General features: G+C 43.3%; 1 protein-coding gene and 1 long non-coding RNA gene across 2 annotated transcripts; both read right to left on the bottom strand.

Annotated features, from left to right (window-relative positions):
- Nucleotides 1-3,429: 3,429 nt before the first annotated feature.
- Nucleotides 3,430-111,665, bottom strand: NTN3 (netrin 3). The gene is made up of 7 exons (XM_063314641.1): nucleotides 111,572-111,665; nucleotides 79,177-80,182; nucleotides 61,085-61,273; nucleotides 30,841-30,990; nucleotides 28,854-28,907; nucleotides 7,939-8,013; nucleotides 3,430-4,223 (listed from the first exon to the last, which is right to left on the bottom strand). Exons 2-7 carry the CDS (start codon nucleotides 80,138-80,140, stop codon nucleotides 3,895-3,897), a joined length of 1,761 nt encoding a protein of 586 aa, XP_063170711.1. The 5' UTR covers nucleotides 80,141-80,182; nucleotides 111,572-111,665; the 3' UTR covers nucleotides 3,430-3,894.
- LOC134505311 (uncharacterized) lies at nucleotides 37,211-38,243 on the bottom strand. Its single transcript, XR_010068718.1, has 2 exons — nucleotides 37,500-38,243; nucleotides 37,211-37,446 (listed from the first exon to the last, which is right to left on the bottom strand). It is a non-coding gene; the product is annotated as an uncharacterized LOC134505311 (long non-coding RNA).
- Nucleotides 111,666-144,179: the final 32,514 nt, after the last annotated feature.

Here is a 144,179-nt window from a genome sequence, read left to right on the forward strand (position 1 = left end):
TCCCCTAACCTGATAATATTAGACTAGTTGGATCAGCAGGAGTCAGAAACACCTGGTGGTCTCCAGAAACACCTGTGTCATAAAAGCCAATGGCAGCCACATGTGAAGCTCAGTTCACATATAGGAGATGGTTTCTCTGAACAGCTGTAAACATATAGGAGATAGTTTTGCTAGCTCATTCATTATCAGTGGAAAAACAACAACAACAACTATCTGTTACCAATTCTCAAGAAAGCTGTTAAGAAAGAAATGGAATTAGTCTCTATTGTCATGAGCACTGATGGTGAGCAGGAGGGGGCGCCTATCCAGGGGGGGAAACGCATGCGTAATAGGGAGGAGTTGAGCAGCCATTCAAAGAGACACAGAACAGACCCGCCTTGACTTTGGGGGTTTATCTGTCTGGGTTTTCTCACGCTTCTTCAGTTTGTTAGGATTTTCTGTCTAATGTAGCAGTAATAAAACACTAGAGACCTATTCCTCATCTCAGCGTGGTTCCTGACTGTTAGGACATCTATCCTAAGATATTGTGGGATAAATTGAGTCTAAACTGGAAATAGTTCAGTTACTGAAATTCTTGCAACTCCGTCTCTTTCATCCCGGTCGTTACTGTTCCAGAAGACTGTGAAAACCTTGCTTGGAAGAATTACTTTCAGTGGGGTGATCAACTTTAAAGAACCTTATGGAAATCCTCTTGAGGTAACCACAGTTGTATCAGCCCCCATCAAAATGTGAAGGAATGAAGTAACCTGTATTAATAGTGGTCAACTGGAAATCCCAGCCAACAGAAGTTACCTTCAGGTGCTAATCCAACAGGATGAATTTTCAGCAAAATAAAACATCCACAAAAGAGTCTGGTCACACTAGGAAGATTTACAGATTTATTGTGGCATTGTTTGTGGACTCAAGTTTTTTTTTATTGGATGGCAAATGCAGATACCCACAGTGGGATGTAGAGGAGGAGGAGGAGGAGGGGGGGGGAAGAAGAAGAAGAAGAAGAAGAAAAGCAATGGAGGCCCATGGCTGAAATGCAAGTTATGATTTAGCTTGTATTGGATCACATGCTGATTTAATCATAATTTAGACTGGAGACACTAGAATCAAAACAACTTCAGTTAGCTGTGGCTCACAAGTTCCATCAATTGCTATGAGTCTCTTCCAAGTATAGGCAAAATCCAGATCAACCCAATAGCTCCACAGTTAAAAATTTTGATTTGGGAGAGACCTGAAGAAAAGGTCCCCCTCCCAAACTGCTATCACATTCAGAAAGAGCATTTTAGCTGTTGGGGAGGGGGGTAAAAGAAGGCCTCAACCAGGAAACTTACATATTTTATATAAACACAAAACCCCACAGCTCGTCTCAGGATAATGGTACATACTGAATGGAATGTGAATTGCTGGGGTGAACTGGAGTGACACATGAAGAGAAGCACCACCACTGTAAAACAGGTGGTAGGGTGTAATATGATGATTTGGAAGACCATGAAGTTTCAGCATGCAAGTTCCTGCACCCAATATAGGGCTTTAAGGAATGTACACCAGGGTTGCAACCTTCCCCCTTGCTCAAATATTGCCTGCAATGAATTGGACCCTACATTTTTTTAAAAAAAATATTTAAATAAAAATGGCAAATGCCTTTGTGCATAATCTATAAAGAAACAAATGATGTTTTCTTCAGGATAGTTTTTATCATGTGCAAATTTATGCATACTTCAAGGTTCATGCAATGGAAGCTTGAATAGAGCATGATTTCTTGGATCTGTCTATTTAAATATTGTCTCAGCCCCCCAAAAAAGCTATTTTGAGGAATATTCTTGACTGATATTTTGGGATGGCAGTTAAGACCACCCTTCTCCTCACCCCCCCCGTGTCATGGTATAAGGTTATATGGAGTGGAACTACAAAACCTGGCCCTTAGTCCTGCACATGAGTCCTGAAAACTGAAATATGGCCCCAGAAATGTGGAATCCATGGGGGCAAGTGTCAAAAAATGTTGGAATAGCAGTTGAAACTGTGGGATGGCAACCACACCCCTTCTGTATGTTCACTGCATGCACAGTGCATGTGAAACAGGAGCAAGGCTTTGACTGTGCAGCTGTGATTGCCATTGTGACTTTTTTGAGGCCCCCACAAAAGACATCTGTATCCTAGATGTTGTATCCTGTAAGTTATCACCAACCAAATTGTAGTATTGAATAAAACAAAAGGGTAAAATGTTGAAATAAATAACTAGGGAAGAATCATATTCATTATATTTAATGAATGTCCACTACATGTCAATTAAACCACGTTTAGTTTTGGCTGGGGTCTGCTCACTTTGAGAGCTCCACCTCACCCAGCTTCACCATTCCAGAGTCCATTATGGCTCTCAGCTCAGAAAAAGTGTTACTTCCTTGGTTTAGCTCAGTGTTTCTCAAACAGTGAGGAACACCTTCTTCGGAAACAGCACAAAGGTTGTTTTATGTAGTCCAAAGATTTCAGGAGTCATTTTGCAGAAGGGAGGGAGGGAGGGAGGAGGATCTGGAGAACATAATACAAAACCAAGTTGAATCCAGGCTAGTTAACCAGAGCTGGGCTTCAGACATCTAGATAACCTTTTGGTGGGAGGAACAAGACCATGGAAATCTTAACCATCTAATGGTGATCTCAGCTTTTGCAGCCCAGCTTAGTAGCCCTGGCCTAGCATGGTGTGTGAACCAAACTCTCAACCTGAAACCCTGTCTAGTGGAGGTTGGGAGGATATAGCTCATGCTGGCTGGGGAATTCTGGGAGTTGAAGTCCACCCATCTTAAAGTTGCCAAGCGTGAGAAACACTGAGATCATGGGGGAAGTTCAATAGCTAGCAAGCTAAGACGACAGGAATTCTGGGATTGCCTCTTTGGCTTTTCGCGAACCAAAGAAGGCAGTCAACCTTTCCCCAGAAACTGTCGGAGAACTTCTATTTCAGGAAACATGCTGGGATGCATTTGTCAGCGGATTTGCCCTGTCCTCTGCCCACCCCCACTCCCCAGAAGAGACAGTCAACAGTCATGCTTCACATAGTATCACAGAGCTGAGCTGCTGGTGCCACTACAGATCTGTTTAAGATGCCCTACGGTTCTTCCTTGTGTTGATGGGTAATGGGTATGGGCGTCTGTGAGGGCTGTCCCCAACCAAGGCTTGCCAGATAGTCTTCTTACCAGCATGCCATGTTCTACCCGCTGCAGCCTGGTGCCAAACAAATTCGTTTAGAATTAACGAGTATTGAGGCTGAGGCTTTGTTTGGAGAACTAGAGCTGAACTGAGTTCCTGGCCCTGCCAGGCAGAATCCAGCCCTGGTTAGCCTAAGCATCCTTCATTTTAGAGCATAATTTAGGGCAAGAGGGCAGAGGGCAGCCATGTTACCTTGTCTAGGTCAACCACAGAGCTGTCCACAGATTTCTACTGACAGTTCTCCCACCAGGGCTTGAATATGGTTACATCCCTGGAATTTGGAAGACTCAGAGAGATGGGTTAAATATATATGTATATTTTTAATAAGGAGGAGGGAGTCATGCTGGACCAGAGATGATCTGAGCTGTCTTCTTCCATATTCCTTATTAATGAACTGGCCCCAGAAGAGCTTTCCTTCACTTTGCTCCTTGTTAAAGGCTTGTCCTTACCATGTTATTCTTAATAAACATTAAAATAAAAAAACAAAACAACACGGCGCTCATAGACACATCCCTCTCACCCCCCACCTCCACCCCCCAAAAAGAACCTTTGTCAAAATATACACTATACAGAGGTGAATTCACCCATTCATATGTTATATATATGTACAGAGTCTTTAGGAACAGTCTGTTGAGTGGAGTGCACAGGCAACCAATGGGTACGAGAGGAATGAGGTGTGCGTTAACAGACACAAGGTTGAACCAATCACGGTTTCAAACACTTCCCCCTTTTCTCCCGCCTCTGCAGTTTCCTGAGGCGCCGAGTCCAGGCGTCCCGCCACTGGATCACCAAGCTGTTCTTGTCGGCCATTAGTCCCGGCCGGTCACTGGGGTTTTCACTGATTCCCATAACTAAGTACTTCTTGCTGATTTGGATCTTGGGGCATTTGCAAGCCAAGTCTTTCATGTGGATCCACAAGAGGTTATCGCCCCGTTTCACCCGCTCGTCCCGACACTTGTAGACCGAGAGGATGTTGACGGTGAATTTGGCCCAGTTGGCCACCGTCTCCATGTCTAGGACGTTGACTTGGACCACTGAAGAGCGGAAGAGAAGAGAAGAAAGGGTGAGGACACGGCAACCAGGGATGGAGAGAACATGCCAGCTTAATGCTCAGACTCTTCCTCAGCCAAAGATTTATAAGCACGTGCGACTTCTACGAAGGACAAACAGGCCAGACTTCATGCAGAAGAATTAATGGACACAAGCGTGACATCAGGATTCAAAACAAGGACAAAGTCACATCAGAGCATTTCAACTTCCTGGGACACTTCATTATAGATCTCAAAGTAGCTGTTGACCAGCACAATTGAGCAAGAGACTGCTAAATGTACACACATCAAAAGGCTTCAGGTGATCTTAGAAGGTCTCAATAAAAATGATGTGTTTTTAACACGTTACAGGTATTCATCAATACATTGGGACTTGCAATCTCTCTCACAAGTAATCTACATCTGCATAACAAACCTATCTTCCCCTCCACCTCATCTCAGTTTAAATCCTACACCAGTTTAGCCACTCCTGGTGTCCAGTGAAGTGAGCTGTGGCTTTTTAATAAAATTTGTTAGTTGGAAAAGGTGCTACCAGACTCCTCCTGATTTTGGGCTACAACAGACTAACACAGCCAGGGGTTTATGCAGGGTATGGTCAAACAAGCCTAGATGGTGGCCACGATGGTGTGGCTGGAGCTCTGCCTGTGTTGCCATCTTGACTTGCTTGAGCATACCCCGCAGACCCTCCTGAATGCAGCTGTCCTACAAAGCCTTATCTGAAAATACGTTTGAAGATAAGTGAAAGAATGGCTTCTCTTCCAGGTAGGCAGACAAACAGCAGATGAGTGAGAGATTTTGTAGTCATGTGCTGTACATAGATGTCACATGGTATAATGGGCAGAAGGAATAACCTTGAACAGGAGGAAGAGCCACAACTAAGACAAAAGAATAATGAAGAAATATTTCTGATAAAAGAAATCTGAGTCTGGGCCAGAACTGTAACCTGAGTAAGCATCTCAGGCAAGATGCTCCCTGGTTCTCACAAAGATAAAGAGAGAGGGGCGGGGGGGAAAGTGCATTCAGACTTGCAAGATTGTTAGTATATGCTTATAATGAAAGTAGCATCAGCATGCATGACTGTTAGCCCTTGAAGGTAGTCCAGACAAGAAGCACAGCTATGAGTACTATCTTTATTGTAAGGTTACAGTAACAGAATCTTGCAAGAGAAGAGAAGAGAAGAGAAGAGAAGAGGAGAATAGAATAGAATAGAATAGAATAGAATAGAGAATAGAATAGAATAGAATAGAATAGAGAATAGAATAGAATAGAATAGAGAATTAGAATAGAATAGAATAGAATAGAATACTTTATTGACCAAGTATGATTAGACATACAAGGAATTTGACTTTGGTGCAAAAGCTCTCAATATATTTATATAACATCAGAAAATAAATAATAATAAAATAGTAATGTTATTTACTAAAACTATACAATCAAGAAAAAGAAAAGAATTGAAGGAAAATAATACTATGGCTATTAGCTAACACACACTCATATTCAAAGGGAGAATTAAGGGACAATATACGGCATCTGTTGTCTAACACAGGTTCACATTTAACAGAGCATTACCGGTCACATCTTAGCAGTCATGTCTTACCATACATTATCAGTCATTATATCATGCTACATTAATTAGGTGTTCAATAGAGCAATGGCACGAGGGAAAAAACTGTTTCTATGTCTAGATGTTTTGATGGACTCCGTAGCACCGTCCTGATGGTAGAAGTTGAAACAGTTTATGTCCAGGATGTGAAGGGTCTGCAGGTATCTTCTCCACCCCCCTTTTGACCCTCACAGTATACAGGTCTTCTATAGAAGGCAGGCAGATTGCAATAATTCTTTCTGCAGACTTAACTATCCGTTGAAGTCTATATCTGTCCTGCTTGGTTACAGAACCAAACCAGACAGTTATAGAAGAAAAGATAACAGACTCAATATGAAAGTCTTTCTCCCCTCCTTTCCTTTTACTCTCCAGAAACCTAGGGAGGATCCCTGCTGAAATGCTTTCTCTCCTTCTGCGGGCTGAGATATCTTTTGCATGATGGCCGTCTAGTCTGCGGCTCTTCCTCCTGTCTCCCAAGGTCATTCCCACATGCCATTACAATGATTTTGGTTTCCTACTCTGGTTTACTTTGAAGGGCTGACCCATGGCTGGTTTCGCACCGCATACTTAAAGGAGTTCTTCTCCAGAAGAATTCTGGGAAGGCATCTATCCTCTCATAATTGAGGTGAGCATTTGAAATTGGCGAGTTTTGTGTCCCCGGGCAAAGGAATACAAAGCTCACCAACTTCTTGAGATGTTAGATTGAGTTTCCCTTTCTCCCTCTCAGTCTCTCTCAAACTCTCAACCCGAGGCCAATTTAAAGCTATCTTTGTCTCTCTTTTTTCAGTAATGGATTTTATACGTTTGCTTTATCCCACCGCCTCCCTCAAAGAACCTGGGATATGGGAAATATCAGCCAAAGGAATGTTTCAACGAAATGAATGAATGATATCTGATTGCAATTATCTCCAGGGATAATTGTGCCTCCGCAGAAGAGTTTTCCCCTACTTTCAGCTCCACAGCTACCACCCGGTCTCCTAGCGCTTGCGTGAGTATTTCAAATTCCCGTTCCCTTTCTACCTTACCCAAACATCTTTTCTCTTGGAACCAGAGAGTTCCTGTGGAAGATCAATCAAAACCTCGGCCTTTTTAGCAATTCTCCCTTTTGCTCAAGAGAGCAACTATGCTTATGTCTGGGTGATTAACAACCCACAGGCGGGACGCCCTGCGCCCAACCCTGCAGACCTCCCATCCTATTCAGGACCCCTCCCTCCACCCCACACACCTTGCAAAATAGAGGAAAATGTGCTTTTTAACATATTTGGCAGACAGAGAGGCTCTGGGTGGAGAAAGGGCACACAATGTTTTTGGAGATTTGAGAAGGATTTCCCCCCCTTTTTTGGTTCATTTCAAACTGGGGAAAAGAGGCAAGATGGACGGACACGGAGCTGGGCTGTTTTGGGGACAGGCAGCACAAGAAACATGAGAGTAGTGGGGAAATTGAATTTAGATTTAATTGAGACAGTCCTGAGTAATATTGATCTCCCTACTCTGTTCCTTCTTCTCTTGTCTAGAATTTGCTCAGTAGGAACTGAAAAGGACTAAGAGCAGATTTCCTAAGGGGCTTAACAAAAGTGCCTTAGAGCATATGTAGAGTGTCTTTCTTTTCTAATCAAGGCGACTATAATTAGCATAGTCCCTTGGGGTAAGGGATAAGATTTTAGATTGGAAGTACAGGTAGTCTGCACTTAACAACCATTCGTTTAGCGATGGTTTGGAGTTATGACAGCACTAAAACCCGACTTGTGACTGGTCCTCACACTTACGACCGTCACAGTGTCCCGGCGGTCACGTTATCGTGATTTGGGCACTTGGCAACTGCTTTGCATTTACAACTATTGCAGCATCCCACGGCCACATGATTGCCATTTGCTACCTTCCCAGCTGGCTTCCAGCAAGCAAAATCAATGAGGAACTGTGTGATTCACTTAACGACCACATGGTTTGCTTAACAACCATGTGATGCACTTAATGACTGCCACAAAAATGGTCATGAAATTGGGTTAGACCTGCTTAATGACCGCATTGCTTAGCAACTGAAATTCTGGTCCCAATTGACCCAAAGATCTGGGTTCCTGTAAAGAGAACACTTCTTACCGTAATCTTTCTTGCAGTACTTCTTCATGTTGATTTTGTAATTGCCCTTGGCTGGCTTGCAGTAGGAGTCACAGTCTATGGGAAGAGGTGGGGAGAAGAAGGCAGGACATTAGAACGACAACTAGAAAGGCAGAAAAGAGGTTGCAACACACCATTACCAACAACTTTGCAGAGGAGGAGGGAAGGAGGCCTGCATGAGTCCAGACTTGTGCCAGATGAATTCAGGCGTTGGAACCAGCTGTTTGCAGGAGACGATCAACAAGTAAAAGAGGGAGAACTAACCCTTCCATCTCTCTTCCCCCTTGCCCCCAACTGTCCCCAAGACCACAAGGGAGTCTGGTTGGGTGTGTGTTAGGAGAGCAGATTTTGGAAAAGAGAATTGGGCACCTCCTTCCTGGGGCCCATCAGCTCCTCCTCCCTTATTCCCAGTCATTTCAGCACCCAAGAAGCTAGAATTGTGTGCATCAAGGCATCAACAGGTACAACCTTCTTCCAGTTAGGCCTGAGGCCAGGAAGCATGAAATAAACAAGGAAATCACTGGTTTGATTGAGGCAGGATGGACAGGCATGATATCCTGAAGGGAATACAATCTCCAAGGGTCTTTTGTCCTATGTTCCTGTCCCCCCCATTCTTCTCCAATCTCTAATCAATCCATTCCATAGCTAGGTCTGTGCAACACAACCAAGTCACTTCAGCACCTAACATTCACCCAACATGCTGGGTTTACTTGGCTTTAACCTTGGTTAGGTTTTTGTGGCTTATTGTGTTGTGCAAAATCCATCCATCTGCAGAGTTTGTGAGACAGGGTATTGCCCACGTTCAGAAAAATGGGCTAATTTATGTTCAGCGTGTTGTGGGAAAACAGCCTCTCTCTTTCTGTCCATTTGGTCTTTCCCTCAAGCCTAAATGAGACATCTTTTCTTTTTCTTTCCTGGAAAGTTACAAAAAAGTTTGGCTGCAGCCAGGCCTGGCACTGGACTTCCTCCAAAAAGAGAAGGAAAAGGAGGGAGTAAGACAGGGGACAGACATCTGCTGATTCTTTAAAAGGACTTTTGGGACACTGAACCAAAGTTCATCAAGCTACGGAACCCTGGATCTGTGCCCGACAGTCCAGGGGCACCCCCTTGGCATGGCTTTAGCCCGAAAGCTGCTGGGAAAACAGACTTGAATAACATGTCCCCACATCTGGGCCACAACAACTCAAATGGAATCATTGCTTCCACTGCCAGGAAGGGGATTCTGATATAGGGAGTCCTTGTTCAATGACCACAATTTGGACTGGCAACTTGGTTAAGTGAAGTGGTCACTAAGTAGAATTGTGACTGTGCTTATGATCTTACTTCAGCTTTCCTTTGCTTTACAGACCTACAAAGGTCATAAATGCGAGGACTGGTCGCAAAGTTACTCTTTCATCACGGTTGTAGCTGCGAATGGTCGCTAAACGAGGCAGTTGCTAAATGAGGACTACCTGTATAGTCAAGCCCTCTCACCTGACTTTAAACAGTTGATTGGGCTCTGGATCCAAGATGGCTCCTTCTTTACCCTCCTTCCATCAGGAGCAAAAACAGCCATGAAAAGAGAGGCATTTTCTCCTTTCATATTTTGGTCCCTGTCATCTTGGTTTGTACATCTCAGTTGCACAATACAGAGCAGTGTTTCTGAACCTTGGGAGCTTGAAGATGTGTGGACTTCAGCTCCCAGAATTCTGGGAGTTGAAGTCCACACATCTTCAAGCTGCCAAGGTTGAGAAACACTGCTCCAGAGATTACCCTTTGGCTGGGCCTTTCCTCCCTGCCAACCACAAAGTCATCCTTCTCCAGTTTTTCTGTTTTTTCCCCCTCCCTCTCCCTGCCTTTTGTTTATAACTAGCCAGAGGCATCTGGGGAAAGAGGGCTTGAAATGCAGGCAGAAAACACACACACACACACAACCCTCTTCAGCACAGCCACCTCGAAAGAGGAGAAAGGAAAGAATCCCAAAAAGAAAAGTGAACCCAGCCAGGATTTGGCTGTTTTTCTCCTTTCCACCCTGCTTCCCTTTCTAATATGGCTTTTGAGGTCCTTGTGCCAAATTAGTTCCTGCCCAAACGACTCAGCGTGGCAGTAACTCGGTCCGAAAGGGGAGTGCAGAATGCAAAAGAGCATCGCTTTGTCCTTTCTGCCCCCATCAAGCCTCCAATGACTTGGCCAAGTTGGCCTTCACATTGTTGGTCGCCCCCATTCCCGTTTGATGCGGTTAAGACCCTGAGCCAAACTCTGGCAGCCTTTATGTGGCTGGATCCCTCTTCTCTAACTCCTCCTTTTCATAAATCAACATACGCTGGAACCAGTCAAAAATCCGAGTCCCCGTCCAGCCATTACGGTGCTTGGAGTTTCGAACAACCTGACTGATGGCGAAGAGAGGCAAACAACAAAGGCGAAATGTAGCCTCTAGGACAGTGTTGCTCAACCTTGGCAACTTTATGATGCGTGGACTTCAACTGGCTGGCTAGGGAATTCTGGGAGTTGAAGTCCACGCATCTTAAAGTTGCCAAGGTTGAGCAACACTGCTCTAAGGTCTCAAATTCTGTGGTTGCTCTTGTATGACACACTTAATAAATTAGGGGCTGTACACATGCCACACTCACACATGCCACATTTAGTTAGTTGGGCCCTTTTGGGGTGGGGGAGAAGGAGTACTCCAGTGTATTGTACTCAGTGAATAGGATGCAATGTCTTGGGTGACCCCAGATAATGAGTTAAGTCATTAACCAAGTTAATGGGTTATGTAGAGTCAGCTTGGGCATAGAATTTGGGGGGAAAACCCCTTGCATGAAATGAAATGCAATGAAATAACGTTTATTCGGTCAATACCCAGCAAGATTTGAAAAAAAAGCAACACAAAAGTAAAATCAAACGGGTGAGATAAAATACTAGCGTAACAAGGACTCTCTGTAACCAAAATGTAACATATGCTACTTTTTTGGTATGTCATGCATGATCATCTGTCCAATTTTACACTGCAGGGTGTCCTATTTTGAGATGCCTTCTCTTTAAAGAGTTGTCCAACAGGGATGTCTGCAGGGTGTGGTCAAGAAAATCAAGACGGCAGCCATGATTGTGCAAAGTCCCACCCATTTTTGGGTGTGAGATTTGATTGCACAATCATGGCTTCCATCTTGATTTTCTTGACCCCATTCTACAGACACCCCTGATGTCCAAGCAGACCCCAAAAAGGCTGAAATTCAGGTTGCCTTGACGTTACCCCCAAATTAGCAGGGGTTGGTATAGTACTATAGACTAGTCACCAGGGCATATCCTCCTGCAATGGCATGTGGGAATGACCTTGGGAGACAGGAGGAACAGCCGCAGAGTGGACAACTGGTACATAAAAGATATCTCAGCCCACTGAAGGACAGGAGGCATGGGAAGTGTCTCAGAAGGGACCCTTCTTAGTTTTCTGGAGTGTATAAGGAGAGGAGGGGAGAAAGATTTTCAGGCTTGCAAGATTCTATTAATATAATACAGACAGAGCTAGTATTCATGGTTATGCTTCTTCTATGGACTACCTCGAAAGGCTAGTACCTCCTCTCCAGTCTTGCGACGTGTTGTATTTCTACTGCCTATTTTTTAGTCTGCCTTGGCATTTCCAGGTTGCCCTTAGAGATCCCAATGAGTCCCTGCAAATACTGCACAGACCAGGTTTTCTCCTCTCCTCTTTTTGGAGGAGTCAAAAGTTTCCACCCAGCCGGGGGAAAAGAGGCACTGTTGTGGCGTGCTAAAGAGAAAGGGAAGAGGGGAGGCAGAAAAGGCAGGCAAGCAGCTGTCATGCCAAATGGGCACTTTGCAAGCAAAAAAGAACCGTGCTATGCGGAGGCCCATTTCATTGCAGCCCTTGCTGAAAAGGCACCTCTCCGTCTCCGCTACGACGTCATTGACAAATGAGCTGACACGCATTTGCGGCAGCCTTCTGCCCTAGACTGGCTGGCAGGACTCATGCTGAATAAATAAAGCCTAATGGATATTGTAAGGGGAGCTGGGTACCCGGCGAAGACGAGGTTCTGTTCTGTTGAGTCTCTGTTTGCCAAGACTGTTGCTTTTCTTTTTCTTTTGCAAAGAGTGGATGACTATATTTGGAGCTCCTGAGTTGCTTGCTTAGTCTAACTTCGCAGGCCGAGAGAAGGGGAGGAAGACGTGCCAAGACACCCAGAAAGAGAAACCATTTCTCATGGGTTTTACTTCTCTTGAGTCAGAAGCAACAAAAGGTGTTGGCGCCAGCAGACAGCTTTGGGAGATGGGAGTTCTCATCTTCATTCTCTTCTATCTGGCTCCCCAGTGTTTTAATAGCAGCCACGCCCCCTAAAATATCTTCAGGGTCTTTGCCAGTTGAGTTTGCCCTCTACACACTCAATAGGGAGGATTACTGAAGCTTTAACTTTTCATATTCTGGTTCAGGGCTTCCTCGATTCCTGATTTAACTCCCCAGTACTTGCTTGGGTTTCTTCATCTCATTTTTAAGAATGCCAAAGCTCAGTTTGAACAGGGAAGAAAGAAGCAAGGAAGGCTAAGTTATAGCCAGAGATGAGGCAGAAGCTAGGGATCAAGAGGTTGAGTTGGGTTTCCTTCCTTTGATCCAGTAAATTCCTGTCATTGCAGCTAACACTGTCTGGGGGTGATGGGTGCTGTAGTATATCATATCTGGAGGACTTCTGGTGGCATGGGAATCAATTTGAGAATTAGAGTTGAGGACCATGTGGCTTTCACACGAAACCCAGATCATCTTATTGCTCCAGATGGACCTCTGCCCAAGTCAGCCCTTTTAAACTCTTCCTATCAAGGAGAACCCTAGGGTCACTTTTGATGGACTTAGCCAGGCCAGAACATGGAAAGAACTTAATGGTCAGGAAGATGTCCTACTGATAGAGCTCATCTTTTACTTGAAGACTGGGCTGGGTCAGCCATTCTGGTACCTGGACAAAATGTACCTGCCTTCAGTTCCACATACAGCCAGTGAAGTTATGACACCCATTCTGGTCTGCCCTCCAGCTGGAGAGAAAGTCTGCAAAAATCATTGGAAAGCCGTCATAGCTATCCTAGGATTAGTGGATCCTGACCATCCCTTCCGCTTAATCGGCTCATCCCTTGAACCATTTCCCCACTTGTTTTGTTTCACAGCTTGTGCTAAAGTGCCCCCTCAAATTTAATGTGAGCAAAGAAAATGGGGCTCACGCTGCCACCCAGTTTAGGCCAAGGGTTGGCAATGTGGTTGGCTATCCGAATGGTCAACGGCAAGGGAAAGTGGGCATTGTAGTCCCAAACTGTGGGAAAGTGACTCCCCCATGTACGGGGGAGGAATCAGTATTATGATCTGATCATTTCCCAGTGAAATAACTTTGACATCTCTTTGGGGGTTTTCCAGATTTGCAAAGTAGCCATTCTAAAAAAAAAAAAATCTTCAAGCCAGACAGAGAGATGGTCTGAAGAGAGCAGGAGAGGAATTTGGGAAAATTAGGCCCTGGTTGTTGGAATGATTCTTTTAAAAATGAAAAATGGCCTAAAGAAATTGCCATGATCCCAGTTGCCAGAAAACTTTATAGCCATTAATCAACATCTATGTTTGTATAATTATTTTTTTCTAAGTGTCACAAGATGTAAACTCATCTGTTCAGCTATGGTCTTAGTGTGTGTATATGTAGGGGTGAAGATTTAGGCAATTGCTGCTAATGGGTTTCAGTGGAAAAAACGTTCTTTATAAGGAATGGAAATTATTACAAAGATTCTTTAGGAAAACTATAAAGTCCATCTCCCCAAAAGTCTATACCACTCCTTTTCTCCCCCCAATCCAGTACTCTGCATTGCTTTCTCATTCTGGTCCTCCCATCTACAGCGAGTTTCTTCCCAGCAGAAAGCAAAAAGAAGGAATGGGGGGATGGTGATTGCCCTCCCCCAAGCATGGGGTCTGTTAAAACAAAACCACAAATAACCAATATTGTGTGGATCAGGATGGAGGGAGCTATCTTCACCTGCTATAGGAGAAGTGGAAGGTCAGCTCAAGTCATCCATCCCAGGATTCAGCTCTTACACCTGATCCCAGAGCTTGTTCCTGGTGCCTTTAAACTTTAAACCTTGACATTATGACAGTTTCACACATTATGCTAACCCAGGTTTGCTTTAAAAATAGTTAGTTGACTAAGCTGCAATTGGTTGAGGTCACACAACCTGCTAATCAGTCCAATCAATCTTGCCTTTTTGTACCTGTTCAGAAAAAAAGGAGAATCCGGATATGGCTGGTAGCACTGGTTGGCCAAAGGAACGACTCATACATGGACATGTCTTGCTCAACGCAGCAAGTGCCAGCCCTGTACTCTAAACCACAATATGACTCTAAATCATATCATGGTTTACAAATCACAATGGCTTACAACCACACTAGGCCCAGAGTTAAGCAAACCACAGTAAGGTTTTGTGTGGGTGATTGACTTGAAGGCACACACACACACAATCTTAACTCCTGGCAATTACATGAACAAGTCCCTGTAGTTTTTTGGCAACGTTTTCAGAAGTGGTTTGCCCTTACCTTCTTCTTCTACCCTAAGATGGCCACAAAGCTCAAGAGCATTGCATCATAAAGAAGGGTGAACTGCCCTGTTTTGTCTCCCAGTAGCTCCATCACTACCCACCCCATGACTATACTTACTGTTCAAAAGCCAGCAATGATATCTTGATCCTTTTAAGGAAACCTTTTATAGTCTGTTTACTAGACCTGACAATAGTTTTCAGATCTGTTGAGTTGTTGCTTTTATCTTGTCGCTGGTAGCTGTTTTACTGCTCTGTTTATTAGTGTGGTATATATTTTATCTTACTGGATTGTAATAGGCTTCTGGCTGGGAACCAGGGTATAAATACAAAAGATTTGCACAGGAGACCTATTTTGAGTAAGTGTTGCTTTCTACTTGTACACGGGTGGGCTCCCTCTAAACGAATGGTTCTTTTCCAACCCATAATGGCCCTCTTTTTTTTTGCAGACAATTTTGCCCCTGTTCGAATTAGGCAGAAAATAGCAAAGAAAACAGCACAGATGGACCTCTTAGTGATATGACTCCTGGGCCATTGCATGCAGAGAATGTCCTCTAAGTGCCCATCACCAAGTTTAGGCATCAAGCATCAAATGCTTGCAAACACATCAGGCAAGGGTGCCAATCTGCTGAGTAATGAATATGGAGTTTTCAAATATGTAAAGCAGGGGCATCTGCAGGAGAAGGGTCAAAAAAGTCAAGGTGGCTACGCTGATCACACAGTCAAGACCATCATTTTGGCTATCCCTGAAGAGGCCTATGGCCCTATCAACAGATAGGGTTGCTGTGTTTTTTGGGATATTAGAAATATCCTAATATTAGGATATTTCCTGGGTTGTGGCATTAGCTGGAGAGACTGAAAGGCCATTCAATTATTTTTTTTTTTAATCACAAGCTCCATTTCCTAGCAAAGGGTGGATGGATGGATGGATGGAAGGATGGAAGGGAGAAGGGAACCCATAAAGATTTTATTAAAAATATACTTATGAAAAACAGGAAATGGTCTGTGGAATTGGTAACTTAAGGAGCATTTTTTTTTTAGTTTCCATTTCTTAGAAGTACTCATTCCAGGTTTCACAATGATTTTGATTCCACATTTCCATAAACAGAGAAAAACAGGGAAACAGCCATGAAGGTTCATCTGATGTGGCTGAAGGTTGAGGTTCTTAATAGTTTTCCACACATTTTTTTTATTTAAATGGAAAGGCAGTCTTAGCTTGGCCTTCTCATCTGATACCCAGGCATTATATGGAACTGCCTTAATTTAGGATAACTTGGGTTGGACTCAGTCTTAGTAAGCTTCTAGTTTAAGGATTTTTTTCAGGGCAGCTGTTCAGGATAACTGAAAAAGAGGAAGATTTTGCTACCTGATCAACCAGCAAGAGCTGACATCCATTCCTAACAGTTGTGTTAGGAATGATTAATGTAGAGAGAAAGGCAAGACTGCACCCATTAATAAAGATGAATTTTGCAGTTCATATTTATTTAGTTCTTGATCAACTAACAGACTGATAAAAATGAGGAAAAAATCAATACAGAAATCAGTAAGTTAATAAAAGCCTACATGGACAAAGCTCTGGACTGCACTTAAACACTTTGAAGGGGCAATGATGCTAATGGTTTAGATTTCCCCTGAGTTTTGGGGGAGGGTCTCTTTAATGTGAAGTTGCCTGAATTGGAAATAATTTTTTAAGTAAACCTTGATCTCCCAGGGAACCCCTGATGACCTCTTGCGGAAACTGAGGGTGCCACAGAACCCCGGTTGAGAAACCTTGGTTTAGATGATCACCAGTGGGCAACCAAGAGAGCTAATTGTACCTCTTTGTTTCCATCTAGCCATTGTCTAGATTTAACAGCCTGGACTTGATAGCCCTTTCCATCTGCTGAGCTGCTTTAAGGCAGAATGGCTGACTCACTGGTTACTAGCCTGGCAACCTACCCAGTGTCAGGTTAATTGCCTCCAAGATTTGTTTATTCTTTCTGGCAATTTCACACTGGCCACCTGTGCTCTTAGAGCGTTGCCTAAAGCAGGGCAGCAAGACTGAGAAAGGGCTGGGGGACGCATTCCCTCACTGCCTTGTATGCGTGCAGCAGATGGGACTCCCACCTTCATGATAGATGAGGCAGAGAGTATTTTTACATCCGGGTGGCAAAATGCTAACATGTGCAGAGAAGAAGAGCAGTGCAGAAGGAGAGGAAAGGAACAACAGTGAAAGAAAAGTGCCGTTCTCTGTTATGGCACCTGCCCTCTGGAACAGCACCTGCTGGCCTTTAAAAGAACATTAAAAACATTGCATTTCTCCAGGTCTTGAGTTATGGTGATGGGGGGGGGGCTTTTTCTCTATTTTTATTGTTACTCTTGGGGGAGAGAATTGGTTGTTATTCCTGCCAGATGAAGCTATCTTTTGGGTTTTATTTTGAATTTTATTGTTGGCCTATATTAAACTGCCCAGAGTTGCTGGAACTTGTGGGGGTTGTGGCTAGCCGAGTGTTTCTCAACCTTGGCAGCTTGAAGATGTGTGGACTTCAACTCCCAGAATTCCCCAGCCTGGGGAATTCTGGGAGTTGAAGTCCACACATCTTCAAGCTGCCAAGGTTGAGAATCACTGGGCTAGACATTTGATTAATAAAGAAATGGAAGAGAGTTTAGGAAACGTGTGGGTGGTTAAATCATTTAACGAGAGACAGGATGTAAAAGAGAACTTTTAACTGGGAGGCAGGGGAATTCTTTTAGCACAAATGTCTAGGCTGGCTAATGTGCACAGTGGAACATCCATCCCAAGCAACGGCTTGATAAAACTGTTAAGTGAGGCTGGACGGGCATCGGAGGAGCCACCTCTCAAGCAAGGCCACCCCTTGCCAATACCTGGGGTGTGGGTTGAGTTCCCCATCCGGGCCTGCTTTGAACTTCCAGGAGGTTGTGTGCAATAATAGGATTTGGAGGCTGGCTGCATGGAAGCCCAAAGAGCTGCCTAAATCTGACCTTGCTATAAACAGGTGCCTTCTGAAGAAGCATTGCCCATCACTGGTCTGGCCACATCCCAAGAAGGCATTAATAAGAAGCCGGGTGATTGAAGTCCTCTGGTCTGAAGAGGAGGGAAGCAGCTGCTAACAGCCCATGTTGCCTTGACAGGAGGAGCTTATTTGGGAAGGCTGCAGGGCAGAAGACTGAAAAAGAACGACACCTTTTCAAAGGATCCATTGGCAATTCATTGCTTTCCATTAAGCCTGTGACACTCCTGGCTTAAGGATTTCTTTTCAATTTCCTTTGGTGTGGTTTCTAAGCTGAATTTATTAGAGGAGGTAAAGGGTATGGTAGGCTTCTCATTCATTTGCCCTCTCCATATAAATACAGGTAGTCCTCAATGACCATTTGCTTAGTGACAGTTCAGACTTATGACGCTGATGAAAAAACTGACTTAAACTGGTGCTCACACTTATGACCGTGGCAGTGTCCCTGTGGTCACACGATCATGATTTGGGTGTTTGGCAACCAGTTTGCATTTATGACCGTTGCAGCACCCTGTGGTCATCTGATTGCCATTTTTGACCTTCCAGGCTGGCTTCTGGTAAGCAAAATCAATGGGGAACTGTGTGATTTGCTTAACAACTAAATGGTCTGCTTAATGACTGTGGTGATTCACTTAATGACTGCCACAAAAAAGGTTGTAAAATCAGATCAGATTTGCTTAATGACCGCTTTGCTTAGCAACCAAAATTACACTCCCAATTATGGTCATTAAATGAGGACAACCTGTAGGCTGTCTGAGCAAGTATATGAATAAGAGAAGCAGACTGAGGGCGTAAGAGATGGGAAGGCACAGGATGTGTACAGGAGACAGCTGAGTGAAGCTGGATATAAACAAGAAAACAGGGCAAAATTGGCATAACTGAGAGCTCCTGGCCTCGCCTTCCATTAACTCTCTTGAAATATTTTCACCAGTTCAATTTGGCACCAGCTTGCTCCACTCGTCTCTGTTTGTACAATATGAAAGAGAAAGACTGAGCAAGTTTGCACATCTGGTTTATTTCTCCTGCCTTTTCCTTTTCTTTGTTTTTTGGAAAGGAGTATTTTGTTTTAAGAGAGATGTAACTTAATTAGGTGTTACGGCTACAAGCCTTTTACTGGCGAATTCCTTTAGGACTGTTTGGGCGGGAGCAGAATTAGGGGTGCAACAGAGCATCGGGGAATGTGTGATGGGCTTGGGCACATGGCCAGCACTGGGAGAGCAAAACTGGTATAAGAGGCTGGGCATGATGGCCCACATCTCTGTAGGCAACATACGCACGTGCACATTGTGTCACATGAAACGGCAAGGAAGGTCTATGATCCCATAAGAAGCCCAACCTTCGTTCAACCAAATGTGGTAGAACCTGTATTCAGACTAGATCATCAAGTAGGTTAAATATGGCAGTAAAGTGGACCATTGGACATTACATTCTTCTTCTCCTGGAAAACTTGCAATGACTTTCCAATTAATTCCAACTTTCCTTGTAACCCCAATGACTGTGTTGGACTCTTGATGGAGCAACTATAAATTATATGACCCGTCTTGGCCTCATGGAGCAACTATAAATTATATGATCCGTCTTGGCCTCCTTGTCCAACTAGGTAGGATTGATGGCCATCATAATCACACACTTCTGCAGGGTACCCAGTTGAGGAATTCCTAAATATTTCACTGGCAAGAGGAGAAGAAAGTTTGGGAGGACTTTTTCTGTAGTGACTCCACATTCATGATAATAACCTAAGGTGCATTAAATCCCATCCTTCCAACATTCAGGAAAGCCCTAATTACTGGAATAGGACTGTTTTTGAGAAGCTTTAGCCATACTGGATGTGAAGAATTGCTAAGAAAATTATTTTGAGAAACTTGGAAAGTATTATTATTCCGGATATTAAGGATTGGATTCAAGACATCTGCAATTTATCCATTTTTAAAAAGACAATATTTTCTACTAATCAAAAAATGGTACAGTATATTTCCATTTGGCACAGATTTCATGATCTTTTACAATAATAAAGAGCCCTCTTAGAGTTGAATCTTCATATGTTGTTTAATGTTTGATATATATAAGTGACATACTTAGATTTACACTTTTCTTTCTTTCCCTTGTTTCCTTTGTTACTTATTTATTTATTTTTGTTCCCTTCGTTCTTGTTATGTCCTTTTCTTTTTTTAAACTTTTGTTTATAGCTTGTTGTTTTTGTACTTTTGGGATAACGAATTGCTTTCTTTCTGTATTTTTGTGTATTTTTTCTTCCCAAGCTTGCAATAAAATAAATAAATAAAGTTAAATAAATAAATAAAGGAAGCCCTCATGACCCTTTCCTTACTCAAGATTCCCAGTCAGCAAATTTTGCCGCTCAGCCTAAGGTCTCTGCTTGAACTAGGGCTGAACTCTTCTGCAGAGTTTTTTTTTTAAAAAAACGTTGGTTATTCCCTCATTTTTAATGCTTGTTCAGTGTTGGATTTATTCACATGCCCTCTCTTATGTACGAGAGCATGGGTGTTGTCTTAAGGGCAGGCTAGGAGCTTAAAGTAAAATCAAACGCACGATGTAAAGAAATAAAAATAAAACAAATAAAGTAAAATAAAATGAATTTTACTGGAGCCTCTCCCTCCCTTCCCCTGCTGTGAGGCAACTGGATGTCAAGGTCATTTGGGAAACATATGGAGAGGTGGGATGAGGAATAGGAGGAGAGACAAAAGCAAAGTTTGGACTGGTCTATGAGGAGGGGGGGGGAGCCTGAAAATGGGGGCATTTGCTGGAAGAGTTAGAGCACCTGAAAAATGGAACTCCTGAAACAAATGGAGCTCTGTTACTATGCCCTTCAAAGAATCCGACACACCTGCTGTGGACTTAAGCTTGAGAGATGAAATGGCTGGTTGTGTTGGGTTGGGGGAGGGAAAGGAAGGGGGAAAAGGGGAGGAGGAATGTTTTCCCAGGACCAGCATGCCATCAGGGCCACCTCAAGGTACTTCCCAAGGACAAGAGGCCCCTCTCTCTTCCGTGGATAGGAGCCAACTGTCTGGAACTAGGAACAGAACCTTCTACTCTAATGATGGACCTGGAGTGTTCGTGGCCTAGTATCTCCTCTGCTCCCCAAACTTCCCTGTTCTCCCTTGGCCCTTCGATCCACCAGGAGGACTAACTGAGAACGAGGCCAATGCTTTTCACCAAAGCCTAAATCTGAGTTAAGAGAACACGTCCTATGTTGACCTGACTTGCTCTGTCCAAACAGATCACCGTAGGGTTTATTTACTAAAGTAAATTCCATTTTTAAATGTCAGCATGTTAAGAAAGCAGTAAACCATAGAGAACAGAGCAGAATAATTGTCTGCAAAGGGAGTGAGATGCAAGCAGCTCAGGCAACGTCTCTGCCAAATTTGGTGATTCAAAACACTCGTCCTCTGACACACATGTCAACAACAAACAGCAACTGGATTTGAAGGGTTGACTAATCACGCTTGGACAACATAATTCCTGCATTTCAAGGGGCCAAAGGCAGCTGCTCATAACGTAGTTGGGGATCTGGCTAACAAGGATTCCAGTGGCATGTCTTGATTTCTTTTTTTTGGCATCATTAGAAATGACTCCTCATCTGTGCTTCTCTGGTGACTTGTTTGAGATCGTTCCTTGTTCTGAGGTGGAAGCAATGCTCACCGTGAATTGAACCTCACTCCGTTTTTAAAAATTTTCTAAATTTTCTGGCTAGGGGTCCTGGTGGCCAGCTTGAGTCTCGATCCAACAGATACTAAGGAAAGGCTCTTCCCTGCTTTTGATGGGGAATCAAGCCTGGCTCAATCAGTTCTGTTGAATTATGCTTCCCAGAATTCCAAGTCAGACCAGGACTTCTGGGAGTTGGAGTCCAACACATGGTAGATAAAGGTTGGGAAAGACTGGTATAACTTAATGCTCCCTTCCTCTGAAAATAAATTGAGATAGTGTATTTGAGCCAAAGTAGACGAATTTTGAAATTTGCTTTTGCAGCCCAGATACTTAACCAACCCCACACTAAGAACAAGAGCTGATATGCTACACACACACAGTTAAATGTTAAATATTATCTTGGAGAAAATGGAACTTTTGTCCCAAAACATACCAAAAAGGACTTTTTAAAAGGGAACATTCGTAAAAAATTAACAAAAAGCAGGCCTGTACTTTTTCTATACTTTATCTGATTATCACTTTTGGTCGAAAATAACTTTTCCTTTCTCCATTTCATCATGAGATGTACACTCTGGGTTGTTTGCCTGCACTTCCACATGGACTGTGTGGCTGGAAAAGGTCTCACGAGAGCCCTTGAGTTGCCCTGGAGATACACACAACTTGTTCAGCCAAGTTCCAACCATATTTGAATTACAAAGCTGGCCCCTGGACCAGATTTTGCCGATCAGAGTAGCAATGCTGCTACTCCCCTCTAACATCAACATCAGGGCCATAATGCTCCAGGGATTAGGAATTAAGAAACCATATATGAAATACATGTTCCTGGAGGAAGAGACACACTAGTATCAGAGACTGGATGGTTGTTCTTACGCAGCCTCCCTTTCTCTGTGATTTCTGCACTTCTATATTACAGAAGACATGGAGAACCTCAGTAGCTCAGCAAACATACCTCTCTGTTAACATGCCTTGGAGGCAGTCACAGTTACTGGCCCCTTATGGTTGCCAGGATGGAACAGAAATGTCAATGTCCTGTGCCATGGGCCACCAATGACCTCATGTGTGAAGCTAAATAAGGACACTAATAGTGCGATAACACACCATGTTTCCTTCTCTGATAGAACACTCAATGATCACCGTAAGGGCTTCTCTTCCCCTCTCCCCAGGCTCAGTTTGGGCTGTGGCCCCATCATTGTTGGGGTGATGGATACTCCACAACAGGTCCCTAAATGAGCTTTCCATATGACTACTGTAAAATTAAAGGTGATTTTGAGCTCTGTTTTACAGAGGACAGCTTTGCATCTGAAAGGTTTCAGAAGACAGTCCTCTGTTTGAAGACCTTCTCTATTTAGATGTAGAACGAGTCCAAATCCAGCTTCAAGGATAAAGGATGTTTGGAAGGGAATGTCTAGACCAGGGTTTCTCAATCTTGGCAACTTTAAGATGTGTGGACTTCAATTTCCTGTGGGGAGAGAGTTGAAGTGCCAAGATCGAGAAAACCTGGTCTAGACAATATAGTTGCCTATCAGCACTTAACACACTGTTAACCTTCTCCACCATGGTGAGAAGATGCTATGTCTGTACCCAGAATGGTGGGTTAAAAGGGTAGAAAAGAGACAGAAAAAATCCTTGGAGCATGTTCTGGCAAACAGCAAAATATTTGAACAAGGAGCAGGGTGTATAAAGAGAAAACCACAGATGATTCTGCTGCCCACTTAGGAGACTTCCTCTGCTGAAAGTGCCAAAGCTCCTCAGTGAGTTTGTTTTATATTTTTCCAACCAAAACTCTTGTAAGAACCTTCAATATACATTCAACAAAATGTGGATCTTTCCTTTTCTGAACGTATCCTGGAAGGAAGATTTACTGAAACCCATGCCTCACTGCCACTCTTCTCCTGACGTATTCCTTCTTTGATGTCCCTAATTGTGGTACCTAACAGCCAAGACGTGGGAGGATGTTTTAGCTTTGCAGTAAGCGGAGGAATTTTCATGATTTTCGGCTCCATGATCCTTCTTGTTGGGAAATTAGATGGTGGAAATGCTTTGGAATGTCCACCTTTTTAATTCCATCACTAGAACTGGAAAACAGGATCTCAAAGCCTAAATTACAAGAACCCTGGAGATCGGTGTCTTTCTTTGTTGTGGCCCAGGACAGCTGATTCGTGGGTTATCTTCACCTATATCCGAATGGTGCCTATTAAAAGGCAATGGACAGGTCTTAAGCCAGGCATAAATGGACCATTCACCATTAATCTCCTGGGGAGGCATTTTTTCCCCAGTGCCTGTTGGTGGCTGTGGAAAACAACCATCATTTAAAAGTCTGAAGAAGAGAAAAAGAAAGGGGTGTGTTTCTTAGCTGATTCTGAACTCCACACCCCTGTACCAAATTGGGAACACTGAAAGCTTTTTGCAAGAAATGAATGAAGCCTAACAAAATCACATTCCTGACACAGGAGACCAACTGTGGGAAAGGATAGAGAGCAGAGATGGAAGATCAGTGGACCTGATGGGCACAAGTGACTTTTTAAATTTTCCATTATTTAGTTTGGTGACTTATTTCGTTCTGGAGAAGGGAACCTGTGACTGAGGAGGGCTTATTCGTAACTACAGTGGACAAACCTGCCCCAGAAGGTGGCACAGCCAGGTAGACTGCCCTTTTTACCAAGCACCTTGTTCCCCTGATCCTACTGTCTGAGCAACATCTGGGTACAAACTGATTTTTTTAAAAAAATCCATTCAATCATGTCTGATTCTTGGATACTGTCTGGACAAGTCCCTGCAGTTTTCTTGGCAAGGTTCTTCAGCAGTGGTTTGCCATTGCCTCCTCCCTAGGGCTGAGAGAAAGTGGCCGGCCGAAGGTCACCTTGGCTTCATGCCCAAGGCAGGACTAGGACACACGGCCTCCTGGTTTCTAGCCTGGTGCCTTAACCATGACACCAAACTGGCTCTTTACAGTCAGATTAAAAGTCACAAATCCCAAACCAACTGCTTAGTCTTCATCTCCTTGCTCTGCAAGGATATTCAGGCAGGATAGGGCTGGGGTGGGGAGAAGGGGAGGGAAGGGCAAAGGGGAAGGGAGAGGGAAGGAGCCTTTATACCTCAAAAGCACAGCCTGACCTCTCAATCCTCTTTTTTAGAGACACTAAACATACATGTGTGTTCACATCGAACAACAGGGCATTTTGATGATTTCTGGGACAGGGGATGTTCAGTACATTTTTGAGGGATAGAGAGTATCTTAAGTTTTTCTATTCCCTTATCGCTTTCAAAAATACAGATCTTCCCCCACTACAGGTTGCAAACATGCTGGTCTGGCTTGTTGTGTTTGGCTATCAAGCTTCCTCCATGCCACTAATATACCACTAATTCCTTGTGGCTCCAGCAAAACAACAACAATAATGACAACAATTAACAAGAACAACAACAACAAATAAACATGACATTAAAAAAGAAACCCAACACAAAATTAGCACCATAACTTGAAACCCGGTGGAAAATAACCAATAACTCCAATGGTAGAAGATGGGTTTTGAAAATGTATACATTACTTTAGAACAGATAATGAATAAATGGGAAAAGTTATAATAAAACTCATCTGAAGTGAGAATGTTTCTCTGGCTGCTTTTCCTAGCAAATCTCCCTCCCTGAAAATGGATCCTGCCCCCGCCCACCTTCCCAAAGTTGGTTATCTGCTGTTTGTGTTGACTAAGCCACAGCCAACAGAACTTCAAGGTAGAGATGCTGGCCACCAGATAAAGCCATTGGTCCAGTTCAGACTAAATGCTGAATGCTGATAAATCTAAGGATCTGCTGCTCAGTGATAGCTCTGTTGGACTAGATGGGACTTTAACCCACCACGAATTAAGGGGTTTGCAGGTTTGGTGGGTGCTTCTAATTACTTCCCAAGTGAGTTATGCTATTCAGGTTGGGATGTCTTTGAAGGAACCTGAGAAACTTCACTAGGTCCAGAATGTGGCAGCCCCTGGATGATTCTCGTCAGGAACATAGAACACATGTCCCATCTAATGTGATATATGCCACAATCTGCCAGCAATGCCCTTCGGGATTCTAAGTAGGACAAACAAGACAAGTCGTGCTGAGCTTTGCAAAGATGCACTCACATCAATACTCAAAGAGTTGGACAATGATAGCTTGCTCGCATGCACGGAATGCTAACTGGTCTTTGAAGGAGGCGTTTGAAGAAAAAAATAAGGGAAGACAATGAAAGGACGGTTGTGGGTAAGAACACAACTCACTAAAAGATTTTGTTGCGTGGCCCACTCATTAATAGCTAATGTCATGGAAGGGATTGGCAAGGCTGTGCAGAAGAAATCTGGATGTGATTGATGGGTGCAATGTTTCCTTAAGGCCTCTGTAACACTCCAGAGGAGGGTTTCTCAACCAGAGTTCCGTGGCACCCTCGGGTTCCGCGAGAGGTCACTAGGGGTTCCCTGGGAGATCACGGTTTATTAAAAAAATTATTTCAAATTCGGGCAACTTCACATGAAAGAGGTAAGTTTCATTTTTAGTTTCAGTTTAAGAACACTGTTAATGCATATAGACAGGCCTACCCATGAAACGAATATAATAATTTTGCAACTTCTGGCCTATCTTTGAGCCTGAATGTGCAGGGGTTCCCTGAAGCCTGAAAAATATTTCAAGGGTTCCTCCAGGGTCAAAGGGTTGAGAAAAGCTGCTCCAGAGGGAGGAAGAAAATGGATTCCTGTAAACAATCCCATCAAGATGCCCTTTTTTTGCAGTGTTTTATCAATGTACATAGGTCTAATCTTTGGGCAGGGCAATATTACTGTAATCAATAAATGCCTACATAATGGTAATTCTTGTGCATCATTCCACCACTGGTCCATATTAGCTTTGCATATGTTTTCACCTAGGCTTGCTCTGTTGTTGCATTAGAAAACAGCACAAATGTTTGTGTTTAAATTGTACATGTTTTTCCTGAAAATCTGTACTTTTGCACTCATTTGTGCAAAAGAATGGATGATGGAGGTTAAGAATGTTTGAGCCCTCTGAAAGCTAACATGTGGTTGCCACCGAAAATATGCTCCTTTGTGAAACTTTTGTCTCTCCCAGGTTTCAGAGACCAAGGGCTTTGGTGCTGCCTGGTATTAAGGAAAGTTGCTGATTGAGTCCCCCCTGCCTCCTTGGAAGAAAATCAGAAAGAAAGAAAACAATCTAAGGAACCCTTGCTGAGTTTCTTTGGTCATTTTCCAGAAATAAATAGGATTTAAAACTTTGTTTTACACTGACAAAAAAAGTAGTTGAAGGAAACCTGGCCATTTTCATCCTTCCAGCAAAACCTGGTGATAGATTTAGTTTTAGCATGGAAATTCCAGCAGATGTCTAGAGAGGGAAACCAATAGACAGCATCTGTTGAGCATTGATTGAGTGGGATGATGGATTGGGGGAAGAGCAATATGAGGAGGCTGGGTATGTACAGTCAGTAGACCACTTATGGCCCACAAGTTTGCCCAATTTTAGTGGCAAATCATTGCCGCACAATTTCCTGTGGATTTTCAGGAAAGAATGAAAAGAAATGGGGGAAACTTTTCATGCACCCAAACTGCACAACCTTTCTTGCAGTTCTATTACCTCTGGTAATTCACGACATCACCACAATGCCCTTGGCTGCTCAGAAAATTTGTTTCTGTTTGTGTGTCTGTATTGGGGTTTGAGTTTACGTTTATCCAATTTAGGTGCTGCACAACTCCACTTGTCTCTGGGCGACTCATAATAGAAAATATCATAAAAAAACAAGACAAACAAAACAAGATGGGATCTGGACACTCTATACAATGTAACAAAAAAGAAAAGAAAAGAAAAGAAAAACACAACCAACAAAGGGCCTCATCCACCTCTAGCCAAGGCCTGGAAGATTAAGGTCAGGTCACCCTAGGATGGAATTCAAGCAAGGAAATTCAATTCAAGGAAAGGAATAGAATTCTGTAAGAACAGACGGAGTTTTAAATTCGGGTGTGAAGATGGCCATTATTGTCCTGTATCAGCTCAGTTCCGAGTCTAGTTGCTCCCTTTGAACAACATGAAACAACTTGTTTTGGTTTAATCTTGATTACATTTTGTTGTCATTGTTTCCTATAATCTATGAAACTAGGTTGTTTGGTCAATTCATGGACCAATGTTTTGTGTGGACCAAAACACACAAGCAAAAACGAGTAGCCAGGATTCAGTGAACACTGCCAATGTCGCAGGGCGGGATATCCTAATTATGGGTACAAGATGGCTGATCATGCCTTCTTCCAGGAAACCTGGGGTGGTCTGGAGTGGAGCAAGATGGTGATTGGTTAAGTCCAACCCCGGCCATTAATTGCTGTTTATAAGATAATATAGAAGGTTATGCAACTGTCCAAACAACTTCTGACCTTCTGGCTGGAAGAAAGATCTAGAAAGACAGCGGAGAAGGCAGAAAGGAAGGAAAGGAGAAGAACTTATGGGCTGTGTGAGGTATGCTCCTTGGGAAAGACGGGCAAAAGGAAGAAATGCCATGGAGCCCATCCTGGACAGCAATTATGCTCTGAATCAGCAAACAGCCAAAAATTGAGGAATTCCTTCTGCCTGCAGAAACTGTAAGTAGATCTATTCCTTTCTTTACTTCTACTCTATCCCAGTCTCCTGGAGACTCCATGCCTCTCTCCTGATTTTCCACCACTCTCATATTCTCAATCCTCTTTGCATTCTCTCCCACCTGCACCCCAATTTTTGGAAGGGGGACCTTCCTACGCATTTTCCATGTGCCTCTACAAAACCTGGATTTTCCTGAGCCTGGCGGCACCTCCCTATTTCACGTCTGTGGTCCAATTTTGGCAATGTGGGACCTGGCTTTGGAAGAGTGGGTTTTACTGTTGGTATACAGGATACAAATAATTCCCCCATTCTGTTTCTGTTCCTCACTCTATCCTGCATTCCATTCCTTCTGAATGTTAAAGAAGGGAATTTCCAAAATTAATTCCAGAATTGAACATGCATACTTTCTTAAGTTCATTTGCATCTTTTTTTCTTCCTGGTTTACTATGGAGCATATGTGATTGGTAAAACACACATACACAAATGGAATCTAAATGTGATTATACTGTTCATATAATTTTCTTGAAGAGTTTTGTGTGCGTGGGCTTGTGCACACACAGGGATTTTACCAAGGCCTCGGTGAAAGTTCACTTAAAAAGAAATCTCAATGTACAGTACCACCAAAATGGTCTTTTTGTAGTGTTAAATCAATGGGTAAATGCAACGTGTTATTCTAAGGGTGGGAAGTATCAAGCTACTTCCATTCCATGCCAGTTTTGAATCTGAGCCCCTCTGTATTCTATGCAATGTTTTCTAGAACACTTCATGAATTAGACTGGTTCAATCCAGCACCCTTATCAGTGACACAGAAAAAGTTGGAAGGAAAAAAAAACAAACGGAAGAAGGGAAAGCTGCAGCAAATCATGCAAAAGCTGTATATAAATCATGTATGAAATTTGACAGGACAATGAAAGCATCGATTGATGGGTTATGCGCCATCAAGTAGCTACCAACTCTTAACTGACCCCACCTTCTCCAGGGTAGAGAAGTGGCCAAGATTTGAGGAGAAAGTTGAATGAAGTGGAATTTAGAAGTATCCCTGTAGTGACTCAGAATATTCAGATTTTCAGTTTAGTGGTTACTCACCTGCTGGTTCTTCAGTGCTGGTGACCACTGATGTTGGGTTGACAACAGGGATCTCTGGAAAAAAGAAATAAAAGGTTTCTTAGAAAAGGTTTCTTAGCTGACTAGACCTTTCCTCCAAAGACTGCGTGAAAGTTATCCCTCTCCCCAGATTTTATAAACCAAGGGCTGGATTTACATTTAAAAGAAAATGATTTAACAGCATTTGGAATGCCACCAGATGCCCAGCCCATCATTAGCAGGTGGACTCTGCTTGACTAGTTTGGAATCACAGTGGCTGGATTCATACAACAAGCTTAGACTTACCAGTTGAAAACCTCGTGGCTATATTTTGACAATATGCTAATCTTGGTTAGTTTTAAATCTTGATTTTTCTAAAAAAACCTAGGTTACCTAATGTTAATCTTGGCTAGGTGGAGAGGGCCTTAGCTAATTTCATTAGTGAGTGTATGGTTCATGGTGCAAATCTGGAAAATGATTTAATTTAATAACTGGGCTAAATATGTTGTATGAATCCAGCTGTGCTCTCCCCAGTTTGCATCTTTACGCAACAAGTTGTGAAAATCTGTATTAAGATGTGGCAGAATATTGAACATCCTCCTGGGAGGGCAATTTAACAGAAGTATTCTACATAGTAAACATTTTGACCTTCCTCCCTATGTAAACTGGCTTAATTATTTTTTCAGTCAAAAGAAAATTTGCCATGATACACCCCACCCCCCACATTCTTTTGTGGCTATTGCTTAGCAATTTATTATTTAAATATTAATACAAATTGGAAAAATCATGATTGTCTATTAGACTTTCTTGGGCAAATGCTGAAGTCTCAAGAGAAACCATTAAAAAGGTTTTTTTTTTAATGTGGGTTGTAGTGGTTCTTTTTTCAATGTTATACTAAAGTTTGGATGAAAAAGCCAGGTAATTATATGCTTGTAATATTGACATCTTAAATTGTAATTAGTCTTGATAGACTTTTTTCCTTTTCTCTCCTCCCAATACTCTAAGCTATCTAAAGGGTAGAATGTTAATAATCTTCAATCATATTCTATAAACATCACTGTATTGAAACAATACCATGTATCCAGATTCATAACAACATAATAAAAAGGAAAAAGAACCAGGAAAAAACAGTTAAAAAAAACGGGTTTTGCAAAATGGTGTTGATCTCTATCCTGGGATTTTTAGTGATATGCTTGGGGAGAGAAGATGGTATCTTGGTGCACAGGCCAGAAAAGGTTGCTGAAACTTTTGGCTGAATGGGGCACGTGTGGTGTTTTGAAGGAGATGCTGAAAGCAAAATCCAAAGAAGCTGTTGGTCCCTCCAATGCCACAGTGTTTCTCAATCTTGGCCACTTTAAGATGTGTGGACACCAACTCCCAGAACTGCTGGCTGGGAAATCCTGGGAGTTAAAGGCCACACTTCCTAAAGTGGCCAAAGTTGAGAAACTCTGCTCTAAACTAAGAGTCTGCTGTTCCTCAGCATCTTCAGGAACTTCACTTGCTGGAGGCTCAGGGAGATACTGTCCTAACAGTCAGGAACCACGCTGAGACGAGGAGTAGGTCTCTAGTGTTTATTACTGCTACATAAAACAGAATCCTAACAAACTGAAGAAGCGTGGGAAAAACCCAGACAGATAAACCCCAAAGGTCAAGGTGGGTCTGATCTGTGTCTCTTTGAATGGCTGCTTAATTCCTCAGTACTACGCATGCGTTTCCCCCCCTGGATAGAGGCCCCTTCCAGCTCGCCATCAGTACTCATGACAGATACACAGCCATGCCAGTAAGCCATGATCATTGGGGTTCCCAGACAGGAATGTAGGAATTTGAAGTTCTTAAAGCCACCAAGGTTGAGGAACACTGCAAGTGGGCTGCAGTGACAACCAATAGAACTTTAATCCCATTCTTTGGTCATTCCGACAACAGAAAAGTTTATTTTTTCCTTCCCCACATGGCATTAAAAGCATGTAGAGGATGGAGTAGCACTACTCACTGATGCAGGGGGCGACAGGAGAACGGCTCTGTTGATATCCTTTGGCACAACGATTGCAGGTCAAGCCGGTGACGCCATCTTTGCATGGACATTGCCCGGTGGTTTGGTTGCAAGTTTTTCCAGCTGCACCGACAGGGTGGCAGTCACATGCTAAAAAGTAAGAGCGAGGGAGAGGAAGAGGAGAGAAAAGCCTTAAGAACTAGAACTTGCAAGGGTACACATGCTCCCATTTCATAATACTGCATACCAGGAGATGCAGAGTTATGTGCAAACAGAACACTGATTCAAAACACATGTTCCCAGTGACTAACAGCCCCTTAAAATGTCCCAGTTCTGGCTTGAACTGTTAGTGTGCCACAGAGCAGAATTATTTGCAATTTTGATATAGGAGGACCATCGGTACGAAGAAGATCCCTGGTGTATTCTAGTGCCAGGCCAAAAAATTGCCCTCTTTCTTCCCTGCATTCAGCTTGATGGAAGGGACTTGATTCTAGAAATCCTTACACAACAGAGAAGAGAATTTCAGATAAATTTGCCTGAGGGATTATAGCGGCCTTGTACTTATTCAGTGACAAGGCGGCCAACGAGTTGTGGGACTGTTCTGTCTTTTATGGACACCGGGAAAGCTTCTCTTGTTCTCCATGCTCCAGTTCCAAATCTGCTTGGGCTTTTTGCAGTAGCAGTGCATTGCCATGATGTAGCCCTGCCCTTCGGTATGCATGACAAGCCATCGCACAGATACCCTGGAGCAGGGTTTCTCCGCCAGGGTTCCGTGGCACCCTTGGGTTCCACAAGAGGTCACTAGGGGTTCCCTGGGAGATCACAGTTTATTTAAAAAATTATTTCAAATGTGGGCAACTTCACATTAAATAAGTTTCATTCTTTATTTTCAGTTTAAGAACACTGTTCATGCATATAGACAGGCCTACCCATGAAATGAATATAATCATTTTGTAACTTCTGGCCTATATTTGAGCCTGAATGTACAAGGGTTCCCTGAGGCCTGAAAAATATTTCAAGGGTTCCTCCAGGGTCAGAAAGGTTGTGAAAGGCTGCCCAGGAGGATCAGAGCTTGCAATGTGATAGTTGTGATGGTACAACATTGCTTTCCTCGTTCTGATGAAAACAGATGAAGTCCTGTGGACATCCATGAGTGCCCTTACTATCTCTGAGACCCCAATATGTTGGAAAATTTCTCTTTCCCAGGTGGGAACCACCTACCCAACTTCTCAGGCCACACTGAATGGAGAAGAGTGGTTTCTGATGTCACCACGCAAGCTCTGCCCCATGATGCCCTTAGACAAAGAGTGGGGCTTGCATCGTGATGCTGCCATGCTGCTTTCTTCACATGGAGTTCCCTTGTTCCTCCATGGATGCCACTGGTGGTTTAAACTCAAAAAGACCATTTGAACCAGCTGTAACCTTCTCATCTTTCCTCCCTGCCCCAGCAAAGCGCTGAACTGGCTGTGGGAAAGGAGGGAAGGGAAGGGGAGAAAAATAGCTGGCAGAGTATTTTAGTAGGAAAACCTGGCAAGCGATGGGTATAGATAATTCCACCTTTCCCCTATATTTGGAGTGCGTGTGTGTCCTAACCTTCTCATAACTCTTGAGTTGAGAATCCCATATTTGCCATATTACTGCTCCGCGACTAGCAAACTTGATATTATTACTCCTTATTTTAAGAAGAATTGTCTCAATTCATCAGATTCTACTTCTGGACCGAGAAGAGGGATTCTGAAGGATTGGGGTTATCTTGAGTCAAGAACCCAATGTTCACTCCCCATCTCTCTCTCTCTCTCTCTCTCTCTTCTCCCAGACTGGCAGAAAATCTAAACAATTCTTGGAATACTTAAAAGCTGATCAAATTGATTTTGATATCCCCCTCCCTTTGCTCAGATATGAGTATCATGCATCACTTAAATAAATGCTGGCCAACCAAACGCAAAACATTAAATGATCATTAAAGTTGTACAGTACATAGGAATCAGACCCTGAACCAATGGGAAGATGATTGCTTTGTGAATGAAAGGGCCCCTCTGTAATGTTTGCTTGATGCTATAAAACACGCTTTTAGTTCTACGCCTTGTTACTTTGAATGGAACTGTGGGAAGGGGTCTGTGTTCCCATTATCTGACCAAAGGTTGCATTCAATTGCTGATGGATGGTATCAGTTTGCCACATTGACTTTTGATATTTTACAGGTGCTTTTCATAACATGATGCCAAATAAATCTACTACATAAAATGTTGTTTCTGGACTTTTTGAACATGGTTTCGTCTGCTGTTCAGCATTCTTAATAGGCATGTTATACCCATTTTGGAACTTCATTTGTCTGGATTCCATGAGGAATGCCTCAGAAAGGCTGATCGCTGAGCCCTATAATGTAGTAGGCCCTTGAACTTAATACTAACTAGGCTTATTCCCCAGTGAGTGGGCTTACACATCACATTAAAGCAAAATGCAGTTGGTTTATTAGATGTCGGTGTAGATGGCTGCCCATTTCACCAGTGAGAGACTGGGCAGCTAATGAGGGTGAAGAAATACAATATAAATACTAGATAGATGATGATATAGATATAGATGGTATAGATGGTATAATAGAGATATAGAAATATAGAGATATAGATAGATATTACATTCCCAGCCAACTCCTGTAATGCAAGTGCCTCCTAGAAACACCATCTACCAGCAGTGTGGGCTGTTATTCTCCTGGCCACCATGCCTGGAAAACAGTCAGGTCTTCAAGGCTTTCCAAAAGGTGAGCAGAATCAGGGCCACACAAACCCCAGGAGGTATGGTGTTCCAAAGGAGAGACACAGCTCTGGAAAATGCACATCTCCTGGGTCCCACTAGATGACAATACTTAAAAGTTGGGACCCAGAGCATGTCCCTTCTGCCTGACCTAATGGGATGGGTAGAAACGATGGGAGCAAGGTGGTCCCTCAAATCCCCTGGCCCCCTGTAGGGCTTTATAGGTAATAGTCAGCACCTTGAATTGCACCTGGAAGCAAATTGGAAGCCAGTGAAGCTTATGGAGCAAAGGTGTAATATGGGCATAATGAGGCACACCATGGTTTGTAGCTTTACATGTTGTTTGAACACAGGCACTATGATTCATGGTTTGCAGCAGGGGGAAGAAAGGATAGCCCACAGGCCAAGGTAGCCCATAAGCACCCACCCCCAAAGTAGATGTGGCCCAAAATGGTTTGTTTTGTTTTTTTGTGGGGGAGGATTGAGAGGACTTTAAACGATATGATGGGCTTAAGCATTATGAGACTTAATGCACCATTTTATTCCTTACGTGCCTTAAAAACCTCTCAGAAATGTGTCCCTAGTTATTTTTGGAATGCAGCCTTCAACAGTGGCTCACAGAAGTTGCATAACTCTGTTTGCAGCTTGACATGGTATGTCAATTCAGCCAACTCAGTACAACCTAGTTAAACAAAATATGTCTAAAACATGTAAAGAAACAGTCTGGACTTGTTCCTACTCCAGAGAAATGTGGGTTTCGTCCATCTGAAAGTTTGAGGATACCAGAAATGTCATTTGAAAAATATGTTGTTCAGTTTTTGGTAGCAAGAATAGCTTATTTGCACCAAGGTCTACTGAAGTCAGTTCTGTTTAGGATCCAGAAAGCTGGAATATCATATCATATGGATGATCAGGAGCCAAAGCAGTGCAGGCAGGCAAAACACATGGTTCCTGTTGAGAAGATTCCAGGTGGTCCCCAATATTAGGATTTCACTGGGGAAAATCTCAACAGGAGATTCTGAAAAAGCCACCACTGCCAAGAGACTAGATTGAGCCAGATCACTGCTTCCCCACCTTGGCAACTTCCAGATGTGGGAATTCCAACTCCTAGAATTCCCTAGTCCGTATGGCCATTGCTGAGTTGAAGCCTGGGCATCTGGAAATTCGAACATACCAACAGCCAGCTTCAGAATTAGCTTCCTATATCCATGGTGGAGATGAAACCTTTCCTCCATGGGGTAAATCATCTTCCCTCAAGCTGTGGTCCTTAAAATATATTGGATTACATCACTCATAATCCCACGCTAGGTGATCGTCTTGGCAGGGATGATGGAAACTGTCCTATGTTTGGAGGTCACCAGATTGGGGAAAGCTGCTGTTAGAGTTCAGGTTGGAGAACAGAAGATTGCTAGGGAGAAACACAGAACATGCTGAAAAATCTAGGAATTCCAGTTTGGATATTAAGGGAGCAGAGTTGACATTAGGGCCAAAAAGTGCTTTGGAGCAAATGGGACATTGTGACATGTGAACACAGCACTGTGTATTGTTAACCCTGTTGCATGAATCCAGTCATGGACACCCAAGCAGAACTGCTTTCTAGCATTAAATTCTGAACCCCCAGAAATTGCTCTCTCCTAACTTTGCTGCTCTGCTCCAGCTAGCATGGATGGAGGAGAGTGCTAAGGCTCATTAAAATCAGAAATTGCAATTCTGAGAAGGAGGGAGGGAATCAAATAAGAACGATGAAGGGTAGGTTTCCTTCCAGCGGAGAGAATTTTTTAGCTTTGCAAAAAAAAAAAAGCAGCAAAGGAGGCCTGGTTTATGTCAGGGGGGGAAATACAGAGGGAGGGTTACATTTATTTATAACGCTTCGTTCATTTTTATTATCTGAGAACTAAACAGCGAGGGTGGTTTCTGCAACTAAGACTCTGGGGGTTGATTAAAATCCTGGACAAGTCTTGGCCCAAAAAGAGTCAATTCCCTTTTGCAGTGAAATATGGCTTGTTACATTGCCATTAGCACAGCTTACTTCACTGAGTAGTGATAAAACATAGCAGTATCAGAAGACTTTGCATGTTAACACTGCAGGTAGGACTAGCATTTCTACTGGAGTCCTGTAAATATATCTAAAGCGTGTGATTTCTCAGATGGAGTCCAACAATGTTTGATGCTGAAGAGCAGGTCCCATTGGGTCATATGGCCATAGACACATTCCTTCTCCTTGAAACAAAGCACGCCACCCCCAAAGTTGAAAGAGATTTATATAGACTGGATTAGATGTGAATTTGGAAATAATTATCATAAATTGTAGGGAAATAGAAGGCATTTCAGCATCGTCAGAGAATTTGTTCTGGGTTCCTGTGTTTCACTAAGCCAGGCTGGTTTGTTTTAGCTTAGTGGGTTATACAGAGTCAACTAATTGTGGGTTGTAAACCATGGTTTGTGGCTTACATAGTCCGTGCATTCACACAAGCTTAACCTGATCACTAAATCTGCTTTCTGGGTTTGTACAATACATAGAATCATGGTGAGCCACAAAAACATACACACAAAACTATCCAAGCTCGCCATCTCTATCATCCATCCATCCATCCATCCATCCATCCATCCATCCATCCATCCATCATCTATCTATTTTATATAGCTGCCCATCTCACTGAAAGCTACTCTGTTGGGGAAATTGAGCTTAAACTTGCAGTGTAAACCCCAACTGTTGTAGCTTGTTCAAAAAGCCATGGTTAAAACACCATGGTTAGCATAACGCACAAAAAACAAGCCCATACATTTGCCCAACCTAACTCTTCAGAGGCTTCATTACCTTCAGACTGGACTTGAAGCAGGGACCCCTTTGAATAAAGGAACATTTTCTTTAAGGTAGGGAAAATAGCATACAGTATAGGGCCAAGGATTTAGGTCCTAAATATGAAAGAGGACCATCTGCTGGCTCGTGAATTTTGGAGAAAAATAAAGCTGAACTACATTGTAAAAGCAAACTATTTGGATTTTGAGAACATCATGAACAGGTGGAATAACTTAGCAGGAAGCTGAGGAATCACAAGAGATTGTACTCCTAACAGTTGACAGATGCAAGAGACCATATTATGTGCCACCAAGTCATTTTCGACTCCTAGCAACTACATAAATAGATCTTCTCCACAATGATTTGTCCCTAACCTGGTCCTTCAGCTCGTTCAATGGTGTCCCCATCGCCACTGTAACTGAGTCCATCCCCCTTGCTGGTGGTCCTCTTCTTCTCTTTCCTTCCACCTTTCCCAGCATCAGAGCCTTCTCCAAAGAGAAGACATAATGTGTCTGAAGTAGGGTAATTTGAGCCTAGTCATTTGTGCCTAGAGTGAGAACTCTGAGTTGATTTGTTCAATGATCCATCGGTTTGTTTTCTTGGCTGTCCATGGTATTCTCAGGAGTCTTCTCCAATACCAACTTTCTGACAGGGAACTGCTTATGTACCCATATAAATTGCCTCTCACACTTATGACCTGAAATTATTCACTGACCCACCTCAGAATGCTGTATAAAACAACAACAAGTACCTGATTTATATTACTTTTGTCTAATGAACCCAATATTTTCTACTCTAACATAACGTAACATCTGACAGTTCTTTTCCTTTCTACTTTATTGATACTTTTAGTTAGAGTTGCTGAGAATGGAACATACTGTGTTCAGAGCATGTGTTCCACTAGCTAAATGTCTCTTCATTTTTACTTCATGTTAAGATAAAGGGAAAAAAGGATCTGGGTTGTCATGGGTTTGTTTGCTTAGCATGCTAAATCCAGACCAACAAAACTCAGTCGCTGAGTTCACCCAACACAGTATACTCATAGAAACTATATTCTGTTATCATCTGGTGCTAAGACAACATTAAGCGTTTCAGTGAGACACAGAACCACAAGCTACCAATTAATACTGTATAGTCTAGTGTCTTGGAAGACGCCTTCCACTGAATCTGGGATCCATGCAAGATCGGCCCTCCAACATCTTCTCAATCTTTTGGAATCTAATAAAAGAGAGAACAGGCCCACAACCCTGAATCTCAGGCCCCTGGTGGTACTTAATGGAAGGAAAAGGAAGGGTAACATGTAAAACAACGAGCATCCCACCAACCAGTTTTGGCCCAGTGCCTGTTGGAAGATGGAGGTGGGAGAGGGGGAGATACATATCATGGTTTCCATCAGTGTAACAGTCAAACGCAATTCCAAAACCAAACAAAAATGCACACACATATGCACACCCTTCTACCCTCCCAAACAGAGATGTTATCATTCCATTAATGTCCACCAGATGGGATTTTGCCTGAGCACCATGGCCCAGTGCAAGGGGTCTTCCTGCAAACACAGGGAGAAACATGCTTGCAACTTCTAATGGGGAACAGATGCAATGGGCCTTATCAGATCTTGGCCAGGATTGAAAACGGACATGTTTCCGATGAGGGTATTTGGGGGACTCAGCTGTGATAACACATGGCAGCGGGTGGCGGAGTCCTCAGCTGAAGTTGAGTTGTCCTTTAGCCACAACATGCTTTGAAGCTGGGGCCTTGCATAAAGCTTTTCCCTCTGGAAACAGAGTTGTTCTCTTTCTGGAGGAAATGATGGTCAAGTTGGACCATCTGCCCTCTTCTGTGGTCCTTTCCTTGAAGGGCTGTCTGGCATACTAGGTCAAGGTGTTTTAATCATGAGGTAATAAAGGAACCTGGATTTCCACCAAGGTATAAACCATGAGTGGTTCGGTTCTTCAGCCTCTGGCCAGATTATAGCAAAACCTAGGTTAAGTGTGTATCTGTACAGAAAAGCCAAACTATATATATTTTAGGGTTCTTTTATACCCCACTTTTTTCAGCAAAGCATTCCTTCTTAAATGCTTTGCAAAATTAAGCAACCAAATCTTGAGAGATCCCTGACATCACACTACATCAGCAAGGGGAACTGGGGATCTTCCAAATGTTGCTGAATTACAACTCCCAGCATCCCAGTCATCATAGCCAATGGTGAAGGATGTTGGGAGATGTAGTTCAGCAACATTGGAGGGCTACATGTTCCACAACCCTACTGTACAGAATGACCTCTCCATAAACATGACAGCCATCATGAAGTTATGAAGTATAGGAGGCAGCCTAGTTAAACTTGAGAATCCAAATAGTTCTCTTAAGGTTCCTGTATGGTATCTCCAAGCTAGCAATATACAAGATTGCATACAACCTATGCATACACCCTATTTGCACCTATGCAAATTGGAACATCATCAATTGTAATATTAGGCCTTGAGGGAAGTATTGTCTTCCTTCAGAACCCATCACCATTACACAAAGATCAATATAAGAGAAGGTGGCCCTCTAGTTAGGCTAACTAGAGCACAGGTGACTTTAGATAATCCATCATTTCTCACTTTCAAGAAAAATAAAGCATACCAGCTCTTTAAACTATTTTATCTTCTCTTAGGTTGTATTCATTCTGTTGAAGTTTTAATTGTTGAGTATTATGTAACTGCAGTGAATCTTCAATAGATAAGGTGGCATATAAATAGAATGAACAAATATGGAGAGTATCTCCATCAAAATTAATGGGACGTAAGTTGTCCAGTTCGACCCATAGATTTCCATGGTCTAGTCTCTATGATTCTGTCACTTCTGCTTTTTCTCACATTCAGGCTTTTCTTTTTTAAACTTAAATTCTTTTCATTCTGCTTATGAAGAAAGGTGTCATGAGTACGGACGGTGAGCAGGAGGGGGCCCCTATCCAGGGGGGGAAACGCATGCGTAGTTTAGAGGCTTTGAGCTGTCATTCAAAGAAACCCAGAACAGACTCGTCTTGAGTTTTGGGGTTTATCTGTCTGGGTTTTCCCATGCTTCTTCAGTTTGGTAGGATTTTCTGTCTACAATAGCAGTTAAATAAAACACTGGAGACTTTCTCCTCGTCTCTGTGTGGTCTTTGCTTAGCCAGGACAAAAGGTATGGATTTTGATATGTTCTCCAAAATGAAAAAAATCACATTCTCACTCATTTGCATTGGCCAGATTCTAGAGGTCCAACTGTTTAGCATGGAAAGGTCCAATTGTGTGTCATCTGAGTGTAAAAAGATAAGAGGTCTCTTAATAAAAAGAGGTAGCAGATTCGTTCATTCCCATGATTGTTGCTCAATTCTCAAGCCCATCCATCTGATGGACCTGTTGTCCACTTGGGTTTTTCCTGCACTCAGATTAATCCAAACTCTTTCCATCTCATTTAGAGATAAATGTATGAACTTTTGGAAATCAAAACCCCACATGAACAAAATTCTTTTCATCCTGACTCCAGGTATGCCTAAATCTGGATCCGTTTATTTCCAAAAGTTTTGGTGAATTGTTATTTTTGGCTGATGTATTACTAGCCGTTTGCTAACTTTATTATCGATCCCCATTTTTTAATGCTGACCTTATCTGTTTTATCCAATAATTTCAACTGCTGAAAAGCCTTCGTGGTTTGGGTTTCTTTGTTGTTTTTATTTTAAAAAAATACTATGCAAAAACACTTATCTAAACATTCTATTATAAACCAATATAACAAATAATAGAAATATGGGGAATATGTACAGATCTTGGTTGAAATTGTGAAAGATTTAACTTAATATGCCTTTCAGTTTTATTTGCTGCTTATAAAAAATGGGCAATTTGATATGAAATTTTTTTATCTTCTCATTCAAGTGTTTTAAAAACATTTCTGCAGATTGTCTCTATCCAATCTCTAATAGACAAAAGCTCACAGTTGGCAGGAATGGGATGAACTAATCTTATTTTACAGATTTATTTTTTATTTTTTAGATTTTTCTTTATCCTGCCTTTATTATTTTTATAAATAACTCAAGGTGGCAAACATACCTAGTACTCCTTCCTCCTATTTTCCCCACAACAACAACCCTGTGCAATGAATTGGGCTGAGAGAGAGTGACTGGCCCAAAGTCACCCATTTCATTTAGTTCATGAAATGACAGCCAGTACAGTATACAGGTAGTCCTTGACTTATGACCATTTGTTTAATGACCAAAGTTATGACAGCACTGCAAAAAGAGACTTGCGACTGGTCCTCACACTTATGACTGTCGCAGCGTCCCTGTGGTCATGTGATTAAAATTCAGTGGCTTGGTAACTGACATGTATTTACAATGGTTGCAGTGTCCTGGGGTCATATGATTGCCATTTGGAACCTTCCCAGGGGGCTTCTGACAAGCAAAGTCAGTGCAGGAAGCCAGATTCACTTAATGACTGCGGCAAAAAAAGTTGTAAAATTAGGTGTGACTCACTTAACGACTGCATCACTTGCGATCACCAATTGTGGTCATAAGTTGAGGACTACCTGTAGTGGTTCAGGACTCAGGTTCTAGTCCTCCCTTGGGCGTGGAAGCCAACTGGGTGACATTGGGCCAGTCCCTCCTACTCAGCCCTAACCAATTTATTTGTCAGGATATAGAGCGAAGAACCACACTGAGACCAGAAGATTGAGCTCTAGTGTTTATTATTCTACTCTACAAGACAAAATCTTGCTAAACTGAGAAGGCACTAGCAAATCCTACTAGAAAACCCCAGAAACCTAAGGTGATTCTTTTCTGGTCTTCTTGATTGGAAGCCAAAGAGATTCAGTATTGTGTGTGCACTTTTCCCCCTGGAGAGGACCCCCTTCTTCTTCACCAGCAATCTCCATAACATTTTTCATTGATAATGATTAATAAACTAATAAAATCATCATGGGTTGACCTCTCTCTGGATATGGTCTCTGATACATGTACGTGTTAGCTGCACTATTTCAATTAGTACTAGTTATTGTGTTCATCTCATATAGGAAATGTCTCTGAGCTCAACGTTACCAGAAAACAGATTATGAATGAACTTGAATTACATTGCTGAAATATTCTCCAGAGAACAAGCCCAACAGGCCTGCCTTAAACCTTGCTTCACCTACTATCTTCTATTATTCTTGCTTTAAGCCAGAACAAATCCATTTTTCCAACCAGCCCCCTCTTCTGCTCATCAGCTGATGAGGAAAGAATTTCTAGAAGGGTAGCACTGTTAGTCTTTTGCAGCAAAAGCAAAAAAAAAAAAGAGAGGAGATTTATAACATCATAAAGGCTAACAAATTGATTACTGCATAAGCTGATGTGGACTAGAGGCCATCATGGCCAAATTTACAGTACAATTTATTCTAAAGAAGGCTGTACACTTTTATGGAAGAAGAATGGCACAGGATGGACATATGTAAAATCATTGCAATTTTTTTAAAGAAATGAGAATGATGAGGTCACAATGGCTGGTGGCATTAAGGTTAAGCCATGGCTCCAGCAATGAGGAGTCACTGCTTGCATTGCCAGATGATGCCTGTCTGTTGGTGGATCCTGGGTCAGTGAGTTTTGTCATAATAGAAAGGACATACAGTAGATCTGGGAAGCCGTCACTTTCATACAACAAAGGCTGATGAATAAAATAAAATAAAATGTTGACCATCCAGACCAAATTACTGCTACCAAATGGTGCTGTGAGACAGATATTATGAGCAAAGCAGTTGCCAACATCAGAAGCTCTGGCTGGGATGTGTGTGCACTCAACACAGGCACATCTAGGTGAATGAGGGGGACTAAGGACATCACATGCACGATGACATGGCTGCAAAAATAATCTGAATGGTAAATTATGTCACTGGCCTAATTTGTACAGTTATATGGGATGCACATGGCATCATCATGGGTTCAACTAGTCCTGAACAAAAACAGTTCCTGAAGCCAGCCTTCACAATATGGTGGTCAGTTGTGCCTGCAGGGTGTGGTAGAAAAAATCAAGATGGTGGCTGTAAGGATGCAACCAAAGTTCTGCCCACTTTTGATGTGTGTTGCGTTGATCGCCACCATCTTGAATTATTTGACACCCTGGATGGTGGCATGAATTTTGAACTGGAAAAATCTGAATTGATTGGGACCTGATTTCAGTTGTTTGTTATATGAAGTACAGAAAGCTTAAAACCAGGGGAAGAATATTCCATGTTTAACGGACTATATAAAAATTTAAGACCGACTGATTTCTCGCCAGAAAGGAAAGCTCAATAAAATGCATTTAATGTGGTGTCATTTCTAACAGAATTAAAAGCTTCACTTAGAATCCTTCTGTATTAGAATGCTTGTAAATAAAACATGATCACTTTGCTTTCAGTGTTTAAATTTCAAAGGGGGGAAATGAGATCATTGAATATAGGTATGGATATTAACCTGCATGGGCATACATTTCCTAGCAATAATGACCTGGAAGCAGTAATTTAAAATGAACTCTTCAAATTGACAGGTATTGGATGGGTATCCACTGGTTATGTTAGCAATTAGCTTTATGAACTGATACATTTTTAGAAATGGAAAATTACCATGGAAAAATCCTGTAGTGGAAAATTCCCTGAAATATTTCTCATCAGAGAAAACATTGCCAAACCCACATCCCCGTACAAAGGCATGTCAGCAAGAGGGAGACTTCTGATACTCTCAGTTCAGCACTTTGGGTGGGAAAGTTGGAGGGCATCAGCGTGAACAGGACCAGCATTATTAGAGAAGCACCAGTCTGTTCTTCAAAGTTGCCTACAGGCATAAGAAGAATCCTGCCTACAGGTAGTTCTCACTTCACAACCACAATTGGGACCGGAATTTTGGTTGCTAAGTGAATCAGTCATTAAGCGAATCTGACTTGATTTTATGACCTTTTTTGTGGAGGTCATTAAGCACATCACCATGAGTGTTAAATGAACCACATGGTTGTTAAGTGAATCACACGGTTCCCCATTGACTTTGCTTGCCAAAAGCCAGCTGGGAAGGTTGAAAATGGCGATCACGTGACCACGGGATGCTGCAATAGTCATAAATGCGAACTGGTTGCCAAGCGACCAAATTGTGATCATGTGACTGGGGGGACGCTGTGATGGTTGTAAGTGTGAGGACCGGTCATAAGTTGGTTTTTTCAGCACCGTCATAAGTTCAAACCATCACTAAACGAGTGGTTGTTAAGCAAGGACTACTTGTACTGGGTTCCACCAAAAGCCTGTCTAATCTAGGCCCCTACTTTTAATTGTGGTAAACACAAGACAGGTAAAATAACACTCTTCTTCTTCCGAGCCTCCAGGACAATCTCTCATCCTTTATAGCTGTCTAACCTTGTGGCTGTCACTCTATCTGGTGAAAGCAAATTCGTTTAACTTTGCAAACTATGAGGGTTGGTCCCTTTGGTTGGTCCAGAACCAGGTCTAATTCTGAGCTTCACTGAACAGGGTAGAAGCAGGAGTGATGTTCCTACTTTCTACACCCCATGCATAATTTTATGGCTCTTCCTTATTTTTTTCCCTGATTGGGTCCTTCAAAAGCTCAAGTCTGGTCGAAGTGTGGTTCCTTACAAATTTCCTCACTTATTGTATAAATGAACTATGGTACTTGATGGCACAGAACGATTTAGAAAGTTTCAAAGCAGAGTTAGACATTGATGGAGAACAAAGCAATGCTTATCTCCAGACTCAGCCGCAAGATGTCATTGGCTACCAATTTCTGGGGAGCATGAGTGGGAAAGAAGAATTGTCCTCATGGCATTCCCTAAGGCTTCTAGATTTTAGACTTGATCGCTGCTAAGATTTTTAGGCATCATCTAACCCGTATCATCTAACCCACATAGCAATGTGCTCTACGTGGGGCTACCCTTGAAGAGTATCCGGAAGCTACAGCTGGTTCAGAATTTGGCCGTGCGAGCAATTTTGGGTGCCCTAAGGATGGCACATGTAACACCTTTGCTGCGGGAGCTGCATTGGGTGCCAGTTTGCTTCCGGGTCCAATCCAAAGTGTTGGTTATCACCTTTAAAGCCCTACATGGCATGGGGCCAGGCTACCTGAGGGACTGTCTCACCCCCATTACGTTGACCCATCCCACCTGGTCAGGCAGAGAAGGCATGTTATGGACCCCATCCATGAAAGAATGTCAACTGGCAGGGACCAGGAAGAGAGCCTTCTCTGCCATTGCCTCTGCCCTGTGGAACACACTTCCCCCAGAGGGGAGGCGGGCCCCCACTCTCCTGGCCTTCAGGAAAGGGGTGAAGACCTGGCTCTGCCATCTTGCGTGGGGCGTGAGGAGGGGTAACCAACCCTGGGGGTAGTTAGCACCCTGAAGATGCTCCCGTAGATCAAGAATTTTTTAATGTCTACATCTTGGACTATCCTTTTTAAGAATTTTATTTAAGAATTTATTTAAGAGTCCCCCCGGAGGGGAGAGATGGGCGGTGAATAAATTTATAAAATAAATAAATATTGTTTTATTGCATTTTAACAACTACTCTTGTTTTAATGTAAACTGCCCAGAGTCATTCTTTGAGTGAGATGGGTGGTGACTGGATTTGAACTATAAATAAATAAATAAAATAAATAAATAAAGGGGAGAAGCAGCTGGGGACACCCCCTTCTTCTGAGGCGACGCTCGCTCTTTTGCACCAAAGCGCAGCTCTGCAGGCTGCGGGTTGCCAGCGCTGCACTTAAATCATTCCTGTTTCCCGCACCAAAGAAGCTTCCATGAACCGTGAGCTGAGGACATTTTTGCTCCTAAAAGCTTAGCTGCAGCCACAGCTTTGACAGCTCTCCCTGGATCTTGTGGATGTTTTATGGCTTTTCTTCAGTTATGCAGATTGATCTCAAGACGTGCTTGCGCTGGCTTTTCAGCTACAGCTGTTCAATTAAACCAAGTCTGAACATTTGTAAGTTCCAGCTTTACTTATCTTCAAATTCGCTTTAGGCTTTACTCACTAGCCGGGAGGAATCATAATCACTTTGTTAGCTGTAATTCGGTTTTCTCCTTCCAGATATCCTTGGGACATCAGACAAGTCTTCCACAGGGTGCTGCCTCGGCTTTGGGCGGGGAATATAAAAAGCTGGCAACAAGGATGCCTTGAAATGGCTTGAGTAGATAACACCCCTGGCTTTGGCACAGAAAATGCATTAGAAATCTGAAAAACTATTAATGGCATCAAGCGCAAAGGCAACAAGTGAGACCTGATGCCTTTGTACTGATACTCGAGATAAGGGGAAAAGGCTTGTTTTAGTTTACATCTGAATTCAAACTTGCTGAATTTTGCCGTTTGGAACCAATGCGCCAAGTAAAATTGGTGTCCTGCAAACTCTGCACTTTTCAGAATGTTGAACAGCTCATGGATTCAACTCCTTTCTCCTGATAGGAGGGAAAAGCCTGCACAAAAAGGCACGCCGATTTAAAAATGTGCAAAAATGTTTTATGTCAGACAAAATCATTTGCAAAATCTATCATCTTTATCATCTATCTATCTATCTATCTATCTATCTATCTATCTATCTATCTATCTATCCTATGCAAAATTCAAATTAAAATACACATGTTTGCATAAAATGCATACTTCTTTTAAAAAAATAAAATGACTATCTGGAAGTGGGAGAAACTTACTAATGAAAAAAAATGACATTTACTAATGGAAGGATGAAAAACTTTGCAAAACTGAAATGGATGGATTGCAATGCAGATTTGTTTTCCACCTTTGGTTTTTTTTTTTTTTTTTTTTGCAAACCTTATCATATTCCCTTAAATATTTGTAGGTTGCCTGTTTGGGCAATTGAAAATCTGATCAAGAAATATAGCTACAATAATCTAGTTACTGGAAGGAAAAAGAAGAAGAGGATGACCAGCAGCAAGGTGGGTGGGCTCAGTCAACAGCGGTGATGGATGCATTGTTGGAAGATATGAAAGACCAGGTTAGGGAGCGCCCTGGAGAAAATCTGTGTGGTTGCTAAGAATTGACAATGACGTGATGGCACATAATCCATCAGTCAATCAAGTTATAGTAATATTATACCTATCATATAGGTATTATAAAGAATGCAGGTTTGAAGCCATTCATTGCTGAGGTTTATTACAAGAATAGCCTTCAAAGACATGAGAGGAGCAAGGATAGTTTGACAGCCCTCATCTTATTATCAATCTACCCTCACAAATTAATAGATTCAGAGTGGGATAGAAACTGGCCCAAAGACACTTGGTGAGCTTCAAGAGTTGGGAAGAGATTTGAATCAGGTCCTCCACCGTCCTAGTCCAAATTTTAAAATCATCAGCAGGGATGTTGCAGGATGGAAGCCAAGAAAATGAGGCAAAGCCATGAGAGTCTTGTAAAAGGAGGTTGGGGCCAATCTGAAGGACCCATTCACAGAGGCTGTCTTGAGGAATCTTCATGAAATGCTTCTCTGGGTCTTATCACCCCTCTTCCAGCAACGATGAATCCTTGTGTACTGTCAGAATATTAGCAGTAACGCCAAGGAGCCTTGTTTATGGATTCCAGTGGCTTCTTTTTCTCTGGGACTCTGTGAAAACTGAAACAGGAAGTGCCACCCTCAAAAACCCTCATCCAGAGCCTGCTGGAGTTGGGCAGCCAATAAATTTAAACCAACAAACCAACAAACATATACAGTACAATCCTGGAAATCTTCCTGGAGAGAGATGATGTGTGTTGCCCTACTCTGCAGGATTGACCGATTTGTCCTCCTAAAAGAAATGCATCCGATGAACCATCACCACCCCTTCCAGGGCATTAAAGTCTGTGGTTAGGCCATCTACCAGAGCTGTATCCCTTCTTAATGGAGATGCTTTGTCACTAATGCTCTGCAATTATGGGCTCAGAAGATCTCAAAGCAGGACTTGCCCCAACAGTCTTCAAGCTGAGTTTCAGCTATACAGATTAGACAGAGGAAAACAGAATATAATTCAGCAGAGGAAGGGAGGGGACGTTTCTCTTGGTATTCACTGTGAAAGGAAGATGACTGAAACACTGCCAGGGATTTATGGGGGGAGGGGGAGAGTAGAGTGGGTGGGAATTGACCTAGACTTCACTTCAGACACTCCTGCACAGACAGCCTCAAGTCTTCCTGAGTGAATCCCTAGCTCTTCCTCGGCACCCCACAACCTTGGACCACAAATCAGCACTTCGTGTGTACCTGTGTGGCATAGGATAAGTAGGATCTTTTCGAGGAAGGCATCTAAATCCTGAGCAAAGAACATAAGCTGAGTAACAAGAGCTTCAATTTCCACCATGCCTGGTGATAGCAAAGCTGAGAGCAATAGGAGAAAGGTAAATAAATGACTGGGGAGGCTGACAAAGACCAGCTGACTCTTCCTAGAAGCTGTCTAGTGCGCAAGGTTCCACTTACTGTGTTCTAGACACCTGATGAAGCTTTGAGGTGAGTGATTCATGACAGACAAAAGAAAGAATTTGTTTTCACCTAGTGTATGGTTAACTAGTAGAATTGTCTATCCCCAGAAGTGGGAATGGCACCAATCCTGAACTCCATTCTTATGTTATATGCATCAAGGGAGAAGGAAAGAATATTGGAGGGGAAGAAATGCCATCTAACACTGTGTGGCTTTGCTTGTCTAGCCAATACCTCCAAAGTTGCATGGGTCCTCCCACAATGACATTCAAGCAAAAGAACTCTGGGTATCCACCTCTGAAAGCATTTGAAGACATGGACAAGAATAGAGACAGATGAGAAGGTAATGCTCTGGAATGTCTACTGTGAGAAACCTCAGCTCCTGGAACAATGGTGACCAGTTCAGGAAGAAGAAAAGGGATTAACCAGAAGCAAGACAGCCTATGAAGATGCAGCATTATCTTCTTGTGGCAGATACAGCCTACAGAATGAGAACGATGTCATGGCCAAGATGTAAACAAGGAATTAAAGGTTGTGAAAGAAGATGAAAAACAGTAAGGTGGTAAAATATTCCAAATAATAACAACTTTGCCCTGGACAATGATAACAAGCAGGACAGAACATGGCCTCTTTCTAGACATGCTACCATTAAGGACAGAATTGGGCTTCTTTCCAAGTATGAAAGCATGTAAATGAGATCACCAACAAGTGAGCTACGAGACATTGAATTGAATGGTCTTGAGTAGTAGATTCATCTTAAAATCATACGTAAGAGCAGGGAACATCAATACTATGCTAAGCAAATGTTTATATGAAGCAATGTTCTATCTATTTTGTAACAGTAAGAGAGTGTTGTGTCATATCTGCTGTTGCTTCAATTTCTTGCTTGCTCTAACATCCTCTTCAAATGACCCAAACAATGCAGTCTTGAGCATCCTGCTTTATTTGATTTTACATTCCAAAAATTGATTTTTGTCATTCTTTCTGTGTCCATAACAGTAGCCTTCAATAAGATCTGGGTCTGACATAGGATTTGGCAGCCTAGAAATCCTCATTTGGTGTCCACGTATTAGGGAGTAAGGATAATGGGTGAGAAGGATGAAGTTCAATCCTCCAACTGGGCTTTAGGTAATATTTTCAAGGTGAAGTAGACATTTGCGGAAATAGGCCTATCAAAAATGACTTCCAGTGATGGCCATTTGAATATGCAGAATCTCATATCCACATTCTTGGATGTACATCTGAACTACATCACAACGATCAGGAAAATGAGAAGGTTGGTTGTCAACTGCAATCCAGGTCACACATGGGCTTGGGAAGTGCAATTGGGTCAGTTCCCTCTAAAATTTCTCTCCTTCTTCAACTTTCTTCCTCTCCCTGCAGAATCTGCAACACACTCTTTCCTGGCGGTACTACCTGAACTTCCTTGCAACCAGAGATGCCCGTGGCTTGAACCTGAAAGTGCCTTTGTGTAAAACATGAGTCCCACCCTTGAGGTACTGGCTCCAGCATAAAACTGGGGGAAGGGAAGACCAACAAAGAAAGCTTGGGAGGGCCAGCTTCAAAATGAATCAATCTCAAAAATGTGCATGTGTGCGCGTGTGTTTGTATGTGCAAGCCTAGGAAGAGGCCGGGAAAATTTCACAGCAGCTGTGGTCCCAGCAAATCCCTTTCCAGCCCCACAGAGGAAATGACTCAGGGTTTTTTTTTTTTTTTTTTGAGAAACCACAGGCTGACAAGTTCACTGCCTGCCTGCCACTCTTCGCCGGGCTGCATTTTTTTGGGTATCTTTCTCACTCTCAGCTGCTCTCCAGGAAAGTGTGTGGACTAAGGAAGAGACATCAATCCAACCTGTCCAGGAGAGTGACAGTCAGTGGCTGTAGACAGCAGAAGGGCATTGGGTGTCACTTCCCTGCTATATGGGGGACCTCAGAGATGAAGGAAATGGAAATAAAAAGCTGTGATGAAGAAACTATGGGGGTGGCAGTTACACCAAGTCATCATCATCATCATCAAGAAGAGAAGGGGGGGAAGAGAAGAGAAGGACAGAAGAGGGGAGAAGAGGGGGGGAGAGGAGAACCTCAGGAGGACAAGAATCTTCTTTGCAATGTATTTTATATGTATAGATCTATCACTACCTTCATCTTGGAGGTTCACACATTAACCTATGATTTGTTGAATAATCCACAATTATTATTTCAAAAACATGACAAGCCATAAACTGTGGTTAATAACTACATGGCTGTGTTTACATAAGATGTGCAACCAAAGCCATATCATAGTCTCGAGTACAAGGAGCGAACCCAGTCCATTTCTGTCTCAAGGAGGATCTTTTCAAAGCAAGAATGAAAAGAAGGCACCACTGGCAATGGATCCCATCTTAACATGACACGGGATCATTTTTTCTGAGCAAGTCACTATAGATTATATCATGCTCAACTGCCTTATAAATCACCTCTCTGGATTTGTTCCAGACCTTCCCCGTGAACAGACTTTCTGGCAGACGGCCACCTTCCTCATTTTTAAGTTCTCCCCTTTCCCCAAAACTTTTATTACAGGAGTATCATCCTGGAAAGGGAGGTGTAATGATAACCACAGGTCTTAATTGTTCTTTCCTCAAGACTTGCTAAGAGAATTATTCCAGGACAAATGTAGGAGGGGATGGTCATTTGCTACAGCTATTGCTTGTTTGACTTGCTGGAAGGTCAGCTCTGGGGAAAGAAAAGGGGTCAAATGCAAGAATATTCACACTTACGGCTGCAGCAATCCTAATTTTTAAGCCAATGGTTCCTAAAGCAATGCTAGTCACAAACCAGAAAAAGTTGATTGATTGATTGCTTAATTATTCAAATTTAGTTAGTTGATGCAGGAAATAATAGCATTCACTATCCTCTCTTGTTTTCCCAAGGCAGGAAAATCCCACTCACCCATTGCATGTTGTTGTTGTCGTCATTGTTGTTGTTGTTAGTTGCTGTCGAGTCATTTACGACTCATGGCGACCCTATGTATAACAGAATGAAATGCTGTTCGGTCTTGTGCCATATGCCTGTTCCAATGTTTGCATCCATTGTTGCGGTAATTGTACCAATCCATCGCACTGAAGGTCTTCCTCTTTTCCGCTGGCCCTCGACTTTACCAAACATGATGTCCTTTGCAAGTGATCGGTCTTTCCTGATGATGTGCCCAAAGAATGAGAGTCTAAGCCTAGTTATCTTCGCCTCTAGCGAACATTCTGGCTGTATTTCTTCTAATACTGATTTGTTTGTTCTTCTGGCAGTCCATGGTATTTTCAATAATCTTCACCAACACCACAACTGAATGCATCAGTTCTTCTATCTTCCTTTTTTAATGTCCAACTTTCACAGGCATATGTGGCAATTGAGAAGACCATGGCATGAGTCAGATGCAGCTTTGTTTTTAAACTGACATCTTTACTTCTGAATCGTTACTTCTGAATCTGCCATCAAAGACCTATCTAAAGTTTACTTCGGAAAACTTTAGATAGGCCTTTGATGGCAGATTTTCACAGCCCGATACGTCATTTGATTTCTTGATTACTAGTTCCCTTGGCATTGATCATTGATCTGAGTAGACTGAAATTGTTGATGACTTCAATTTCTTCTCCATTTATTGTGACATTGTTTATTGGTCCATTTGTGAGTATCTTCCTCTTCTTCACATTCAGGTGTAGTCAGTATTGCTGACTACGATCTTTGATCTTCGTCAGCAAGTACTTCAAGTCTTCTTCACTTCCAGCAAGCAAAGTTGTATCATCTGCATATCGCAGGTTGTTAATGAGTCTTCCACCAATTCTGATACCCTGTTCTTCTTCATACATTCCTGCTTCTCAAATTATTTGTTCAACATACATATTGAATAAGTAGGGTGAAAGTATACAGCCTTGCTGCACACCTTTTCCAATTTTGAACCACTCGGTATCACCGTTTTCTGTTCTAAGGACTGCCTCTTGATACATGTACAGGTTCTGCATGAGTACAATTAAGTGCTCTGGAATTCCCATTCTTCGTAATATTAACCATAACTTGTTATGGTTCACACAGTCAAACACCTTTGCATAATCAATGAAACAGAGGTAAATATCTTTCCGGTATTCTTTACATTCAGCCAAGATCCATCTGACATTGGCACTGATATCTCTCATATCGCATCCTCTTTTAAATCCAGCTTGGACTTCTGGTAGTTCTCTGTTGATGTAAGGCTGCAAACGTTGTTGAATTATTTTCAGCAAATTTTGCTAGCATGTGAAATTAATGAAATTGTTCAATAATTTCCACATTCTGTTTGATCTCCTTTCTTTGGAATGGGTATGAATACGGATCTCTTCCAGTCAGTTGGCCAGGTTGTTGTCTAAAATAAATTTATTTGGCACATGGGGATATGATGGAGGCCCAGAGAAGTTGGAATCCAGTTAATCATCAGCCCTGCCCTGTCTATCCTACCACACCTCTGCTTCTTCAGTGCAGGTGGGCAAACTTCTGTCCCTGTTTTCCTCTTCAAAGTAGCCTCCATCTGGACAGCTTTGAACAGAGAATGCCTTCTCATAATGTAGAGGTAGGCAGCATTTGAAGGATCTGGGAGGTCCTCCTGACCTCCTGAAGAACTACAGAAGACCATCCAGGGATAGACAAATAGGTGTGGTCTGTTATTTGCTCTTTAGGGGTTCAAGGGTCAGGATGGGCCTCCGAATCACTCCAAACCCCAGTTGTAACCCATAAAGCTTAGAACCAAAGTATCCGAGGTACTGTCTCCTCCAGATACAACAGACTCATTCAGGGTGTTGTCAGAAGCAAGTGGTTGAATGCTGCCCCAAGTGAGATCAGAGGGAGGGAAGCTAGAACATGTTGCTTCTTTGTCTATATCCCTATGTTATGGAACACCCTAACTTCAGAGATCCAAAGAACCCCCCCTCTGAGAGTTTTCTGGAGACCTCTGACGACACCGTTCTCTTGCAGTGCTTTTCATGAATGCGGGGAAGCAGAGTGCTATGAGATGCCTGGTTTCACGAGCAGTGCAGATTTTTTACATATGTATGGTGGTATGTAATTCTGTAACCTGCCACGAATTTTTAGCAGTTGGCAGTATAAAAACGATATTATTCATGAGTAATAAAAAAATGAAAAAAATAGGCAGAAATGGCGTGATTGAAATTGGGTCATTGGCTGCCAAACTCCAGTGGCGTGATCTTGGGATGCTTAGGGGTACAACGGGTATGCTGCTGGGCTATGTACAGAGAACTCATTGATAGTGGGTTGTCCTCCTATGGCATAGAGTCATGTTTGTTGTAAAGAAGAACACCTGACTACATGTTTATTTATGATGCCCTCTGTGTATGTTACATAAATGATCCCATATCATATTGTTGGTGGAAGAGGGGCAGATAGATCACCATGTACTTGTTGGAGGTATCAGCAAATCAGCATGCCTCATTAGCATGTGGATGAGTATGTAAATTCTCCATGCACTTCTGGAGGAAGCAGTTTGTTGCCCCTCCCACAGTCCTCACTTCCTCTTCCTTTTTCTTCATAATTGGAGAAGCAGCACGCAGCATGCTTTGAAGCCCTCTCCATCTTGGGCCATGCAGTCGGCCTAAGAAAAGAGGTTTTCCCCTATTCCCCATGCAGCTCTTAGCAGCAATGAGGGCTAAGTGTAAATTAAGTTTAGGGAAAGAACAGAAGAAACAAGGAACATCATTTTTCTACCGAAGATGGATGTAAGTGAACCAAATAAATCAGTAAGACTCTTTTTACTTACTTTTGAACCTACTTCGTCTAAGTGTGTAATTCTTTATGCTTGGGTGGACTGTGTAAGATCAATAACCTACATTTCTCTAACATGCTCATTAAAGCTATTTTAGATAATATTCTTTTTTTGTGCACATCTTTCACTGTGTTCTGCTCCATTCAGTGGTTCTAGCTGTCCACTAATAGCTACTAGACTGCCAACATACTCATCATTCATTATGGATGATGCAGATAGTGAATGTGCCACATGGCGCATCACCATCCCACGTGCCCCTGCCCACACCCAACCCTGGAATTACCCTCTCATGTTCCCCCCTATCTTAAAACAGAGGTATACTTGAAAAAACAGTGGGGTGCGGCCAGGACAAAACCTACATTTGGATTTTGTTTCCTTGCCGTTTAAAACAAATTCGACTCAACTGCAGTTTGCATGATTGCTTGGCATTCATGCATTTAATGCTTTTCTCCTCCGATCCAATTAAAAATGTTCAGTCAGGAGCAAATTTGGATGGGCTCCAGATGTTACAACAAAGGCTTTCAGGAGATGCAAGAAAGCGAGGGGGGAGGATGTAGGGCCTGAAGATGGCCTATTAATAGCAAAGATGCTTGTGGGGCACCTGGTTTGAGCTCCCTGTTCACTTACTTCCTTATCTGTTGGGTTAGGTTGGCCAAATTGTTCCAGGAACATGTCACTTCCCTTCACCCTGGCACATCCCCCAGATCATGTCTGTTCTCTCAGAGCCAAGGTCATATTCCTCCCTTCCCTGTGGTATCTTCCTGCTGGAAACCAAGCTTCTTGAGGTGACATCAATTCTATGTCTCAATCCCTCCCGGATGGTGCTTCAAAAAACAGAGGGCACCCTTCCAAGGTGGCTGCCACAGAGAGGTGACAAAGATCACCATGTGCTTGAGCCAAGAGTGTGAACTTTTCAGGCGAAGGGGAACTGAAATGATATGGAAAGGAGGCACCCACAGGAATATGAAGCCCTGCCAATTCACCGCCTGGGTGATTAACAATGATTACTCCTCCATTAACTAATTAACTGGGTGACAGAGAGATCCCACTTGCTTCCCTCTAGAACTCTTGCCTTGTATTTTACAAGAAGCTCGTTACAATTGGAACATTTCTCTGTGGTGTTACCACAACCCCGTAGGATAGACTGGGCTTTTTTCTAGGCCATTCAGGAAGAATGAAGAAAGGACTTTCCAAAGCACTCAGAACGAGGCCTGTCTTCAAAGAGAAACACAAAGTTCTTGCTGGTTTGTAGGACACCCAGTGATGAACCATTGTGAACTGCCAGAAAATTTCTTCCTGAGCCATTTTCACATTGCAGTTGCTGTAAAAAGAAAACAGCCCTTACCCTATCGAATACCTACTAAGGGTCAATGCTTATAAATGAAAAGCAATAATCTTGATTAAAGAAAAACATCTCTAGGACTGAGATTATATTCTGCATGCATTCAGGTCCTGGGATATTGAAAGCCGGCATTTGACCGGAGGTGTCTTGGAGGTAAAAAGAGAAAGGCAGAGAAGCATTGGGGCCCTTCTGTATAGATGTGCTACTTGTGCAAAATCCCATTTGAGAAAAAGCATTTTTCTTCACTCAGAAAAAAATGCCCCTTCTAAGATGGCTGTTGATCTTGGAGTCTGCACCGGATGTCTGTAGGATTGAATGCTGTCATCCCAGTGACACATTTTGTGGGGCAGCCTGAAGATGCTGGTGCCCACAACAAGTCAGCAAAATAGTCTCTCTCTTCAGTTTCCATTCTTCATTTCTTTATGTGTTTGCTTCCTTCTACCTTTGGCAACTGCTTTTATACTTACTGGTTTTATGTGTTGATATTGATATTTGCTTGCTTTCTGAACTACTTTTCTTTACTTTTCTTATTTATTTGTAGATGGACAGATAGGCTTTTTTTTTTTTTTAGTAAAATTTTTAATTTTAACTGTCTTTTAATCTTATTCTTACTTAGACCTGGATTCTCTATGATGGGTCCTATGTGCCTGTTTTCCCCACATTGTATCCTCCTTTGCTTTTTATATTATGTACTTCTGTACCCTTTTGATATTGTATTGCTTTATGCTGGTCTTTGCCGTAATAAAGTTTTTTGTGAGAAAATGACAAAAGCAGCATTGCACCCAGGGGTGTCTGCAGGGATGGGTAAGTGGGCCAAAAAAGCCAAGATGCATATTAAATGCATTTTTAAAAGGGGCGGGGCTTTGATCACATGGTTATAACTACCATCTTGACTTTTGGACCTGTGGACCGCCCCGGTGGTCTGCTTCCCAAAGTTTGATCTGAGTTTGATTCCAATGCACACAATTAGCTAAGTTATATTTTAATATGCAGACCAAGTTTTTAGACTCAAGGTTGCAGGAACACTTTACGGTTTGAGATTTAACTCTTGGGTTTAGAATTTCTTTGTTCTCTTCTTGCCTAACAAGGATGGGCATAAAGTAAAAATAAAATAATTATTTAACATATTTTATATTCCTTCTCATTCTCTAATCACCCCCAAACGATCTGCAATGATCGAGTCAAATCTAAAAATGATCTGTTAGGAAGGCAGATATCAAGGGGAGTTAACAACTGGGGCAGGCCAACAAAAAGTTATGACTTAAAAAAAAAAGAAAAAGGTAAATTTATTGCTTATGTCTTTTCTTCCTCCTGCAGTCAATCACCCACACATTCTGCCTATTAACTAAATCTATCCATGTCTCAGTCTTCCGAACTGACGTGCACATACTTGGAAGGGATTCCTGTGGCGTTTCATAGGGCTGATCTAGATTGCCCTGTTAGAGGATACAAAGCCAGAATACGTTGGGAGATTTGTTATCGGTAAATCTAGAAAGGAAATAAAAGAGGTTCTTGGCAGATTCCCTGGGTTTTGCATGAGCCAGGCTCAGAGGCAGGGAAGAGGGGTGGCCCTGAGGTCACCTTTATATATTTACAGATGCCCACCCTTGCCAAGGCCACCGAGGCTGGGAAACGTGGAATGCACCCATGTCACAGCTATGATGCCTTGACGCAAATGAATCAGGCTCTCCCAGACTGGGAATTATGATTAGCCTTGAGTCAAGAGTCCCCCAGCTTGGTCTGGCTCACAGAGATGTCACCTAGACTGTTTTCCAACTTTCTAGACCCAGGGGATGGTGAGAAGTTCTGAGCTAAAAATGCTTGCGAGCAAACAAACCTCTCTGAACATCAGGAACTGAGTCAACAAGCCTTGTGTAGTCCTGTATGATTCACAGCCTGTCTGCTGAGGGCCGATCCAGATGTGCAGCCAATTGCACAACAGCCTAAGCCTGTTCTTGCATGGGCCAGGCGTCGTAGAAACACCAGGCCCAAGGTGGCCTCCTGTCCCAGCAGGGGATCCTAACCTCACGGTCTCCCACATGGAGAGAAGAGGGGAGAGATGGCAAGAGTTGGCTGCTGTGATGGTTGATGAAGAAAGAGAAGTAGGATCTTCTCTGGTTTAGGAAAAAAACCCAGGGAAGTAGGATCTTCTCTGGTTTAGGATTTTCAAAAACCCAGGGATGGGTCTGACAGCAGGAACAGCGTCTTAGGATACAGTCCCTTGAATGCAGATCCACCAGAAACTTTGTTTGAATTTTGGTCTGTTCTGTAAGAATGTCTTTGGCCATATAATAATTTTCTGGGCATTGGAACCATATTTTTGGTACACGTGACTGAATGGCTTATTGAGGAAGTCTTTTGAAGTCCACATCCTCCATGAGGTCAACTAGAGGGTGTTCTACCGAACACTATTTGTTAGAATTCGAAAAGAGATTTGCTATTTTGTCCACAGAGCAGGGAACCCCTAACTAAAACAGGTGGTGACCATCTATGATGGACACCTCAGCTGCAGAAAGGCATATCTGGGTATTCTTGAGGGCATCTGGGGGAGAAAGGACCAGAAGGTTTTTAAAATTTTATTTGGTATAAGATGGGGCAGAGAGAAACTTGAACAGGCTTTCAAAAGTCGGCTATTCTACCATACCATAATAAAGAGTATTCCTGGAATTCCTGCCATGCCTGTTTCTTGACCTGGTTTACCTTGAAGGGCTGGCTCTTGGATAGGAGACCACTAGGACATTTCAGGGCTGTAGGCTATACTGGCCAGTTGAAAAAACATCCAGGAAGATGGCAAGAGCAAAATATTTTGATATTGTTGTCATGAAAACAAACGTCAAGTGCAACTTGAAGGAAACTTTTTAATGTTTCAATTGTTATGGAACTCTAACTAGACTGTAGGCAAACTTTTAAATGTGAGAAAGTTCAAATCACCTGTAATAAAGACCGGGAACCTGTACTTAACTAGTCACAGAACAAAACACCTTCCTGAAATATTCTAGATCAGTGTTTCTCAACCAAGAGGTGTGGAGTTCAACTTCACGCTGGCAGGGGAATTCTGAAAGTTGAAGTCCACACCTCTTAAAGTTGCTAAGGTTGAGAAACACTGCTCTAGATACATCAGAAGGATATTGTAATGGTATGTGGGGAAGACCTTGGGAGACTGGGCCAAGAGTTGGTGCCAAGGGAACAGTCAGCTAAGAGACAGCATAGCCAGCAGCAGGGAAGGGCAAGAGGCTCAGGAGGGACCCTCCCTAGTTTCTCAGGCTGTAAAGGAGACAAGGGGACAAAATTGTACTTTGAGATTTGCAAGATTCTGTTAATGTAGCTTTACAATAAAGTAGAATTAGCTCATCTGGTCATGTTTCCTGTCTCGTCTATCTAGTAAGGCTGACAAACAGGGCTAGAAAGTCAGAGAACGTGTACCTTATCTGTTTTATGGGACAGCTGTCCCTGGGCACGGGTCCTGGTTCTGAATGGAACAATGTGGGGTGGAAAATTAAATGTTTCAGAAAATTGCTCTTGAAACCACTGTTGCTGTTGTTTTTTTCCATGGGGGGGTGGAATCTCTGTCTTTAAATTAGTTCGTAACAACGAATAATTTCACTGTAATCAAATTGGGCAGCTAAAATGGATAAAGTGGCAACCAAAGTTGCAATTAACATTTTTTTTCCTCCAAGAGACCACCCTTAGGAAATGCCCCCACATATATGCACATCTCTTGGGGCATGCAAAAGCTTTCAGGATCACAGTAATATGAGAAGACTGTATGCTATTGAATTGTTGAGAATATTTGCAAGCTTAGCAAAGATATGGCTTTTTTTCAACCGATAATTTAAAGTCCTTTAAAGTTCCACATTCCAATATGGAAGAAGACTTCCCATTGTGGAGAGGAAATATCTCCTGTCTCGTTCCCCCTGCAGTGTATTCCCTGACCTGAAAATCTGTTTCTGAGGTCAGGACTCCCAGTGCTTCTAAAATCCCAAAAGTTGGTGAGGAGCATAGCTTCCTAGGAGCCCTGTGCCACCCATGTCCAGCTCCTGACAAAACCTGGATCTGCTGAAGAATAACAAGTCTTATTCAGGGTTTCTCAACCTCGCCAAATTTAAGATGTGTGGACTTGAACTCCCAGAATTCCCTAGCCAGCATGCTGGCTAGGGAATTCTGGAAGTTGAAGTCCACACTTCTTAAAGTTGGCAAGGTTGAGAAACACTGCACTCCTTCTGTTCCTCCAAAGTCACCAGAGTCTTCCGACATGGAGCTTAGTGGATTGCACCACTGCTCCTCTCCCCAATCCAAGTTTTCAACTGCAAATTTCTCCCAGAAAAATTCAACTAAATGAGCCTGATTGGAGATGGGGGAAAACCAGCTTTGCTCTCAATTTTCCCCTTTGCATCCAGATGTCTGACTGGTAGGACCTTTTCAACTATGCCAGATGAAGCCACTCCCTTCCTTGCAGGGATTGGCACATTGAGACAGCTGGCAAAGGTCTGTGGGCTTAGAGGAGTCCCTGTCTACCCAGGGGTGCCATGCAGAATAGAGACCACAGCACTCCGAACCAGGAGCAAGACTCTCATTGGCTCGCCACTCATTTCTTCAATCCTAGTTGGCGGGCTGCCATCTTACATTATCTCAAACGAGTACTGGCTCCTTCAAGTCTGATGCCAGCCTTGTTTCTTTTCTGACCAATAAAGCGGAAGCACATCGCCCTCCTGCAGATGTTGGCAGGGCCAGGTGGCTCCACTCATGAGGAGTTGCTCTGACAGCACTTTTCAAGGCAGTCCCAGATGGGATGATGGGAAGTCTGAAGGAAGAAAAGCCCCAAACTAGGGTATAACAGGTAAAATCTGAGAATACATCCAAGAAATTGATCATTATCTAATGCCAGGCTTCTTGGCTCTTCCCCAGATGGTGGGCTGGGATGTTGGTTGAGTCCAGATAGGCGTGGCTTGTGCTGTGAGTCTTGTTATGGTGCCTTGGTTATTGCCTTATGATTATTTTAACTCTGTTTTGTATTTTGTTGAAAATCTCTCTCTCTCTCTCTCTCTCTATTTCTCTCTCTCTCTCCTGAGTAACATACATAAAATGAGGAGCCATGTAAATTCCCTAAATAAATAAGTAAACAGATGCACTTTTGATTTAATATTTCAGTGTTGAGACCGCCTGACTCCATGGCGATTCTGGGCGGCTTACAATTAAAAAAGAATTAAAAAGAAAACAGATATATCAAAGAAAAGGGAATACAAACCACAAAGCATGAAGCAATTATTTTATGCCGACAGAGGAATCTACGCAAAGTAAAAAAAGGATCTCATTTTTTTTTGTCTTTGATTCTAAACTCAGATACATAATTTGCACCTTGAATACACTGGAAAAAAACACACATGAATGCGTGCGCGCACACACGGATCAAAGTTCCTCTATCAGCCTCCACCTAAAGCACTGTAGGAGGCTGCATACAACCCAGAGAACATGGGAACCTGCACCAAGCACCATTCATGCTAGACCAATGTGCATATTAGCTTCTGTAGATCTGCTGTAATTCTAACAGCAGGACTGGATATTGGCCTATATAGGATGCTCTGAATGGCAGAAGAAAGGCAGTTCCTTGGCCTGTGAAAGTTAGGGCTACCCATGTCACTAAAGAACAAGTTAAAAATAAACCTGACCATTGCAAAAACAGGTGCAAACAGACTACCTTACTCAAAAGAAGTTAAATAGTCACTAACATTAGGCTAGAAGAAAAAGGTAACACAACAAAGTTTGTAAGACTAGTGCTCAATTCATTGTACTTCACAAAATGGTGATAGCTTCCTAACCTTCTTCAGTTAATCTTACTGGATCTCAGCTCTTGGCTTTTCTGGTGAGATTATCTAGGGCAGTATTTTTCAACCGTGGCCACTTTAAGATGGGTCAACTTCAACTCCTAGACTTTCCCAGCCAGCATGTGTGGACTTCAACTCCCAGAATTCCCCAGCTAGCATGCTGGGAAATTCTGAGAGTTGAAGTCCACCCATCTTAAAGTGGCCAAGGTTGAGAAACATGGATCTAAGTGGTTCCAATTCTGTTTGAGTGGATTATACCTGCCAAAGGCACAGTCCAACTCATCCTGCTTGACACGCTTGCTGGTCCCCAAGACTGGCCGATCCCTCTTGTTCCTTACCTCTGCAGGCCTTGCGATCAGTGATAGATTTGCTCACATCCCGGTAGAAGCCCTCTTTGCAGTAATGGCAGTGCCGTCCAGCGGTGTTGTGCCGACAGTTGAGGCAGACTCCACCACTCTTCCGCCCAGACAGTTTGTAGAGCTCCATGTTGAAACGGCAACGACGGGCATGGAGGTTGCAGTTACAGGCTGCAGGGAAGAGGTGGAACAGGTGAGAAGGGATGTCCATTGCTCAACCCTCAGCAAGACGCTGGCTATAAACAGCTAAGCGAATAGGAATCCTCACGCCAATTGCATTGAAAAAGAGTGGCCTTTAATTTGATGGGGTTGACCCACCAAAGTCTTGCCCAGTCCAATGACAAGGTTAGGGTTAGGGTTAGGAAAGCAGACAATTTTTTAACTGAAATAAAGCTCTCCTACAGAGTCGACCGGACTACCGCTAAAATCTGATAGCCAGGCTCATAAAGGGTTCATAAAAGAGACCCTCAGACCATCAACCCCCACCACCAACGTGGCACCACCATAGCGCTGTCCAATGTCCATGTCCTTGTTACTCACATCCCAAGGATACTGAGAACATCCTTGGCATCAACGCATTCTGGGCCACTCTATCCAGTGCCAACGATACCAGGATGACCAAGCGGTCCTTTGTCCTCGCACCTGGGCTAGGACTAGGGCAGTATTGTTTAGGTCAGGTCTTCCAAAGTTTGAGCCAACTTTCTTCATTATGCAGAGTACTACTCCATCAATGAAAACACTGAGCATCATCACAGAAGATAAAAGTCAGCAATGTTGTGCCTCTGGGTATCACGTATGACCTCCTCTCCACACACACACCAAGTTTTTAAAAATGCCCCAAATCTTCACAAGACCCTTAAAACTAACAGCCTAAATGTCTTGTGAAATTTTGAATGAGAATGCCGAAATCTTGCAAAATTGAGTGTTCTTCCAATATCATGTCCATGAAAAAACAAACAAACAAACAAACACCCCTATTTTGCTTTCTACACCATGGACCACATACAGTCTTCAAACCACAGATAGAGAACCGCAGGTATACAGCAAACTGGGATTATAGCAGACAGTCATTTGCAGATCACACCACAGTATCTGGGCCAAAAGCTAAATGCCCAATAATCGTCATTGGCCAGATGCAGATGTCCCAACAACTATGAACCAGAGAGAGAGTATGGACTATTAGAGAAGGGAGTTGGCTCCTTCATTATTACTTTTTACAGAACTGGTTAAAAACAACAAAGTTAGACTAAATGCTCAGTGATTAATGCTCTTTTTTATTTTATAGAGTTTCTTTTCTGTATTATCAGTTGTCTTATACACTCACAATGCAGAAGCCATGGGCATCTGTGGGGGACGGGGTGAACATCTGTAAGATGGCAGACCTGATGTTGCAATCAAAGCCCTGCCCCTTTTATATGTGTATGGGCAGGTCTTTGGTTGGGCAGAGACTAAGGAAGATGACCTTGACAGAGATAGGTGTCAGCCTTCCCAGGCAGACCAGTCAGGAAACACGACCAGATGAGCTGATACTACTTTATTGCCAGGTTTCATTAACAGAATCTTGCAAGTCTAAAAGTACAAATCTCCCGCCATCTCCTTTACAGCCCGAGAAGCTAGGGAGGGTCCCTTCTCAGCCTCTTTCTCCACCCATTATGCAGCTGCAGGCCATACCCTCTCTTATCTGATAGTTCCCTAGGTAGCATCTCTTTCCCTGTCTCCCAAGGTCTTTCCCACATACCATTACATAGGCCAGACCCATTATCCAAGCAACAAGGGGTAAAACATGGCTGAGGTCTAAAACCAGACAGTATACACAAAAGGACTTAGGCAGACACCTCCCTAATCCACATGAGTATAAAGGGGCGGCGGCGGGGGGGGGGGAACATAGTCAGACTTGCAAGGTTTTGTTACTATAGCCAATATCAATAAAGGTAGTTTTAGCCTTTGTGTGGAATGGATTTCTCGGTTTGGTCTACCTAGTTGGGTTGACAGGTTTCAACATTGTACCCACCATCTGGCATATTTTGATCCCCTTCAAAGCAAGCAATTCAAAACTACAATGAATCATGGATTGATCCATAAAATTAACTTGAAACATCCAGTATTTGGCTGTGCCAGTATCTGCTGTGATGTCCAGCCACAGTCAGCCTGTTAAAACAAATCCCAGAGCCTCTTGTACTGATGAAAACTATTTCATCCTATCCTAACCTTTCCCACCAAAAGCAGCAGAAGGAAAAGAAATTAATGCAATTTTGGGAAAATCCAGAGTTAACTACCCCCTAGCCAACATGCTCTTAAATGCTCACACGATGATGTCCTCCTGGAATGGTACCAGTTGAGATTCTTGAACCCAGCCTGTTGCTTGTTCAAATATTTTAACATACCACAAAAATCCTGATTTTGAAGCCCTGGCATGAAGACGTGAAACAAAAAGTGGGGAGAACTGTTTTCCATCCATAGGAATCCCTGATTCTTCCCCAGATGGTAAGTTCCATCCAAAGACCACCCGTCTTGGCCTGGGCTGGGGGATTCTTTCTTATTCCTTGCCAGAGCTATTATGGAACATGAACAGTATCAGCTGCAGCCAAGTTACAAAGCTGAGAACACAGCCAGAAGGCTGCAGAGAGACCTGCTAAAGTTATTTTCCCCTTCGCCACCTTCAGGCACACCCTTGCCCCCTTCTTTTGATTAGCCCCAGAAGCCAAACGAGGGCTTGTGGATCCTTGTGTGCAGCTACAGACCCTTCAGAGGGGATCACTACCAACTCCTGTTTTAACGCACTCAGAGAAAGATAATGGAAACAGGACATCTTCCAGCAGCACATGATGGTGTGCTTTGCCCTGGTCCCACCCCCTTCTGGTCAGATCCAGGCCAGAGTGAGAGTTTTTCCAGGCAAGCTGCGAAATTCATTAATGTGTCAGCCCAAGATTTAACTGCTGGCTCTGCTTATCATTTACATGAATTTTTGTCCCTGTTTGCAATTCTCATGCCTTCCCCCCCCCCCCCCCCATGCAACTGCAGAGGGCCAGGACGATTGGAGAAAAGGGGCTCCTGGAGGTGAAAGAGGCAAAAAGCCTGTGCGGGAAGGTGCTGGAAGTCCAAAGAGATTTATACCAGCTAGAATAATGTTTCCCAATATTTTCCCACAAACATTGCTGCACTCTACTTCACAGCACAAAGATGGTGATCATATGTTTCCAGAGTGCATTGGATTCTACATTAAAATGCGATGTAAAAAAATACATTAAAAAAATTAAGAAAAGCAACCCAAAGCCACCAGATCTCCTTTGAAGAGTTCCTGATAATGGGGCATGACCAGTCATTCCCTTGAATAAAGAATTCTTTCAGAAGACTATCTTCAAAAGCCTTCCCAACGCTGAACTATTGTCTGTAAAGTAGGACACGCAACCATCCCAACCTTACAAGGTCACAGGAAAGCTTACTGTGGGATGTATTATGGAATCTTTGTCACACAAAACTTTTAAGGAATGATGGCTTTTTGTTCAGGAAAAAATCCACAATGTGGAGGAGGAAGGCGAGGAAGAAACCACAAAGGTCACTGTTTATCCTAACTATGGAGCGGCAGAGTGCAGAAAATGGCATTGTTACGGGGTCACAAAAGATTTCTCTATCCATTGCCAACAGTTGCATTGGGATAACTTCTATTTTGCGTGGGACCCTAGCTGATAAACCTCAGGCTTCTACTGAAAGTGGATCACTAAAGCTGAACTCTAATTACAGTAACTCCTGTCCTATTCAAAGATCTGGGAGTAAAGCTAAGCATGGACAGATCTAAAGGTGGGACAAATATGACTTGGGGTGGGCAGGACAAGGGTTGTTCTGTTTTCCTGTTTCATGGGAAACAGGAATTCACATTCATCTGAACTTCCCATTCTGAATAACGTGTGAAGCAGCAACCCTTGATGTTAATACACAGAGTTGGATTTGGTGAGACTTCGATGAACCATCACTGGACATGACGAGGCTGAAATCTGCACAAAACAACCTCCACCAAATGTTACTTAATTTTTTAAGGCTGCAGTATGGAAAAACAATTCCACGCATACACACATACTAATGATATGAAATAAATATAATTCTATTTTAGTTCCATTCAAACAGAAATCAAATCAAAGGTTTATTTAGTTATGGCATATTTACATCCTGCCAGACTCCCTGAGATTTCCAATATAACCAAGAGAATCACGGAACCAGTTTGTGACATAAAATTCACCAGTGTTGGTTAAATGGTGGCAACATTTTGGTCACTCATGCCCTGGTTATCTCCCATATAGACTACTGTGATGCGCTCTACATGGGGCTACCCTTGAAGAGTATCCGGAAGCTACAGCTGGCCCAGAATGTGGCCGCGCAGGTAATTTTAGGTGCCCCTAGGGTGGCACGTGTAACACCTTTACTGCGCGAGCTGCACTGGGTGCCAGTCTGCTTCCAGGTCTAATTCAAGGTGTTGGTTATGAACTTTAAAGCCCTACATGGCATGGGGCCAGGCTACCTGAGGGATCGTCTCATCCCCATTACATCGACCCATCCCACCCGGGCATGTAGAGGGGGCATACTATGGACCCCATCTGTTAAAGAGTTTCATCTGGCAGGATCGTGGAAGCGTGCCTTCTCTGCAGTAACGCCTGCCCTTTGGAACGTTCTTCCCCCGGAGTTGAGGCAGGTCCCCTCACTCCTGGACTTCCGAAAAAAATTAAAAACCTGGCTCTGTCAACATGCCTGGGGCAGGAAAGAGAATAGCTCTTCTTGGGGATGGTTAGCTCCATAGAATTGCCCTGTTTGCTTGTGGATAGAGAGAATATTTTAGCCATCTGGATTTTATTATATTTTAATGTATTTATATTTTTATATTATTGGTATTATTGTATATTATTTATATATATATTATGGTTAAATGTGAACCGTCCAGAGTCCCTCCTTGTGGGGGAGATGGGCAGTGATAAATTTGATAAATAAATAAAAAAAATAAATTACAGATTCAAAGCTCTGTGAAACAGCTTTGTCAAAGGCCATCAGGAGGGATGACATCTGGATCTCTAAGGGGTTGATCCTGTCCCCAATTTACCAATCCAATCCAAGGCCACAGCCATTGAAATAGAAGACACCTTCAAACAGAAGATGGTCTTTTCACAGCCTTTCTGTAGGAACTTCCTAAAAACCAGCAACCCTAATCTAACTGTTGAATACAGAACATATAATTTGCCCATAGAAAGGAAAATAAACCAATTAATTTACTCCATCTGGATACCTATAAGCATTCAGATCTAGCAGCAGCTCTCCATGTCTTAGCTTGCCCTCCTACTTCTCAAAAGGAACCTGCACTGGAGTCATGTTCTATTTTGGCTGAGACTCAGTCCTGCTGAGAAAAAGAACTGTTCCAGAAAATTACCTAAGTTTCTATGGATGGTTTGTCTTCCTTCTTTGTTTTCTACAATCACCATGCGCAGCAGGCAAAGGAAATTAGCCCCAAGGCTGAGTTGTGTGCTGAAGATGCCAAAGCAGCACCTTATGAAATGGTAACAAGGTGATGAGTTGGCAGGAAGGCTGATTCTAATGTAGATCCCTACTGTTGAGGAGAGATGGAAAAGATGATGCTCCCTGCAAGTATGCAGACTCATGATTTGTTATGTTGTAGAGCATAGTTAAAGTAATGGTAACATATGGCTGCGAGAGCTGGACCATAAGGAAGGCTGAGAGAAGGAAGATCGATGCTTTGGAACTGTGGTGCTGGAGGAAAATCCTGAGAGTGCCTTGGACTGCAAGAAGATCAAACCAGTCCATCCTCCAGGAAATAAAGCCAGACTGCTCACTTGAGGGAATGATATTAAAGGCCAAACTGAAATACTTTGGCCACATAATGAGAAGACAGGACACCCTGGAGAAGATGCTGATGTGTGGAGGGCAAAAGGAAGAGGGGCCGACCAAGGGCAAGGTGGATGGATGGATGACATTGTAGAGGTGATGAACTCGACCTTGGGGGAGCTGGGGGTGTTGACGACCGACAGGAAGCTCTAGCGTGGGCTGGTCCATGAAGTCATGAAGAGTCGGAAGTGACTGAACGAATAAACACAACAACAAAAAAAGAGAGCAGAAGTGTGCAGGGCCAGGCTCAAGAGCCATCCACACTCCTCAAAACCTTCACTGCAGCCCCAAGAAACCTCAAGAAAAGTGTCACCAAATTAATCCATTAATTCCAACTATCCATCATTATTTCAGTCATTGGCCCATATAAGGTTTAATATTGAAACTCTAAAATTAGTCACAAAATTACTAGCTATAGCTTAAAATGGCATTTATAAGCAATTCAAAGAATCACCAATGATATTAAGTGATAGCAATGTACAATTCATACATTATATTGTGACTATAAAGCTAAAATCATAAAACTGAAATCCCTTATTACTTTCTATTGTTTTTAGGCTGCAATTGTATGCTGTCTGGTTGCTTTGAGTTGGGCAGCCCATAAATGTGAGCTATAAACAAACAAACAAATCTTTCTGGAGTGCTACATTACTCAAAGGGTGGCGCTCAAAAGTTGTGCATTTCTCTCATAATAGAGAAGAAAAGCAGGTGGGCTCCATCATTCCAGAAGTTCTAAATTCTACACAAAAGTAAGACTCCTTTTAGGGCCAACTGAAAGTGTAGGAAATAGTGGGCAAGCTGTTGAGTTTTGAGGTATTCATCATCAGGCCCAGTGGCTAAAAATTCAGGAAAAATATTGACTATACTGAGGTGCTCCTGTGATGATGGTGGCCTTTAATTTACCAGATTTTCAATGTTGTCACTCAGCTTTATTTTAGCATCTCTATTGCTGTGGAGTTGAGGAAGCAGGATAGAAAGAGTGTTGATGCTTTTGAACTTTAGTTTTGGAGATGACATTTGAGAATACCATGGATAGCCAGAACCCAAACAAATGGGTCATAGAACAAATCAGTGCAGAGTTCTCATTCCCACCAGTCACAGAGGACCATGATCAAATTATCACATTTGGATACAGTATTCAAAGACATATGCTCTCTTGAAAAGTCTGTAATGCTGAGAAAAGAGGAAGGAAAGAGAAGGTGAAGATCAAAAGCAGGGTGGATGGATTCAGTTAGAGCAACGAAGGGTGCAACATTGAAAGACCTGAAGACCATGTTAGGGACAGACCATCATGGAGAAAAGCCATCTTTGTGGTCACTAAGAGTTGATCTGACTGTACATAATCCATCCATCCATCCATCCATCCATCCATCAATTTCTACAAAAGGAGAACTATTCTGAATATTACCCCCTTGGGGCTTGTACAACCCCTCTGAAATCTTGCCAAGTCTTAGGGTCAACTTACAGTAAACAAGTAAGCTGTCTTTTCCAACTCTGAAAACCGCCAGACATATCTGGTCATCAATACAGTAAGCAGTTAAAATGTGGCTGGTGATTAAACTACATTTGTACTGGGTAATAGCCTTAGGGGAGTGGACTTGAAGAATGAGTCCAACCAAGTCCAGAAATGGGGTTCAGTTGTAAGCTGCTAAAAAAAAAAATCCAGCAGGCAGTCAACCAATGTGGTAGGCTTGGCAAGAGCATCTCCATTCTCTTCCTTAACATGACTGTGCTTGAACCTTACTGCTAAGCATGCCGTTTGCACACGCTTCGCTTTCCCTCCCAAGTTGCAGAGAGGAAGAGCAGCTAAAAACTTGTCTTGCAACCACAAGCCAGTTTTGCTGCAGCTCAATCTTCCTCTGTCTCATGTTAATCACTAATTACAGGCCTGAATGGTCCCTGCTGTTTGAGGGTATTAATAAGAATTTAATTGCATGCTTTTGGGCTAATTATATAGCAGCTTGCTTCCTTCCTTGCATAAGCCCAGCCAATTCCCCCACTCCATTCTTTCTTTTTTTCCCCTTTTTCTTTAATTCACAGAACTAATTAACTGATCACAGGTTCAAATAATTTGTAAATAATGGGGAAATGATTACCCAAGGCTGTCACTCTTACTCCTTTGCACAGGCTACTGAAATTCCCTGGTGATGCTGGAACCTGTCTCTTCTCCAGCACAGCGTCTGAGAACTGGCTAGGAATGATGAGCCAGTGGGAGACTCTTCCTGAAATTTTAAAGCGTCCATCTGTGCCAAACCCACAACCAAGTGGAGCTTTACTCCATACTGCTGGTGGAAAAGGGTCGGCTGTCTACAGTCCCTGCGATCTGCAGCTGTTCCTTTCACCAAGCAAGAGAATCCAGGTCTTGGAAACAGCTGCCACACCCTCTACCACCCAGCCATATTCATAAAGTAGTTGTGGAGTGCCATGCTATGTTTACTTTGGCTCCGAAAACTAGCTGGGTTGGCCAAGCAGCCCTAAACACAGTAGCTGTTTAATGGATGCCCATCTCAGTGTTCAGAAATAAAGAAAAGCCTTGCAGGTTCAGACTGGGGAGAAAGCTGTGAGCAGGACGACCTGCCAAAACATGATTTTACTGAGACCCAAAGAGCTGGCACCATATTTGACTTCTCAGTGCCCTTCTTGAAAGATTTCTGGGTTATATACAATTGAAACCAGAGCTTTTCTTTTGGGATTGATGGATAAACAGTTGGGAAAAAGTCATGGGACTTTTTGTACATGATAGCTGCAGCGAGATTATTGTATGCACAAAGGTGGAAAGATTCAGCACTACCCACGATGGAGGAATGGATGGTGAAGATGATGGAACTTGCCGAGATGGCCAAATTGATGTCTTTGATCAGAGAAAAAGACATTATCAAAGTTTATTGCTGACTGGAAACCCGTCATAGACTTTTTGCGTGAAACAGAAAAAATGAACTTATGATTTATGGTTTTGATTATTAGGCAGGATAGATTATAGAAAAAAGAGAGTTATGATGTAACTGTAGAGTAAGAGGTAAACTTATAATGGAACTTATAGCTGCTGTAAAGAAGATCGGAAGCTACTTCTTTGTATCTTTTTTCTTTCTTTTCTATTATTCTTTTACTTTCCCCCCCTTCCTTGCAGTTTTAGCTTTCCTTTTGATTTATTTCTTTTTCTTACCTTATTAGTTTTTATTTTCCTTTTTGAAAAATCTTTAATAAAAGATAGATAGATGATAGACAGATTTCTAGGTTTAAAACCATGTACAGAATCTTATGATAACAATAACAATGATGATGCATTGCTTAAGGGATGCTGCATGCGAAAAGAAAATTGGTCTGTTCAGGAAAAGTGTGGGTAAAAAAAAAGGGTCTATTGTGGGAAGTTCATTCTTCCTGTGCAGGAAGATCTACATTTGGGGAAATGGGGGATAAAAATGGGAACGATGTAGAAAGAGGCAAGAGGAAGGGGAGGAGCATATGAAAAAGTGTTTTTTTTCTGTGAAATATCGATGGCATGAAAATGCTGGTGGTTATTATTATTATTTAATTCCTCATTTTGCAACCCGTTCACCCCCTCAGCTCTTCACTGCAAAGAAGACAGGAAGTGTCAAAGCACACCAAGAAAGCCTGCTTCTTCCTGATATAGATCATAGCTGTGGAAGGAGAAGACAAGTTCCTACATGATCATCAGGGACAGAGTTTGGTGGCCAACGCTCGGAGAAATGGGATAGTTTGGTGTCTGTTTTCTCTACTACTGCTCAACGTTTTCTGCCAGCTCTCCCTGCTGAGCTGTTTTCTTAAAAAACAGATGTGGCCTAGAGAATTCAGAGATGCTTCCTGGATTTTTTGTCTGTGCTTTACTAAACCTAAAGCAACGAAGGACGCCACCTTTTGCTGTAATTTTCTCTTCATTGCCACCATCAGCCTAGCTGCCAGGCAGAAAACCAAATGAGCAAAACAGCAGGATTTGCTCTTTTTCAAAGTCTTCTCCCTGCAGCTGGAAATTTGAGGAATCAATGTCTGAGTTTTCCTGGTTCCCCTCTTCCCTCTCCACCCTTCTTTCCTTTCACGTTGTGCCTTTTAGATGATAAACCTGAGGTTGGAGCTGGTCCTGTTAAGCTGAGATGCAGAAAAAGGTGGGTAGAGGTGACAGATCATGGGATTTATCAATAAACTAGAACAACAGAGAAGTTCCTATTATATTAGTTCTTAATCTGTTAGGAGTTATTCTATGAGGTCCTCTTTGAAAATAGGTTGATCCAAACCTGAGATTGAAATTTTGCAGGACGTGAATTTTGAAAGCATCCCAGATAAGTGACTTGGCTATTTTCTCTTTCTTTTTTGGAGAGTAGGGATGGTGGGACAGGCAAAAAAGGGCTCTGGATCTACTGAAACTATTATGGAAATTGGGTAATTAAGTCTGCACGAGAAGATACCATTGGCATCAATCGTGAGTTTTGCTTAGAGTCTAATACTTTTTTTAAAGCAATGAATTTATACTGAATTGGTCCTAGTTTTGGAGTTTGTTTCATTTCTGCAGCAAAAGCCGGTGCCCAGAGTTCTGATAGGGCAGATCCTCTTTTCCCAGGAACCTGATGCCTGTGGAAGATCTCCGTTATGCATTATGCATGCTGCATCCCCAAAGCATTAATAACTCCATGGAAAGGGGAACTTTATTGAGAGTCTCAGCAACAACCACGCATGCACATGTGTGCACACACACACACACGTACACACTTATTCAGTCAGTGGGAGGGTTTTATGCAGATTCGCCTTGATTTCCTTCTATTGATGGAGTTCCCACCAGAATACCAATAGCCTTGCCAAACAAAGGGGGAGCTCAAGAAAGCACAAAAGAGGGTCACTTCCCTCTGACCCTTGACCTTTAACCTTTCATTTTCCTGGGATTACCACATGCAATCCAACAGTCCCTACTGATGAGGGAGGGGTGCCCCGTTTCGAATACCATAAATCACTGTCTCCATGTTATCCCAATTTTGCCTTTTGGAAGACCTCTTCTCCTTGGTCTTCAGGCAATAAAACCTGGGGGTGGGGTTATGTTTGGATTTTAGCATCTATGCCTCATCTTTCACCCCCCCCCTTCTGATCTAACTACAACCCATTGAGACAACGGATGCCACTGATGGTAGGGTCCTCTCCCTCTTACCCCAAAGGTTGGCAAGAGGAAAAAATATTTGCCTGTAAGCACATGCATTTGATACCCCTATAGAAGGAGTTGCTACCATTTCAATAGATGGAAGCACTTGGTTGACCTTGTTTGGACTTGGAAGCAAAGCAAGATCAGTCTGGATTTGGAGCTGGATGGCTGGAGACTATCAAGTCCCAGGGCTCTAGGCTAGAGTGGGAAGTAACAACAGCAGCAAAATCTGGGGGAAGGCAATGGTGAGCGGGGTGGAGACTCTGAGCATTCCTGTCCTAGAAGAACGTATAGGGCAGTTGAAGGCAGCCGGGAACGTATGTCCTGGAAGAACCCACAGCTGAGCCATGTAGAGTTTGAAAGGTATGAACCAACACTTTGGATTGAATCTGAAAGTAAACCAGTTCAAGAAGAACTCTGGCCAATGAGACTTCCTTTTCTGTGACTTGGGAGTCACTTGGGAGAAGTAGGAGCTGTGCTGTGGTCATCTGCTATGTGGTGTCAAGCAGATGGCCAGAAGGTGGCGCTGCAAGAACAAGCTCAGCCATTGACCTGACCAACCCATGAAATTCTGCCTGGTCCCTCTCATTGCAATGTATTGCTCTGGTGCAAACTGACCTGGAGTCACACTGCTGGTCAACCACCCCTGCCCCTTCGATGAGTAGCTTTCAAAGAAAGGGACAGTATCACTGGTTGACATTCTTCTTGGGAGGGAGGGATTCAGGAACACCTTGGGAGGGTTCCACAAATGGACAGCTCCAAGCCGGAGGCAAGCCCTGGAGATGCATTCTTTGGAGAGCCAAAGAGGCGGGCTGTCGTGCAATCCTGCCAGGACTCAACCCTTCTGAACAGGGCTCCAAGCAATGGTATGGTGGGGGTCCAGCTGCCTTGGGAACACCCTACCATGCTTTCAATGTCATCAGCAGCATCCACAGGGGGGTGTAAGAAGGGTCAGATGGATGAAAGCAGCATTGCATCATCATTCCACAACCCCTCTGTGCATCGTGGCATGCACGCATGCCCCAGGGGCATTACAAGGGCAGACCTTGTGATGCAACACTGCAGTGCTGCTTTTATCATTTGGATAAATGAACGTTTTAGCAACTCAGAGAAGTTAGGAGTTGGCCCCAACCCAGCACTGACACCAAGTCTCTTCTCTTTAGCCACAGAGGGTGAGACCAGCAAGCCTTTCTGCAGAATGTTTTGGTTTGCTTTGGTTTCATACCGCTGCTGCCATCTCAGCTTGGTGCCCTTGGCCAGCAAAGCCGAAAATGTATCTTCTCTTGTAATATCAGAAACTGGCTAAAATCTTTGGAACAAAAATAAGTAAGCTGAGAAAGAAAATCTTCCCCATACTCAGGCACAATACTTTGGAGGAAGAGAGTGGGAAAAAATCTTGGGGGAGATGGGCAGTAATTAAATCTGAATAATGAATGAATGAATGAATGCATGGTGGTTTCCTGCCTTGGTGAGAACTCTAAGATCATCTAGTTCATCCTTTGCATTGGGTGTTTGCTTAGCCTCTGACATTCCTAGAGGGATGATTTTTCCAAATTAGAAATCATCATCATCCCAGGTCCTTGGGAAGGACTCGATAGGTAGGCAAAAACGCCAGATCCAGTCTAAGCATCTGGCCGATTGTGCGATCAACCATAATGCCAAATTCACCATTTGGTAGCATGCAAACTCTGGATGTTTTCAAAATACACTAAGAGTTTGCAGTTGCTGCTTCTTTTTTTTACTAGCCACATACATTTTTTTTAGCAAAAGGTACACATAAAATCCAATCATGCCACTCTCCACCAATCTTTGATTAAGTAGAACATTCTCATTCTAATGGCAAAGTTAGGCAAGCTATCCTCAAAGGTTTCTCTTGCTGTTTTCTTCCCTCCTAGAAGTTTCACTCAAGCAGCAGAAACCTTACTTCTTTGCCAACTTTCAGCAGCCAGAGAGGGGAAGAAGCTATGACTGGGTCTGAGTGTCTCATCACTACCATGTCATGAGTCATGGAGTTCCCCTGGAGACTCAGTGAAGTAAGAAAGCAAGATGTAGCAGACACCATCTCTCAGTCTTTTGCAACTTCCCTGATACAATTATTCTAATTCAGACATTACCCTCCAGACAATCCTAGGACAGGAGGCTGTAGCCTTGCACCCAATTGCATTATCCGTATTTATACAGCTGCCTACATTTTCACATTCCTGCCCAGAGGTGAAGGAAGCAATGTAGCTTCTGTCTGCAGGCAAGCAACAGAAAAGGAATGCACTGTCTTCTAAACACAGCCCCCAAATTTCATATAAATATAAAATGTTAAATCCAAGGTTTATTGTCCAAAAATCCTGCACAGAGTGTGAGGCAATACACTCAGCCAGGGATGGTGCCACGCTACAAAGTCATTAATCAGCACATGATGACAAGTTACACAATGCGTGCCACACCTGCCCACTTCAGAATCTGCTTTTGGATTAGTTTCTTAAGCAAAATCATTCTGAAAATAGTTTTTCTTCTTTTCTAATGTAAATTAAATTCAGAATGAAGCTCAGATGCAAGATGGGGGCAATCCAGGCCAGAGATGGATGTCCTGGGACTTTTTTGGTCTCTGCCTAGGAGAACACAGCCCCTGGCAGAGCGTGTTCCCACATGTGTAACCTGGTTACTGAATTGGCCCATTTTATGGGATTCTCACAAGACGCTGAACCAGAAAATAGACCAATGGACTAAGCTGGCAGAACACACAAAGGCATCCACGGCCCCGCCCCCCAAGATTAAAACTATCCAAATCTAATCTAGGCCCAGTTTGGTGTCGTGGTTAAGGCACCAGGCTAGAAACCAGGAGACCGTGAGTTCTAGTCCTGCCTTAGGCACCAAGCCAGCTGGGTGACCTTGGGCCAGTCCCTCCCTCTCAGCCCTGGGAAGCAGGCAATGGCAAACCACTTCCAAAATCTCACCACGAAAACTGCAGGGACTCATCTAGGGGGTCGCCAGGAGTGAAGACTGACTTGAAGGCATCAAAACAAAAAAGCCCAACCCCCCCTCCCCAACCCAACCCAACCCAGCCACAATCTTAACCAAACTGTGAGAATGCAACCTCTAGTTTGGAATTAACCAGCCTCGCTACTTTACTGTTTCCTTTCTTTTTTCTCCACTGCACTTTCATTCACTGAATCAATAGCCTGAGGAAAGGGAGTTAATGGGGGGTTTGCAACTGTAGGTCATGATATCCCTCCTCCAGGGGTCACAAGTGTCTCTGAAAAGGTCACCTGACCACGCTTGCATTGGCAAAGGGGGAGAGTTGCCAACATTCGGTCCTGCTTTGCCTCTGCAAACCCCCAGTTTTGAAAGATGGCTAAATCATGGATCTTTCACAACCATCCACCAATCACAGCAGCAATGCGTTGGGGCAGATGCTTTCCTGCCAGCTGCTGAGGGGCGGCAGGCTGTTTGGTAGCAGGTCCATAGTTTGTGGATTGTCTGTGGATGTTCCTGTGGAGTGAAGTTCAGAATTTTTATCTGCTATTTTAAATCCCTAACTTTCTGAATGGAAAATGTTCGGGAGGCTGGTAAGAGAAAAATGAAATATGACCTCTTTTGTTTTGTTCCTTCAAGTCAGTGTTGACTCCTGGTGACTGCCTGGACAGGTCCCTGCAGTTTTCTTGGCAAGAATTTGGAAGTGGTTTGCCCTTGCCTCCTTCTTAGGGCTGAGAAGGAGTGACTGGCCCAAGGTCACCCAGCTGGTTTTGTACCTCAGGTGGGACCAGAACTCACGGCCTCCCAGTTTCTGCACAAAAACATTATAGTTTATTCAACAGATCATAATTTTACAACGTAGCTTAGTTCACTGAATGAAATTAGCTATTCCCTCACATGTGTTCTGTATTGGCTGGGTTCCCACATTGCTCTAAGTCATAAAGTAGTTTGTTTGGCAGTGGCTTAGCATGCTGCATGAAAGTGGAATCCAGTCAGTTGTGGCTTGTTCAACAAACTAGGATGAGGTCTCATCATGGCTTAGCTGAACTTGACCATGCTGGCGGTGGGTACAGTCAATACTGGGCACAGTAGTGCCATAGTGGGCAGACCAATCTCTTTTTAACCCTCCCTCCCTCTTCACTGAGGAATGGGCTAGATTATACTGATATCCTGATCAAATCCCAGAGCTATCAGAACAGCTTTGAGGAATGCACCAAAGCAGGAAAGCACATACACCATCCAGACCTGATACCTGCATTAGGGATCCATGGCTATGGAAGATACTTCTGACAGCTAGGTTGTGGTGAATTTGGGTTTTGCACATCATCAAGTCCATGGAGATAAGGGGCACCTTCTTCCTTGACAGACCTGTTCATTTTGTAGAAGTTGGAAAACTCTACTTTTGACATGAAGTAAGGACAGACAGGTGGAGAGGGCCTTTGAGCAGGGGCTGGGGGCAGTTGAGGACAGCAGTGGGCATTCCTGTCCTCCAGAAATGGTGAGTGAGCCATCCTCACGCTGGGGCAAGCAGCACGTGCAGATGAGCCCTAGCCTGGCCTCCTGCTCTCAGCCTGGTGCCATTTGACTCACCTTACTTTGCCAGCAGAGACGCTTCCAACTTTAAGTGGCTCTTTTGAAGGGCCTTGCTCTGGGTCTGGAGAGCCTGCACAATGTGTGAGTCTGGCTACAGACAGCAAACCACCCTGCCATGGGGCAGGAGGGGGGGCATCTTTTAATTGCTCCTAATTGCTGTGCCTGTTCCTGCTGGCCAGGGAGATGTCCCAGTTGAAAGACACAGAGGGGAATGCTTCAGGAGCTAATCCGGTTTTCAGCCGCTAAGCCTCTTTGGAGGTGTGTGATGTAGGAGCCCTTTCACACACAGCAGCACAAAGCCTGCGAAAGGAAAGGGGAAAGGAGGAGATGGGGCCGAGAGGAGAAAGTTTCACACGGCAGGCTCAGCTAAGCCGTTTTTGTGGAGCTGCCCTCCTTGGGGATGTCTTAAAGGGTCACTGGCTCCCTCCCTCCCTCCCCTCTCCCCAGTCCTTGGCTGGCATTCCCGTTTCTCTCCATCTGCCAAAGGGTTGACTCTCCATCCACACCCCAGACCAAGCAAAGGATGCTCAAGAGAGACCTCCCCAAGATGTGAGCTTGGCTGGATAGTGTTATAGAAGGAAGCAATAGGGTGTTCGTGAAGCAGGGCTGCATTCCCACAAGACACATACAGATAGTCCTCATTTAGTGACCACAATTGGGATTGATAACTTGGTTGTTAAGCGAAGCGGTCACGAAGTAAAACATGATTTTAGAGTCTTCTTTCGGCTTTCCTTTGCATTACACACCTGTGAAGGTCGTAAATGTGAGGATTGGTAGCAAAGTTACTTTCTCATCACCGTCATAACTGCAAAAGGTCGCTAAATGAGGCAGTTACTAAACAAGGACTACCTGTACCCCAGGTCAACTAAAGATCTAATCAACGCATTCACGTTACATCCAAACTTTAGGTTGGTGTTGACCTTGGGTAGCATGTGTGTGTGTGTGTATAACACAGCCTGTTTGATTAGTTTATGACTGAATATACTGGGTGAATTCAGCCAAGGGGTTAATTCAATAACCAAATTCAGCATTCTATGTGAATGCAGCCCCCAGCTCGGTGCTCAAATGTACCTTAGTTTTCTCTTGCTTCTGGTCTGGGGTTACATTACATCCAGCCTGCACTACGTTTCCAGCTGAACCAGTTTACTGATCTGGGTAGTTCGCTGAGAGCGGAGGTGATGTCAACAGGCAAGGCCTGGGTAGCTTAATTGAACAGAAGTTATTCATTGACCTTCCCATCCCATTCATCCTCCTGTTCAGACCACTGGGCCATTCTGTGACATCACAGCATCAAACCAACACTGCTTCAGCTTCACAGCAAGCCAGCCAGTGAGATCGAGGGCGGTGAAGAGGTTAGAGATCGTTAAAGAGCGTTAAAGAGCGTTTAGCCCAGGTTTCTTAACCTTGGCTGTTTTAAGATGTGTGGACTTCAACTCCTAGAATTCCCCAGCCAGCCATGGAAGGAAGGAAGGAAGGAAGGAAGGAAGGAAGGAAGGAAGGAAGGAAGGAAGGAAGGAAGGAAGGAAGGAAGGAAGGAAGGATCATATTATAATAAGCCAGTTATTCAAGGCAGGCCCGCGACTAGGGTCTGTGTCACCTGGGCAAACATGGATTCCGTGCCCATTTTGGCACCGCCCCAGTGCTCATTTTGGCGCCTCCTCCAGCGTGGTGCCTGGGGCACATGCCCCACTTGCTGCCCCCTAGTTGTGGCCCTGATTCAAGGTAGTTCTTGAAAAAAAGATTTAGGCTTCCTGCTGCAATATTTGGCCTTCCCTCCCTATCAGTTTTCCCAATAGAGAGCCAGATTAGTCTAGTGGTTAAGGTGCTGGGCCAGAAACCAGGAGACCGTGAGTTCTAGTCCCACCTTAGGCACGAAAGCCGGCTGGAGACCTTGGGCCAGTCCCTCCCTCTCAGCCCAAGAGCCAATCAAGTGTGGTATGAGAGTTCTAGTCCCGCCTTGGGCATGAAAGCTGGCTGGGTGACCTTGGGCCAGTCCCTCCCTCTCAGCCCAAGAGCCAATCAAGTGTGGTATGAGAGTTCTAGTCCCGCCTTGGGCATGAAAGCCGGCTGGGTGACCTTGGGCCAGTCCCTCCCTCTCAGCCCAACTCGGTGCAACGCAGACTAGCCTCCTTGTGGTGCACCTCGGGCAACATGACTTGTCACGGCTAAATAGTCCACACATCTGGCTGCTGGGCCTCACAAGGATTTCTCAGCAAGAAAAAGCAGCATGAACACCCAACTGCTATGCCTTACGATTAAAAAAAAAAGTTCTCCCAATGGTTCTGGTTTCTGGCAGGGGTGTCTGCAGGAGCATAAAAAAAAATTCAAGATGTGGCCACCACCATGTGGTCGAACCCTCACTCCTTTTCACGTGCATCACGGACATCTCTGTTTTCCAGGAAAGCTCACAGTCCTGGATGGATAAAACCACGTGCTACCCGATGAAACAGAAGGCAGCGAAAGAAGAACGGGAGAGGAATGCTCTTACCTAAACATTCATTGGCCTCCCTGGCTGTGGCCCTCTGCCAAGGACGGTCGTAATGGAAGGGCTTGCAGCGGTCGCACTCCGGCCCTTCGGTGTTGTGTTTGCAGTCGCACACCAGCTTGCCTTCCTTGTCCTTCATGCAGCGCGAGGCGTGGCCGTTGCATTTGCAGCGCCCTCCAACCTGGAATTCCCCCACCGCGTAGTAATATGAAGATGAGCTTCCCCCATCCTCATCCTCATGGTCCCGGCCCCCTAGCTCACGGAAGAGATGAGGACGGCTGAAAATGACTCGAATATCGGTGGCCGTCACCCAGTCCTGAAGAACAGGGCTACTATCGAAATCTTGAGCTGAAGGACGCCCATCCAGAGTGCTGAAGGCAATGAGCCCTCCAGTCAACGGGTAGAGATCGGTATGGCCATCCGTACACAGCGCCTCCTGTTCATTCTGTTTGGTCACCGTGGCCTTGTTGGGTTTCCCGTAGATCTTCCGGCACTGGGAGGAGTAATATTGATAAGGCACCCAGCTTTTGCCATAATCCATGGATTTAAAAACAGCCGCTGATTCTGGACGGGGCGAGCAGAACTGAAGGCTGACGTAGATGACCTCGAACTTCTTGGCCAGGGAAAGCGTGAGGCTGACGTTCTGGGGTGAGTGGTGCAATGTCTCAGAACGCCAGCAAGTCATATTGGCCGCGGTGTTGAGGTCGGTGAGATAGGACGCTGGGTGGGCTCTCCGGGGGTCCAAAGAATCACAGTGGCGGGTGGCTGGCTTCCCGCACGTGCTGGAGGCCTGGACGTCCTTTCCGAAGGCGGCATTGACGAACTCCGGGATGCAGCGGCGGGGCGCCCCTTTCTCATCGTAGCAAGGATCCAGTGGAATCTGCTGCATGGCAAAGGGATTCATGCCCTGGGAGACATGAAGCCTACAGAGAGTCAGGAGCAAGCACATCCCAGCTAAGGCGTCCATCCTGCCGCACGGTCCTCTGAAGTCACCGAAAACAGCTTCTCTCTGAAAGGGAAGCAAAAGGAGCGTTGGAAACGGAGTCTGTTCTCCAGGGTGGGCTGGCAGGGGAGAGGGAGATGCCCAGTGGATGTGAGGAGGCTGGACTGGAAGAGGCGTGTGGACTGGAGGAAGGTGAGGCTAAACACTTGCAAATGTTTGAAAAGAAAGATGGTGGAGGGAGGGATTACCTGCTGCTGCCAGGCTAAGAGCAAAAAGCCAGGGATTGAACTTCACAGTGCCGAATCAGTTAGCATTTGGGGAAAAAAAGTAGCAGATAAGAGCAATGCCATTGGATTCTGCCTCAAGGAATACTTTTCTACATTTGCCCTGGTCGGTGGTGCCCTCTGTTCTCTTTTCTACCAGAGATCAAGGTCTTCTGTATCTCCCCTCCTTTCTCTTTTTTCCTTGGGGGGGGGGGGTGGATCTTTCCTTTCTTTCCTGGCCCTCCTGCTTTCAGTTCTCCCCAAACTTCAGATGTCCTCCTCTCCCGGGGATCCTGCGTTCCTGCCACATGCCGGGTGAAAATTCAAAGGTTTAATTAGCTCCTAATGCGCCCAGTGGGAAAGCTGGTCAGCTTGCAAATCTTGCCTCCTACATCAAAGGCCGAGGGGGAAGGTGTGAACCCAGCAGGACTGAGTCAGCCCCACTGGGCCACCATTGTCTCAAAGGACCAAGGTTTGTTCCCACCCATTGCAAAGCCAGGGCAAGAGTTTAAGCTCTGAAAGGGATGTTAATCAAGCAATTTCCCGCCTGGCTGCCTCTCCTCCTGGGTTCCTTGGAAGCGCTTGCCCTGTAGCTTAGCTTACAGATGCAAGGAGAGGGTGGCGGGGGAAGGTCTGGAAGCCGAAGCAGGGCTGGCTTGCAGCTCTGGTGCCCTGGTTTGTAATCTGGGGCGGGCCCTAATTCTGGTCTTGGGCTCATAAAAGTAAATAAGTTTGAGGAAGAACTTTCAGGCTGTGTGCAATAAGAATAAATGTAAAAAATAAAAAATAAAATAAAATAAAAAATAAAACAAAAATACCACATATAACATATAAAATGAAATAAAGTAAAATGATGAAATGAAATGAAATAATAAAATAAAATAAAATAATCAGATCAGTATCAGATTCTCCTGCCACTTTACCCTTACTTACATTTATTGATTAGTGTAATTTTATATTTGTATATTCTATTTATATTGTAGGGTTATTGTTTTAATCGATTATTGTAAACCGCCCAGAGTCCCCCAATGGGAGGAGATGGGTGGGGACAAATTAAATAATATAATAATATAATATAATATAATAATGTAATATAAAATAAATGGGATGCTGTTGGGAAATGTGTGCCCACCCCACCTGTCATTTCAAACATTAGCTTTGCCCACCAAGTTATTGATGGGTCTGGATCATTCCAGGAGAAAGTGATAAGGAATCTGTTGCAAATGATTATGTCTGTGACTGCCTTTTCTCAACCCCGTTTCTTGATTTGCAAGGAGGCATTTTGCCCATAACTATTAAAATGGAAGAAATGCTCTGAGAGGGTTTGGGACCAAGGCACCCAATCTGACACCTTGGTTATAATGCAACCTTCCCTCCCTTTTGGATTATCCCTGAATATTTTAAAAATATTTTATCTGCTTTACACAAGAGATTTTTTCTTCCCAGCCTGAAACAATGCAATACCCATTTGGGTGACAATCAGCAGATATATTGGCCTCTCTCATGAACATCACCCTTATGTATGCTCAGATATGGAGGTTGAACCCATATCACGGACATTATCAAAACGCCCACTTCATACGCAGTGATGAATGGACCTTATACTATCTATTGTTAGAAAACTTGGTTCCTTTTGTGATGAGGTGACCATTCTCCTTCTTTGTGACCAATTTTTGGATGCCTCTAAGAAGGTCGCAAAATTTTTGTCAACAGCTATGGCTTAGAGAAGCTGTCTGATGCACTCTTCATGTTATTGTTTCAGCCCTGAATTGCACGTTTTAAAAATGTAGGTATGTGTTTTATCTGCTGTATTTGCTGTATTTTTCATGATTGGTCTTGGACTGTAAATAAATAAAATACAAACTTCTTTGCAACGCTCCAAATAGCCTCCTGATTGACCCAATTTCTGAATTCTGCCACAAAATTGAACAGCACCTTTGAGAATATTCCCTTCTGGCCTTCGCTGCCCAAATCAAGAGCAGGAGTATCTCATGTTAAACAGCTTCCCAACATCAAGATATTTGCATTAAGTCATCAACAATTCATCAGTTCAATTCATTGGTTTTTGAATGGTTGCTTTACCTAAATCAGCTTGTGTCAATCACAGTCTGGTTTGTACTTCCCTTTGATCTCATGACTTCTCTTCATTGTGTGCATAGGGCTACTACAGGTAGTCCTCACTTAACAACCATTCGTTTAGTGACAGTTCAGACTTACGACGGTGCTAAAAAACCGATTAACAACCGGTCCTCACAATTATGACCATCGCAGCATCCCCACGGTCACACAATCATGATTTGGGCGCTTGGCAACTGGTTCACATTTATGACCATTGCAGCATCCCATGGTCATTTTTGACCTTCCTGGCTGTCTTCTGGCAAGCAAAATCAATGGGGAACTGCATGATTTACTTCATGGCCACATGGTTTGCTTAACACCTGTAGTGATTAGCTTAACGACCACCACAAAAAAGGTCGTAAAATTGGGTTGGATTTGCTTACTGCTTCGCTTAGCAACTGAAATGTCAGTTCCAATGTGATAATTAAGCGAGGACTACTGTCATGAGTATGGATGGTGAGCAGGAGGGGGCCCCTACCCAGGGGAGAAAACACATGCGTAGTTTAGAGGCTTTGAACTGTCCTTCAAAGAAACTCAGAAGAGAACCGCCTTGAATGTTGGGGTTTATCTGTCTGGGTTTCCCATGCTCCTTCAGTCTGGTAGCATTTTTCTGTCTACTAGAACAGCTAATAAAGACTAGAGACTAATCCCTTGTCTCAGCACAGTTCCTTGCTTAAGTCAGGACAACTACCTGTATCCCTGGGTTGCAAAATGCTAAATGACCACTAAAGGGCAGTAAAGGGATATAGACAACGCTGTGCTCTAGTGGTATTCCAGAGCATTGCAGCCCAGGAACGGTAGCTCTTTATCTGTGAACATCTGGCTATACATATGACTGGACTACAGGATGAATGGACTCCACTCTTATATCCAAATCTCTTAGGCTAATGCTTCATACATCTGATGGACTCTAGTCAAAACATCTATGGCCATCTTACAATGTCATCTATGCCATGAAGCTTCAAGTTACTTGAGGTAACCAGCAAACTGATTCTGAGAGGAGAAAGGTTAGATCACTTAGGATATTTTACAGGAAAGGTGAGAAAGTACTCTGATAAATCAGTGCAAATGAATTGCACAAAACCCGCTGAATTACCAGTGTGAGACAGACCTTCAACCGTTGTATTTCCAAAATGAAATTGTCAGTCTTTTGGATGGCTCTTTCTCTCCCTGGCAAACGTGTCGATGGTTTGGGAAATGCTTCTTTCCTGCATCAAGGACACAGGGAGGGAAGAAAATCAAAGGAATCTGGTTGCATCTTTGCCAACTAGCAATTTTTATTCAAAGGCATAAGCTGCCGTTCACAAAAGCTGATGCCTTTGAATAAAATGTGTTAGTCAGGAAAGGGGCTACCAGATTCCTTCTGATTTTTGCCACCAGCGACTAGCCAGCTCTCCTCCAACAGGCCGGGACGAAGAGGCAGTTGATTAATGTAACAGCCAGGGCTGTCCCTTTAATGTTGGGTAGTAATGTTCCCCTGGAAGAGAAAGCTACAGAGACCTTAAATTGTTCCCCCACCATTCTTGAATTTGCTTCATTAGCCAGGAACAAATGGGGGCTTATCAGTGGGGCAACTGTTTAATATTAAACCAGATCTTAATAGTCTTATGCTCACATCTCGGCAGCCATAGAACTTATCTGGAATTAAGCATCACTGTCTGGATTTGAGCAATATGCTACGGGCTAAAATATGGTTGGGTAGTTCATGGATCAACCAGGAGCATCTCTAGGATGATGGTGTCAAAATATGTCAAGGTGGTGGCTTCCATCACCTAGTCATAGTCTCTGTCTGTACCTTTTGGATCTCCCTGTCCTGCTTCTTCTTCTGACCCACCTCTTCTTCCCTCCTTGGGATCAAGATGCAGCCTGCATCTTAGCATGTTGTGTGAATCAGGCCAGCAGCGGGTTATGCTACAGCACGGTCAGTTCAAAGAGGCCTAATTTATTACCCTAACCTAGCACTTGTATTTTGTCAACACAGGGTTACCATGTTGTCAGAACCCAACAGGTGTCCCTGCAAAGTAGAAGCCAGTGGAAATTTTGGACCGGTCCCATCATATATAGCAGCATGGGCAGCTTTCAAGGGGTTCTAGGCACTGTAATCCAAAATATCCAGAAGGCAGTGCAGTGATATTGACCATTAATGATATAAGCACTGTAATCTGAGATCAAGTCATGTCTTGTCCCTTCCCTTCCCTTCCCTTCCCTTTCCTTCTCTCTCTCCCTTTTTCTTTTCTTTTCTTCCCCCTTCCTTCCTTCCTTTCCTTCCTTCCCTCCCTCCCTGTCAGCCTGCTTTCCTCCCTTCCCTTCCCTTCCCTTCCCTTCCCTTCCCTCCTCTCCCTCTTTTTCCTTCCTTCCTTCCTTCCTTCCTTCCTTCCTTCCTTCCTTCCTTCCTTCCTTCCTTCCTTCCTTCCTTCCTTTTCCTTCTCCTACTGTCTCTCTCTCTCTCTCTCTCTCTCTCTCATACACACACCCACACTCACACTCACACCCACAAGTCCCCACAGACATAGAGTTTGGCAAATTACTCAAGCAAATCTCTGTGTCGCTGGTGCAGAATTTCACAGGGCACGAATACCTTGACCAAGATTGTGGGCTGTGCAGACCAGCAGCGAAGGGCTTGCAACTGGAATGCCAGCCCACTGTTAAGGAGTGGGAGAACCGAAGGGAGAATGGGAAAGGGGCAGCTGCCCTCCTTTCGAGTCTGGCATGCAGACAGGCTCTCCCCCGCCGCCTCCTGCCCCAGTTGGGGAGGGGCACCCTCAGCTCCGGGACTGCCCAGTGCTGGATGAGCTAGACGGCTCTGCAGGGCTCTGAAATGCTTCCAAGATTTTTAAGAGGGAAAGAGGAGAAATTACATACACTTGCTTTCATATTAAAGGAGCAAGGGGACCCTTAGAAGGATAGGGGGCATGCCAAAAGAGAAACCGCGGACTGCTTGCAAGACTGCCCTGCCAAAAAAAAAAGGGGGGGGATGCTTGAAATATTAATTTCAAAATACACATTTCCCCTGGAAGCCAAGAAGGGTGAGGGAATTCTTTCCACTGAGCTGTCAGGAGCCAAGAGCCACACAGCATCCTCTCTCCCAGGGATCAGCCGACGGTTCGGCATCTCAGGAGTCAGCAGGCCCATTCAGCAAAGGTAGAGGGCATTCAACTTTGCCCCAGCTGTCTTGAAAGGGGGCACAGGAAGCAGATAATCCACATCACTGGGCCAAAAACAAGTGCCTGCAACATCGCCAGTGAAAAACAAGGAAGGTGGGGGAGGTAATCCATTCAAAAAAAAAATTAAGCAGCTGACATCACCTCACCAACTTCAGCTGATTCTGAAAGCAAGGTTGGGCATGGGGAGGATTTGGATGGGAGACCATTAGGAAATCACAGGTCAGTTGGGCAGCCTGGGAAGCTGAAGAACTATTCCAGAAACGGGCAACAACAAACCACCTCCATGTTGCTGCCAAGAAAGACGTAGAGTTCCCCTTAAAACCAGTGTAAGAAGGAATGAATAAATGCATGTCTTTATTACAGGTCAGGACCCCACCAAGCACATCAAAAAGAAAACATAAAGCACAATGAAATGAGCGAGGACCAGCGCAACACTCTAAAACCCTCTTCAGGATAACTAACCATAATCCAACTATAATCCTTCCCAACAGGGGTGTCCGCAAGGTGTGGTCAAAAAGCTCCATCATTCAGGAGCTTCCTTCTCGCCATTACGGCCACCATCTTGCCTTTTTTGTCCCCACCCTGGGGATGTCCATGAATCCCAAATTGATTTACTGTGGGAAAAACACATGCTCTGAAAGCTACAGACGCAAACTGAGCAAACAGCACCACCACCACAGGTCTCTGGTTTCGTCAGACAGCCCCCTTATCCGGAGATGATTTCCTCCTTGGATTCCCTTGATGCCAGCCAGACTTTCGTGCCATCTAACTTTGTTTATTTGTCAGCTGGAGAAGGAAACTTTGAGAGGAAACTGGAAAGCTCTCAAAGGCAGGAGGCAGACTCTAGCTTCCTTTGCGTTTACAAGAAGACCTCCTGGCCTCCAACCTTTGCTTTCTAGAGCTGTTGTTCTCAGCTTATGTCATCCTGGTGCAATGCTGCAGAGTCTGGCTGGCATCAAGGGCAGGCAAAGCGGGGATGCTTCAACTCGATCAAACAAGGTCATCTGTTGGGACCTAGAAGAGGGCACCTTCTTTGTTGCAGGGTCTGCCCTTTGGAGCAGCACACCCCTGAGATCCATAGGGCTCCCCTACCCCACTGCAGTGAAGTTTTGGAAGGTATGGACAAACCAGTCATTTTAAATTTATGGGAGGGAAGGAAGGAAGGGCAAGACAGGGAAGGGGAAGGGGAAGGGAGGGAGGGAGGGAGGAAGGAAGGAAGGGCAAGACAGGGAAGTGGAAGAAGAAGGGAGGGAGGGAGGAAGGAAGAGGGTCTGATAGTTAATGCTTGTCTGGGAGTCCACCAGGAAAATCCAGACATTTAGGCTAGACCAGGGATTCATGGGAAAAGACAATGGAAAACCACTTCTATATTTTTGCCAAGAAATCTGCACAAGCTCTTCCATTAAGAGATTAACACAAGGAAAGCCATGCCCTGACCTTTTCAGGAAGCAGTGCATCTTCATTGATTCCACCCCTCCCCAAGCCCTCCTCCCCCCTATCTGGCCATAGAGTCATGCTGGTAGGGGAAAACGGCAGTTGGGACCCCAACCTTTAAGTGGGCACCAGCTTGCCAAAGGTTATTTCTTACCACATTTGAGTTATCCATGTCTCTACAACAGTAGTAAAATAATTCACTTTAAAAAAAAAAAAAAAAAAGACAGACTTTTTCGACAATTAAAAACAAACAAACAAACAAACACCTACTATACCACCAAATCTAGAAACCTAATGCAGCAACACCACCAATCCATCAAAGGTTTGGCAAGAAAGAGGCAAGATTTCACCAACCTTTTCATTAATAGTACAGAGGAGATGGGGGGGGGGCAGTTTTCATCAGCCTGCTAATATGAGAGGGGTTGTGGGTGTATGTTTTAAGAAAGGGTGGTTTCAGGATGTTGTGAAAGAGAAGGAATTGCAGGAAGTGGGTGAGTGGGTGTGTTTTGTACAGCACAGAGGGTACAGCTTGATGCAGCCTTTGTCCAGAGTTTGGCAGAGAGGCAAGAATTTCATCTCCATAGAACACATTTAATTGTAGAGGTGCAAAAGGCAGTTTAGGAGACCATTGAGAACAATCTTGGGAAGAAATTGTTCCTCTTGATTCTGCTTTAGTTGGATTCTACCCTGAATACTCTATCCAGGTCTGGGAGCAACTCTTCTAGAAGCACTAAGAGAAATGAGCACAGGTTCAGAGATGGGCAATGATGAAGTTCAGGGATTTAGAAAGCCCTTCAGAAGCTCCAAGAGGTGAGATCAAAATGGCTGGGCATGCTTGGCCTTCAGAAACGATGACCAAGGGGGTTATGATAGCATTTTTGAAATGTTCGAAAAGGTGCCACCTAGAAGGAGGTCAGGAGTTGCCATCCAGCAAGTTTGGTTCCTGGTAACCAAGTGGTCATGTCCATGCACTTTTCTTGGTGGCGATATGAAAGAAGTGGCCATTTTCTTCTAGGACACAGGCATACACTGCAATCCACAGTGATGAAAAAGACGGAGAAACGTGCATTGTGACTTCAGACAGTCTTTCATATTTGTATCCTGATGTCAAATGTAAGTATGCGAGTCATGGGATTTCCATCATGATGGCACAATGGACATTTTGTCACTTGGCCAGCTCCCCCAGACAACTATGCTGGGGTGCTTTTTCAATTTCCCAATCTAATCTTCAGCCTTGGGAAGCTGGTGGTCTCCCATCCATAATCAAACAGATCCAATCTTGCTTTAAATCTATCTGTGAACTACTCTGATTCAGAGACATAAAGGAAACATCTCCTTAAAGTTGAGCTTAAGTCCTGGTGACTTAATGAAGATGTCCATGTAGCTTTTGTGGAAACAAAACGGAAGTGATTTGCAATTGCCTTTTTTCCAGAATTTCATTCATTCATCAGCTTCTCAGATTAGCCATCCGGCTGAAGTGTCACCAAAAACTCTAGCTTTGAAATATGGCTGGGAGAAACTCAGCCTCTCCTTGGGATGAACTTAGACAACAAAGCTCTAGTTAAGATATTAGAAAAATTCCCCTGATGCTTATTACAAATATAACATGCAAATGTTTTATGGGTTTCTCTTTCCAAAAGTTTTCCAGGGAACCGTGGGGTGGAGAAGGAGAGAGAGAGAGTTGAATCATCTGTGCAAATATGCAAGGTGGTTTCAATCCATGCTCAAGCTGATAAAAACAATCTAGACTAGAAACGTGTGAGCAAATCTGAGTCTATTTATTTAATTGAAACTAGAGGATTTCTCTCCCACTGCAGAAGTTAGACTAATATAACCAAGCTACAGATAACATTATTGGCATTTTTATCAATAGTAGATTTACTGCTCTTATGAAAAGCCACTGGTTTACCTTAAATCCATCTGGATCTTACGAAAGAAAACTTGCCAATTGGGGTACCCATGGGGAGGCGTCAAAATAATCAGGAGAGTGGGTGCAACCAGGCAGTTGAAGCCACCATCTTGACTTTTTTGACACCCACACCCTTGTGGATGCCCCTGTTGCCCAACATTGTCTTGGCTTGGGACTCAAGCTAAGTCAGGTCTGGTCCTTCCTGGAAGGGACACTAGCAGGGAACCCTCACACTGTACCGGATACCATATTGGGATTTAAAAAAAAATTAAAATCCAGAAGACATAGTTATGGCTACATAACCACAGAAGTCAAGCTTAATTTAAGGACCCTTTACTTTTATCTTACCTCCCATCCTTCCCTTTTTCATTTCAGTTCATTTCTTATTTGCTAGGACCTATTTGTTGCCCCAACAAAGAATGACTCTGATTGGTTTTTCCCCTTTAAGGAAAGAGCTGGTTAAAGTGGCTGACAAAATAGAGCAAGGCAACGATTACCAGTAACCAACACAATTCCAGCAAGCAGAAATGATCAGCAAGGACAAAACTTAGAAAGACCAGAATTCACACACTAAGCCATGGTTTGCCAATGGCAGTTTATTAAATAAACCTCAGTTGGCTGGTCTCAAACAACATGCCAAGCCATCAAACATGAGTTTCAGACTGGAGCACCCAGATTCATATCCTAAGCCAATAAATAAGTAAATAAATAAAAGGTCATATGGCTTAGCATGATATGTGCATTCAGCAAAACAGTCAAACTTAGCAGTGAGTAAATAAAGTTTCATTTAAGTAAAATGGCCTATTTGCAACCCTGCCCTCCCCCTCTATTTCCATGTAAATATGTTGGTGTAAATTATTTTAAATGCATGGACAAATCTGGGTTACGTACCATTGGACAGGCAAAAACATATATTTGGGCAGGTTAAAGTGCTATCTGTGGTTCTCTTGCCATCACCGTGGCAAATTGGTTAATTAATGCTTGCTTAACAGTATCACTTTAATAACTGCTTTCAAAAGTGCCAGGAGCTGGTTGCCTCTTGATTGTTAAAGGAGAGTAATTGGATTATTGGAAAAGAGATTTCAGCAGCTCGCCCAGCCTCAACAGAAAAGAGTTCTCTCCAACAGGAGCTTCCAGCTTTGGTTTTGCAGATGTTCCTTGATATCCTGACCCCTCTTGTTGCTTAAAAGACACAAAGCAAAGCCTTGGCTTTCTCCCTTCCCCTTTGAATCTCTGCTGAGATGGGGAAATCACCTCTGCTCTTTCTGTCCAGTGTGCATTGGGAACTGTCCAGCAAAAGAGCACACAGGATCTGTGCTGAACTGTAACATCCGGACACTCTGGAAAGCACTACCAGCAGATCTGTTCTTCCTTCCAGGATGGGTGGAAGTTGACTTGGATCTTTTAAGTCAGAGCTGGCCAAATGGAAGTTTCTACAAAAAAGATGGATTTGGGCCAATGCCATAATGCTTCCCTCACAGTGAAGAAATGGTCAGATTTATCCTTGTCTGGCCATCTCCTACCTCCTTTCTGTTTTGGTCAGACTGCGTTGTAAGGACCATGTCCAGTTCCGGGCACCATGCTTTAGGAAAGATTCCAAGAAACTGGACAGGTTCAGTGATGGGCAGTGAACAAGATAAGCCCTGTGAAGAGAGGTTGATGGAGCTGGGTATATTCAGCCTGGAGAAAAGATGGCCAAGGGGTAAGAAAGCATTTCAGAGTAACTGAAATGATGTCATATAGATAGCCTCTCCCCCTTCCTGGAAGGCTCTGTAGGCCAGCAATAGGACAATATGGCTGCATTTATACAACATAATAAAAAGATAAGTACTCCCTCAAGCTAAGCTCGACTCCTGGGCAACAGAGGAGATGATACCATCTTCAAAGAGCTGAATTAATTTAACAAACAGGTTACAGCTGGTCCTCACTTAGTGACAATTGGGACCAGAATTTTGACTGCTAAGCAAAGAGGTCATTAAGCAAATCTGACCTGACTGTATGACCTTGTTTGCATGGTTGTTAAGCGAATCACTGTGGGCATTAAGCAAACCACATGGTTGTCAAGGCAATCACGCAGTTCCCCACTGATTTTGCTTGCCAGAAGCCAGCCAGGAAGGTAAAAAATGGTGATCATGTGACCACAGGACACTGCAATGGGCATAAATGAGAACTGGTTGCCAAGTGCCCAAATTGTGATCATGTGACCGTGGGGACACCGCAAAGGTCATAAGTGTGAGGACTGGTCATAAGTCATTTTTTTCAGCACCATCAGAAATCCAAACCACCACTAAATGAATGGTTGTTAAGTGATGACTACCTGTAAGTGTGTGGTGTGAATATCCCAAACACCCTGGACTTTCAGAATATTTTGCACAGAAGCAAGCAAGATCACTAGCGTCCTGCTGGCCTGTCTCCACCTACACCAATATTTGGAACGAGTGATTAGCCCACCATTTCTCTACAGCTCTTGAGCTAGCACCCGTGGCCCCTCTTTTGCCATCTGATCCTCACAACAAACCCGCAAGATACTAAGTCAGGTTAAGGGGTTGTGCTTAACCCAAGTTGACCCCATGAGCTTTTAACAGCTGAGTGGAAACATGAACTTCAGCAGCCCCCAACCCAACACCAATCTTCTGCTGCGTTAGAATGTGGCTCGTGCAACCAGCTCTCAAGTTGCATTGTGTCATGGTGCGGGTGTTTTACGGCCAGTGCAGATGCTTCAAAAATAAGAATACCTAGCTGGATCATGTGTTTAATACTACACTGTTAAACGTAGCGCTCCGTTCTGAGTCAGGAAGAGAGTAGGATTTGAGGGAAGCGTTTTAGCCTTCACTCTTGGGGCTTCCCTCTCACTCTCCCCTTTGGTTGAGTCGTGCTAAGTCAATATTTTCTCTGTTAACCAAGCAGGAGCGTTCCCCCCTTTTTTTGATGGAATCCCTCCGCAGAAGGGATGTTGAATCAGCAGCAGACGCCGCAGCCTGGGGCTCAAATAATTCCAGCTGGTTGGATTCCCACTTCTGTTTATATTACCCTGGCCTTGACCACTGATCCAATGGACAGAGGCCAAAATACCAGCACTGCCAATCCTCATCCTTGGGTGGATCTTTTTGAGAAAGAACTTTGAAAGAAGTGTGTCTGTGTATGTATCTGTGTGTGTGAGCACACATTTGTGTGTCTTGCAGGCTAACATAAACATGGGTGCCTGTAACAGAACCTCTGGTTGTCCCCTTCCCTTTCCCCTTCTTCTCCCCCCCTCCTCCTTTTTCTCCTTTCCCTTTTCCTTTTTCTCTTTCCCCTCCTCCTTCTTTTCTGGTCCCAGTGGATGCCTTTTAATTTTCTCTCCCCACTTCTCCACTCTATCTTCAAACCATTTCTCTTCCACAACCTTCCACTTTTATAATCACAGCCTAGCACATTATCCAATCAGTTCTAGAGGGAACACACACACACACACACACCATATATACTGTGCATACATATATATTGTGGTGGTGGTGGTGAGAATAGGTGAGAAGTGGGTTAAGCCCACAACCATCTATCATTTCTCTACCTAAACTGCTCTTCCCCAACTCTGTTTTTCACTACATTTTAAAGCCCCTTTGGATCTCATTAAACACAAATAGACCTAACCACTAGGAACTAGAGTGGATGACTAACCTTCCTGATTTATTTCTTTAATGATGTATACCCTACCTTTCTCACATGAGATCATCTACATGGTTTAAAAGATACATAAGTCGTAGCATTTATTATAGGAAGAGAGCTGTGGTAGTCCCTGGTAGCAAAACGTCAGGAGCCAGGTAGCTTCTTTTCAGACTGACATTTTACTGAAAGGCACAAGCTTTTGGGAGCTGCAGCAAACTTGATGAGAAAGCCAGTAGTATCACTGTATTTTATAAACCCCAAGAGTGGCGGTTTAGGAATCAATAGACCTCACTTCATGGAGAACACTGGGTGAGTTCAAACCCTATAACGTACTTACTTATCCTGTAAAGTTATTTGAAGATTAAATGAGGTTGGCATGAGTTCATTTGCAGCTTCTCCAGAAGCTGAGTACAATAAAATCAGCTGTATCATTGAAGCAAGGCGAACATATCAACCCACACAACACAAAGGCACAACCATACCGTATTCTTGGCTCTAAAGCAATTAAAACACATAAATGATGCCATGTTCTGAAGGGCCGGTTTCTCCCATGATGTGATCCTGACCCATCATCCCAAACTCTGCAACAGAATTGATTTTACCCCCGTCTGCCCAATTTAGGTATTTATTAAACCAACTTATATAATTTGCCAGTGACTTGGAAGTGTCTCAGTACCTTCACATGCGGGAAGCAGGGCTGACAGCTTTCCTTGTAAGCATGCAAAAGTGGATAATTATGATCAAATCAAATCAAATTTATTTAAATACAGTCAGTGACCAGCCAGGTAAAAAAAGGAAAACTCAAAAACAGTGACCAAATGCAGCAAATATGATTTGATTTGATAATTATGAAGATGTTACTGGGTGGGGGAAACAAGAATTCTTACAATTATTATAATAATCTCATTAAATAAAGGTAAAGGTTTCCCTTGACATTAAGTCCAGTCGTGTCCGACTCTAGGGGGCGGTGCTCATCTCCGTTTCAAAGCCGAAGAGCTGGCGTTTGTCCGTAGACACTTCCGTGGTCATGTGGCCGGCATGACTACACGGAACGCCGTTACCTGCCTGCCGAAGCGGTACCTATTAATCGACTCACATTGGCATGTTTTCGAACTGTTAGGTTGGCAGGAGGTGGGACTAGCAACAGGAGCTCACCCCGTCACGCAGATTCGAACCGCCGACCTTCCAATCAGCAAGCTCGGCAGCTCAGTGGTTTAACCCGCAGCGCCACCGCATCCCCTATAATCTCATTATTCTGCAACAATACCAAATGGGCCTGTCTGGAACTTCTACATTTAGAAAACGTTATTTAAAAGCGGGAATAGAATAAAACCAATAACATTTTTTTCTTATTATTTTTGCAGCAAATCTTTCAAAATACTTTTGATGAGCCGTGTCTCCAGACCTCATGGAAATGACATTTCCCATGGAGGTCTTATGTTATTGATCCTAAGTCTTGTAATATAAACAGGCATACCTAATTTCCTTTGTATTTAGGTTAGCCCACACCCTACGCTAGATGGCCTGCATTTGGCTTAGCACACCCACGATTCCACATTGAATTGGCCACATCAATCAGAGGTGGGTCTGGAATTTCGGCACTGGGCCCAGAGTAGAGTTTTCATATTATTTTAATGGTTAAAGAGAGAAGTCCAAAACAAAGGAGTTTAGGTTAAACAGCAGCCATCTGCAGGGGAATTGGCCTCTCTCTCTCCCCTTATACCCTTTTATTTATTTATATATATATATATATATATATATATATATATATATATATAATTTATTTATTAGATTTTTTTTTATCCTGCCTTTATTATTTCTATAAATAATTCAAGGTGAGGAACATACCTAATACTCCTTCCTCCTCCTATTTCCCCCACAACAACAACTCTGTTACTCTTTTTACACTTTTTAAACAATTACTTTTGTTCATGGAGCTGATTGTATAAATGCTATCTATTGATTTCACTGCTTTGTTCATCAGGAAGAAATTTCACAAAGACAAATTTATTTTCTCCTTGGCCTGTTTTCTTTTTTCTTTTTGGCCAGGATTTCATTGGTGCAAAGCTAGCATATTTTTTGCAGGTGCAAAAGGATGGTGCTTTTAAGTGGTCAAAAAAGTCGTAAAGAGAAACAGTGGCTTGTAGACCACAGTCTTAACAATGAGCTACAATGGCCACAGATTATTTGAAGACATCCTTTTTAAAACAAAAAACAAAAACCTGTCCAGTTCAAGTCCAGTTTAAAGATAAAGAACACCTGAAAGGAGACACCAGGAGCTGTAACACTATTTGTCAACTAAGGGGTGTCTGCAAGGTGTGTTAAAGAAAGACAAGATAGTAACCAGTATGATCAAAGCTCTCTTTTTTATGTGGTTGCAATGCACACACACAAAATAAAATAAAATAAAAAACAGGTGGCACTTTGATCACATCTTTGTACGTGCCATCTTGACTCTTTGGACCTTACCCTGTGGACACTTATGGGACTAGGTAAACACAAAACCATCTGATCATAACATAGAGAAAAACACTGTCTTTCCATTTGAATTATGGCAATTATTTCTCAACATTTAATAATTATTGCAAGGATTTCTCAACGTTTCTCAACTACAAGTATTGACTGCTTCATTATAACTATGTTTAACCTGGAAACTGTGCTTAGATCCAGTAAAGCTAGATTTATTGGAACAAGTCAGGAACATCCCTCAAGCTTTTAACTCTAAGTTGACTAAGCCTGGATCTACTAACAATTTGAAGGTGACAGTTCAGCTGTTCACACTGAAAACTTGAAGTGGAAGAGGGACTTCAGAGATCGGTACTCACATATAAGGAGTTCAGTGCGTTGATAAGCAGCCCGATATCCTCTTCCAGATGTTTTGCAGTAGAAGTCCCAAGATACTAGCTAGTTTGGAGTAGTGGTTAAGGTGCTGGACTTAATTTGATTTGATTTGAACATATAGAATAGAATGGAATGGAATGGAATGGAATGGAATAGAATAGAATCTTAATTGATTTAGTCATTTGACTGTATCAAAAGTATAAAACCAATAGAAGTATACAAGTAAATGCAAAGAAAGCAATAGAACAAATTTGTAACAAATTGTCACCCCTACAGTTAACCCTACAGTTACCTATGTTTTATTGTAAAGAGTCCCTTTTCTGGTACAGTGATAAATTTGATGAATGAATGAATGAATGAATGAATGAATGAATGAATGAATGAATGAATAAATAGCCCCAACCTGATCTAAATAGTCTGTCCTCTTCTGGAGTTCCACTTGAAGAAAGACTGTGTATCTGCGGCACGCCAGCTGTTGAAGACACGGCACATATTCTATTTGATTGCAAACTATATTCTGCAGAAAGGACTGCTCACTTAAATTCTTGTTTAAAAACCCAAAAATACTGGGGCATCCAGGAGAAACTGTCTTACTTTTTTCAGGGAACAAACCTGTGTGTCACTAGTAAGATGGCACTCTTCATAACAAAGGCCATTTCAAAGAGGACAGACTATTTAGATCAGACTGGGGTTAACTGTAGGGGTGATGATTATGAATTTGTTCTATTGTTTTCTTTGCATTTACCTGTATACTTGTATTGGTTTTATACTTTTGATATGGTCAGATGACTAAATCAATACAATTTCTATTCGATTTGAACATAATTATCAATGTCTACATGCTTATGAGGAAAGCTGTCAGCCCTGCTTCCTCCATATGAAGACATTGAGACCCTTCCAAGTCATTGGCAAATTATATAAGTTGGTTTAATAAATACTTTATAGTAGATGAGCTTTTACAATACGCATAATTTTGTAATAGATTGGCTTCTACTATATCCCTTGAGCTTTGAAATCCCACATCTTTTCACCCTCCAGAAACAGAGAAGTGTATCTTTGTTCTATTACAGATTTTTACCCTGGAAATGCTAAAAACAACCATTGTTGGGAAATGCCAAATTTTGCAAGGCAGTCGAGCTATTGAAAAGGCTATTTGGCACGCAAGGTTCAGATCTGGGCCCTGTTTCTCAAGACATGGGCACCCATCAGCCATAAGAATGTGTACTGAGATAGTCCAGCAATTGCTGGGGAGTTAGCTGAAGTATCAAATCAGCCAGCATGCCAAGATATTTAAAAGGAGGAGAGTGAGTTTGTAGATGATTATTAATAAAAGATGACAAGGAGGACAATAACAGATCCATAAACAGTACTAGACTGGAGCAGCTCTGGGAGATTCCAGATGGGAAGAGTCATTTGCTGACCTTCCTCCATGCCCATAGATCAAGATTAAGTCTTCCAAGAACCTTTCTATCACTCTGGAAACAGAGGCCCTTAACCCTAGTTATTCCCTTTCTCCCTAGACACCAGGGAGGAAAAATTCAGCCTCCTGTAGGGTCTTACGTCCTTCTTTCTCCCAATTTGGGAATATTTTTTGCCTTATTTGGAACTGATATTGAAGATGAAATACACACACACACATTTATATATTCCACAGATCATTTCTCTCTCCCACCCACCCAAACATGGATATATATACAATGGTTTTATGTCCAGAAAAGGATGCTGGATAGTTACTTAATTTCTCTGCACATCCATTTTGCATGCTAAAAAAAAGGCACCTTTTTTTCAGCCTGGGGGAAAATACACCCTTGAGCTAAATTGTCCCTTTTTATAGTGGAGGGCACTGGGTTTGGGTGGGAGTCAAAACAAGGAAACAGGCAGAACAAAAGCTAAATTTGGATTAACTGAAAAATAAGCCAAATTACATTAGATAATGAATCCTCTCCAGGTTAGTTTGTAGTAGTATCTTCCTTCTCTCACACAAAGGAAAATGTGAGTGGCTACACGCAGCCCCGTAAACTCAAGATGGGCACCCCGGATTTAGCTTCAGACTTGATTTTGTTTCTCCTGATGGGTACAATGGTTGATGGAGATTCATGTTGCTACCAACATGAGCATCTCCGCTGGAGAAGTAAGCATCGATTCTTTGCAGAAGCAATTCCGAAATCCGGTGGGCTTGGAAATCCCATTTGCCATAAGAAAGGCGGTATGCCATCCCCCCTCTCTGCAACCCTATCTTTGTGGGTTAATTTATTTATTGCAGCTTTGTTGAACAACTTTAGGAATTTGTAAGCTTTGAGCGCTTGTAACTCTTGTCTGCAGTTGGACAAGTTTCGAAAGCTTTATTAACTCGCACTGCTTGCCAAAGTTTGGGCCTCAGGGCGAAGTCAGAAGGCATAAGACATCGCAATTTTATTGGAGCAGACCCAGGTCAGGTCATGGACTAGATGGGAAAATGGCTTGAAGTCCCGTATACAGTGTTTGAGTTTTATGGAAGAAAAGGAGGACACGATATACACCATAGAATTATAAATACGAACTCGAACAAACTTGTATTTTCCTAATTTGGGGTCATTTTTTTTTGTCGTGAATGTTGTTGGGCTTTAGAAGTTGTAAAAAGCAACTAGATACAAAATGTTGTATCTAGTTGCCAAAAAAAAAAAAAAAACCCTTGAAGGTCTTCTGTGGTTATAAAACCCACTGGCAAGATTTAAATTTTGGAGACGCAGTCGTTCAGAATGGAAATGTCATGCAGTATTCAAGCAATCCAGATTCACTGGATTTGTTTGAATCCTCCCCAGTTTCGACCTTCATGAAGAGGGTTTTGATTGATCTAATTTCTTCCCTGATTTGTTCCATTATTAAGAACCCCCGTAGTTTTTAACAACTACCAATTCTTAACCGTTTGAACGCAGACACTTGTCCATAGATCTCATATCAACAATGCTGATTAATGCATCAACGTTGGACACAACGGTTTTATATGAGTTTGTTGTGGAAATGGGGGTAAAAGGAGTAGCAATGACCACAGTCATGCACTTTGCACTGTTTGCACACACAGCCACCACCACACACTTGCCATACAACAGGCAGTACCAAAACAGGAGCCAATTTGCAGCCTTGGGTTTGATGCAACGTGAGTCCCTTTACCCTTCTTGCTTTTCTGAAACCCTATTTGACGTTGACTCTTTTCCCTCTTGAGCCCAGTACCAGCTATGGAACATCTCTGCCTTCATCCAATAAGCAGGATATGCCAAGAACTGAATTTAGCTCTGGACTTAGATAAAGCGATCCATGTGTCATTGGGGTAAACATGCATAAAACTGACAAATATCTAAAGGCAAAATGACAGATTCTAACAGACAGGAGAAACTGGCTCGGAGTAGTCAACATTCTGCAGTGGATGCTCGCTTTGCACAATCGTTCCCTGGATTTGAGCCCGCGTCTCTTCAAAGAAATCAATCTTGGGCAGCTGAAAAAAAATACCCCCAACTCAAACACTGTACAGCTGTTGCCAGTCCACGTAGACAGCGTTATACCAGATGTGCATGGCATTTGGATGTGATGGCACCAAAAAGAAACAGAAACTAATAGCAGACTTAAACCCTGTTCCCACAGCAGGGAACAACAGGAAGCTTAGTGTGTTGTGGGAACATCAAAAAGGGATTAGCTGACCTAGTTAACTAGCTCTAAGTGGGTTAGATTTATCCCCAGGCAGGCTCAGTCTTGCACAGAATTAAACAAGTGTCACCCAAGTCACTGGAACTCCAGACCCCAGTCAGTTGCCCCATTTTGCTGTCTCAGTCCTCCAAGAAAAGAGCTGGGGAGATAGAGCAGCTCAAAAGAACAAGATTCGCCATTCAGAACTGCTGATTGGCTTCAACCACAGAGCCAGGTCTGCTGCTGCTGGCTTGGCTAATTGGAAAAGGTCTGATGATGACATAAAACCTTGTCCTCACTCTCCTGATTGGAGGACTTATGGGATCACTCTCTGGAAAAGGAGAGTGGAGTGTGTATCCTTTAAATGGTGTAACTGGGTACTGCTAGAACTACCAGTAAGGAGATTTGCCTGGAATAGTAGCTGTTTGCGATAAGGAAGTTGTGGGCATCTGTCAGCCTTTCCAGGTAGACCAGACAGGAAACATGACCAGATGAGTTAATTCTACTTTTTTTTCAGGCTACATTAACAGAATCTTGCAAGTCTGAAAGTACAGATCTCCCATTGTGTCCTTTACAGCCTGAGAAACTAGGGAGGGTCCCTTCTGAGCCTCTTTCTCCACCCATTATACAGCTATGGGCTATGCTGTCTCTTATCTGACCATTCCCTAGGCAGCATCTCTTCACCCCATCTCTCAAGGTCTTTCTCACATACTCTTACGGAATCTACCTGTAATGGTTGATTCCTAGATTGATAGTTTCAGGAGACTGGAATGTAAACAGTGAACTGCAATCTTCTCTGACATCAGTGAAAGGACCAAACTCCTCAATGGATTATAGGAAGACCCTTAGAAAGAAAATAAGAAAATCTCCACCATAATGTACGTAAGCATGTATGAGTTCTAAATGGGAAAAAGTTCAGTTGCTGCGATTTTTGTTACCCCATCCTTTTCATTTCAAGCAATCCTGCTAAAGAGAACCCCGTGAGAATTATGCTTGGAAAAGAGTCACTTTCTGTTTCAGGCAGCTGCTGAAAAGGATGATGACACCACCACTGTGAAGGCACAGAAGTAAAAACTGATCAGAAGGATAAGAATATAGTCAAAAGAGACAAGCAAACTTTGTGGGTTGTAATCCAATTATGAAATCAGTGGGTGTAAGCATGCCTACCTTTAGGCTAGATTAGATCCCTTTCCAGAATGCTAATAGATGCACGAAGGACGTTACAAACACATTCAGGGCAAAAGAAATACAGTGATGGAAGAAATGGAACACATCACAGAGGACATTCCTTTTGTATCCAAGGTTAATACTGGCCAAAATGCCACTACCATATACAGAGAGTCCTTGACTTACAACCATTTGTTTAATGACCGTCCGAAGTTACGATGGCACTGAATAAAGTGACTTATGACTGGTCCTCATGCTTATGACCATCGCAGTGTCCCCATGGTCACATGACCAAAATTTGGGTGCTTGGCAACTGGCATGTATTTACAATGGTTGCAGTGTCCCGGGGTCACGTGACCACCATTTGCGACCTGCCCAGCCAGCTTCCGACAAGCAAAATCAATGAGGAAATGTGTGATTCACTTAACAACCACCACAAAAAAATGTCATAAAATCAGGTGCAGTCAGGTGATGCCTCACTTAATGACCACACCACTTAACAACACATTTTCCAGTCCTTACTGTGGTAAGTCGAGGACAACCTGTACTGCAAACCCCAGGAGGGATCCTTTGTCTAGCTAGCTGGTGAGACAGATTTGCTAGTTGGATAGCCTAGCCACAATCAACTACAGTCCATGTTGGCATGGAGAGAAAAGAGGAAACAGAAGTGGTTGGGCCAAATTGTAGAAAATCTAGGAAGCAAAGCAGGGACAAGGTTAGGCATGAAACCTCTGAAACAGACAAGGATGTACCTTGGGCCACACGAAGCTTGATAAGGAAGTCAGGAGAGAATGGAGGGAAGATAAAAGTCCATAAAAATATTTTGGCTCACCAAGGCCAAAGCCACTCACATGGTTCAAGACATTGAGCCATTGTCCATCTTTTCAAAAGTCTACAGTTCAAAGTCTACAGTTTAACTCTAACTATGGATATTGGACCTGAAATAAATATTTGAATCCAGCTTATTGGCAGAAAAGGTTCCTAGGTGGTAAGGAAACATATATTTTAAAGTTAAATCTTCCCCAAAGGTCAGGAAGATCAGAATGAGGGCAGCAGTGATCAAGAGGGCATTTGAGCAAGGAGGGAACCAATTTATTATTTTTTTACCTGAGATGAATGTCTCAGATCCAGTTAGTAGCTTTTAGGCAAAGCCTTTTAATGTATTAATACAACAGGTTGAATTGTGATCTCACTTTTGTTTCAAAGGTAGGTTAGAGCATGTCTTCTCTTCCTTTAGCCTCCCTCTCTAAGGCTCAAAGCACTGCACCAGGATTAGAACCTCTGCCGATTTCTGGAATAGGCAGGTTTAATTAGCATGTTCTGTGTGACCCTAGTGACAAAGCTGGACCTATTGGCATGGGGCTGTTTATAGCATCTGCCAGTATCCTATGCTCAGTGGGCCTGGTTCAGTTGCTTAAGCGCAACTCACCCTGTTCCTTCAGCTGAGGCTATCAACCCCTATCTTTGGCTCATGCCCCAGGGTGCAATCAGTCTGGTGCAGTATCACTCAGAACTCAACCTGTGGGTTGCAGACCCTGAGCTGAATTAACGTCAGGTGCGGCCTGTCCTGGAGCGCCAGTTTGGTGTGGTGGTTAAGGCACCAGGCTAGAAACTGGGAGACTGGGAACTGTAGTCCCGCTTTAGGCACAAAGCCAGCTGGGTGACCTCGGGCCAGTCCGTCTTGCTCAGCCCTAGGAAGGAGGCAATGGCAAACCACTTCTGAAAAACCTTGCCAAGAAAATTGCAGGTTTTGAGAGCCAGTGTGGTGCAGAGATCAAGGCACCAGGCTAGAAACCGGGAGACTGGGAGTTCTAGTCCCACTTTAGGCACAAAGCCAGCTGGGTGGCCTTGGGCCAGTCCATCTCACTCAGCCCTAGGAAGGAGGCAATGGCAAACCACTTCTGAAAAACCTTGCCAAGAAAAAACTACAGAGACTTGTCCTGGCAATTGTGAGGAGTCAACAATGACTTGAAGGTGTGCACACACACACATACACACACCTGCCTCTCCTGCAGGGCAAGAGGAAAATTAGCATCTCATGGAGGGAGGGGATTGAGAAGACAGACTTTCGACATTTCCAAATGCAATGGGAGGACATTAGAATGAACTCCAAAGGTCTTTATCATGAAATTTTTTCTTCACTGAAGTCCCAGTCCAGTGGTGGATCCCATTTCTCTCCACAGGAGAAGCCCCAGGCTGAGTCACAAGCCATGCTCTTTGGCTCCCTATTTCCGCAGCAGCATGGCTCAGGCATGTACAAACTCAACACCCTGCTCATCCCACGCAAACCACAATAGCTGTCATGAATCCGGGGGCCCTACTGACTCAAGTTTGGCTCACCAGATTCCTAGGCCAAAACCACCTCCATATATGGCACCCAGAGATATGACTTATCTGCACTCTGCAATGGTTCACCCTCCTTTGATGTCTGGTTTGATCACCCTGGTGCACTGCATCTTCATGTTTCCCAGTGTGTAAATATAGGTTGGTTGGAGTGCACGGAAATGGAATGGGTTACTCCATGTTGGCAAAGGGAACTAGCACTCAGACCTTGCTCATTGTCCAAGGACATAGTCTGCTAGAACAACCAACCAAAATAATAAGGGGCCTGGAAAGAAAAACTTGCAGGGAATGGTTGGAAGCTTTGGATATGTTTGGCCTGGAGTACAGCAGACTGCAAGGAGACCCAATAGCTGTCTTCAGTTATGAGAAGGGCCATCATGTAGCAGGTGGAGCAGAATTGTTCATAGTTGCTCCAGAAGACAGGACACAAAGCAGTGGGTTTAAATTATAAGGTTGGACAGGAAGAACTTTCTGACCCTACTTCTGTTAGGCAGGAGGTGGTGGATAATCCTTCCCTGGAGGTGTTTAAGCAAAGGCTGGATGACCATCTGTCAGGGATGCTAGAGTTGTGGATTCCTGCAATGGTCTAGAGCAGGGTTTCTCAACCTTGGCAAGTTTTGGATGTATGGACTTCAACTCCCAGCTGGGAGGCCATGAGTTCTGGTCCTGCCTAAGGCATTAACGACAGTGGGGTGATTGTGGGCCGGTTGCTCTATTGCAACCCAAGAGCCACTTTGGTCCAGAGGTTAAGGTGCTAGACTAGGAGCAGAGAAATCTGAGTTCTTGTCTTGCCTTGGACATGAAGCCAACTGGGTAACTTTGGCCCAGTTCTTCTCTCTCAGTCCTAGGAAGGAGGGAAGGGCAAACCACTTCTGAAAACCCTTGTCAAGAAAACGGCAAGGAATCATCATCAGCAGCAGTATCATCATCCAGTTGGGTGTAGAGGTCAAGGCACCAGGCTAGAAACCAGGAGCTCTACCTTAGGCATCAAGCCAGCTGGGTGACTTTGGGCCAATCCCTTTCTCTCAACCCTGGGAAGAAGACGACAAGGGCCAACCACTTCTGAAAAAAAATTACCAAGAAAATTGCGCAGACTTGTTCCTGCAACCACCGGCAGTCAGGGTTGACTTGCTGGACCATAACAACAACAATACCCTAACAGAGAAGTTATGAGCAAAGCTTGTTCTCCAAAACAGGCTCCTTTAACAGGAGGCCATTCTTCTGACACTGAGGTCCCCAAGCCTTTTCCATGCTTTAAAAGATAAGGAATCCAGAAACCATGCCCAGGAATTCTGCAAAAAACAAACCCCCGAGAGCAGTAGCAAAGAAAAAGATAAAGGAGAAAATGTCACTGCCCTTTATTCTCTACAGTCCCATAGACAAGGTCATCTTGGACTTGAGACACAACTTTCCAAAGGTTGTGTATCAGAGTTAAGCTAGTTTGTGGACTGAACTGTCTAGCAGCGAGTGTGGGGGTGAAGCACAGTGCCAAAAGCAGCGGTCTGCTCTGCGATGCACCAGCCACAAGCCTTTTGCTAATGCTTAATAGCATCCAGCTCGCTGCTTTGCAAGACTTTAATCCCAGCCTAGTCATCCTAAACCCCTTCACACATTCCTGCTGCATTGTTTGGCTGCCTCACATGTTCTTGAAAAGGGCCCTCGGTATGCAAAGAGCTTTATTATCCCTGATCTGAATCCCACACGGAGCGGCTGTGTGTGTGGGTTCGTGTTCAGCACAGCTTCTGTTGTTCCTGTTTTGCCTGATCCCATCTTGGAAGACTGCCATCCGCTTTCTCCAAAGACATTGTCACCGTGTTGTGAATTGTGGGGATAGCTTGATGGAAAACTCTGAAGCTCTGGTCTTTTAAACACCGAGCTGTTTTTTTACTGGTCGATCCCAATCCTGGGCTGATCACAGTAGATTTTGCCTCTGCCTGAAATTCAAAGCTTTTACATTGGGCCTGAACGCCCACCAAGAACATGATAAGGAGCCAGAGAGATCTCAAAGCAAGCTTAGGCTTTAGCAAGCTGGCATTGCAGTGCTGGCACATTGCTCCCAAATGCCAAGTTTGACCATACACCAACCCGAACAGTGTCTGACTTAAAAACTGGGCAGGTGGGGAGGGATGCAGAATAGAATGTAGAGAATGGGGGTTCTCCTTCATAACTCCCCCCACTGTGGGAGATGGGAGGCGATATAAATTTAATAAACAGACAAATATATAACTCGGCCTATGTTTTCCTCGTGGCTGTGCCAGTATACATGGTTCGTCCACTATTAGCAGATGCTTACTCTCTGTTAAACTTAAGGAACACAAATATGCAGGATCTGGTTACTTTCTCTAGACTGCTGAGGTCCTTTTCAAAAATTTAAGGATTCTTGGGACATCTGGAAGAAACGGTCCCATTTTTTGCAGGGAACGGGCCGGCATCTGATCAAGAGGACTGCCTTTTGTATCAAAAACTATCCCAAAGAGGATGGAATATTTTGAACAGATTGGAGATGATTGCAGGCTGATGACATTTTGTGAATGAAGTTGACGTAGATTTTTCTCTTTCTTTCTTATCCGTGATGTTATGTTTTCTCCTCCTTAGTCAGTATTGTTTTATTGCTTGCTGATATGGCCAATAACTTGTCTGAAAAATGCTTGTTCTAGGTACTAGATGAGTAGGGTGCAATGGAGTATATCCAGATTTATGGCTGTGGCGCTTTTTAAAAAGAAGTTCCCAGATAGTAAGGGGAGATCTCTTTTAAAGCCAATCCTTCCCTGGTTTTCCCAGTGGTCAGGACTGTTCATGTCTGCACAAATGTTGGTAAAACAACTTCCGAAGCATTTTCAGCCAGCAGGTGCAGTTTGCAATCTGTTTCTCATATTTTTCTTCTTGTTGAGTTGCCAGTAATAGGGGGGGGGGGGCTGGGGGGGAATGTTTAATTGCTTAATTATTATTTATTTATTTTAAAATATATAGCCGTCCATCTCACAACCAAGTGACTCTGGGTGGCGTACAAAAAACCTAAAAACAATCAATCAGTACATTAAAAGATATAAAAAAACCAAACTGAAACATTTAAAAGATAAATCTCCTGAATTTCCACTTGTTAATTCCCAAGTAAAACCCTGTTCAGGACAAGGTCTTCTGGTGACTTCAATGAATGAGAAATGAGGAACTATCGCAACAAACCTGGATGATAAGGCAGCTCAAAACTAATAATAATAATAATAACAACAACAACAATAATAACAATAATAATAATAATAATTTATTAAATTATGTGGGTATGAGGAATAGAAATTCACAAAGCACGTTTATGGCGTTCATTGGCGGAACCCAACTGCCAGAATCCATAAAGATCTCCAGAAGTTTAGACAGCTGCTGGGGAGTCAGTAGGCTGTGGTCAAAAAAGTCAAGATGGTGGCTGGAAATGAGGCTCCACCTATTTATCATGTGCTTTGCATTGAGAGTTGCCTTCTCAAGCCACTCTTGGAGATGTTGGCACACAGTTGCCCCAACTTTGCCAAGAAACTACAGCTATTCCTTACACCTCCCTTCACCATTTCGAAATAGGTGGAGAATTTGTGAAACATTATTCTTTGCTCAGCCCTTGGGGGAAAAACAACCAGTCTCACAACTTGGGACAGGAAATGGCCTCTCCTCTAGAATCCAAGGGTTGGCCATTTCCAGCCAAGGGGGTCCTCGACAGCAGAAAGCAAGCCTCTTGCCTCCCATTAAATGGACAAAGGGCGCCCATGAGGTGCCAACCAAGAAGGAGGAAGACAAGAATCAGTGACTCATAACTCCTACAGGGGCTGTTCTGGCTGACACATGCTATGACAGCAAACCCAACCTATTTATTTGCGTTCATCTCACACTTTTTCTGTAGGAACTCAAGGCAACATATACAGGGGTTTCCATCCCTGATATTCCCTCAGCAACAACCCAGTGTGGTGGGCTGGGCTGGGCCAGGCTGAGACCCAAAGACTGGCTTAAAGTCTCCCATGGTTCAGTGAAGATGTGAACCTGAGATTCTCTAGTCCAAGTCCAACTTCTTTGCTACCCTACATTAAACTATCAGGTGGATTCTGGTTAAGGGATTCATGCCAATCTTACTTGTGAGCTGAATGTGTGACCTTGGCCCCCTTAGGAAAAGATGACCCTGCTATTAGGCATAAAAAGAGAGTTCCCATCAAGAGGCAGATGCTAGAAATGGCTGGGAGATATTCAAGGAGATTTCCAGGTGGCGTGCTTGCTGCTGGGTCTACATTATCTTGGAGGCCTTCCAGACAATGCAGGATCCTGGCTTGTCATTCAAGCGATGTCAAAAAAAAGCGTCCTCTCACCAATGTTGCACATGGAAGAGGAGGGGGTGCCCTTTTGCTCTCGGCCTGGCCATGGGCATCTGCAGGATGGTCAGTACAATTGAGATGGTGCCCACCATGGTCATGCTCAAGGAGAGATTCCAAAGAAACAAAGATTTGTGGATCTGTAGGCACATAGGGCAGCAAAAGAGAGCCAGTTTGGTGTTGTGGTGAAGGCTTCAGGCTAGAAACTGGGAGACTGTGAGTTCTAGTCCTGCCTTAGGCACAAAGCCAGCTGGGTGACACTGGGCCAGTCACTCTCTCAGCCCTGGGAAGGAGGCAATGGCAAACCACTTCTGAAAAACCTTGCCTAGAAAACAGCAGGGACTTGTCCAGGTGGTCTCTGAGAACTGGACAAGATTGAATGGATTAAAAAAAGAGGGGGGGCAGCAAAATGGAAGAAGCTAACGAAGCAGAGCTTACAACAAAGGGGTCACTTTTCTTCAGGGTAGGGCTGCACATCTGGGTGGTCCAAGGGCCACAGTGGGTGGGGCAATTGTGCAATGTGGGCGGGGCTACAAGACCCACACGGATGGGGCCAGGATTTTCTGCTTTAGTCCCCAGGATGGTGTTAGGGAGAGAGAAAGATGTAGTTTCCTTTTTAATTGTGCCAAGGCTATTTGAAAGCCGACGTTGCCTGGCTTTAAAGTTACAAGTTTCTGATTTTCAGCAATGATGCCTCTGAAATTTGATGGTTTAGTTTAAGGAGGCCTGGGGAGGGGAGGGGAGGGGAGGTAGAGCAGGCTGAGGCCACAGATTACCCATCCCTATTTTAGGATGCTCCACATTATTATGACCAAGTCTTCACCTAAGTCTCAAGGAAGAGATGTTCCTTTCCAACCCAGAAGGATGCAGCACATTTTTGGTCGTAGCACCCCGGCTTACTTGCCAGCATGTTCACGCATTTCAGAATTGGGAAAACGAGAGAGCTGCTTCACAACTGAGACAAACAGGCGGCAGCCGTGGCTGTGAGACAGATGGAATTGAGTTTTGGAAACAGGCACTAAGTGCAGGATTTGAAATATTAAGCAGAAAGGTGAGGCTGAACTGAAGCCGAGCGGTGCATCCCTCTGCCATTCTGGAAACCGGTAGTCGCTCTGGCATAGTTTGAATAAGCACCCTCTAAAATAGTCTTCTGCAGCTTCTGCCCCCCTCCAGACCTATCTGACTCCATAATTCCCAGCTAGCATAGGACGGCTGGGGATTATGGGAGCTGACCTCCCAGACGGCTGGAAGGCACCGAGCAAAGGAAATCTGTTCTAAAGACTCACTTCCCTTGCTAAACTGTTTTAGAAGGAAGAACAAATGGAACAATTTACGAAAGGATGGCTGTTTAGAAGGATTTGGCACCCAGGCCAGGTTCAATGCCAGGCTTTCTGCTCTGAAAATCTTGCCAGTGGCGCTAATTATCGTTTTGCGGAATAATGTGCTCTGCACATTGATGTGCATGGAAGACATACAGAGACAGGACATCCTCTATGAAACAGCCCTGAACCTATTTGGCAGGGCAGAATTGTCTGATATTTTATAGGACTAGTGTGAGAATTTCTAATGCCCTAGAATGGGCAGAAGCTCAAAAGAATACAGGTAGGTCCTTGCTTAACAATCATTCGTTTAGTGATGGTTTGGACTTACGAAGGTGCTGAAAAAACTGACTTATGACCAGTTCTCACACTTACAACCATTGTAGCATCCCCACGGTCACATGATCACAATTTGGGTGCTTGGCAACCAGTTCGCATTTATGACCATTGCAGCGTCTCGTGGTCATGCGATCACCATTTTCAACCTTCCCAGCCAGGTTCCGGCAAGCAAAATCAATGGGGAACCACATGATTCACTTAACGACCATGTGGTTTACTTAATGCCTGCTGTGATTTGCTTAATAACCACCGCAGAAAAAGGTAGTAAATCGGGTCAGATTCATTTAATGATTGCCTTGCTTAGCAACCAAAATTCCAGTCCCAATTGTGGTTGTTAAGTGAGGACTACCTGTAGCACATGCTTTCATGCAAAATATCCTAGATTTACTTCCCAGCATGTTCAGGTAGGAACTGGGGAAAAGGTGGGTCTGAAATCTGGGACAGCTGATGCTCACCAGCATTGACCATTCAAACCTTGGAAGTGGGAGTCTGTAATTAGGCAGTTCTTAGCAAAGACCCTCCATTTCTGTTTGGTGAATTAGCATTTCATTCCCTTCCCACCTTGCATCTTGTAAAGATCACAAAGAACTCTGCGAGAACTACAGACTTGTTTCTTCTACAAGATGAAAGGTTGGGGGAATGAGTGCAAGCCCCTGCCAGAGAGGAAGATCCAGAGCAGCAGACCTGGAAGCCACTGAAAAGATGCCTCATTTTGATGTGGAATGACCTGATGCATGAGACCTGAATGCTCACCACTGCACCTGCATTCCCCTCTGGGCACATTGGCAGAGAACTGTCTCCCTGCCCACTCCAACAGTTAATCTGGATACAAAAGAGAGATGTGTGTTAGGAGCAAGTCCCTGGTTTTGTCAGCAAAATGCTGGCAGGTCCCCTTACTCCTTCCCCACATGGAAATTTCATTTATTTGTCTAGGAAAACTAATGCCTCCTAGTTTAACATTTCATTTCAGCTTGAATCTTAAAGCACTTTCCTTCAGGACTGAATGATTCTTGAAAACATTCTGGGAAATGAGAGATATGCATCCCTTGCATTATTATTGGTTTTGTTTTTTTAAAAAAAACAATCTTGCTATGATATCTGTGGAGCCCAAAGAGCTTGGATAGATTAATTTAGTTGTGAATGATGAACGAAGGGGGCAGACAGGTTGCTGGATGGAAGGCGCTGTAAACTAGAGACACTTAAAACGACGACGACAACAAATCAGTGCATCTATATTCCAGGAAACAGGGCTGGGAAAGTGAAAGTGTTAAGCAATGGAGAGAAGAGAAGGCTCCCCAACCAGTAGCCTCTGATCAAAAAGGGCCCTGAAAAACAGGAAATGTGTTCCAAATATTAGGACTTGGGATCCACAGCTGGAGACTCTTTAGAGCAGCTCCCCCCAGCCTGGTGGGCTGCAGATGTGTTGAGAAAAAACCTGTCAGGCCGTCTGGCCCATACTGAAGTCTGGGAGCTGTCAACTCAACACTTTGGATGTCTAGCAGGTTGGAAGATCATCCTTGGTGTTTGACCCAGAAGTACCATGTTGCACTCTATGCCCAAGTCTGTCTCCAACAAGATAAAAGGGGTAAGAGCTCTGGCTAAGGAACCCTTGCCAAGCCCAATAAGAAGGACCTTCTGGGTTGACCTCTCAATCCTGCTGAAGAAATAGAGGTGGCTGTTGTCAAGGGCAAGGGGGCGTTCCCTGACCCTGCTCATTGGACTTGTTTCCAGGAGGAGAGATCTAGGGAGATGTTTGCATTGGATCACTTGGGGCACAGGCCTTCGTTCCAGATGTGCAAGCTGGAGACATCCTTTTCAAAAGCATCTGGCATCTCTGATAGAAATGCCACACATGTGGCCAGCGATGCAGTGCGCGACAGGGTGAGCGCACATATGCACGCCATCTGCAAAATCTCTGCTTGGGATGCTTATAAAATTTTCCCCCAGCCCCTCACCAGTCTTAAACATCTCCTGTTGAGAGCTGGGATGTGGTTCTCCTCCGAGCCATAAACTCGCTGCTCCAGCTTTTTATAACCAATTCCTCTCTCTCCTGTCTTCAGGATTTCATTTTGGAACAGCACAGCCCACCACACCACACAGCTTTGCTGGCCTGACATGAAATATATGTCCTTCCAACCAAGGGTCAGATCAATGATGTTGGAAGACAAAGTGTTTAAACTGCCAATGTGCTCTATAATGCTAAGACTCTTAGTTGCCCACACACAAGCCCTGTCTGAGGGACCCTAACAGCCAGCGCGGGCTGCATCCTATAGAAAGTCTTCTAAAAGCTCCATCCTTTCACTCAAACTCTGAGATGAAGCAGTGAAAGGATTAAATGGGAAATAAAGAGAAGGGGAAGACACAAGAGAGTTTTTTTTTAAAAGGATGGAAATGGGGGGGGGGAATTAACCCCCCATTAAATAGTAATTCTCTTTAACTGACAGTGAAGAGGTGCATATAGAAGTTGCTTAATCCAAGTTACAACCACAACAATAATAATCTTCCACTTGTCCATAAACAGGAGTAATAATTAGTAATAATAATACGGGGGTCTTCCACTTGCCTATAAACAGGAATTAATAATAATAATAATAATAGGATTTTCTACTTGTCTATGAACAAGAATAATAACAATAGGATCTCCCACTTGTCTATGAACAGGAATAATAATAATAATAATAATAATAATAATAATAATAATAATAGGGGGATCTTCCACTTGATAAACAGGAATAACGATAATAACAGAAAGGGATTTTCCACTTGCCTATAAACCGGGCTTTAAAAGCGGGCCAAAAGAAGTTTGGAAGCGCTGGGGGATGGGGGGGGCGGGCAGAGGGCCCCCGACTTGCCCCCTTGGCGAAGGACCCGCTCCGGGTTTCTCCGGGACAGAGAGAAAGGCCGACTCACCGCGAGGAAAGCGCAGGTAGGACGCCCGCCGGGAGATGTCAGACGTCGCCCCGGCCGGAGCCTGATCAGAGCTTCGCACTCCGGGAAGCGGAGCAGCCGCAGCCGCTCGTAGGTGCGCGCTGGTTGTGGAGCCGGGCAGGGAGGAGGAGAAAGAGAAAAAGTCCCCCCTCCGAGAAAGAGCGAATAGAGACACGCCAAAACAGCTGCTGCTGCTGCTGCCGCGAAACGGGACGCCCCCGTCTCTTGGGTCCCTGGCACTGTGGCCGAGGCTCCCCGATGCCTCCCACTCCCCCTCTCTCGCCAGCCCTCTCCCCCCCGCACCCCCGAACGGCTCAGCGCGCAGAGCTGCCTGGCTGGGAGGAACCGAGCAGAGGAAGGGAAGGGGTGGGGGGGACAAAACGGGGGGGAGAGAAATCCAGCAGTGGAGAAACTGAGCCCCGGCGGGCTGCTTTTAAGTGAAGGATTTGGGGAGGGGGGGGAAGGTTCAATAAATCCAAGGGTTGAAAAGACGGCGGAGCGGGGGGGGGCGGGGGGGGGAACGTCAATTCCCCGAGGAAAATGAGAAGCAGATTTCGAGACATTTAATCACATTCAGGGATATGGGGATGTGTGTGCGCGCGCGTGTAAGGCGGAGGGCGGCCAGCCCTGCGCTCGGCTCGGATATTTGTCTCTCTTCCGCTTTCTTTTTTTCTGGCTTTTGTCGTTTTTCAAAGGGACCGGCTAGTTTCTGCCCCCTTCCCCGTCCCTCGTCCCCCCCACCCCGACAAAGCGGAGCTCCAAAAGGGCCAGGAGAGGAGAGGAAAAGAGGAGGCGAAGTTAGAAAGCGCGGATCCGAAACCGAGCTAGCCTAGCCAGGATGGGGGAAAAGCCATGGGGGGGGGGGGAGTTTAAAGGCACTCACTAGCATTTTCCGAGGGAAAGTGGGTTTCGGGAATGGGGAGGGAGGAAAGGGTTATCAGGCTCGGCTGAACCTCCGACTTTCTGGAAATGCAAAGTGGTGGAGACAGGAAACTTTTATTATTAGTTCTCTCCCCCGCCACACCCCGCTTGTACCTTCACAGGCCGTTGGGTTGCTGGAGGTTTTAGGAAATTGAAAAAGGAGGGGTGTATTTTCAGGAGTTTCACCTCCAAGGTAGGCAGGTATGGAGGGGAAATGCCTGCTGTGTTGGGGGAGGGGGGCTGGGTGACCCCTGTCATTTCCCCCACCCCCCTTTGCAACAGAGCCAAGGGCCACACCTGTGGAACTGGCTGGTGGAGACATAGTTCTGTGACTATTTTTTTTTTTTTGATCTGTTCAATCGTGTCTGATTCTTGGAGACTGCTGGAGAAGTCCCTGCAGTTTTCTTGGTAAGTTTTTCAGAAGTGGCTTGCCATTGCTTTCTTCCTAGGGCTGAGAGAGTGTGACTGGCCCAAGGTCACCCAGCTGGCTTTGTGTTCAAGGCAGGAGTAGAACTCATGGTCTTCCGGTGCCTTAACCACTACGCCACACTGGCTCTCAATAATAATAATAATAATAATAATAATAATAATAATAATAATAATAATAATAATATCCCTGCAGTTTTCTTGGCAAGGATTTTTGGGAGTGGTTTGCCATTGCCTCCTTCCTAGGGCTGAGATGGAGCGACCGGCCCAAAGTCACCCAGCTGGCTTTGTGCTCAAGGCAGGACTGGAACTCACGGTCTCTAGATCAGTGCCTTAACCACTACACCAAACTGGCCCTCAATAATAAAATCCCTGCAGTTTTCCTGGCCAGGTTTTTCAGAAGTGGTTTGCCATTGCCTCTTTCCCAGGGCTGAGAGAGAGTGTCCGGCCCAAGGCCAGCCAGCTGGCTTTGTGCCCAAGGTGGTCCCAGTTTCTCGCCCGGTGCCTTGACCACCACACCAACCTGGCTTTCCAGGACAGGCCGCACCTGACGTTAATTCAGCTCAGGGTCTGCAACCCACAGGTTGAGTTTTGAGTGATACTGCACCAGACTGATTGCACCCTGGGGCATGAGCCAAGGATAGGGGTTGATAGCCTCAGCTGAAGGAACAGGATGGCTCTCTTTGTTCTTTGGGTCCAGATAATGCATCCCCACGTTCTAATCAGGTGAAACGTGGTCTCCTTCTATGTCTACCTATTCAGGAGTATCTATGCAACATCTTCCTGAATGCTTTATCAAAGTTGAGCGGGGAGGGGATCACCCCCAAACAGCTCCCAGGACAGAGTTTGAATGAGAGAAACCAGCAGTTGACTTACATCCAAAAGAAAGAAAAAAACCTGGCCTTTGGAGGTATGTTCAAATGTTTCTCTGTTACAGCTGATGAACCCTACCTTGCCATTAGAGAAAAGGTTTTCCAATGCCAGAGAGCTGTCCAAACTCCAAACCTGGATGGTACATCTTGTCTATTTCCATGAGTGCATACATAGGAAGCTGATTTACCCCACACTGGAATCTGAGAGCCTTCTCAGGTAGACCAGACAGGAAACACGATCAGATGAGCTAATTCTACTTTACTGTGAAGCTACATTGACAGAATCTTGCAAGTCTGAAAGGACTATTCTCTCTCTCCATCCCCCCCACCCCCTTCTCCTTTACAGCCTGAGAAAATAGGGAGGGTGTCTTCCAAGCCTCTTGCTCCACCCATTATGCGGCTGCGGGCTATGCCCTCTCTTATCTGACCCTTCTCTAGGCAGCATCAAACTAGGGAGGCTCCCTTCTGAGACATGTGCCATACCCCATTCCTTCTGTGGGCTTAGCTGCCTCTTATCTGACCATTGCCTAATCTGCAGCTCTTCCCCCATCTCCCAGGGTCTTTCCCACATACTATTACATGAGCAGGTAGACCCTGATTCTATTCCACCTTCAGTAAGAATGCTCCCTGAGTGACCTTGAGCCAGTCTCTCTCAGCCCAGCTTATGGGATGTCATGGGGAAAAAAATGGGAGGAGGGAGCGCTGTCTATGCCCCCTTGAGTTCCTGAATGAAAAAGTGGGCTATAAGTCCAACAGACAAAATTCCAGAGATGAAAACCAGGATCTCCTATGTGTAAGGTGTGCATTCTGCCCAAAGCTATGGCCATAGGTATCTACAGGAGCAAGTAACGAAGGGCAGTGATGTCACACACAGCATGATATCATCATGATGCAAATTACACAACTCACCACAGTTCCACAGTGGCATCAAGGTATGCATGATGTCTGTGACTTTGGAAGGAAAGTGATGTAGAAATTGACCAGCAGCAGGGTGGATGGTCTCAATTCAGTGGTGATGAGTGCACCATTGGAAGACCTGAAAGACCAAGTTAGGAACAGATCATCATGGAGAAAATCTATATGGTCACTAAGAGTCAACAATGATTTGATGGCACATAATCAATCAATCAATCAATCAATCAATCAATCAATCAATCATTGTTGCATATGGGATGCCAACGCTATAGTTAGAAGGTCACACCATTCCGATATTGGTAAGATGACATTTCTACAAATGTCTAAGCGTGTATGGAAGAATGCAGGGTGGCAACAGTCCTTCTCAACAGGTTGTAAGAAAACTGAAGATCCAGAGTGGATTCAACATAATGTACTATTGTGGATCCTGCAGGAATCTGAGCCGTCTTTCTCCTAAATCTGGATCTGAAACTTCACAGCACAAGTAATGGCTACAGATAGTATAACAGTCACTAGTAAAGGTAAAGGTTTCCCTCGACGTAAAGTCCAGTCGTGTCCGACTCTAGGGGGCGGTGCTCATCTCCGTTTCAAAGCCGAAGAGCCAGCGTTTGTCCATAGACACTTCCTCTGTGGTCATGTGGCCGGCATGACTACACGGAACGCCGTTACCTTCCCGCCGAAGCGGTACCTATTGATCTACTCACATTGGCATGTTTTCGAACTGCTAGGTGAGCAGGAGCTGGGACGAGCCACGGGAGCTCACCCCGCCGCGCGGTTTCGAACCGCCGACCTTCCGATCGGCAGCTCAGCGGTTTAACCCGCAGCGCCACCGCGTCCCTATTATAACAGTCACTAGCACAGACTTAATAAAATCTCCTTTAAGTTCATCTTTACTCTTGGTGGTTTCATATAAGTGCCTATGTAGTTTTGCAAAATATGGAAGTGATTTGCTATTACTTCATTCTGGGGTTTTCTTTTTACTTCCAAGCCTTGGTGAAAAGCACTTTTTCCCTAGCCTTCATGGGCTGGTGGTCTCCCATCCAAGTATTAACCAGATCAGACCCTATTTTCTTGATCACACAGATTCTAGAACCGACCATGTGGAAATAGGAAAAGGGGCTCTACGTTTGGAGAGGGTTCCCTGTGATTGTTGGAGGTAATACATCAATGAATGACAAATTCTAACATACAGTATCTCATGTCTGGGACCTCATCCACCAGGATAGGCCCCTCGGTGGGCGACCGTGAACTGCTATTTAGCATTGCTTCCCATTTCCTGCAGATACATAATATACTATTTCTCTGGAATCTACAGCACTGTGGAAATTTAAAATAGTAGTGCTCCCCAGGGCATTATGGGAAATGTAAAAGGGCAGCTCAGTGATTGCTTCATCACTGGGGGAAGCCTTGGAGGGAGATCCAAAGATAGCATTATGCTAGAGTGCCCTCAAGCCGGCAGCTGGCTCTTACTCGGGTCATTATAACAATCTGTCATCTGACCAGTGTTACGAGGGGAAGGACAGATAGTTCTCTGGTCTGATTTAGCATAGGATGCGGGCCAAAGAACACAAGAGGAAATCTCAAGAGATGTCTCTGAGGCAGCTTTTAAACCTCCATATATTTTTTAACTCAGCCGCTTCGTCTTCAGGACTGAAGCTAGACTTATCCAAAATTAATGAAATCATTCTACCTGCTAAGCACACTTCAGCAATTTGGAGTCCCCCAGAAGTTTTGAATGACCGATCTTATAAGGCCTAGTCATCATAACGAATGATTAGGAATTACAGAAGTCGTATCGTGGCTTAAAAATCTGGAGGTCAGCAGGTTGTTTCATTTTACACTAAAGAAAGTTATCTGAACCTGCTTACTTTGAGTAAACAGATATAGAAATATGTGGTTCCTTCGTTGTTCCAGCTCCATCTTTTGAGGTCCCCTCTTCTTATCACACCCACAGCTTTTTAATTTTAATTTCCCCATCGACTAATTCAAAATTCAGCATGCAATATCGTTTGCTAAATCCCAACTTTTTATAATGGAGGCTTTCAGGTTTCCCTACTCCTTGCTTATAGGATTTGGCCACAATTTGGGGGAAGAGGGGAATCCCAGACCCTTTATTCAAAAAGAAGAGCAAGGTTTTAATTATACTGCTGCTGCTACATTTGATTGAACACAGAAAATAAATAAGGATTGTGCAAACATTCAGGAATTGGACATGGGAGAGAGGAAAGACACCAGCACAGAAATTCAGGGTCTTCTCAAGGTATATATGCATGCATGCATGTATGTATAGATATATATAGATATATAGATATAGATATATGGAATCTATATCTATATCTGACATGGAATCTAGATCTATATATCTATATCTTCATTCATTCATTCATTCATTCCAATATTTTTTTCCTCAAGGGTTGTGCTCTGTTGTTTTGGGAAGAAGGAGAATAACCAAACTGCCCCCCTCCCCCCAAAACCCTAAACACAGTGCTCATCAACTAAGTCTATGCATCTGCAACATGCCCAGTAATCTGCAAATTGGGTTGAATGCAACACAAAGTCCGTGCCCAGAGTGCATCCTTGCCCAGCTGCCCCCAAATCTCTGGTGTGGACCTTGACAAGGAAGAATGGCTCTTGTTACAAGTCAAGTAGATGGGCGAAAGTCAACAAGATGGGCGAAATAGGGAAGTCAACAAGATGGGTGAAATAGGGAAGAGGAACTAATCTGGAATTTCCAAAGTTTAGGGAGTCACTCCTATGACCCCCTAAATTTTGGAGATTCCAGATTAGTTCCTTCTCCCTATTTCGCCCAATTTGTTGCAGGATCCTTATAATGGACACAGGAGTTTAGAACAGAAAACACAGGACTGGGACATTGATTAACTGCAACTTCCAGAGTCAGTAATTCAACTGCAGAGGGTCTTGGGGGAAAAACACACACTACTGGGCCCCATTCCATGTTGCTGGGCCCAGGAGGGCTTACTAGCCAGCCTTGGTGGCCAGTGGTACCAGAGGGGAACTGAAGGCTTGGTGACTGAAAGTTTCCATTTTTATTTCCCACTGAATCTCCAGGTGATGCAACAGAAATTAGATTGACCATGGGGCTCAGATTCCTGGGCTGGGGAAGAATGTTAGAGAGCCCAGGGCTCAATCTCTCATATTTAAATTAGTGCTGAAATTTGCTCTGCAGTTTGTCCACATATTTCTGTCCCTGGGCAGAATCTCCTTCTCTCTCTCTCTCTCTCCCTCTCTCTCTCTTTCCCTCCTGCAAATCAATCTTTATTCTCATATTGGTCAATTTTGAATTTCTCCCTGTGGCATTATGAGCTACCTTTATTTCTGGAGCTGATAGAATAAGTTTTTGCTAGGGCTGTTTTCTCTTCCACTTCTTTCCACCATCCCTCTTGCTTGCCCTTATTTTATTTTATTTTATTTTTATTTTATTTTTAGAGATTTGTAAACCTACTCTCACAATTAGGGCCTCCAGGTGGCACACAAGAATGAAAATCAAAAAACAAAATCAAAAGAATCAACAAGGGAAAAAAAAACACCATGGGGAACCAAGACCAGCAAGTAAGAAGAACATAATATTATATTGTGGATTTTATAATTGTTGTTTTAATTGATTACTGTAAACCGCCCAGAGTCCCCCAAAGGGAGGAGATGGGTGGGGACAAATTGGATAAATAAATAAGTAATCAAGATTGGTGGTAATAAGACACTCTCTCATCGCAGAATGGGCTCATCTACCATCCCAGGGCACTGCAGGGGGGGAAAGTCAGGTCTTTACAGCTCTGCACAAGGCCTATAGAATCAAGGTGGCAGGGTATGGTTAAAAAAAAATCAAGATGGCAGCTGTGAGGAGGTGACCTCTACTTGTTTTCTGTGTACATCACACATGTGATGCTCACCAAAAACAGGTGAAGCTTCCATTGCACCATTACAGCCTCCTTCTTGACTTTGAGCATACTCTGTGGACACCCCTCCCTCCCTCCCTCCCTGAATTTACACTTTGCATACCACTTCCCATTCAAATTTTCCAAGGTTGACAGGACATTGACCCACATGCAAAACCCTTGGTCGTCTTGTCATTTAGGGCAAAAATACCACCCACCAGCCAAATGCTCTTCTGCTTTGATAGAATTGTGGAACGCAAAATCTCTTTCTTCAAGCTGAAGGAAAAATGAGGCAGGACCATTTTTCTTCAGGGCCCTACTTTCGACACATTAAAATGCCTTGGGATGAGATAAACTGTGTTCCAGTTTAACTCAATGAGATCTAGCAAAGCCTTTCCCCCTGAACCTTCATATGGGCTGGTCTTTGGCCATGCTGGGCTATGGCTTCTGGAAGCCCAGGCCCAAAACATCAGGAGCAGCGAGAAACCCATTTCCATCTTTTTCCTCATGCATAACTTTTTAAGGCACTGTTACTCAACCTTGGCAATTTCCAGGTGTGTGGACTTCAAGTCCCAGATTCCACAGGCAGCGTGGCCATTGATGGGAATCCTGGGAGTTGAGGTCCACACATGTAAGATACAACATGTGCTCAGCAAAGAAGTTATTCCTCTTCCTCTTCTCCAATTGATATAGCAAAATATTTTGTTCTTGTAAAACTGTATTTCATCTGTTTATTTGTTGTAATGCACCCATAACTATAGGCATGACTTTGTAAGATCTTTTCCATAATCTACGCATTTTGATCATTTGATATCTATATTTGGTAGATTTTTCCAAGATTTTCCCCTGCAGTTCTGCTTTTCCCTGGTATTGCCACATCTACAAAAATTTCTTTTCAATTGCTGTTATATCTGGTGTGTTGCCTTCTTGGTGGCTATCAAGGTGCTTGTGAAAATCCCACAAAATTTTAACATCATTTTCAACCACACTCAATTTTGTGATCATACCACCTGTGGGAAACTTAAAAATTACAATTTTTGCACAAGTGCCAATGATGATGATGATGATCTCCATCTCCTCCTCCTCCTCTTCCTCCTTCACCTCCTCTCCTCCTCCTTCAGCTCAAGACAGGTTATATAAGGTCATCTCTTCCCTTTACCCCATCAATCCTGAGAAGTAGGCTAGGGTGAGAAAGAATTAAATGGCTGAGAATGTATGATTGAAGCTCTGCTCCTTTTTTATGTGAACCACCGATGTGAAGCACATAAAATGGGTATGGGACTTCAACTGCCCAGTCATGGCAGCCATCTTGACTTTTTTGACACTCCCCCTTGCTGATGGCCCTGGATCCAGTTTTCTTCCCTTTTTCCTGGCAAAGATTTCCAGCTTTGTCCCTTAGCAACTAAATTAATCTTGGCTCCCTCCTCACCTGCCACATGTTTGTTTCCTTTTATTGAAAATATTTACCACCCACCCTCTCTCCAGATGTTCTCCTGGTAGGTTACAAGCCATAAAAAGGCCAAACAATAAAACAAGTCAACGGATTAACAAACTAGTGAAAAGCGCACTGTTTTCAACACACAGGCAAGGAGTAACCCTAACTCAAAAACGCATGGTCAAGATGGGGCTGCTAAGATTCAAAAGTGTGAGTAAAAATACAGGACTTTCCTTGAGTCCCAAAAGGTATGTTGAGTTGCTATACCAAAACCCATCAGGTTTTGTCTTGGCATAGGATTTTCAGAATTTCTTTTTCAATCCAAAATTGAAAAGGTGCCAGTGAAATTATATAATGGATTCCAGGGGTTATTATATTAACACTATGCAAACAAAGTTACTCATGGTAATTAGGGTGAAACATTGCATTGTTCCAAACTATTTTTTTAATGCTACTTCCTTACGGAGGTTATTCAGTTATCCTACAGAGGATTCCTAACAGAAAGTCCTCTTCAGTCTTGAATGCCTTTCCCATTGCCCTGGCTGGTTTTATCACTCACTGATGTTCCTCTGAAGAAGAAAACAGCAAGAGATGATCAACATGACCTGCATCGTTCTGTTTCCAAAAGTCTTCTATGATTGAAGCAGTAGAAAAGGTCAGGTGACCATTCCTAGAACCACTTGTTACTCTAACTCTGGTGTCAACTACTCAAATAGGATTAGCTTCCCTCCTTGGATGTGTCCCAGATGAGAAAATAATCTATCACAGATGCCTTAATATTGCTCTGAGCAAGGGGTTGGATATGATGCCCTCAAGGATCCTTTCCAACTTTAGGAGTCTACAGTGTGAACTGGTGTAAGCTAGCAGAAGATGATTTTAGAGGAACACTGTAGAGAGAAATTGGGGGCACCACAGAATACAAAAGAACGTTGCTAAGAAGGTAGAATGATGGAAAGAAATGGCCTGATTTGGCAGGTGTGTCCCAGCAAGTAAGAGTATTTGGTGCGAAGTCCCTAGTTTGAATCTCTCTTATGCTCTTTTGAACTCACCCTAGAGTCTGCCATACAATACTGGAGTAAGGAATTTGATCTTCCTGACAAGACTGTTGTAAGGACCATTAAAGCTTATGTCTGTATTCGCTTGTCACACCACACCATAGCTTAGACTACAATTGGCTGGGTTTGTGTTAAGCTCTAAGTCATGGTGTCCAAACTACAATGGCTAGATTCACCAACCTGCTAAGCCAAAATCAAACAACATGTTATGCCTTAACAAGATGTGTGAACCTACCTGGTCAAGTTATACCTAGCATAATAAAGGTGGAATGGCTCTGAATCTCATTCTCACATTTCCCCTGTCCCCAGGACTCAGGAATCTTATTTGTGATGGTCATGCTTCCTCTTATAACTGTTGTGCTCCATCCTCTGCTTTCCCCAGGTCTGTTAGACATTTCATCACAGAAAAATAGCATCATTTGCACAAAAATAACATCATTTACAAAGGGAATACTACCTCCAATTAGATCATTTCTGGTGAAAACGGAAGAGGCTGCACATGGTACAATTGTCAATCAAGCCACTGTAGAATGGCTTCAGAGTGTCACAGAATCCAGCTACCCATGTTGGTTAGGATGATGGGAGCATAAGAATTTGGGTGTGGGCAATGTATGACATCAACACATAAATGCTGCAAACTATGTATTTGAGTAATGAAGTAGCTGTTTCAAGCTCTTTGCATTAGGCAATTCAGGAAACAAGAAAGCTTGGATTCTGGAAAGATCCCTATTGTTAGTAAGGACTGCAACAGAATCTTGGAAGCCCATCAACGCAATTTTCCAGGTCAGGTTGTACCTATCATAACAAAGGTGGAATGGCTCTGAATCTTGTTTTCATATTTCCTTGTCCCCAGGACTCAGGAATCTTATTTGTAATAGTCATGCTTCCTTTTATAACTGTTGTGCTCCATCCTCTTCTTTCCCCAGGTCTGTTAGACATTCCATCACAAAAAAATAGCATCATTTGCCCAATGATGTCACAATACGGTTTGATATCACTATATTTTCTAATTGGATCCTATGAACCGGAGCTGTAGTCCAGCATATTTGAAAGATGCTGACTAAGAAAAGGCTGATATAAACATAGCAGAATAATAATACATCTGTTTGGGCTGCTGAATTTCTGGATTTTTCTCCCCCTCTCTTTCAATTGGAGCTTATAGTTAGGAAAATCTTGAGTGTTCTTCAACATGAGAGCTGCTGGATCTTGAAATGACACATCTGTTGCCTGGCTAATGGGAAGAGGCAGATATAAAGGAGAAAAAAAACTGGGCAAAAGAGAAATGTGAGTTGAAAGCAGGGGCGTTCACTTGGAGGGGGTCAAGATGGTGGCTGAAATAACGTGATCAAAGCTCTGCCATTTTTTGTGTCAGGTGAGGTCCGCATGCGACCCACAGAAAAATAAAACAGGGCTTGATCATGTGGTCACAGCCATCTTGCCCCTAGTTTCTTGCACTAAACCATCATTTGCTTTGCTGGTGTTGGTTTAGCCAAACACAAGCCACCCCACTGTGGGATGTTCAACAAAACTTGGTTAAAATAATACGACCACAGTGCTTTGTGAGAAACCAGATGCTGTGTGCATGAGATTAAATTCAAGTGGGCTGCACATGGTAGGGTGCCTATGCAAGTATGTGAAAAACTAGAGAGTAAAGTGAATGATGTGCTCCCCACACAAAGAGATATTTTTCTGGCTCTATCAGAAGCCAAGTGTGGGTCGTAGGATTGACACTGCACCAAAATGTGGGGTTGGGATGATTCAGAAGCCTCTCATATAAATGCCAGATTAACCTGTAGTAGTAGTAATAACAACAACCACTACAGTTGCTATTACTACTACTATATTGGTTTAATTGTTAAGTTCTATCTTTGGTTGCTGTAGGAGTTTTGGCGAGCTTCGTGTGCCCTCTGCTGGTTACTTGGACAACATTTTCATTTTCAGTTTTTTAAAAACATGCATACTTGGTCAGGAAAACAATAATAAGGATGTTTTGGGATTTCTGGAAGGAATGTGTATACTCATTCCCTTTCACTTATGAACCAGGAATGTGGGATTGGTCAGAGATTAGCAAATGAAACATTTATTTATGGGATTTATTTATAGCCTCAATCTGTAGGACTTTAGGCAACGTACAGAACCCAACTGCAGAATAAAGCAATGATAAGACCATTATTACAGAGGATATAAACCCATTGTACCAGAACCAGTCCCCCAAAGTCCTCTGGAAAAGCTATATCCATCTGTCCTGCAAATCCAGGAATAGATCAGCAGAGGAATGAGTGCAAGCAAGATTTATTTCACAGGGAACCTGAGCTGTAAATAGCTGAGACTGTGTCCAGACTGGCACCTAACCCTGGCCCACATGTGCCCCAGCAACCTCTTTTTTTCTGCCTTATCCCCATGAGGTTGGCATCAGCTCGTTCCCAGCCCATGAGTGAGACCAGCTTAAATCACCCTTCCTGGTCGTGATTTTAGAAGAGTGTTTTCCCTCTTATTCCAACACCATTCAAAGGCAGCATCAAGGTATGTAAAATCAGTTGGGGTTTGTCACTGATTGGGTCGAGAGGAAGTGCCAAAGTTCCCAGCTAGTTTCCATGGTTGAGTTGGGACTAGAAGTTGGGTCTCCCCCTTCTTAGTCCACCACTGCACACATTGGCTCTTGTGTTGAGAGAGAAGAACTGGCCCCAAGTTCCTCAGAGACCTTCCGTGGCTGAGGAGGACTAGAACCTGGGTCTCTGCACTCCTAGTCCAGCACCCTCACCAATACTCCATGCTGGCTCTTTCAGATAGTGGTGAGTGTACTCAAGTGTTGTTGAGTGGCAACAAGGGTTATAATCAGGAGATGGCCCTGTTGCTCCCCCTGTCAGTAGGATTTCAACAGCATGGCCCAAAACAGCTCTCTAAAGGGTGGCTTTTTCATCCAAGGGCTTTTCAGTTGACACTGAATCCTTAAAATTAGGGAGACAGCTGGGGATCATGGAGATGCTCTGTGGACAAAATGACACCAAGACAGGCAAAGCCGGTCTTTAGAACAAGTGTAACGGAAAGAATCATAATCAGATTTTTGGAGGAGGGTTGGACAACAGTCATCAAAATAATCTCTTCATAGTTTTTTTTTAAAAAGAAAAAGAGTCCCTCTTTTGAGGGAGATGGGCAGTAGCAAAATTTGAAAAACAAATAAATAAATAAATGCACCAACCTTTTCATCTCTTGCTGATACCAACAGACCTTCCAGCCCTTGGCTTTTAACTCTTCCTTTGCACCCCACTAATCTGGGACTGTTGCCTTAAATTGATCTGCAATACACAATTAAAGCCCACCTTAGTTATCTTCACATGAAGGTCCACACTGTTGGTCTTACCTCCTCTGGAGACCTTGCTGCATACCAAGGCATTCCCTTTTATCCCTTGGAAGTTTTACTTTTAAAAAACACTGTATTTTTGCAAGCCTGCTTATATTTGTTACAGATTCAACTCTTTCAAAAATTGCTGAAGTCTATTAGTCCTTTCAACCCTCTCTTCCTAATTCTGGGGCATCCCTCTAATTCTAGGACTGGCTTTCCACACATACAGAAATGTATATATGTTAGATGTGCCCTTTTTCTGCTGTTTTCCTTAACAAAAATACACATCTAAAAACTGCAGAGAACTGGAAGGGAAACATTGCCTTTGAGCTGATGTAAGATGACACAAATACCATATCTGTGACAACTTTTTTAGACCTGCAAACCATCATAAACAGGTCTGCTTATTTGTAACAAGTCATCAGACCATCACAAAGTAAAGTATCTGTGTAAAAATAACAAAAGTTAACCTAAATCACATTGGTACAGGTCCATATTACATGTTACAAACAAACAAAGTGTTCTCAATCTCTTCAGCAAAATGCAGTATTTCCTTTTTAAAATGCCGTCCCCATTTTAACACAGAATAAATAGAGAATGCTCAGGAGCTTGAATATGATAATACAAAAGCAACCCTGAACTTACATTAGAATTCAGAATCTCTCCAGCAATTTAAAATTCTTCTTTATTCCCCCTCCCTGCCAAGCAGAAAATGTTCAGACTTCGTAAATTCCTGCCTGCAAATTATCAAGCGATAATTGTGGGAGAGAAACCCTTGGTGATTTTATCACTGAAGTATTTAAGGGGCCATTCCCATAAAATTAGGGTTTTTTCCCCCTAATTTTGCATTAACAGAAGTGCTACATCCAAAGTATCTGTTCAGACAACAGGCTGAATCAAGCAACTGAAATAAACAGTTTGTCAGATTCGTTATAATACATTAAAACCTATACAATGTAACAAATGGCCTGCACATCAGACTAAGCCACAGAAAGCTAACCAAAGTTAATGCTAATATTGTCTGAATGCAGCCCCTAAGGTTGTAATTGACCTAATGAAACTCTTTGTGTGAACACAGCCACAGAGAAACTAAGTTTATAAATATAATAAACTAGGCTAAAATGAGGTTGGGCCTGCAGTGGTCTCTCTGTACATCCATTAGAACAGTGAGTGCAACTTTAAGATGTGTGGACTTTAAGAAGTGTGGACTTCAACTCCCAGAATTCCCTAGCCAGCATGCTGGCTGGGGAATTCTGGGAGTTGAAGTCCACACTTCTTAAAGTTGCCAAGGTTGAAAAACACTGCATTAGAACATCTGCCTTTCTGGCTTTTGCACAAAAGAATTTCTATAGTAGCTGGGCATTACAAAAACAGGGCTTTCGAAAAATCATCCATAGCAACACAGGTAAGTTTGTTTTAATAATAACTTAGAGAAATAGATGTGTTTTGTGCTTACCTGCATCCTTCTTGGATCCAGGACACTTGTTCATCCAACTTCATAGCTTGTTGAAGCAGAACTTTAGCTTTTAATCACTAATTGAATCTCTTCACCACTGCCTTTCTCCCACTGCTGTTTTGTGACACGTTGCCTGACGTTTTAGACCTCTGAAAATTCTGCAGTCTTAGAAATGTTCCCTGGCATGCTTTTAAAACTTACTGTAAAATAGGAACACCATCACATTTTTAAAGGATCTAGACTACAGGTAGTCCTTGCTTAACAACCACAATTGGGACTGGAATTTTGGTCATTAAGTGAAGCATTTGGTCATTAAGCAAATCTGACCTGATTTTACAACCTTTTTGTGGCAGTTGTTAAGCGAATCACTGCAGGTGTTAAGCCAACCACATGGTCATTAAGAAAATAATGCGATTCCCCATTGATTTTGCTTGCTAGAAGCTGGGCTGAGAAGGTCAAAAATGGCAATCACATGACCACGGGATGATGTGAACTGGTTGCCAAGTGTCCAAATTGCCACCATGTGACCGCAAGGATGCTGCGATGGATGTAAGTGTGAGGACCAGTCCCAAGTCAGTTTTTTCAGCAAGTCTGAACCATCACTAAACGAATGGCTGTTAAGCGAGGACTACCTGTATGGTGATTTCCCCCATTCGTTGACTCCCTATATACCAGCTTTTCTCAACCTTTTGACCCTGGAGGAACCCTTGAAATATTTTTCAGGCCTCGGGGAACCCCTGCACATTCAGGCTCAACATAGGCCAGAAGTTACAAAATTATTATATTTGTTTCATGGGTAGTTCTGTATACAGTAGATGCATTAACAGTGTTCTTAAACTACAGATAAAGAATGAAACTTACCTCTTTCATGTGAAGTTGTCCGAATTTGAAATTTTTTTTAAAATAAATCGTGATCTGCCAGGGAACCCCTAGTGACCACTCATGGAACCCGAGGGTGCCACGGGACCCTGGTTGAGAAACCCTGCTATATACTAATGACAGATTTTAAAAGACTTGTTAGCACTTCCTTCTCCTGCAGTTACAAGGAACGCATTTTAATTAGTGCTGAGCAGAGAAATCCCCTTGAATTTTTTTCCACCCTGCCCATTTCCCTTTGGCTGGAGGAAAGTGACTTTGCTTCTCAATGTCTTTTGCAAGTAAAGAATGCTGAAGAAATGCTCAGAGTTGGTGTGCGGTAGCATTGCACATTTAGCAGAGAGATGGCCCAGGAGTGTGTTTGTGTGTGAATGAAAGTCCTGTCTTTCATTTCAGCTCCTGAGGAAGGGAACTGATAATAAAACTGTCAATACAATAATGCCTTTCCACAAATCTATGATGAGACCACACATGAGTACGGCGTTCTGTTCTGGTCGCTGCCTCTTAAAAAAGGCAGAAGGGGGCAGCCAGATTATTAGCAGTCTGGAGTAGCTCCGTGCACAGAAAGGCTGACAGCATTTAGGGCTGTTTTGCTTGGAGCAAAAGAGGGTTAAACTGGAGACCATCCTCTAAAACCAAATGCAGGGGGATTTAGGGCTGCCTGAAGAGAAATCCTTTTTTCAATCCATTTGGATGGTTTGAAAAGAGGACTGGATGGCTCTATGGAGGATCAACTATCACTGGCTACTAACGATGATGGTGGTTTACTACTTGCAGAATACATAGGCAGTAGGCTTTAGATCAGTGTTTCTCAACCCTGGCAACTTTAAGACGTGTGGACTTCAACTCCCAGAATTCCCCAGCCAGCATGCTGGCTGGGGAATTCTGGGAGTTGAAGCCCACACGTCTTAAAGTTGCTAGGGTTGAGAAACACTGCTTTAGATACTGGTTGCTGGGAAGGGACATGGAAGGAGGCTCTTGGCTCTGACCCAGACTTGGGAGCTTCTCAAATGCAACCAGTGGTCACTGGGAGACCAAAATGTTGGGCTAGGTGGATCTTACCACCTTCCCTCCAGCACTCTGGAGCTTTCCTATCTTTCTGTGCTTCCATTAAATCTTAATAGATCGATTAGGAGGAAACATCTCCTGTGAGTTCTTTTGTTTTTCCAGTAGAAGTGCTCCCACCACTGCTAAGAATGAATCCTGCTCTTGAGAAAGGGTTGACAAATTTCTCTTTCACCCAAAAGAAAAACCTGAGAAATAGACCATCTGCTTTCTCTACTCACAAATTTGGGGAAGACTTGCAAAAGGCCCCCTGCACTCCCCAATAATGTCAGTTCTCCTGTAGCAGATGATACCATCTGTTATTCCTGGGTTGAAAAAAATCCTAGATTTCTCTGTACCTTTCTTCCCCTAAGCTCTTGACAATGAGAATCTTACTTTGAAACTTCTACACTGGAGGCTGGTCCAGCACCATTAAAGAGACACAGGAAATGCCCCTTTCTCTCACCAATTTTCCCTGTCCAGAACATCACCCAAATGCCCCTATTAAAAAAGTGAAACTGCTAACCTCCTAGTATCACATTGCAATAGATTACTTAAGTAAAGTATGTGCAAGGCTGAATATATCCACCAGATTTAATCCTCCCTCCCCATCCTGAAATCTCACAAGAGTATGTTGTTGAATCAGGAGTATGTGTTGGAATGTACAAAGTGTCCATGCTTCAGAGCACAAGAGGATCTTCATTTGATACACTCGTGGGCTGTCTTCATGCCAAGCTCGGGATATAAATCTTTGGTGTGAAGAAGTAGCAAGATTCTAGCATCCATTGGTGTGCCAAAACCAAAGTCTTTGGAGCATCCTAAGGCATATGTGCTTCTGCTGGATTAATCTGACCTTTCTGGGGGAATTATGAGGTTCTGATGTTGTTCTCTCTTCCCATGACTACTTTCCATAATAGGAGAACAGATGATGCAGACACTGAGCTCTTCTCAAACCAATTTCTAAGAGGAAATCGTACTGCAAGCATCTATAATCAGACTTGTAGCTTTGTAGGTATCGAACCTAATCCATTCTCCTCTTATTCTCCAGGCAGCCCTGGATCCTCCCATCAGAACAAAAGCACGTAAAGCTACAGAGTCCCTTTTATAAACCACAATAGCACTGCCAACTGCAGTTGGGCTACAAATGTCATCATATCCTGTCAATAAGGCCCATGGTCCTCTGGATCCTTGCTTGCTGCTCCTGAATGTTGACTTCTGTGTATTTTCCACCATGATCTGCTTCTGGATCACTTGGACTGATCATCTGATCATCGGGAGTCTAATCCTTGCAAAGGCAGTGCTCGTGCATCTCATGAAGCCATAATGCGGTTTTGGTGGTCACATATTGTGTGAATGTGGGTGCTGTGAGTTATTCAAAAGAATGCCAAACACTGGGATTTTCCTATATTGGGTCATAGTAACTCTTAATCACTCATTTTTCTAATCTGTGTTCTAAGGCATGAGGATACTAAGGTGCTGCAAAATATTGCTGACAATATTTGCTATGCATGATTTATACCATTACTCTTGATGCCATCTAAACTGCCTCCCTGGAACCAATTGCTAATGCTCTTATTTTTCTTTCACATCAATCATATCTCCCAAATTCAGCTTCTCATCCCACAGCCCTCAGTAAGAAGCCCGTTTACGAGAATTTATGACATCCTCTCAGTATCACTTTTACCTTGACCCGTGTTAGAAGGCCCCATCAAGTCCATCTCCTGCTCTAGGATGGAATCCAGTGTAAGCATCCCTGACAGATTTATTTTATTTATTTTATTGTATGTATATAATCATTGGATTCAGCCAAAAATAACTCCTGGCAGTTTACAACATAAAAACCAATAAAAACGTAAACAGCCATACAGTGGGAAGTGTAATGGTGACCATCAAGGATCTCCAGAACAACTCTATCCAGCAGTTTCTGTAAGGCCAACAATGAGGGTGCCAATTTAATCTTGGGGTGGGTGGGTGGGTAGAACAGTGTTCCCTTGCAGGGGGGCTGCTACAGAGAAACATTGCTTGTGACCTCCCTGTCACCTCCCCTACATGGGGGATTATCAAAATTTGTTGGTGGGAACAAGTTGGGTGGACATATCTTTACAGAAGGCATCTAGTAATGGAGAGTCCACCACTTTCCTTGGTTGTTGGTTCTACTGTCAGACTGCTTATGTTAATGCTTTTCCTCACATTCAACCAGACTCTGCCTTCCTGTGATTTAAGATCATTATTTCATGTTCTTACTCTGGGGCAATCGTGAACAGGTCTTACCTTCTTTGTAATGCCTTTCAGATACTTGCTCTCCCCTCTGTCTTGTCTACTAAAGGTGAAATGCATCCAGTTCTTTTCACATCTCTTGGTAAGACTTAGTCTCCAGTTCATTGGTCTGGTTGCCTTTCTTTGAACCAATCCTGGTTGCCTTTCTTTGAACCTGTTCTCTCCTAAAATGTGGGGTCCAGAATTGGAAACAATCAGTCTTGACTCCTGGCAAGGACACAAGTCCATCTAGACAACATTTTCAGAAGTGGTTTGCCATTGCCTTCTTCCTAGGGCTGAAAGAAAGTGACTGGCCCAAGGTCACCCAGCTGGTTTTGTGCCTAAGGCAAGACTAGAACTCACAATCTCCTGATTTTTGCTGCCTGCTGCCTTTAACCACAACACCAAACCAGCTCTGTTAATGCAAACTATAGTGAAACTCTTATGTCCTCCTTCTCTTATCACCATCACAAACTGTCTATTGACTAGTGTGCATGAAGCCCTTACGTGCGAAAAGCAGGAGATGCAAAGTGTATGTCAAAGAAATGGGGATTTCTTTTTGTTCTTGCAATTTAGCATTTTGCCACTAGAGGGGAGAATTCTCTTAGGATCAAGAAGTCCTCTGTTCTTCTGCCTTGAAGGTGGGTTTTTCATAAGGGAACAGACTTGCGGCTTCTTCATTTAGTGGCTCTATCTAATCTCCCAATAGATTAATCTAGTGTTGAAAATGACTTTGAAATGTGTTTATGGATCTGACTGATATTCGTACAGGATCATCCTCTGTAGGTTTTAACCAGGGGCTACTGGACTGCAACTGCTCACAACATTGACCAACATATTCTCTCCCCAACGAATAAGATCTTCACCCTTGGATTTTGTATTTATTTTATCTTTATTTATTGTTACATTGTAACTTACATGCTTTTAATTTTGATTTTATGGTAAACTGGGAGAGGTGGGCGGTACTAGAAATTTGAAAAATAAACAAACAAACAAATAAATGTCAGCAACGATGGAGACTGAGAATTGTAGCCACAGGTCCTGACATATATACATAAACCATCGTAGATAATCCCTACCTTACAGAGTTGAATTCCACATTTTAAGATTTCAGATTCCTCTTCTTAAGATGGCAAATCTAGAATCCTTCCAAAATTCCAGTACTGGTGGATATGTTTACATGCACATCCATTTTTGCTTTTTAAATTAATGTTCGGCTTTGGTGAGAAATGTGGTCAGAAATTGGTGAGGGAGTCCGCCCACTCCAATGAACCTGATGTTTTTTTTTCTGTTTAAGCTTTAACTTTTGCTGCACTGCAGGATTCATAAAAGTGGTGGAGTTTTATTTATTTATTTATTTATTAGATTTATATTACCGTCCCTCTCCCCCAATGGGGAGATTGATTGCAGACCTCAGAATGTCTGTGTTGCTTAATTTTATTTTTAGCTACAAATAGACTGGCCTTCTGAAGGTAACACTAAACAATTACCCCCAGGTAATAAAGTGATCCTTTTTTTAATATAAGCACTTGAATTAAGAGTCAGTTGGACAATTGGTAAGCTTGCCAAGAAAGCAAGCAAGGTGATTCTGTCACCAGAAGGGGGAGAATGCAATGTCCTGGACTTTAAAGAAAGAGATAAGAGACCCACATCGGGTGGCTGTTGGATTAACCAATGGGGTAGTTGTAAACATTAAGATTCAAGATTTAATTGTATTTCAGAGGTAAGTAATGTTAGATAATGTGTTGCCAAACTACCTTGAAGCTTGGGAACCAACCTGTTTGTCCTGCTGAGGTGGGTCCTCAGTTTCTATCTTGAAGTCCTCCCTTGATAACGCCACTGAAGCCACCTTCCATCGTTGTGCCTCCAAATTTTACAAGCCAGCAATGGAGGCAGAAGTCAAGAACAACCAAGTGCTTCTGGGGGGCTTTCCAAAGATTAAGCAAATGGCTTGTAATTGATTCTATTACTTGGCTGGGGCTAAATCCCTCTCACCTTTGTAGATAAAGGACGTGAAAAACAACAGAACCTTATATGCTTTTAATTTTGATTTTATTGTAAACCGGGAGAGATGGGCGGTACTAGAAATTTGAAAAACAAACAAACAAACAAACAAACAAACAAATGTCAGTGATGAGATGAGATAAGGAACTTGTCTCTGGCAAGATCAGCCTTGGCTATGGACAAAGTTGAAACACCTAAGAGCTGGGAAAAATTGCTGCCAAATCTTCAGCTTCTGTTTACGAGGATCACTCTTGATTTTCTGTGCATTACCTGGTAAAATTTTAAAAATCACTACATTGGAAATATCCTACAGTATTAAGGAGCACAACTGTTTGGACAACATGGTCATTTGCCATGGTTCTAATTGCTTCCTTGTTTCTCCAGCGAAGAGGTGATGCATCTCAGATGAATGGAAATACACAGGTAGAGACATTATGATACTATGCAAAGCACATGTGCCTGCCATTTGTCATGTTATGGATGCCAGTCAATATTTTGACAATATTCCAAAGGCCAAGAGTAGAAGACCTGGAGCCCTTCAGCTGATGCTGGCTTCCAAGTCCTATTATCCCAATTCAGCGCAAGGAATGACCAGACTTATAGGCGTTGAAGCCCAGCAACATCTGTGAGGTTGCAGTTTTCTCACTCTAGGTACAGAACAACTCAATTTTTTCTTCTTCCAGCTTCTTCCGGCTTTTAAATCATTGACAAGAAAGCTTATGATGTCTGTATTGAGGATAGTGGCAAGCAGGTGGACTGAAGCCTTTAGCAACATGAATGACGATGGTTGGAGGTGGCTGTGGACAGCTTGAAAAATAGGGATGTTACAGACATGCCTTTGTGTTCATGACATGCTGGAGACTACCCTGTCTTCCAAGATGGGTATTCTTTCTTGTTCTTTTACTAAGCTGCATCTAGGTGCCTAAGGCATCTTCTTACAATGAAGGACACAGGTATCTCTGAGCATGTGCTAAAACTATGTGTAGGATTTTTTCCACTCTAACAGCAGAAGTCAGCAGAGTTCATAGTCAATGTTACTCCTGAGCACCCAAGCTTTCCTACCCCCATCTTTTCAACAGCCTGATTTAACTACCAACTCCTTATATCACCATCAAACCACTGGCAGTTTATTGCAAATTATTCAAAACCTTAACCAGCTGAAAGCGATACACCTTTTGGCTGTCCCTATCTAGCAAAGAGTTCTAAATTCATTCTTTTGGAAAAGAAGGGGCAAAACATCCAGGCCAGACCTGTGTATTTTTAGGTTGCTTTAGAAAGACTACGACTAGTTCAAAATGCTGATTTGAGGCTGTGATTCCTCTTTATCTACATGGCTTGAGCACAATTTGAGAAGATGAAAAAAAAAACCCAGACAGTTGCTGTTCTCTATTATTATTATCGTTATTATTATTTACTAAATTTCTCCACCACCCATCTCATGCAGCGATGACTCTGGGTGGTTTACAATAAAAAAAAGAATAAAAATTCATTATAAAATATAAGTATGAATGAATATAAAAATGCAAAATGCAAGATGTAAAATGTAAAATGATCTTGTCCTTTGCAACCTCATGTCCCCCTTGCTCCATGGGGTTAGAAGGGCATAATCCACTCATCCCCCCCCAAACTCATCTTGTTCTGTCAGATGACAGCCTGTCAAACAGTTCATTCAGGTGAAGGTACTTTTTATCACCTCCCGTGGACCTGTAAGAAAGCTAAGACTTGTTGGGGTCGGATATGTACATTAATTCAAAAGGTTCTTAAGATCAACATACAGTTGAAACCAGAAGTTTTTCTTTTAGGCTTGATGGATAAACAGTTTGAAACTGTTTTTATACAGTACATGACAACAGCAGCAAGACTTTTATATGCACGAAGGTGGAAGGACTTACAAATTCCTACTGTGGAAGAATGGACGGAGAAATTAAGGGAGCTGGCAGAGATGGCAAAGGGGACTACCTTGATTAAAGAAAATAATCGGTCTAACTTCGTTTCTACTTGCAAACCACTTTTGGAGTTTTTGCTTGAAACTGACAAAGATAAAGTTTTAATCTTGGGATTCGATGATTAAGTTTGTGTAAGAATATAGAAATAATGTGTTTTATACATAGAGTAAGAGGTTGATGTATTTTTATGCTTGTATCTATGCTGAAGGTAGTTGGAAGCCGCTCTTTCCCCGTTCTCTTTTTGTTTCTGCACTTTTAAGTTTGTTCTTTTTTCATTCTTTCTTCATGGTCTTTCTAGTCTTGTACTGCTTTACTTGTACTCCAAAATTTAATTAAGTTTCTCATAAAAGAAATAGTCCAGTGCTCTGTTGTTTCAATGCTGCAGAATATTCAGTGCATGTTCATCAAGATTGCATTCATCCTATCAACTGAGAGGTTGCTAATTTGAGCCAAGGTTTAAAACCCCCCTCCTTTGTGGAATATGATTGTCAGATGTTGTAGAAATAGCTAGGAATCATCCATGGAGAACCTGCAATTGTGCCATAATAGGGGTGGGTGATTTTGGCCCTCTCTCCCTATTACGGAGACTGTCTAGTCTCCTGTCCAACAATTGTCCATGGGTTTGCTCATGTACAGAGGTTGGTCAGTAACTCACATACTGTTACTTTGCCCATGGACCATCCATGGCATCTGGCACTCCTAACCCCGATGGTCAGAACTTTTAGCTGCCTCTGATCAAGAGATCACTATCTTCCTTCTGCAAGACCTAACTTGGACAACCGCTATAAAGTTTCTAGCAATATCTGAGGCTTGCAGAAGCCAGCTGGTATTCCTCTTCCCATCCTTCATTGCTTCAGGTTGGGTTGTCTGTATTTTAAAAGTTTTATTGGTCCAGGACTGTAAATAATTTGGAGGGGTGGTGTGTGTAAGTAAAACCCAAACTAGCTACCACTGGGAGGAAGTGTGGAAAGAGAGAAAGGCAGAAAGGGTGATGGTGGAAGCTGGGTCTCAGCTAGAGTTACAAAGCATCAAGGGGCTGAATAGGGTGCATTCCTAGCATGTAGGAAAGAAAGGGATCATCCTGGCCATAAAACTGGGAAATGTTGGAGCTGAAATAATTAAAAAGACCACCCAGCAAAAACCAAATACTTTTAAGTGAACTGAGTGATATCCTAGAAGAATCTCACACACGCCCTTCGTTGAGTTACCACGAAACAAACAGCTTTTGCAGAGTTTTGAAGCAACCCCTGAGTCTGGGAAACTTCATCACCAGAGGCCCAGCTGTGAGTGTGCCTATTATAATGGGATGGTGTGTCTTTTATCCCTTTAATAGAGTTGGGGAGAAAAAAATTGTCTGACTCCAGCTGTAATTTCAGAGGAATTGGATGCCTGGAAATGGGGAGAGGGGGAAATCCAAGCTAAGTAGGGAATACCACTTGGGGGAGGCTGGGCTGCTGAGAGCATCGCAACGAGGTCACTGTTGTGAAATGCACAGCTCTTTTTAATCGTTTTTCCAATTTCTCAATATAATCCTTTTAGCCACCTTCCTATATTCAGTGCAACTGTAATTCCTGATCATGAGTCGAATTCCAAAGCTCTGGATGTCAAGGAATGGTTGTTGGAAAGGCGTGATTTATCTCTTTTCAAATAGGCAGTATTTTCTACTAATCCAAGGATCCAGCAATATGTGTTACTAGGCAAAGATTTTGTGATCTCTTACGTTATTGTAAGAGATCACAAAATCTCTGCCATTGCAACATATATTTTGTATTGTTCATATTACAGTAGTGAATTCATGATAGTAGTAAACTAGTGACTATCGATAAGTATAAAATATAAGGCAGTTTTTTTTCTTTATTAGTTTGTATTTTTAATTGTTTAACTTTCTCTTTAAGATTAAAGACTGTCTTATTTAGAAAAAAAGATAGGCAGCTTTATAAAATGTTTACATAAAGAAAAGAAGAGGGGGGAGGACAAAAGAAAACAAGTGGGATGACCTCATGTCCACATTTGTATACTCCCAGCCTGAACAACTGAGTGGAAGTCCTGTTTCTATCAGGCCACATTCACAGGGAGGGGACAAATAAACTATTGGGGCTGTTTGTCAGGTGAGTGTAATGGTATGTGGGAAAGACCTTGGGAGGTGAGCAAAGAGACGCTGCCTAGGGAGCAATCAGATAAGAGGCAGCATAGCCTGCAGCTGGACAGTGGGTGAGGCAAGAGGCTCAGAAGGGACCTTCCTTAGTTTCTTGGGCTGTAAAGGAGATGGGGTGGGGGGAGAATTGTACTTTCAGACTTGCAAGATTCTTTTAATGGAGCTTTATAATAAAGTAGAATTAGCTTATCTGGTCATGTTTCCTGTCTGGTCTACCTGGTAAGGCTGACAGTGAGGTTGAAGCAAGGAATGAATGGGGATACCCATTCTCTAACACACTTTCTTTTTTCTCTTTCTCTTTCTCTTTCTCTCTCTCTTTTTCTTTTTCTCTTTCTTTTTTCTCTTTCTCTTTCAAATATCCTTCTTTCTCTCTTATTCTCTTTCCCTTTCTGATGCCCGAAGGAGGGATGAGCAAGGGAGACACAACTCGATTTCTTAGAGATTGCTTTTGGAGGTAAATCTAAAAGGACTATGTGACATAAAACCCAGGTTGGTTCACAGGCTGCTAAACCACATGAGTTCTCTAGACCAGGGTTTCTCAACCAGGGTTCTGTGGCATCCTAGGGTTCAGTGAGAGGTCACCAGGGATTCCCTGGGAGATCACGATTTATTTAAAAATTTATTTCAAATTCGAGCAACTTCACATTAAAGAGGTAAGTTTCACTCTTTTAGCTGAAGAACACTGTTAGTGCATACATACAGGCCTACCCATGAAGCGAATATAATAATTTTGTAACTTCTGGCCTATCTTTGAGCCTGAATGTGCAGGGGTTCCCTGAGGCCCGAAAAATATTTCCAGGGTCCAAAGGTTGAGAAACCCTGCTCTAGACAATGTCTCATCCCATTCCCATCTCTTGGTTTCTCTGGCCTATCTTACCACTCCTGCTAACTGGGTTTGCACATCATTATGAGGTTCATCAGTCTGGGGCTGACCATGTTGGATGAACTCAGCCATTGTGAGTTATGGGTTAGCACAGGGTGAGCCAAATCACCCTGGCTTGATCAAACTATCTGTGGTCTACCAATAATAGTGTCTGAAGGGTCTTGAAAAGAGGCCTGTTTTTTAGGAGACAAGACTATAAGGCAACATGTTGTGGTGGCTGCTGCATATTCGCCCAGTGGGGCCACAATCTTGTGATTGTGGTGGGTATAAATACAATAAATAAATAAATCTTACATTGGCGTCTCTCAGTTGGAGGGAGAAATTCTATATCTCCAGAGGGGAAAAAGGGAGAATAGATGTCATAAATACGATTTCACAATTCTCCTTGCTGTAGGAGAAAAGAAGAAAAATGTTTTTCATAAAGACCTTGAAAAAAGTTGCAAAAATAAGAGAAGCCCCTTCTAAATTCATCCCACCTCCAAATATTCATATATGCACATAAGTTAACCCTTCCATTAAAAAATACCTAATTCTTAACTACTTAAATGTGGGGTAAGGGAGTTGGAACATTGTGCAACAAAGAATTTAAAAGGGGAAAGCTGATTCTCGTATCTTTTTACCAACAAGAAATCTGCTTATATTGATACAAAATAAAGGCATGGGTCATATCTATCTATCTATCTATCTATCTATCTATCTATCTATCTATCTATCTATCTATCTATCAATCATTTATCATCTATATCATTTTTTCAGTGTCTTTCAAACTTGGCACCTTTAAGATGTGTGGACTTCAACTCCCAGAATTCCTGGCCAGGGAATTCTGGGAGTTGAAGTCCACACATCTTAAAGTTGCCAAGTTTGAAAAACACTGATCTATATCCATATCTGTCCATAGTTTCCAAGTTTGAAATTGCAAAATTCACAGTGGTATAGAATGCTCCCAGCCTTGTCTGGAAACATGTGCATGTATGTGTGTGAGCACATTTCTGTATCTCTCTCTCTCTCTCTCTCTCTTTGATTCTAAGCAAACTTTGCACTTCTAGATTTTAATAATTGCCCAAGTTTCTTTCCCTGTCCGTATGAAAAAAAAAAATCTTCTAATTCTTGCTTACTATCTGTTTCATCGAAGACAGAGGGTGGAAACCTGTGAATCTTTTCCCAGCCTTCTGGCAATTAGCAGACATTGGAAAGAAAAAGAAATATTCTACCATCTTCCATCAAGAAACAAATTCAGCCATCAATCCTATTCTGGGTTTATTTCCCAAGATACTGCAATACAAGGGGTCTCTGCACGTCCCTGAAAACGCAGCAGAACAAAATGCGGTAAGACGCTAAGGGGCCATTTGTAACCAAATCCCATTACACCAGATACGGCTGGGATTAGGTCAGAAATATTTTCCCAGAATACCCTCCTCCACCCCCCCAAAAGCCTGCTACAGGTGTTCACCGCCCGTACCACAGATGTTGCTGCTCTCACAAGACAAGCTTCCCTTATCCTTTCCAGAACACCAAGAATGGCCACCTCTCTCTGTGCTCTCAAGGGCCCGTCAGAAGTTCAATATCATGTCAGAGACTGAGGACAAGGGGAAAAGCAGCTTCAGATGAAACGGGATGGTTATCCATTGGCATGTGGCTGAACTTACATCATTTCTCTGCCTCTCCCTCCCTGATCTTTTTCTTCTCTTCTTCCAGATCCACTTGGCCAGCCATGTTTGCACCTTTGAACATGTTTAACCCGGTCCTCCCATAGGTCAACCCTTCTTTTGCAGAAACTCAGCCTGTAGGCCACCAAAGGATGACCTCTGGAGATGGTTGAAGGATCAGCCTTCTCCCTAGGTGATAGTTTCCTATGGGTTTCAACTGAGTCAACTCTCTGCAGATGTACCAGTGTCATACAGCTATGGAAAGGATATAACCCCCAAAACAATCTCTTGATCCTAACTCAGTCTTGCCTTTTCCCCATTTTACAGGAAGGAAGCAGGTGCAATCATCAGAGTTCCTTTCCAAAGTCTGGGTCCATCATGCTAAGTCAAAACCACCTTATTCCCATCCTTTCTACCCATCCTATTAGGTCAGGCAGAAGGGACATGTTCTGAGTTCCATCCGTTAAGGATTGTCATCTAGCAGGACCCAAGAGAGGAGCATTTTTGATAGCTGCACCTACCCTCTGGAACACCATACCTCCTAAGGTTCATCTGGCCCTGATTCTGCTCACCTTTTGAAAGGTGGTTCCATTTGGTTCTGTGGTTCACACCTGTTGTCTTTCTATTACAGCAGTGTATGCTGGCTGGGGAATTCCGGGAGTTGAAGTCCATACATCTTAAAGTTGACAAGGTTGAGAAACCCTGTACAGGTAGTTCTCACTTAACAACCATTCATTTAGTGACAGTTCTGACTTACAACGGTGTTGGAAAAAATGACTTACGACGGGTTCTCACACTTATGACCATTGCAGCGTCCCCACAGTCACATGATCACAATTTGGGTGCTTGGCAACTGGTTCACATTTATGACCATTGCAGCATCCTGTGGTCACACGATTGCCATTTTCAACTTCCCAGTCGGGTTCTGGCAAGCAAAATCAATGGGGAACCACGTGGTTTGCTTAGGGCCTGCAGTGATTCACTTAACAACCACCACAAAAAGGTCGTAAAAGCAGGTCAGATTTGCTTAATGACCACTTTGCTTAGCCACTGAATTCTGGTCCCAATTGTGGTCATTAAGCGAGGACTACCTGTATTAGGAGGAGAGATATTTTCCTTTAAACCACCCAGACCTGATTCCAGAAGGTTGCTAGTTTTTTTTTTTTTCATGCCTGGAAAAAAAAATCACCTGTGATATTTTGCTGCATCTGGCGGGTGTTAATGGCAGAGAAGAAAACTTTGCCAAGTTTGTTCACCTCTGTTTAAAGGATTGTCTCAGAATGCTCAGGAAGAGGGGCTCCATCCCAACCCCCTGCAGAAATCCAAATTAAGGCATCTCCAAGAGATGCCAATCTAGTCTTGGTCTGAACACATACAGCCAAGGGATCCCTCCCACTGTCAAACTGTTCTGACAGTTATCAGGTTTTTCCTAGCCTTTTGCCTGAATTTCTCTTCCTGTAGCTTAAGATCATGCTCTCATGCTTCAAGGCCATGGAGAACAGGCTATAACCTTTTTCTGTGTGAAATTTCTTCAGACCCCACTACCTCTAACCAGTCTTCTGTTTCCAAGGCAAAACATTTGCCCAGTGTGCCCAATATTCTCTTTATAGGGTTTAATTTCCGGTCCCCTAGAAGACTGGAATCCCAAACCTGACCCCATTGTCTCGCACATTGTCCTTTGAACCAGTTTAGTTCAACGCAAAGGGGATTTAATTTCAGGGAAATCTCCTATGACTCTGGACTTCTGATTTTTTTCCTTCCACATTAGCCTATTGTCAGCCCTTCAAGGTAGACCAGACTAGGAAACCAAAGTCACGTAGACTAATACTACTTTTATTGTAAAGTTAGAGTAACAGAACCTTGCAAGTCTGAATGTGCCTCCCCCTCCCTCCCTTTATTTTCATGTGAACTAGGGAGGGGCTTATCTGAGAGGCTTTCTCAAACTACATTTCTGCCCCAGACTCAGATTTCTTTTATCTGACCACTGTCTTGGTAGCAGCACTTCCTCCTGCCCAAAAGGCCATTCCCTCTTCCCAATACACATATATAGAATGAGATGGCCAGTTGCATTTACCTTTAAGTTTAATCCAAATCAATGAGATTTTTGTCAGTTCTGGGACTAATATTCACACCATTTGGGCTCTGGAGACAGCCTTGGGCAAAGTGATCCTCCAATCACAGTAGCTTTGCAACATTCCTTCTTCCAGAAGGCTTTTCAGTATTAATGTTTCAGCCTAGCATTGAACCCTGCACAGGAAGGGAATATGCTAGTTGAGTTCGATTAAACTGTCTCTAGGATGATAGGAAGTCATTGGTATCCCAACTGAGCTGAGTGTATGACCTGAAACAAGGATGACCATTATGAAAATGTTGAAAAATGGTCAGGGTAGTTGTAGAATGTGAAGAAATGTTAAAATGTAGATGTGGTTAGGTTATGGAATGGCTATCCAACTTTATTAATGGGGTGAGCGTGTGTGTGTTTGTTCATGTGAAGACTGCATCATTGCCCAGTGATTGGAAGAATGCCCATTGTTTAATGTATTTATGGATAAATGTATCAGGAATGTTTTTAGTGACATTAGAGTTGTACTGTTGGGGTAATGAATGTTCATGATGTGTTGTAGATGATGCCACGTTGTTGGCTGGGAACCCAAATGGTTTGTGCAAATGTTAGGAAGAGGACATGGTGCAGGTACAAGTTGGAATCTGAACATTAATGAATCAAAAGTCAAGGTTGCTTTGTTTGACAGGGAAAATGGAGTGAACTGTTGCAAGTTATATGCAAGTGACAAAAAACTAAAGCACGTAGATGAGTTTGGGTATCTTGGTCAAATGGAGGAAATGGAAAATTTTAAGATACGCCCATGCAGGGAGAAAGGAGGAGTAGTTTGTTGAGATGAATGAGTGTCTGTCAAAAGAAAGGTCAGCTTCTGCCTGATTATGTCAGGAGGTACATATATAAAAGTTAGTTGAATGCAGCGGGAATGGGACATATGGGAAGTGGGGGAATGGTACTGAATAAATCTGGATTGGATACAGAAGTGAGTGACCAGTGTGGTGAAGGAAGCAGGATGAGACCATTTGGGCATATGCAGAGAGTGAATGAGGATCAAATTGCAAAGCAAATGTGTTAAGGAAGAGGGAATGGATCAAGAAGAAGGTGAAGGCCAAGAAACCCTTGTTGGATGTTGGTGAGAGAGAGCTGAGAAGTTGAAAATCAATGCGTGAAGCAAGATACCAATGGTAGAAGCAACGTATGAACCACGGAAGCAAGAATGGAAAGCCACAGAGAGAGATGGTGAATGGGGTGGCCTTGTAACGGAATCCTGAAATTTCCTGTAGGGTTGCAAAAGAAATGGGAGTGAATCAAAATATTAATAACACCATGCCGATAGGTATTTCAGGGTCATCTTATCTGGAAAGAGGTTGGTTAGCCTTTGGTCTGGCATTCTGGGAGAAAGAAGATCAAATAGCATTCGGAGATCCGCCTTAATGACGTCACAAATAACTGAGGGCTAGAATTTGGGCTTATTCAACTTCCAAGATTCTGTAGATTAAGCCCCTGGCAATAAGACTAATTAATGAGATTTGATCTCTTTCTGGGTTTTACTCTGCTGTTAGGGACATGATAAGCCTAAATTATTTTTACCTACATTTCCTTTTCTTAGCTCGTGCTTTTAATTTCTTTGGCTTGCTATATTGCACTCTTTCCTGGGCTATGCATATGGTTGCATAACCTGAAGGCAGAATGGGTGAGTATGTATAAAGCAGTGTTTCTCAACTGTGGCAACTTAAAGGTGTGTGGACTTCAACTCCCAGAATTCCCCAGCCAGCCATGCTGGCTGGGGAATTCTGGGAGTTGAAGTCCACACATCTTAAAGTTACCAAGGCTGAGAAACACAGGTGTAAAGGGAGGAACTCCAAGTTTTGTGATCCCTAGACCCTGCTCTGGTTACAACTGGTCAAAAGGTTAGAATGGCTTCCCATCCTTTTGAGGTGAGACACATATGGAAGAAGACTTAAGCATGGGAAAAGAAGGAAACAACAGCTGTAAAAAACAACACACCAAAATGCCTGGTTTTGCCCATATGTGACAGAACCCTACCCTCCCAGCAGCAATCACCTTCCCCAAAGTCTTAAAATGTGCCTCTCAGCCTTCCCAAACTTGCTTATTTCTTCCTTAATATATATTATAGGAGATCAATAATGATACAGTTACAGGTAGTCCTTGCTTAACAACCATTTGTTTAGTGATGGTTCGGACTTATGATGGTGCTGAAAAAACTGACATGGCCGGTCCTCACACTTACAACCGTTGCAGCATCCCCACGGTCATGATCATGATTTGGGAACTTGGCAACTGGTTCACATTTATGACCGTTGCAGCGTCCCAGTGTCATGTGATTGCCATTTTTGACCTTCTCAGCTGGCTTCTGGCAAGCAAAATCAATGGGGAACTGCATGATTTGCTTAATGAACACCGCAAAAAAGGTCATAAAATCGGGTTGGATTTGCTTAAGACTGGTTCACTTAGCAACCAAAATTCCCATCCCAATTGTGGTCATTAAGTGAGGACTACCTGTATAGGCATCAAGAGCCTAATGACCTGGTTGAAATAGCCTTTTTCCCCTGTTAATCTTCCACCAACTGGTTTTTGCTAGTAGTCTGCCTCTAAATCTAGAACTTGACTTGTACTTATTCCTCCCTGGTTAACATTAGAACAGCCCTGACATAGTTGTATCTGTGATTTTTATCTATATTAGTTCCTTCAAGTCATTCTTGACTTCTGGTGACTGCCTGGACAAGCCCCTGCAGTATTCCTGGCAAGAGTTTTTGCAAGTGGCTTGCCATTACTGTACCTTCTTCCCAGGGCTGAGAGAATGGGACTGGCCCTAAGCCACCCAGCTGGATTCGTGCCCAAGGCAGGACGAGAACTCAGATTTCTCCATGCTTAGTCCAGCACCTCAACCTCTAGAGCAGTGTTTTTCAAACTCGGCAACTTTAAGATGTGTGGTCTTCAACTCCCAGAATTCCCTAGCCAGCCATGCTAGGTAGGTGGGTAGGTAGGTAGGTAGATAGATAGGCAGGCTGTTCTCATCCAGAGAGAATCCAAAAGGATCTACAGCAGTGTTTTTCAACCTTGGCAACTTTAAGATGTGTAGACTTCAACTCCCAGAATTCTTCCCATGCTGGCTGGGAATTCTGGGAGTTGAAGACCACACATCTTAAAGTTGTCAAGTTTGAAAAATACTGCTCTAGACCAAACTGGCTGATGCCCCTGCATGCGCTCTCTCTCTCTCTCTCTCTCTCATTAATTGCAAAAAATTAGAACTGGGGAAATGCAACTTTCTGCAGTATTTGGTCTTATCCCTTCAGTTGTATTTCCTATCCCCCTTTCCATATTGCGGTTGCAAAATGTATACACTGAAATACTGAAAAAAAATGTATACACTGAAATACTGGA

The sequence above is a fragment of the Candoia aspera genome, chromosome 14 (genome assembly GCF_035149785.1).
Source record: "Candoia aspera isolate rCanAsp1 chromosome 14, rCanAsp1.hap2, whole genome shotgun sequence".
In the NCBI taxonomy this organism is placed as follows: Eukaryota; Metazoa; Chordata; class Lepidosauria; order Squamata; family Boidae; genus Candoia; species Candoia aspera.

Bases quoted from the DNA above. Each gene is read 5' to 3' on its own strand.
- NTN3 (XM_063314641.1), bottom strand. From the start codon at position 80,140: ATGGACGCCTTAGCTGGGATGTGCTTGCTCCTGACTCTCTGTAGGCTT. The intron at 30,991-61,084 runs GTAAGGAACAAG...CTTACTTTTTAG, and splicing joins TGATCGCAAGGCCTGCAGAG to CATGTGACTGCCACCCTGTC. The intron at 4,224-7,938 runs GTAAGAAGTGTT...TCCGCTCTTCAG, and splicing joins GTACTGCAAGAAAGATTACG to TGGTCCAAGTCAACGTCCTA.